Source organism: Artibeus jamaicensis, unplaced genomic scaffold (genome assembly GCF_021234435.1).
Source record: "Artibeus jamaicensis isolate MK-2021 breed Jamaican fruit bat unplaced genomic scaffold, CSHL_Jam_final scaffold_1964, whole genome shotgun sequence".
NCBI lineage: Eukaryota > Metazoa > Chordata > Mammalia > Chiroptera > Phyllostomidae > Artibeus > Artibeus jamaicensis.
In genome coordinates this window covers 41017173-41161351 of record NW_026522030.1, presented here as the reverse complement: position 1 = coordinate 41161351, position 144179 = coordinate 41017173, and the positions used below count along the sequence as shown (strand labels likewise).

The 144179-nt window shown below is 39.7% G+C and overlaps 1 long non-coding RNA gene and 1 pseudogene across 1 annotated transcript; both read left to right on the top strand.

Moving 5' to 3' along the window:
* Positions 1-12419: 12419 nt before the first annotated feature.
* LOC128626039 (putative 40S ribosomal protein S26-like 1) lies at positions 12420-12757 on the top strand (annotated as a pseudogene).
* A 30316-nt stretch (positions 12758-43073) lies between these two features.
* On the top strand, positions 43074-132457 carry LOC119051770 (uncharacterized). Its single transcript, XR_008389947.1, has 7 exons — positions 43074-43275; positions 44546-44639; positions 45476-45623; positions 63698-63852; positions 78104-78209; positions 111496-111717; positions 128675-132457. It is a non-coding gene; the product is annotated as an uncharacterized LOC119051770 (long non-coding RNA).
* The last annotated feature ends 11722 nt before the right edge of the window (positions 132458-144179 follow it).

Genomic DNA, 144179 nt, shown 5'->3' with positions numbered 1-144179 from the left:
ACACAATGGGAGAGTTGTTTGCTTCCTATTTGCTAGTGTTTCTTGTGGGTTTTCATCTTTTATAATTCTGGTAGCATGGGTAGGCTGAGATCTAAGACAGGATATCGGTATCTCTTGCTCTAAGATGATCTATACTGCGCTAATGTGGACACAATTTCCCTCACCCTTAATGACTGGTAATGAATGTTATTTGAGATTACATCTGTTTATTGTGCTGCCAAATGTTATGGCAGTGCCTTAATTGGTTTTGTTAGAGTGAGCTTGAAGCCTTGTGTATATAAATTAAAATATTTGGGCATTTTGCATGAATCACTCAAGCATATAATTTTTGATGGGCTACGTGCTGTATACATTTACCGAACATAAGTACATATAATTTATGTGCATGCAACTAGGAGATGGCCAAGAAAAAACAAATATATTTGAGGTTAAAGAGAAATATATCAAATGTTCACTCATTGCTAGAATAGCTAAGTGTTGAATCAAGTGGGAAAATAAAGATGAACTTAATCTCTTTTCTCTATATAATCAACACAAGCTTTACCTGTTTCAAATATTTTTAAATATTTCATTTATTTACTTTTAGAGAGGGGAAGGGAGGGAGAAGGAAAGGGAGGGAAGCATCAGTGTGTGGTTGCTTCTTGCATGCCCCCAGCTGTGGGGACCTGGCCCGCACCCTAGGCATGTGCCCTAGATGGGAACTCAAACCAGCAACTCCGGTTCACAGGCTGAAACTCAATCCTTTGAGCCACACCATCCAGGGCACTTTTCAAATTTTTAGCCAAGAGATTTTTAGATAGGTTTTGCATTGTTTTCTAGCTGTTCACTATTTGTTTCTATTAACCGTGTAGGTGTTTTTAGAACTGGTCAGTGTTTTGCCACTATACTTATGTGAAGTCTGTGAAAGTGTAATAAGTATTTTCAATTCTGGGCTTGAACAAAGAGGCTAAAACAAAGACCCGGTTTATTTTTAACCAAGAATGATCAAGTTCATCTTCTTTTTCAGGTATAACATGTAATGCACCATGCAAGCAGCTATGAAAGCTTATTTTGGAGCCTTTGTCATAATACTTGCTCGTTAGAGCATCCTCTGTACATAGTCTGCTGCCATGGTTCTAACTACATCGGATCAGAACAGAGATTGATTATGGAAGAATGTATGTAGATGTTATTTCCCAGCAGAACTCCCAGGAAAAAGTTGCAGAGAAAACACAGGCAGGTCCTTTGCAGACTGACACATGAGATCATGTCGTGATCTTTCCCAGAGAAGGCTCTTACTAATAAGAATCTTTACTTTTAATCTGCTTAATCAGGTTCAGCCTCCTTCGTGGCCCGATAACTGGGTTCAAACTTCAGCCTGACATCGTAATTTGAAATACATGGAAGTGATTTTTGTGTTCTACGCTGCACCCCAGGCTTATTGGCTTGTCTCACTCATTTCCACGTGTGAGCTGGGTCATTTCTTTGTGAGATCAGATCAGGATGTGGGTGGAGGAGAATATGTCCCTTTTTGAGTCACTATGTCATTCTGGAGATGTCTGACTCCTTCTTAGCATTCAGAAGTGGGAGCAAAAAAACTTCTACTTTATTCTAGTAATTAGCTGCCAAACCTTGATATTCCTCAACCTCAGGCTGGGCAACAGCAAAGGAGCAGTGTTCTTCCCTGCTGGTGCTTTAATCATCAGTGCATCTTCCCCGTATTCATAGGCAACAGACAGAGGTAACTGTTACCTCATTTACACAGAGGGACTGTCAAGGGAATGACACCTCCTAGTTTCAGTGGCTGTCCTTTAGGCCCCGCCCTGAGTTCCCATTCAGCTCCTGGTGTTTGCTCTGTTCTTGGCCGGACTCCATCACCTGGTTGGGCTGTGAGCCCCACCCCTCTTTTCCGGTTGGTCTCCCCTTGTTAAGGATCAGCACAGACAACTCCCAGTGTGATAAGACAATAAAATTCTCACGGCCTCAAGCGATGAGAATAAGAACTAAAAAAATAATCTCTGCCATGGAAACTAATTGTGTATTTTTAATTAATTGCCCTAATTAGTCCCACTCTTTTCAGTTATGACACTCGGTAACTATGCCAGCTGGGATGCTTTTGAGAGTGGAAATTGCTGTAATGGTCAGGTACTCATCAATTAAAACTCTTACTATGTGCAATTAGCTTCCCTTTATGTTTGCGTGGCAACCCTGGGGAGTGTAATAGGCAGCATGAATGCAGCATTACCGCTGCTAGAATGAATGAATCCGTCTATGCCTAGTCCTGTAATTCCGACAGTCTAAATATTTTATTATAGACAAAAGTCCATCATCAAGCGTAGTACAATTAATGAGAGGATAATTTATTTACTTATTTTGTTTTTATTTAATGAGGAGATAGTTTAAAAAGACACATTCTTGCCCCTTTCTTTCTTAAATGTTGTTATTTAGAATTTGACAAACAAATAACAAGAGCAGTAGATGGTGTATAGTTAAGGGTTTGAGGGGAAATGTCTTTTGAAGATTTCAACTAAACACTTTAGAAGCATCTTTAACATATTGTTCATATGAATATTTGTGATTAGCATGTTTATTTGTTCACTATAGCCAGCCTTCTTAGCATCACAAATAAGGAATGAGGTTACACTAGTTTTAGTTATGCACCTGGGACTCATATAATATAAATGAGTCAATTTTCTCAAATATTCAGCCTTTTCTTCTGTAGCCTAACATTTCATCATACAGTGCAGTTCACTTTCAAATAGAGCTAGTTCAGTATGGCAGTTATGATAAGAATATTTAATAATAGCATTTTTTACCAGTCTTTTTTAATCCTCTTTTTAAAATCCTCATCCAAGGGTGTGTTTACTGGAGAGAGAAAGAGAGAGAGAGAGAGAGAGAGAGAGAGAGAGAGAGAGAGAGAAATGTCAATGTAAGAGAGAAATGTTGATCAGCTGCCTCCTTATCCACCCTGACTGGTGATCGAACCTGCAACCCAGGTACATGTCCTGACTGAGAATGGAACCTGCAGCCCTTTGATATATGGGATGATACTCCAACCAACTAAGCCATCTGGCCAGGGCCACAGTCTATTTTTTAAATTTACTGTGAACTCTCACATACAGAAAAGTGCATAAAATGTAACTATATAAGCACACCCAGGTTAAGAAACAAAATACTGACGGCAGCCCAGAAGTCCCCCTCATGTCTCCTCCTGGTCCCTTCTGCACACCCCCACACCCAACCAAAGGCAACCGTTTTGAAGAAATCATTTCGTTTAGCTTTCACTTCTCTGTTTTGAGAGGATGGCTCATTGCTTCTTTGAAAACAGTTTTTTAAAAACTCTAACTGCATTAAAGTTTTTCTCTTTGTATTTGGCTTTCAGTACTTGTACTATGATTGGCCTATGTGAGGATTTCTTTATTTATCCAATTTGAAGTTCATAGGACTTCTGGAACACACAGTTTGTTGTTTTTTGTCATTTTCGGAATAGTCTCAACCCCTCATTTTCATATGTCACTTTGGTCTCCTTCTTTCTCTCCTTCTTCTCCAGGACTCCAGAAGTGTGATAGACCTTTTACTATTTTCTCTACCCTTTCACTGCTTTAAAAATATCTTCCAACTTTTTATCTCTTTCTGCTTCACTCTATGATTTTTTTCTTTCCTTGTCCACTAGTTCTAGTTTATTATTAAGTCTGTCTCCAGCTGTGTATCACTTTTTCTCAACCAATCCACTGAGTCTTAATTTGGGTACTGTATTTTTCGGTTCTATAATTTCTAAGTTATTTTTGATCTGATATGTCCTTTGAAAAATAATTTCTTTTCAGGAACTACTATAAAGGACACATAGACAAAACCAAGGGGGAGGGTCAAGCAAGGGAGGGAGGAAGGGAGGTTTGGAAGGGGTATGGGGAGGGGTGGGAAGAATATACAGACAACTGTAATTGAACAATAATAAAATAATTTCTAAAAAAGATTTTATTTATTTATCTTTAGAGGGGAAGGGAAGGAGAGAGGGAGAGAAACATCAATATATGGTTGTCTCTCATGCATCCCCTGCTGGGAACTGGCCTGCAACCCAGGCGTGTGCCCTGACTGGGAATCGAACCATGATCCTTTGGTTCACAGGTCCACACTCAATCCACTGAGCTACACCAGCCAGGGCTAAAATAATTTTTAAAATATGCACATTATATGGCCTTTACAAATAAAATAAAATAAAATAAAATAAAATAAAATAAAATAAAATAAAATAAAATAAAATAAAATAAAATAAAATAAAATAAAATAAAATAAAATAAAATAAAATGGCATTATTCACAAAAACAATTTCTCTTCTGTGCTGAATTCACGGTTGAGTCTTTTATTTCTTGGACAGAATGGTTTTGCTTTTGTGTTTTCTACGTTTCATTACTTCCCATGACACAGCAGCCTCCGTGAATGTCACAGGTGTGGTGTGGTGTCCCCCACACAGTGGTTCTTGGTGTGCTCCTGACATGGTGGGGGCCAGAGAGCCAGCCCAGGTTCTCTTTGGACAAGTTCACATACTTTTTATTGTAAAAATATATAATAGACACTAAAGTAGAAGGGAAGGTATGAGCCCACAAGAATCTATCACCCACTTATCAACATTTAGCAACCATAGTTATTTTAAGGTAAATATCATGCCTGATAAGTTTAGCATGTGGATCTACTGTGGGTCTATTTCCATTTTATGTTGGTTCTGCTGTTTCCTGTTTTTGTCTTCTTGCTATTATTTTATTGTATTTCAGAAATTGTATTGAAAAGCCATTTGAAATAATTGATGTCTAAGACAATTTCTTTCTGCAGAATATTTTTTTCTACTGGACTGAAGATGCAACTGAAGCTACTAAAAGAGCCAGCCTCCTGTAAATCACCCTGTTTTGGTGGCTTAGTCTCTCTTACCAAGCCCAAGACGACAACAGTTGTGACTGTATGCCCCTGAGACTGCCCAAAGTGCTGCCTAGCACTTTGGTTCACTCTTCCTGAATTGCTTACTTTCCCCAGAGGACAAACCCAAACACTGGACCTTTACTTTCCTGTTAGCTCTCCAGTATGTCAAACAGAATATGTATGTGTATAGGTAGTATATGTATATGAGGTGTCTCTGTGTGTATGTGGACCTTAGTTACCCCAGTAGGATAATTGGTCCAAATCTCCTAGTCTACCATTAGCAGAAGCAATAGCCCATTCTACGTGTCTTTGAAACAATACCTCATCCCGAAGTCCTTGATACTTATTATTTTAAAAGGGAAAGTTGAATGCAAATATACAATGATTGCATATGTATTCATTGATTTCTGTGTCTATCAGTATGAATTTATTGATCACTTTCTATAAATTGCTTATCTACTCTCAGATTCATCTGTTGCTTCTTTTCTTCTACTATGATTTGTATCATAGATACAGGCTCTCTTACCCTTTGGCTTCCAGTAGGTGTGTCCCAAATAAGGCACTGGTAAGAAATTGAGGGGTAGGAATAGGGAGGAAGTCAGCGAATCCTCTCCTCTGTTTGGGCTTTCTCTGTGGTCTCTGACAGTAGCTGAGCCTCCTCCGTGGTTCCAGCTCTTACTGCAGGGCCCTGGCCTCTGGGCTGAACTCACAGCTCTTCCCATCGTCTCCGCTATTCCTGATGGTGGTAGAGGCATCTTACTGTTGCTTACCTGTGGGTCACCTTACTCCATTTGGCTTCTCAAGCCTTCTGCCACTATGCAATCAGTTCCCTCCAAATTTTCACTATGTCATAATTCCTCTCTTTTAAAGACCTGGTACAGTGACTTTCTTTGTCCACAAGGTTTTGTTTTTGTATGAAGGGTATGACATGCAGTTCTTGTTCCCAGGGAAGGTATAATCTTAACAGGAAACCAAGTCATCAGTATATGAAGAAATGACATGACCACACATTAAGAGTCAGCCTTAATGATTTATAGGAGGAAGCCAAAGCAACTCAAAGAAGAGAGAAGGCTCTGGAATCCTCATGATCGATAGGTGGAGCTGAGATGGGCTGGATCATGTGGTAGCATAGAATAAAGGGTGCTCCAGGTGGAAGACAGGGTCAAAGAGTTAGAATAAGATGTTTTTTGGAAAACAGACCCTTGTTCAAAATCTCCACATAAAAATAGCTTTTGAAATTACTTTCCAAAATTAATGATAGATGTGAGCAACTTGGCATTCTTGTGCATACTTTGAAAAATCTTGAAACTGAAAAACATTTAAAGCTGTTTGATGGGATGGCATTTGCAATCTCACTTTACGCATCTGGACTTACTGATCCATAAACTTGAACTTCACCAGAAATTACCCTGTCATTCATGGCAAACAAAAGCTGGCATTTCAGATGCTACCAAGAGACAGCTGATGAATAGCCAAGTAAGGAATGATAGTCAAAAAGCTGTTGAGCAAAGACATATTTATCCAGTGAATAAGGGTTCACGATGGGTGTATGGTGAGATACTGGCCAGGATGTCACTGTCCTTTTAAATGGACTAAGGAATCTGAAATAAGTTACAGTGTGAACATAGAAAATACAGTGTGAAACCAATTTCTTCGATGGGGATTGTTACTCCGTAGCTGATTTTTATTGTGTTGCCAGGCTGTGCTCAGGCCCAGTGCTGGGGAGGAACACGTGTCTCTACTTGGTGTATATTGTCTTCACGTAGTCAGTGGGAGGAACATTGAACTTGGAGTCAGATCTGAGTTAGAGACCCCTCTTTTCTCTCTTTCTTGGCTATTTGGTCATGGGTGATGACTTCAGTTTTTTATTAATTTATTTCCCAATTACAGTTGACATACAATGTTATATTAGTTTCAGGTATAAAACATAGTGATCAGATATTTATATACCTTACAAAGTGATCACCCCGATAAATCTAGTACCCATCTGGCACCTTACATAGCTCCTGCAATATGATTAACTATATTCCCTATGTTGTATTCTACATTTCTATGGCTGATTTTATAACTGGCAATTTGTACTTCTTAATCCCTATGGATTTAACCTCTTGAGTCTGCCTTCCTTATTTGTAAATTAGAAAGAATAATGCAATCTATTAGCAGGATGTTGTAATTATTTAGGTGAAAGTGCTTAGTAAACTGTCTTACAAATGTAGCTATTTCTTGCATAAACATTTGTTAGCTGCCCCGCTATACCTAAGTCCCTATGCTTGGCCAGTTTATAAAGTTTGCTGGGGAGAGAGTTAATCAACAGCTAACTATACTTTCACATAGAGCCTTGTGCTTATAACAGGGAGAACCACCACATTTTCTTGCTTGATTTAAAAAATTTTTTCATTTTTCAATTGCCACTCCTGAAATTCTGGCACCTGGCCCACAGAATATTTGTACTCATTTTACGTATTACCCACGTGATGTACTTGGCTCTGCTCCAAAGGTGCAAGTTGAAGTGAGTAAACGATCTCTTTATTTGCTTTATAACTAAGCTCCATTTCCTTTCTTCTCCTACAACCTGGAGCCTTCAGAATATATACATGACACTAAGTGTACAGGAACTAACACGTCACTACTTGCAAAGTACTTCCCCCTAACTCCCATGATCAGCACCTTGCTAGCAATTAGAAGTCTTAAAATTTTATCTCCTAGGCAGACTCCTCATCAGGTATTCCTTGACTCTGTTCTGTTAAGCCCACTAACACTCATTTTTTAAGCTGTCTTCTAAAAATCATAGACAAAACAGCTCAGGGGCCCCCCTGTGGGCTTCTAGCTTTCTCTACCCATAACAAGTATTCAGCTGGTCAGAGGTCATATTATTTACTGGGAGAATAATAGCCTTTTGCAGTGTATGTTTATCCTGTCACCTCACAACAGTAACAATATGTCTGACTTTCACTGCATACTTACTACTTTTTATTTTTCCAGAGGTTTCATTAGCAGCAGCCCTCCCTTGCCTTTATACTCCCAAACTTCGAAATGTCTAAAAATAGCACACTATATCCCTGAAGACAAAAATCAGTTCTAGCATACACATTTTGTATTTGTTCCTCCATTTCACCCCACCCCTGCCAGATCTCTCAACCAATCACACTGAAAATGCTAAAAGTAAAAGATTGTCATCGTGGTTTCTCAAAGAGAACTCCTCACTTAAATGTAAAGCTTGAAGATCTCTCTCTACTCAGATGGGAGGGACAGTTGAACACTTTTCCCCCTTTCTTTAAAAATGGTCTGCATTTTTAGTTTTCATCACCAGTCTCCAGCTATTTGCAGCCTAGAAAACGTATGTTAATACTAAACTTCCGAATGCCAAAATTTAACTTGGAAATTGAAAGTAGATCATGCAGGCGTCCGAGCTGTCAAACTAAATGAAGTAGCACTTGTCGATCACATTCAAACTTTTATTCTAAAGCTAAATTTGATCAAGCAATTCACAGTGGATTAGAAGCAGCCAATCAGAAATGGAAATGTGGTCACCCTATGTTGTAGTTCTCTTGGGCTGCCATAGCGAAATATCATAGACCGAGGGCCTAATCAAAAAGCATTTACTTCTCTGGAGTCTGGGAAGTCCAAGATCAAGGTGCTAGCCAGTTTGGTTCCAGTAAGGGCCTTCTTCCTGGCTTATAGCTGGGTGCCTTCTCACATGACTTTTCTTCAGTGTATGCATGTAAGAAGAGAAAAAGAGAGCAAGCCCCGTAGTGTCTTTTCTTATAAAGGCACTAATGCTGTCATGAGGATCCCACCCTTAAGACCTCATGTAAACCTAATCACTCCCTCAAATCCCCATCTCCAAATACCATCACTTTGGGGCTTAGGGTTTCAACATAGGAACTTTGGGGGGACAAAATTCTATTCATAGCATCTGGCTGAAGTCAGATACACCAGCAAAAGTCAAAAGAAAAAAATAGTCTTTTGATAGGGAGAGATCAAAGAAAAACTAGTATAACATTTCATTTTTAAGAGGGACCATTTCGTTCAGGGACCTATCACTGTGGAGGACACTGGTTCCTAAGAGCATCTTGATGGCTAATGTTCTGATTCATTAACAACAGGATGAAGTAACTTCAGTGCCCTCTGTCGAACAGGGAAGAGTGTACTCTGCACTCTTTCAGAATTATTTTTGTCAGTGTACTTAAAACGCTACTATGTCTCCAGGTCATAATAAATCATATGAAATATCCATTTATATTGAATGGTTTGTTTTCCTGAAACCTGACCAATCTTATGCATTAATAAACAATAAGTATTTTATAGGATCAGTTAACAGGATACTATTCTCAGAGAACATTTTTTTTTACATTGAATTATGCATGAGCTAACAAAACTTACTGTTGACTCTTCAGACACTGAAAATCATTCATCAGGTTTTTCACTACCTAGCACCAAGGTTGAAAAACTGCATCACAGTGCTTTCTTATCCAAGCATGTCTATGCATGAAAAGTCTTACTGCCATTTAATTTGCAGGTGGTAATACAGACTGGGGGTTGAAAAAAAGAGAGGACTTATGTTTGAACACAATGCTTTCACCTGGGCCAAGGAACAGTGATTTTCTGATTTGTCTGCCCTTTGCTTTAGCTCATTCTCTCCTGTTAGTAGCCATTTGCTGGACTCCTGTGATTGCAGCAGGCAGATGTTCCTTTTCACTTCCTGCCATACTTACTATGCAATCAGCATCCTTCTCCAAAATGAGGCTTGTCTTGCCAAAAAATCTGGGATACCCTAAGTCAGTTGGCTGCAATTCTCTGTATCGGTCCCTATGGTAGAGATGGCCTTGCCAATCGACCATAATAAATGTTATCACTTGGCAAAGGTTCCACACACACTAGATGATGTTTGGAAAGGTACAATATACTTCTGCATCCATAATTTTCTTTTTATGTATGTTTTCACTTCTGAGAAACCCCCATTTGTCTGACGAGTCCCTTCTTTAGCAATATTAAAGTCTTTGTGGTCCAGTCTCATCTGGCTACTGCTACTACTCTGCTGTCTTGGTAAGGCCACACTTCAGATCTTGGATATGAGCCATTATGTCCTAATTTTAGAGCCTATGCCTGGATGTCATCTTACTCTCAGATCTGTGTGCTTGAGGACGATGCCTCTCTGTCATTCTCCCAAATCAACAGGTGCTGAATAATGCCAAGCATCACAAGCTTCATTCATGTCCTCATCTATTAGCAAATCCTAGTGACTCCACCTAAAAATATTTATTTTGATTTAACTGATTTCTCCCACCTCAACTGTTGACTAGCCTGGGCTTCCAACATACCAAGCATGTTCCTGCTGTGGGGCTTGTGCATTTGCCATGTGTTCTGCAGGACAGGGCTGCTCTTTTCCTCTGATATGGGCATGTCTCTGTTCCCCACTTCATTCTGAGCTCTGTACATATGTTCTCTCATTGCAGAAGCCTTCCCTGACTACCTGTCCAAAACAAGAACTTCCTATTCCCATGGCTTATTACTTGGTGTCTCTCCTTGCCCTGCTCATTTATTTGCTCGTAGAGTTTTAAATTCATCTCCCTCTCCTAAACATAAGCCCCACCAGGGCTTGTTCACAGCTATTTTCCAGATCCTAGGACAGTGCCTGACACCTAGCATGCCCTCAGTAGGCATTTGTTGGCTAATTGACAAAATGATTTATTATCAAATCCTCAGAGCACTTCTTTAAGGTGTTAGATGCCAGTATTCCAATTTTGTAAATTAACTGAAAGAGCAGGCTTGGTAACTTGCTTAGATAAAGTAGGTACTATGGAGCTGAGTTTTTAATTTTGATCATTATGACCCTAAGTTCACCATTCAATATCACACTTTTAACCCCATTTAGTGGTGAAGAGCTCTGGTAGTACTAGTGAGTGCTGGGAAGTGGCACTGTGGAACTTGACCTTTGGTGCTCATGGCAGGACAAAATCATGGGCTTACTTGTGATTTTATAGCTGATGATAAAATTTCTCAAGGAGCTCAGTTGTTGACCTGCCACATAACTGTCAATCAAGACTCCTCAGCCTCAATATACAGGATATAGAGTTTAGTTTTCTGCTTTTTTTTTTTGGCATTTTGTACTGAATAAACTGGTAAAAAACCTGATGATTAGTCACTGGGTTGCAACCTACTGATTAGTCATTGCATTGTAGTAATTTTTACTCATTTCCTCCCAGGTAGATAATCATTACCAGAACTGCAGTATATATAGTTTGGGTTGAAAGCCTGGTGACAGGAAATTAATCCTATCAGACTCATTCACTCAGTATTCAGAGTCAAATAACCAGGCACGGGACCAAGATATGAAATGTTAGACATTAAATATTTAGCAACAGGGTCTTCATATCAATGGATTTCAGCCCATTACAAAGATGCCTGGCTGGTGTTAGACAAGGAAGACCCTGGCAACTAACCGAGTGCTCACACTTGACTCTTGATGCTAGCGGCCTCTTGGACCAGAGCAAAGGCAAGGTCAGGAGCCAGACTGACCCTGACGGTGTGCGCCTCTTGAATACACTGCATCAGCTATGGGAAGTCAAGAGGGCTCTGTGGGTGGCTGTTGGTGTATGTATCAGGGGGTGTGTCTCTGAATGGACAGTGCTGATTGATTGCCTTATTAGTTAATGCCATTTGGTGTTTGTATGGGAGTAAATAAATTTTAAATATTTCTAGCTCCTGCTTTAATGTAAATGTCTGCAAACACAAGTCTGTTGAAACTCCAGGAAATAAGTGGTTGTATGTTTTTAAAAACTAAGGGTACGATGCACTCCGTATGAGTCAGCAGACGGGAGTATTGCTCAGGGGGCATCTGTGACTCTGGAACTTGAGAACAGGAACTAGCAGGAGGTTCTTTTTTCTGCATGAGTCATTTTTACCATATATCTTTTAGAAAACCTCTTGTATAGCAGATAATCTGTTATACGTTGGCTATGTACACATATAAGAACCAGCCAGTTCTCAAAGGGCCCAGCATCTAGTGATTTCTCTGAGGGCTTTTTTTTGGATTCTTGTGCTCTTGTGTTGCTATTTCTTTCCACCTTCAAGAATTCAAATAGAAGAAATAAAGATCTGAGATAAATAAAAAAGGAATTGATTAATTAGTCTGAAGGTGATTTAACGCCCATTTAGAAGAAAGATACACTTCACACTTAATGAGGAGGTCTATGCAACCAGAAGATATTAAGATAGAAGAGATATAAATACTTTCCTGCCCTGGCTGGTATGGCTCAGTGGATTAAGTTCTGGCCTATGAACCAAAGGGTCACCGGTTTGATTCCCAGTCAGGGCACATGCCTGGGTGGCAGGCCAGGTTCCCAGTTGGGGGCGCATAACAGGTAACCACATTTGGGTTTCTCTCACTCTCTTTCTTCCTCCCTTCCCTTCTGTCTAAAAATAAATGAATAAAATCTTTTAAAAATAAAATTAAAAAATACTTTTTCCTTTTTTGGCCTTAAAGCAGTGAAAATACTTGCAAAAACTTTCAGGTCCTTGCTTCCAAGATGACCAAGTAAAGAAGGAATAGCTGTCATGCCAAAAAAGGCCATACAGCCATGTTCAGCCTATTTGGTAGACTTATACTATACTCAATGTACACCCAAGGACAAAACCATTGAGAGACATAGTACAGGCCGTAGCACTTAGGGACCTTTCTAAAGCGAGTGTCTTTGATGCCTGTGTGCTTCCCAAGCTTTATGTGAAACCACACAACTGTGTGAGTTGTGCCATTCAGAGCAAGATAGTCAGGAATCCTTCTGGTGAAGGCTGGAAGGATGAAACCCCCCTACCCTGATTTAGACCTTCAGGTGCTGCCCTCCCACCTCTACTAAAACCCAGGTAAGAAGCCAAGTCCTTAAAGACTGAAGTTCTCTGGAAAAAATAAAATGGAAATTATACTTAAAAATATGTGCAAGTATACTAGATATATCTTGTGTGTGTGTGTGTTACCCCCCCCCAAATTTATACATTGAAATCCTAACCCTCAGTACCTCAAAAGCAAAATGTGACTATATTTGGAGATAGGACCTTTAATGTAATAACTAAGTTAAACAAGGTCATTAGGCTGGGCCCTAAAGCAGTATAATTGGTGTCCTTATAAACATAAAAGATTAGGACACAAGTCACACAAAGGACAAACCACATGCAGATACAGAGAGAACTGCCATCTACAAGCCATGGAAAGAAGCCTCAGAGGAAATCAGTCCCGCCAATTCCTTGATATCAGATTCCTAGCCTCTAGGACTATGAAAAAATACTTTTCTGTTGTTTAAGCCACCCAGTCTGGCGTATTCTGTTATGGCAGGGCTAGCAAAGTAATACAAACACATATATGCAAATCAAAGGACTCAAGCGCTAAAAATTTAAGAACTCAAAGAACAGCACATATGTATTAAAGCTACTTTGAGAAGAAATATTTATATGGGCTGGATCATTCTGGGCTTACTAAGCTCAATGGTAGATGAGAAATAATGCTGACTGGATACTTTAGCTCCATGGATGTTAAGTGCTTTATGATTCTTTTTAAAAATTGATTTTATTGGTGTGACATTGGTTAATAAAACTATATGGGTTTCAGGTATACATTTCTATAGTACATCATTTATACATTGTATTGAGTGTTCACAACCCCAAGTCAAGTCTCCTTCTACCCTATTTCTCTCCCCATCTTTACCCTCTAATAATCGCCATACTACTGTCTGTGTGGATGAGATTTTTCTCTTAATCCCTGTATCTTTTTCACCCAGTGCATCACTCCCTCCCCTCTGACAGCTGTCAGTTTGTTCTCTGTATCTATGCATCTGTTGCTATTTTGTTTGCTAGTTTATTTTGTTCATTAGAGTCTACATGTAAGTGAAATCATGTGGTATGTCTTTCTTTGACTGGCTTATTTCACTTAGCATAATGTTGTAGACCGCTTTGCCTGGTTCTAGGAATTGTATCTCGACCCTGTGTGGCTAAGGACGAGGGACGACCTCTGGAATGCAAGCCACAGGAGACAAAGCTTGTCTCTGGTAGCAAACACTGACTCAGTTTCCCCTCCCTGCCCCAAAAAAGCTTGGTTGGAAGTCAATGACTGGTAAGACCCCTCACAGTGGGGAGTAACCTAAGCCAGACTTGATCCTTGGGAGGCCTTCATGGAAGGACTTGGGGGGCTGCAACAAAGAGGGAGCAATGGACTCTTGCCCCCCAGCTTTGACATAGCCCGAGTCCTCATGTTCTCTGGAAGAAGCGCTTCCTGGCTCTAATCCCCTTGAGCCTGAATACCTGTTGGGGAGAGGTGCAACTTCTTGCTTTGCTAGAGCATGGTGTCCTGGGGGAAAATCTGTCATCACAAAGACTTCCTGATAAACCTGTGAAATCTGCTCTAAGAGTGCTTTCATTCATATGTTAAGGGTTTGAGCAGGAAACTCTGAAACTCTGTTCCTGACAGACTCTGACTCAGACTCTGAAGCCCTCAGATTTCTTTGAAATGTTATCTACTGTTTGATCCTTGCTGCCCTGTATTCCTGTGTATTACATCCCAGTAAAAGGCCCTGGAGGAGGGGGCTCGAGGCCTTTTTCTCCTTGCAGAAACTGGCTGCTGCTGGCCTTTTTCCCTGAGAAACTGGCCACTACTCACTTCTTCTCCCCAAGCAGATCCCATCATGTCTCTGTCACATTCACTCTCATCCGTGGCACACTGGGGACTTGCGAGGGAAGTCGCCCCTGCAGCATAATACTCTCCAGGTCCATCCATGCTGTTGCAAAAAGTAAGATTTCCTTATGTTTTACAGCCAAGTAGTGTTCCATTGTGTAAATGTACAACAGCATTTTTTATCCACTCATCTACTAATGGGCACCTGCGCTGCTTCCAGATCTTGGCTATTGTAAATAACACTGTAATGAACATAGAGGTGCATATATTCTTTCAGATTAGTGTTTTGGGTTTCTTCAGATATATTTCCAGAAGTTGAATGGCTAGGTCATAAGGCAGTTTCACTTTTAATTTTTTGCAGTAACTCCATACTGCCTTCCACAGTGGCTGAACCAATCTGCATTCCCACCAACAGTGCACGTAGGCTCCCTTTTCTCTACATCCTCACCAACACTTGTTTTTTGGATTGGTTAGCCTTTCTGAGTGTCAGGTGATATCCCATTGTGGTTTTAATTTGCATTTCTCTGATGATTAGTAATATTGAGCATCTTTTCATATGTCCATCAGCCATCCATGTCCTCTTTGAAGAAGTCTATTCAGATCCTTTGCCCATTTTAAATTTGTTCATTTCTTTCATGTTGAGTTGTATGAATTCTTTATACATTTTTTAAGATTTTATTTATTTATCTTTATTGGGAAAGGGAAGTATAGAGGGAGAGAAATATCGATGTGTGGTTGCCTCTTGTGTGTCTCCCTCTGGGAAATGGCCTGCAACCCAGGCATGTGCCCTGACTGGGAATCGAACCGCGATACTCTGGTTCACAGGCCCGAGCTCAATCCACTGAGCTACACCAGCCAGGGCAATTCTTTATAAATTTTTAATGCTTTTTATTTCTTGTTCTTGTCTAATTGCTGTGGCTAGGACTTCCAGTGCTATGTTGAATAAGAGTGGTGAAAACAGACACTCCTGTCTTGTCCCTGGTATTGAGAGAAACGCTTTCAGTTTTTGCCTGTTGAGCTTGATGTTGGCTGCGAGTTTGTGATATATGGCCTTTGTTATGTTGAGGTGTGTTCCCTCTATTCCCACTTTGCTGAGAGTTTTCATCATAATTGTATGCTAGATTTTATCAAATGCTTTTTTTCCATTAATACTTCCCGAATGACTTTATTAGAATAAATACAAGTTTTTTTTCTTTTAAAATATTTTCAATTGCAGTTTACAGTCAATATTCTTTTGTATTAAAATGGTTAAAAATCATACACTTTTCCAAGTATTCCTCCTGATATCTCCACTACTCATTTGGCACCATACATGGTTATTTTAGTATTATTTACTATATTTCCAACACTGTAAATAAAAGTTTTTCATAGCTACAGACCCCAATCATTATTATTGTTGTTACCATGACTGTAATTCTGCTTTACAAGCTAAAATGAAAAGGTTTACACTTACATGCCCTTCAAGCATAATATGTAAAAGTGCTTTTTCCAAACATCTTGTTTACAATTTCTTTCTTTTTTTAATTTTATTTTTAAATTATTTTTCAGCTACAGTATTCTTTCTTTTACTCCCCTCCCAGCCCACCCCCTGTGCCCCCCACCTCCCGCCCCTTTCCACCCCCCTTAGAAGTTGTCCATGTGTCCTTCATGCTAGTTCCTGTAAATTTTTCCTTTTTTCCCCCTATTCTCAATTTCAGTGTTGTTGTTTTTATTTTGCTTGCTTGTTTGTTTTGTTATTTAGCTTCCTGTTAATGGTGAGATCATATGGTATTCGTCTTTCATCGCCTGGCTTATTTCACTTAGCATAATGCTTTCCAGTTCCATCCAAGCTGTTGCAAAGGGTACGAGCTCCTTCTTTCTTTCTGCTGCATAGAATTCTATTGTGTATATGTACCATAATGTTTTGATCCATTCATTTAATGATGCTCAGACAAGGGTTTAATCTCCAAAATATACAAAGAACTTACACGACTCCACTCTAAGAAGACAAATAACCCAATTAAAAAAATGGGAAAAGGACTTGAACAGACACTTCTCCAAGGAGGACATACAGAGGATCCAGAGACACATGAAGAGATGCTCAATATTACTAGCCATCAGAGAGATGCAAATTAAAACCACAATGAGATACCACTTTACACCGGTCAGAATGGGTGTCATAAACATAGCAGCAAACAACAAATGTTAGAGAGGTTGTGGGGAAAAGGGGTCCCTAGTTCACTGTTGGTGGGAAAGCAGACTGGTACAACCACTATGAAAAACAGTATGGAATTTTCTAAACTAACTAAAAATGGACCTGCCTTATGACCCAGCAATTCCATTGCTGGGACTATATCCTAAGAATCTTAAGATACCAATCCAAAAGAACCTATGCACCCCAATGTTCATAGCAGCACAATTTACAATACCCAAGAGCTGGAATCAAATGCTTTTCATGCCTCCGTTGATATGATCATGTGGTTTTTATCCTTTATTTTGTTCATGTAGTGTATTGTGTTCATTGATTTTTGGATATTGCACTAACCTTACATCCCCAGAATAAATCCCACTCAATCATGCTTTGTGATTTTTTTAAGGTATTGATGGATTTGCTTTGCTAATATTTTTTTGAAGATTTTCACATCCATGTTCATCTTTCTTTGCCCTATAATTTTCTTTGCTCTATTGCCCTATAATTTGCCCTATAATTTTGCCCTATAATTTTCTTTCTTTGTAGTGTCTTTATCTGGTTTTGGAGTTAGAATAATGCTGGTCTCAAAATGAACTTTGGAGTATTCCATCCTCTCAGATTTATTGGAATAGCTGGAGAAGGATAAGTGTCAGTTTTTCTTTGAATGTTTGGTAAAATTAATCAGTGAAGCCATCTGATTCAGGAGTTTTGTTTGTTGGAAGTTTTGTGGTTACTGCTTTAATTTCGTTGGTTGTAATCTGTTTATTCATTTTTTTTTTTTACTTTCCCTGGTTCAATTTTGTAAGATTGAATATTTCTAGGAGTTTATTTTTTTATATTGTTCAATTTGTTGGCATACAGTTGTTCATAATATTATCTTACAACTTTTTGTATTTCTTTGCTATCAGTTGTTACTTCTCCTCTTTAATTTCTGATTTTATTTATTTGGTTCCTTTCTCTTTTTTTCTTTATGAGTCTGATTAAATGTTTGTCAATCTTGTTTATCTTTTCAAAGAACCAGTGCTTGGTTACAGTGATCTTGTGTATTATTTTCGACTCTATTTTGTTTATTTCTGCCCTGATCTTTATTATTTTCTTTTTTCCACTTACTTTGGGCTTTGTTTGTTGTTCTTTTTTAAGTTTCCTTAATTGTAACTTTAGATTGTTTATTCGAGATTTTTCTTGTTTCTTGAGATAGGCCTGTATTGCTATGAATTTCCCTCTTAAGATTGCTTTTGCTATGTTTCATACTTTTGGGGTTGTTTTGTTTTCATTTTCATTTGTTTCAAGGTATCTTTTGATTTATTTCTTGATCTCATTGCTAATCCATTCATTGTTTAGTAAGATGTTACTTAGCCTCCACGCTTTTTTGTGTTTTTCATGTTTTTCTTGTAATTAATTTCTATTTTTATACTATTATGGTCAGAGAAGATGATTTCAATCCCCTTAAGCTTATTGAGATTTGTTTTGTGTCCTAACATGTGGTCTTAGAAAATGTTCCATATTCACTTGAAAAGAATATATATTCTGCTGCTCTGGAATGAAATGCTCTGAAGATATCCATTTGATCTAGTGTGTAATTTAAGGCCACTGTCTTCTTGTTGATTTTCTGTCTGGAAGATCTATCCATTGATGTCAATGGATGTTAAAATCCCAGACTGAATGTATTATTGTCAATCTCTCCCTTCATCTCCATCAAGATTTTCTCTATATATTTAGGTGCTTCTATGTTGGGTGCACAAATTTTTACAAGGGCCATATCCTCTTGTTGGGTTACCCCCTTTATCATTATGTAGGGTCCTTCTTTGTCTCTTACTATAGCCTTGGTTTTAAAGTCAATTTTGTTAAATCTAAGTATTGCTATCCCAGCTTTTTTTCATTTACATGAATATGAAATATCTTTCTCCATACTTTCACTTTTAGTCTGTGTGTATCTTTTGTTCTTAAGTGGGTTTCTTGTAGGCAGCATATATATTGGTCTCATTTTCTTACCCATTAGCTATGCTACATCTTTCGACTGGAGCATTCAAGCCATTTACATTTAAAATGATTATTAATAGGTGTGTATATATTTATTGCCATTTTATTCTCTTAATTATGTTCCTCTGTTTCTCCTCCTCCTCCTTTTCCTCCTCCTTCTCCTATCAGGCCCTTTATCATTTCTTGAAATTAGCTTTTTTGTTTGTCTGGGAAGCTCTTTATTTCTCTTTCAATTTTAAATGGCAACCTTACTAGGTAAAGTAGCATTGTTTGTTGTTCCTTGTTTTTCATCACTTTAAATATATCACTCCAATTCTTTTTGGCTTGAAATGTTTCTGTTGACAAATTAGCTGACAGTCTTATGGGAGCTCCCATGTAGTGAACTAACTTTTTCTCTTGCTGCTTTTAAGATTTTCTCTTTGTTTTTAACCTTTCCCATTTTAATTATGATGTTTCTTGGTGTGAATCTCTTTGGGTTCATCTTTATGGGGCCTCGCAATACTCTCTGTACTTGTGTGTCTTTTTCCTTCACCAGGTTAGGGGACTTTTCAGTTATTATTTCTTCAAATAGGTTCTTGATCCCTTGCTCTCTGCCTTCTCTTTCTGGTACCCCTATGGTGTGGATGTTGTTATGCTTCATGTTGTCCCAGTGGTCCATTAAACTATACTCATTTTTATAAGTCTTTTTTCTTTTTGCTACTGTGATTGGATATTTCCTGCTACCTTTTCTTCCAAATTATTGATTCAGTCCTCTCCTTCATCCAACATACTCTTTATTTCTTCTATTGTATTCTTTATTTCAGATATTGTATTCTTCATTTATAAGTAATTCTATTTTATGGCTTCTATATCCTTTTTCATGCAGTTGTAGTTCTCATTAAGTTTCTTGAGCATCATTATAACCATTTTTTGAACTCTATTATCTGATAAATTGCTTGTCTCCATTTCATTTAGTTCTTTTTATGGAGATTTCTTCTGTTCTTTTATTTGGGGCCTGTTTCTTTGTGCCCCCATTTTGGCTGCCTTTTTATGTTTGTTTGTATTTATTAGGTTGATCTGCTATGACTCCCAGTCTTGGAAGGGTAGCCTTATATAGTACGTGTCCTGTGGGACCCAGTACGATCTATTTGATCACCTGAGCTGGGTGCTCCTGAACGTCCCTTGTGTGAGTTTTGTAGGCCCTCCTCTTGTAATTGAGTCTTGATTGCTATTGGCCCATTCACGTGTGAGGTCAACCCTCAGGCAGGCTGACTGTGAGGGTCAACCCTGACTACAGTATGCAAGCTGCTATGCATGTGCTGACCACAGGAGGCAGAATTCACCTCAGCAGGGCCTGGTACCTGCTGAAATCTCATTTGGACATACCTTTTGTGAGACTAATTGCATCTTGCTCTGATATGTCTGAAGCTGGCCACTGGGTGTGTTGGTTCTGGGGCCTTTTGAAAGGAACTCTGGTGCTGGCCATGCCAGATGCTGCCTGGGCTACCTGTTTGGAGCTACAAAGTGACCCACAGTTTGCAACTGCCTCTGCTGGGCCTGGTTATGCATAGGAAGGACCAAAGAATATACCAAGGCTGGCTTTCACTAGCAGCAGTTTCAGGGACAGGTCAGCTAAAGTTCCAAGGCACCCCAATATCCACCTCTGCCTGACTTACCTGTCAGCTGCCTGTTAGTCTCAGTCACTGAAACAGCTTTTGGCAGTAATCAAGTTCCATGAGGAAAGTTCTCAGTGAGTCACTCTGTAGTAGCCAACAGTGTTCACCAGGTTGATACAGGTTCAAAATTGGTGCCATTTTTGGTTCTAAGGCCACTCAGACAATGTCCCAGTGAACACTAAGTCTAGTTGCCACCCACTGGGGTCCTCACATACTTGTATTTTGTGGCAGAGTCTCAGGAAGTCATCAAGGTGAGGCCAGGAGAGTATATCAGATTCAAATGGATCAAGATTTATCCGTGCGAAGGGAGGGCTCTGCACCAGTCAGGTGTACCAGAGAAAAGTGGCTCCTGTCATAGAGCCACCTGACTCAGTGTGTTCCATATTCTGCCGCGATCCCAAATCTCAGCATGATGTGGCCACCAGGGGTCAGGAAGATGGGGGCTATTGGATCTTCCATGATGGGGAGGTGCCAATCAGGCTTGAGGGATGGTAGGAGAGGTGGCCCCTACTGAGAGCCACACAACTCAGTCTGTCTGAGATTCTGCCCAGGCCTTGGCAGGACAGAGCCACCAGGAATTGGGAGGGTGGTGTTGCCAAGAGTCCAGAACTAGAAAGGTGGGGCTAGTGGATCTCCCACAAGGAGGGAGTACCAGTCAGTTTTGTGAGAACATGGGGGGAATGGCCTCTGTCCCAAAGCCACACCACTCAGTCACTGACACCTCTTAAGTCTGCCCAGGCCTCTACACCCTGGCCTAGGCAGCTGACTCCTCCACAGACTGCAAGCTCCACAGGGTGGGCCACAGGGAGTACAGATGGTGGGGTTATTGCATTCCCCCAGGTGATGCTTCTGTAATGGAGTGCTCCACCTAAGAGAGGTGGTGTCTGCTGTGTGTGAGAGTGACTCACAAAGGGATTCTGGCAGCTGTCCCTTCAGCTTTCTCCCCAGAGCCACAAACTCCATTCTTTCCTCATGTAACTCTGATCTACTCAGCCCTCTCTTCACCAGAGCCCAGTGCATAACATTTTGTGCATTGGCCTTAAGAAGGCACCTGTCTCTCTAGCAGATTGCTGTCTGACCCTGGTGGACAGAATGCCTGCTGATTTTCACAGTCAGATGTTATATGGGCACCTCTTCCTTGCACTGGTGCTCTGGGCTGAGGAGCCTGGCTTAAGGTTGAGAGTTCAATCTTCTCAGCAGGAACTTTTGCAGCTGAAATAACTCTCTTAAATCTCAGCCACAACCCATGGGAGCAGGGCCAACCCTTTTCACATACCCACCCCTTCCTACCAGTCTCCATGTAGCTACTTCTGTAAATCCTTAGTTATAAGACTTCTCTTCAGCTAGTCTTCAGATGGTTGTTCAGGATGATTTTTAGTTGTAATTCCACTTTGGTCCTGAAAGGAGGTGAGTGTAGCTTCCACCTATTCTGCTGCCATCTTGGATTGAAAGACCTTCTTTGTGATTCCACTAGCTCATTCACTCAGTAAATATTTTTAAAAAGTGTTTGCTATGTACCAGCACTGAAACCAGAGGAAATACAAGAATGACTGACAAAACAACCTGTCCTCTAAGAATGGATTATGGATAGCCATTGCAATGGTGCGAGAAGTCTCCTGGTGAATGTATGAAAAGGGTGCCTACCCTAGCAAGGTGGTGGTTCTAGATCATTTCCCACAGTCAGTGGACTTCACTTGGTATTTTGCTTACTTATTTCTTCTAATGTCCCCTTTTTGTAGTGATCTTCTCCAGTTCTTTTTTTTATATGACAGAATATTGGATATTAACCTAGGATCTGTGGTAGTTCATTAAGCTCCCAGGAAGTCATTTAGAGAACACGATGCAGTAAATCCAACTTGTATTAACTCTGACCTGGAGCATTATCATCTATCTGACTCAGTTCCAGAAGAGAAAACCACCTTATATGACCTCTTCCCCAATGTTTCAGACCATAAATAGGTGCTAGGGTCCTGCCAAGTTGGGTCACTGGGCTTCATAAGGAACTGTCAGTGTCTTACGAACATTATACAGCTGCAGAATCACTATGCTACCAAAGGTGGCTCATAAAATCTGCACCTCTTAAAAAGAAAAGATTAAAAGTCTTATCTCCTGGCTGTCACTATAACATAGTTATGAGCTCTAAAGCTCAGTTGTCTGCCCAGAAGACTCCTCAGAGGAACCAAAGGAGAAATCTGGGAAACCTGACACTTCAGTTTGCCCAAGGCCAGTATTAGGGAGCAGTCAAAGTAGAAGTTTTAGATTATATTTTTAATCTAGTGTTGTGATAAAATGTAAATGATGTTTGATGTCTACTAGTATTTGTTACCTACTTGTATTCAGGGTTCTCCAGAGGAAGAGAGAGACAATGGGTGGGGGAGTTATTTAAGGAATTGACTTATGTGATTATGGGGGATGACAAGCGTAAATCTGCAGAATAGGCCAGCAGGCTGGAAACTCAGGCAGGATGTCTATGAACCAGAATCCTCTTCTATGGCAAACTTCAATCTGTCCTCTTAGGGCCATCAGCTGATTGGATAAGACCCACCCAAAGTATGGAGAATAATGTGCTCTGCTAAAAGTCAACTAATTGTAAATATTAATCAATCTACAAAACACCTTCTTAGCAACATCTAGGCTAGTGTTTGACCAAATAACGACACCATAGCCTAGCCAAGTTGACCCAGAAAATTAACCATCACACTATTTTTAACTAAAAGAAGTAATCTGAATTCTTCATCATGTTATTAAATAAGAATCTCAATGAAGGTTACTATTATTCATAAAAAATTCTCTAACTTTTGTATTCATCTCTCTTGGTATGTTTTCAATCTCAGGGTTTTGAGCCACTGCTTGACAAGGCAGGCAAGTTCATCTTTGAAAAACTCTCATAGTTGACAAGCCCTGGCTTGAATTGATTTAGTCCCAGTCCCTCTCCATATAACTGTCATGCTGAAAGTGCAGTTCTGCCCTCTGGAACAACACTGAAGCAGGATGAAGACCAATTTGTCTTAAATAATGTCCAAAGTGTGCTCTATGAGATACTCATTTTGTGTGATGCTTAGTGTGGGGTAGGGGGCTAGACAATGTTCAGTGGTCAGATAAAGTTGGGAAACATCACTAATAAGCTCTTCCTTTGGAAGACTGATATGATTCATATGAAAGGCTTTGAGATTCTGCAGCAAAGAACCTAGCTAAATTAGCATTTCCCAGACATCTGACATTGGAAGATCCCTTTTTCTTTTCAGTACCATTCTATAAAACATAAATCGTCCTGTGAAACTGTCATCATCAATGTCCAGTCTCTGGTTTAGATGCTGTGTTCCCCTGGTTGCTCTGCCCCAAGGTTTCTGTATCAGAGCTGTGCTATAGAGCATACCACCCCAGTCTTAGCAGCTTAAAATAGTAGCCATTTATTATTTCTCCCAAGTCTACAGCTCACTGGGTGATTCTGATGATCTTATGTCTCTGCAGTGATGAGTAGCTGGTCTCGCCTAGCTTTGGCTGGGATGACTCAGCTTTATTCCACCCACCTCTCATATCCTTCCAGCAGTCTCTCCCGGGATATTGTCATTGCAGTGGCAGAGGCGGAAGAGAGGAAACAGAAGCATTCGAGCAAATGCTTTTTCAAGTTTCATCTTGCATCAAGTTTGCTAAAATTGTGCTGGCCAAAATGAGTCCCTTGGGAAAGTTCTGCATGGTAGGACAAACTTAGAGGACAAAAGACAATGATATGGAGTAGCTATTAATTGAGGCCATTGGTTATATTTGTCTAACAAAATTGTCAAATACAAATCTGAGAAATGGTGCCAAGATAGCTGCATCAGAATTGCCAGGGGGAGCATAGTAAAATTGCAGTTTCTCAAATTTCTACCTTCCAGAGATGCTCAGAGTCAGGTTGAGTACCTATAGTTTTAATACCACCTCAGGTAATATTGATGATGAGCCAGGTTTGGAAGTCCCCTAGTCTAGATCCCACTTCTGTTTAACAATATTAAATAAGCTCTGATCATGATAAATACCACAAGGGGTATAGAAACAAGTTTAAAATGAAGATGGTGCTTCTTTCTGAAGAACTTCCAGTCTCAGGCAAATAAAAACAATGTAATAAGTTATATAGCAGCAGGTCAGCTTCCAATCCCATGCTGGCCATGATGCTTTTCTGGCCTAAAATCTGTCCTGGCTCTTGGGATCCCTGCAATTAGATTATTTCATCAGATTAACCAATACATTTCATTCCATGTGTTCCCTGCCTCAGTCAGGGGGAGCTGTGAGAAATTCCCAGACTTAAAAGGGGCTGGAAATAGATCACTTCTTCCCAGAAGACCAAGGATGCCAAGGGGTCAGTGGAGTTACTGTTATAAGGGAGTCAACTGTGAAAATGTATTAACGCTAAGCATTATCTACAGACTTTAACAAAATAATATCCCCCAAATATACATACAAGTGTTTTCCCGAAAGGTATTATATACCCTTATGATTACATTAGTAACATATAGGCATTACTGAAGTCATCGTATACAAATATTTGTGTGTATATATGTACTTATATATAATCCCAGTCAATAGACAGTGAATATACAATTAATTGTATCTTGTGGAAGTTTATATAATTTTTTCCATTCAAAAGTTGGAAACTGTATTAGTCTGCTCTGGCTGCCATAACAAAATACTACAGATTGGGTGGCTTAAACAATGGATATTTATTTCCTCAGGAAGCTGGATGTCCTTTGTCAAGATGCCAGCAGGGCTGATATCTGACGACAGTCCTCTTCCTGGCTTGTCTTTCTCATTGTCCTCACCTGGCCTTTCCTCTGTGTGTGTGCGGACAGAGAGCTCTGGTGACTCTATGCGAATGCCAGGCCATCAGATTAGGGCCCCATACTTTTGACCTTATTTAACCGTAAAAAAAATTTTTTTAGAGAGAGGGAACAAGAGGGAGAAAAATACACATGTATGAGGGAAACATTAATTGGCTGCCTCTTGCATGCCCCCAACTGGGAACCCGGCCTGCAACCCAGGCATGTGCCCTGACAGGGAATTGAACCAGTGACCTTTCAGTTCACAGGCTGGCACTCAGTCCACTGAGCCACACCAGCCAGGGCAACATCCTTTAACCTTAAGTACACCCTCACAGGCCCTATCTCCAAAAACAGTCACATTGAGGGTTCAGGCCCCAACATATGAATTTTAGCAGCATACAACTTTGTCTATAACAGGAGCCATTGTGCTGGACTGTTGTTGAATGTAATAAAATCCCCCTTACTCCTTCCTGCTGCCATTTGGAATCTCCTCCCAGACCTGATTTGGTGCTCAAAAGCTCCCCTAGCTTAGTACTGTAGGATGGTAACTCAAACATTTTTTGAGCTGTAGCCACACTAGGTAGCTGAAAAGATTCATTGGCCTTCCTACTTCGTGTGTTCTGACTAAGCAATGGGACCAAAAATATGTGGATTGTGTGCTTACTTTAAAATCAAACAATAAGCTTATCTGTAGATTTTTACACCTTAGAATATTGCAGCGTGACCTTAAATAATCGAATAATCTATGCTTATCTTGACCACAAGTCACAATTTTTAAAAAGGAAGCAAAATTTTATCAACATCACCAATGGGTATACTTCAGTACACATATATATTTTACATATAATCAATAAAGGCATCAATGATTACTATTTGAATTGAAATGCTTCTGTGTCTCAGTATAGCTATTACAATATTTTAGTCTCCTAATCTGTATGTGTGCTTTATTGGAAGCTATGAAGGCACACGTTAATGGCACAGTGGTCAGGAGGGAGGGCTCTGAAGCAAGGGCCAGCATACTATGCCTGTTGTTATAAATAAAGTTTTGTTGGAGTGCAGCCATGCCCAGTTGTTTATGTACCGTCTATGGCTGCTTTGAGGCTACAACAGCACAGCTGAGTAGAGAACATACGGCCCCAAAAGCCTAAAATTTTTACCATCTGGCCTTTTTTAGAAAAAGTCTGATGACCTCCCAGAATAACAGTCCTTCAGTTCGAATCCTGACTGTAGTTTCCAGCTGTGCGATCTTGGGCAAGTTATCTAGCCTCTCTGTGAAACGAGGAAATAATCTTACCTGCAGCAAAGGAGGGCTAAGAGCCATCAATGAGTTTGGAAAGAACTCAGCATAGGGCCTAGACTGAAAAAACAAAACAAAACAAAAATAAAACAAAATCCATCCTGCCACAAAAACAATAGTAGTTGTTAGTATTAACCAAACATCCCATAAGAAACTACATTTGTGATGATGATGCTAAATTAAGGATAATTGATCATTAAAAAGGAAACTTAACTGTAATTAAAAACATGACCAACCCAAATCAACAGTGGTGAGGCTCCCCCCTTAGTGTCCCTTCTAAAAATGTGCAGGAATCCGTTTCTACCTGGGGCATGACCAGGGGGAGCTTCCGAACCTTGGCAAGTTTTGCCTGGCACTCAGCCATCTTAGGAAGGTGTAGATTAATCTTTAGTAAACTCTGGCAGTCTGCTAGTTTCATTTATTAATAACACACTTAGGAATCCTTAATAATTCACTTAGTATTAATTTACCAATAAATAGTCTCTAGCCCTTCATAACAATACAAGTCAGTGGAATTAGATAGTGATTTTGGTTCTGTTTGTAGCCTCACCAGATCATCCTTCGCAACTGTCTCACCCTCTACTGCTAACGCTTTCCCAGCTGGATGGGCAGCCACTTCATAGAATCAATGAAACTAAGTTGTGGATTCAGTCCTTGGTTATATTGTCAACTTGTTTCTCTCCCTTGGCCACAGGCTATACCTCTCACCATGGTCAGCCGTGGCACATTTGCCCCTGGGGAAGACTGAGGAGTAGTTTGTGTGGTTGAGTAAGCAAAAATACCTTAGCCCTGATGAAAAATATACCCCAATGATGAGTGGTAGGCCAGTAGCATCATGTTTTGTTCAAGGAAGTTCATAGGAGCTCCAGTTGCGCAATTGGTTAGCCTGCGGTACTTATAAGGAAGTTCATAGTCCAAGAGAGAAGGGCAGTGGAAATTTCTCCCAGTTTATCTTGAGGGTTTTGTGAGGTCATTGGCAGTTTCTTCCATGAGAGGTGAGTTTAATAATTGTATGGGTAAACTTAGAATACCAATCATAAAGAATAAACTGGGTGTTTAATTAAGAGGAAGAAGTGTGAATAGAAAGTGCCTTATCTAATCAGTAGGTTGTTTGGATCCTTATCCCTGTCAGAAATCTCTTCACAAAATTTTGAAATGAAATGCAAATAATCATTAACCTGTTAGCTTGACTGGAAAAGAGCCATTATGAATGGTTGGTTACTCAGCAGCATGGCAAGATTTCTTTGCCACAGTCCACTCTAACTGTGTGCTCTTTTTTGGATATACAATAGGTTTTTTTAAACATCCCTATGGATGGTTCGTGCACAAAATGCTCCACACTAAATACCTGGTCTTTTCTTTCTTCTCATGCCGTGTTGGCAGACTCTCTGACCTGTGAGAATTTTGGCAGTCTCCTCTCTTTGTTCTCCCTCTTCTGTCTCCGTTTCTTCAAGTTCTGTGGTATCTGGGGAGATTGCCCTTCTATGCTGACCACCCTCCACCAGCAATTGTCTCCTTTTTCTTTCTTGCCTTGAAGATTCCTTGCAAACCCAGCCCACCTTCAATCAGGCAAAAGTTCATACCCAACTTTTTTGCTGGGTCAGAAATGACTAGACAATGTCTTAATGACAGGAAATAAGGACATACAAGAATGTATTTGTGAATTTCCAGTTCTTGTTCACATTTCTTGTTTTTTAAAATGAGGTGTTTCCTGATTATCAAAAAATACTTATTCATTGTAGGAAGTTTGGCAAAATAATGCTAATGAAGGAAAACACTAAAAAAAACCTAATCACCCATAGTCTACCACAATGCATAACCACCATTAATATTTTACTGTATTTCTTTCCTGTCTTCTTCTCCCATATATTTACACAGATGCCTGTATACATTTCTCTGTTAGAAAGTTAAATTATAATAATAGCTGTTGTTTATAGAGTGCTTATTATGTACTAGGTCCATACCAAGTATTTTATGTATATTATTTCATTTAGTCTTTATTATAACACTATGAAGCATGACTTATATTCTCATCACTACAAAATGAGTAAATAAAGCCCAGAGAATGAAATTGCTTGACTGAAATAAGTTAAGATGAAAATTCAAGCAGATAGGCACTCACAGTATTAACACTATGCTCTTCTCCATGACTACTAGATTTAATTATTTAATTTCTTAGTGGTTAGAGGGTGCAATTTTAGAAACCTGAGTTATTTCATTTGAAAAATAATTTAACATCTATTAATAATGATTCAAAATACATAAATTTAAATTTGCCTTCCATGTGAAATGCCATAAACTGAACTCTATTTCTATCGCTATCCTTTCCTATCACTACCCTTGTTTTTCTCTCCTTCTTTCCTGTTCTAAATGAACTGGTGAATTTGTTTGGTAGGAAAGGGGGAAAGTGAAGTCATCTCATTAATTCATGAAAGATTCACGTTCAACTTCTCCTTCCACTCACTCCTTCCGAGTGAGCATTATGCACTCACAAATCCATTGCTTTCTTTCTCATTACACTCTCATAATATTTCCCCAATGGTTTTAATCATGAAATGGGCAGAGTTGAAGTTCTCAGCCAACTTAACAACATCTAACAAAATTATAATATCCCTAGTAATGGAGTGGATTAAATTTATATAAACATTTTATTGTTTGTCCTGAATGTTGCATTGTATCAGTTTATAATGTGCATTTTCTTCCACTGGAGATTTATGTCTTTTAAAATAATACCCTACCAGAGTGTAATGAGAAGTCCTGCCTTATCTTCATCTAAAAATATTCGCGTGAGGAAATGTTTTCTGAAATCATTATATACCTGCACAACTATAATTTCCTTTTCCACATGACGGGCAAGTGATTTACACATTTTAAAGGGCTGCACCACCCTTGATTCTTTGGCTATATTTATACTGTTTGTGAGCAAATAAAGTGTATTTTATAAATGAGCTTCAGGGGGCACTGCTGCAGAATTTCTTCAGACTTGCCATTTGATTCCTGGATTTCTTGTGAACTGTTAACACTACTGCTTATTATTAAGAAAGCAGAAAAAAACATCCTAAAGGGTCTTCTCCAAGTACCTGATTTCAAATGCAGAATCATAAGGTTAATTTAGAATAATAATATTTTATGCTATAACATATATGAGACATGAGGCATGAGTATTCATTTTAGCCCTTCATTTTATGGGTGAATGAGAAGACTGAGTTTGTGGTTTGCTCAAGTTCACAGCTGGAAGTGAAGTCTCCTGCCCAGGAACAACCAAATCTTCTATACTATCTTAAATTAGAAAACATTTATTTTCTTCACTATTCCCAAAGGTTTTTGGATTTAGGGAAACTACCTGGAAAATTAGTACTTTACCAGAGTGAAACTATGTGGAAAATTGAACACTTCCATATCCTCACAGTCCCAGAAATGGAGTTCACCCCTGCTCTTCCACAACCAGGGGTATGCAATACTATCCAATGGCCAAAAGTTTGATTATTTTCAGACGTACAGAAAAACTGCAAGTATAGTGCAAAGAGTTTCTATATGTTCATGTGGTAGCATACCCCAATTTAGCATCTTATACTGTAATATAATAATCATAACCAAAAATTAACCTTAATATAATACCAAGAACTAAAGCGAAGACTCTTATTTGAACTTCAATTTGAAGTGTTCAACTAATGACTTTTTTGCTGTTGTTCCTAAAATCTAAGTCAGGATTCCTACCTTTAGTTGTTATTTCTCTCTGGTCCCCTGTAATCTGCAACAGTTTTCCAGTCTTCCCTTTTCTTTTGTGCCTTTGACATCCCCACAGGGTATTTTGATGGGCATTACTCAATTCAGGCCTGTCTGGAATCTTGTGATTGGACTGAGGTTATCCAGAGCACCACAGAATGGTCGTCATTCTTCTCAGTACATCAAATAACAGCACTCACAATGTAGACATAGGTATTATTACTGACAATGCTGGTCTTGATCACTTGGTCAAGATGGTGGCCACCAGACATTTCCACTGTAAAGTCACCATCTCAACAGCCAAAGATAGAACGCTTTGGGCAAGAAAATAGATAATGATAGTATTAGAGTGTAACCCATAAAATAATATAAATATCCATGAGTTCATAGTGATATAAATAAGTAATTGGTAAAAGAGATACAGCCAATTCTTGTTTTTCACAATAGTTGTGTTTTGCAAAGTTGTTGTGTGTAAATGCTGAATTAGCTAAGACTGATCCACTGTTCCTAGGAAAATTATAGGCTTAGTTTTCTACAAACCTCTGAAAAAAACCATTTTACCAGTTGATCCATACATAACCTGGTTTTATTTATGTTTTTGTTTAAAGACACCTTATTTAATATTGTTTGTTGGTTTTTTAACATTGAACTTACAGCTTACAGCATTACAACTCATGTGTGAGTGGAGCTTATATAACACACTTATTTTCTCCATAAGGCACATCATAGCCTTCTTGTGCTCAGGAACACAGACCACACTGTAGCACTATTCCTGGGGTACACTTCAAACAGTGAAATGACCAATAAAAAAACCCAAAATCTGAAAAGGTGGCACTAAATAGATTGAGAAAAAGACACCTGTTTAACAGTATGAAAGATGAAATAGAAAGGCAGAGAGTGTCACCTTGTTTTTTTTTTAAAGATTTCATTTATTTATTTTAAGGGAGAGGGAAGGGAGAAAGAAAGAGAGGGAGCGAAACATAGATGTGAGAGAGAGTCATTGATCAGTTGCCTCTCCTATGCACCCTGACCAGGGACTGGCCTGTAACCCAGGTGTGTGGCCTTACCAGGAATTGAACTGGTGACCTTTTGCTTGGCAGAATGAGGCCCAACCAACTGAGCCACTCCAGTCAGGAATGAGAGTCATCTTGTTTGATCTCATCTGGGACTGTGTGCTTTGGGTGACTCACATTCTTCACTACTCTACATGTCCAGGAATGACCAAGAAAGGGCCATAAGTGTTGACTTTGGGGTTGCAAATAACTTTTACCAAGTAGACAAATCCTTAAATATGTAATCTGTGAATAATGAGGATGAGCTGTGTATGGAGAAATGATGGCTCTTCTTGATAGTACAATTCCAAATAGATGCAAAAAGAAGGAAGAACATGGAAAATTGTCACTGTGCAGCCTCCACAGTGATTATTACTGTGGATGGACCCACCAGTGGACACCGGAAAGACTGAACACAGTTCTGAGAACAAAAGGGTTTGTGTAGTCTCGATGTTTGTCCTCTAAAACATTTGTTGACTATGGGAGCAAGTGTAGTGAATTTATTTTTATTTTCAATTTAATATTGCATTATTTTTATAATATTTCTAAAACATTAGCAGATGTTGACTGCCAATACATGTATATAGATGGTAGGTGCTCAAATTCTTGATGATAAGGGGGTCTCCTTTTTTAACATTTTCATATCTGGGTAATTAATTAGCTAGTATTCCCTCGAAAATGTTTAGTTATGTATAACTGGTGAAAAGTCAAAGAAGCTGCCTCTTCAAGGGTGGACCTGGGACACGTAAGCATCACTGCCTGTGTGAAATCATCCATGTGAAGGTCTGCACTTGCTCTTCAGTGTTCCTACAGGGTCCTAATGAACAGACTAGGACTATTTTACACTATAGAATTGATTGTATCTGTACTTGTCTCCTGAGGTGGGCATTTCCTGAGGACAGCAGCCGCCTCCTTCATCTTATTTCCAGTGACCAGCGCAGTGACTCGCACATAGTGGACATTCAATAACCCTTAACTGGAAATGGGGATGACGTGGGATGGGACAGGGTAGGATCCGAGAGTAATGCCCTGAGTCCGATAGGTAACCACTGCCCATATTTCTTCACAGACAAGTTTCTGTTCTTGCCATATTTCCAGATGCTAATTTTTAATCTCCTGCCCATGGTGAAAACAACCATGCCCTTTGCTTATAGTATTTAAAGATACATGGAAATGAAGACGGGCCTTGCACATTTGGTTCGAGGGAATTTTCTTATTCCACATAGCTTAGTTCAAATGTGACCTTAGGTGTTTTATCTGCATACCTACTACCTCTTTCCTAATAATGGTGCTACTAGTGTCTCCAGGGGCAAAAGAGACTGATGCCAGCTTGTTAGGGATTTTGTGAAAAAGCTGCTGGTGTCGTGATTGGTTCTAAGAGCTTGGATGATTTCTGATTGAACCAAATGTATTTGTCAGGGTAGCTAACTGACATAACAAACAGCTACCTAAAAATGTAACGGACATTTTCTCTCTCATAAACATCCCAATACAGCAGCGTTCCCAGTCCTCGGCTCTCCCGCAGGCAGTGAGTGCTTCAAGGACTCCCACTTCTTCCACCTGGTGACTCAGCCTGCCTCCAGGTCCTCAGAGTGCTCCTCTCTCAGCTGGTGGGGTTTATGGGTTCTGTCTAGAAGCGGTTTGCTGCCTTCTGCTCCCATTCCCTTGGATGTAAATCAATCATATTCCTACTCCTAAATGCCACACATGCTGTCAAATGTTTAACTTTGTGCGCCCACGAGAACAAGAAAAATTATTTGGTGAACAACTAGCCGGTCTGTCCCACTCACGCAGCCTGGTATCTGTCCTCTGAATTCTCATGCCATTTGCTTTCCTTATTCTTCTTAACATTTTAACACTTTTTATTGTATTCATTCATTAATTATGAAACCCATTGATGATGTAATGGGCTCCCACAATAGCCAGTTGAGGGGGGTTGTAAAGAAGAATCAGGTTCAGGGAACTCAATCTAGTTCAGCCTTATTTAGCAGTCAGACTCTATGGGATTCGTGCAACACTCATAGTTCATTCTGTCACCCAAACAGGAAGTAATGGTTGCATGACTACCTAACTTGAAAATAGTGTGAGTGCTTTAAGGTACTCAGGTATCTGAATTTTGCTCCAAACATTTACTTGATGCTCATTCATTTGTTCATATGTTGTCTGTTTTTTTAAATCTTACAGCACAGGCAGATATCCAAGATTTAAGAAAAATGTAAAGTCAAAACTTTTTTTTCTTTAAATTCAATTATCCTTGAAAATTTGGAAAAGGCTTTTATTCAGTCTTATTAGGGAATTAGAGTTTTGAGGCCCACTGGTATTCTTCTGTTAGTGTGTAAGCAACTTGAACTTGGGGACCTTGTGTGATGCTTTTTTCCCCTGCTTCTTAAACTATCTTTTTCACCTAACTGATCAAATTATCTTTAAAAAAATCACTGCTTGAGTAATTTTTAAGTGAACTTATTGTAGAAAAGGTTGAAAATATAGGTAAGCAGAAAGACAAATATTAGAAATGTTCACTTTCTTACTTCCCATAGTAAGTCTTGTCCCCATTGCTGGTCTGCACGTGTGTGCGGTTGTGTGGGTGACCATGACCACAGTACACATAACCTCTTACAGCAGTGGGACTGTATTAGACATATAGTTATCATTTATTTTTTAAAAAATATTTTATTTATTTACTTTTAGACAGAGGGGAAGGGAAGGAGAAAGAGGGAGAGAAACATCAGTGTGTGGCTGCCTCTCATGTGTCCTCTACTGGGGACCTGGCCTGCAACCCAGGCATGTGCCCTGACTGGGAATTGAACCGGTGACCCTTTGCTTCACAGGCCCGTGCTCAATCCACTGAGCTACACCAGCCAGGGCGACATACAGTTATAATTTAAGAAATTCATTTGTTAACATGTACATTCTTACATGGGACATCTTACTAGAATTTTATTTTAAGTGGATTAAGAGTAAATGAATCAGCAGGTTAAAAGCAGCACCTCCCAGAAACTGACAGCTGCATGTAAAATGGTGTAGTGGAGGGGAAATGCCACAGAATTGAAGAGAGTAGCTGAGGGCATTTTGTTTTTAACCAGACAGTATTGATTGGCAGTCCAGTGCTCAGATATGGTCTAAATTCAAAGTCAGCATGATAATCACAATCATGATATGGATTATTTTGTGTGGACCAATGGTTACGTTTGGGTCAATAGTCCAAGCACTTCTTTGTGATATAAATGCAACACCAGGACCTATCTATCCAGCTCTGCAGTTCACTGACTGCGAACCTTCCCGACTGTGCTTCCTTAGTTGTAAAGTGGACAAGATGCTATGTCAACCCCATAGGCTTGTTGAGAGGTTTAAATGAGTCAGTACACAGAAAGCACCTGGTACACAGTAAATACTTAGTAACTGTTAGCTATCATGACACTATATACCCGGTAGAGATGGGCTTCAAATCGGTGATTCTCAGCCAAGAGTGATTTCCCCCACCCATTCCCCAGGGGACATTTGGCGAGGTACAGTTTTGGTTTCTCATCTGGGGAGAGGCACTGCTGGCATCTAGTGGGGAGTGGCCAGGAATGCTGCTCAACATCCCACGATGCAGAGGACAGCCCCCACAACGGAGAATGTTCCTGCCTCAAACGTTAGTAGTGCTCAGGCTGAGAAACCCAGCTGTAAAGGAATGTGCATGCTATACTGTCACAGATGGACGGGGGATTTGACATTCACATCGCACAGTTAGGAAGTAACCTCTGTGGTCATCAATTTGCTTGTTTGGAAAGGAGGCTAATAGTGCCCAATTCACCTGGTATTTGTGCAGAACAAATGAAAGATTGCATTTAACACTGGTAAAAACTAATGTGCTACATAAGTATAGGTTAGTTCTAAATCATTTTTTTCAATCTTTTAATTTTTGTATTTCCCCATTCAGGTGCCTTTTTAGACCGTTTTTTTTTCCCTAATTGCTTCTTCTCACCATGAAATTTTAATGCCACAGGTATGCTGTATGTCTGTTTATGCAGTCAAAGAAGGCTGTGGTTTGGAAAGTCACAAACCACTGTAATATCTAAGTGTGTTTTATTTCTGCCACAAGAACCAACTTTTACTCACCTGGTTCAGTGTCACCACCATTGAGAACGCTTGTTTGAAATAAAACAGGAATCACTTCTGATGGTTAAAAGTGTTGTTTTTTTCATAATATTTTAGTTACTTGTTTAATTAAAAGTAGCTTAATAGCACCTGTTCTGCATTTTGGATCTACTGAGACAACAGTAGGAAACTAAAATGTAGTACTATCTATTTAAAATGCCTATCGCTTATATAAGGCTAAATGCTCGTAACATTTTAAGTAGACAGCAATGCTCGTATAAATGAATAGGGATCTGGTGAAATCTGAAAATGCAAAGATAACATTTAGTAGAGAAAAAGAATATGAGAAATTTAAGAGAAGATGAAAGCTTTCTAGAGAACCAGCTAACCTGTGTTTAAGCGTATCATAAAGAGGAAACATAAAGGTTTGAGAGTCAATAGGATGCAAGGGAAATTGTGCTAGATAAGGAGGTAGAAGGAAATAATACTAACTTTTCTTTCTGTAGGTGAAACTTTCTGTACAACTAGATAGCTTTTTCCTGCTTTGTTTGCAAAGGAAAGTTAAATCTGCAAAGCAAGAAGCATGTTGGTCTTCGGGGAAATTTGGAAGCTTATAGCCCGTAGTTTTATCCAACTGGCAATCAAGCCATAGGTCTGAGAGGAATCTTGAGATTGCCTGGCCTGTTTTCATCTCTTCCTTTTGTTCCTCATTCCCCCTCCTCCTGCTTATAAATCCTCAGCATCAGGCTCCTTTGCTGAGTTTTCAGCCTTCTCTCTGACCGCAGCAGTGCCACAGCCCCTTGCCTCTTGTCAGCTCAGCCTCCCAATTCCCCGAAGTTCTTGTGGGTTCCCATGCCCTTACTTTTAGGCTTGTAACTGATACTTCTTTTGGGACTGCCTTCTCAGTGCTTTACTTCATGCCTTCACACTCATTATTTCTTTTCATTCCTACTTCCCCACACTGAGATATGTCACTTTACAGGTGAGGCTCTGAGAGGTCTGTGACTTCCTGAGGTCATACTGATACAGGGTGCAGCCAAGGGGGGGGGCAAAAAAAAGGATTTGGAATGGTGTCCAGAATTCAAAGTGTATAGGAATATGGGAGAGACATATAGGATGTCCTTACCCCCCCCCCCCAGGGGGAAGAGATGAATAGAGCCAGGGCCATTGAGAGCTATTTTGCATAGCAACAGTTTTGCAGCTAACCTCTGGAATGATTATTTAACATATCTATAACCTTTAACTGGCTTCATAGATATGTTAAATAGCTGTGGCCAAGTTTGGAGCCAGGGAGAAGGGAGGAGCGGGGACTCAGGAGGTAACTAGGGGCTGCTCTCCTGAGTGAGAAGGCTTGTGGGAGAGCTTGGAAAAGACTGGATCCAGGACGTGAGGGGATAACTGCCCAGGTGAAGGGAGAGCCACGCGGTTTCAGCAGAGTGAGGACCCCCTCTTGGTGAGGTGAAAGAGGGAGCCACGTAGTTTTGGCAGGGTGCGGACCCCCTCTTTCCCAGGTGAAAGGGAAAAACCACGCAGCTTTGCCAGAATGGAGATCCCTGCAGCCAGGTGAAGAAGAAAGCCACATGCTTTTGGTGGAGTGAGGACTCCTGCAGCTTTGGTAGAAGAGGCCCACGCGGCTTTGGGGTGCCCCCTTTGACCGCGGGGCCTGAAAAGCAAGAGAGACTTTGACTGGAACTGGGTACAAAGGACTCTTGCCAGTGGACCATGAGAGGGTACCACAGTACCTTGGATTAACTCGAGATCCTGCACAGTGACACAGCTGACGGTGCCAGCGACCTGCAACACAGACGTGTGCTCTTTTCCTGATTTACGGTACCCGGAGTTGGGACAGTGGGAGAAGGGAGCGCTGTGTGGGTGTAGGTGTATACCCTAAAGGACTTTGCTATTTTAGTAGTGGCGTTAGGCCTGAATAGCATTAAATAAACATTTTGTTTCCTTTTCACAAATCTCTGGCATTGAGAGATGTCTTTCCAAGTGGCGGCGGACAGAAGAGCCCAGTAGATATTAGTATTTTATTTTTGGGAGGGGCCCCTGTTGTATAGCAGTTTTGGGCATCCCTAGGTGGGCCAAATATTGTATTGCCCCTCCCTCGGACCTCTTGTTCGGTAACAATACAGCTAATGTGACTAGAATGCAGGTCTTCTGACTCAGAGTCTGTATACTCTGTACTCCGGTGGTCTGGGCCTACCCCACCACCTGATTGACATGTTAAAATCCACAATTAACATTTTTTCTAGTGACAGATATATAGACAGATAACCATTTTACTTTGAAGATAGATGAATGACAGTAGATAGAAGTACAGTTATTTGCATTATAAATTGTGTATTTTATCCTGCTCATTTGTTAGCACATAAAAACAATAAAACAACTGGAAATAAGACTTTGACCTTTGCCTTTCTGTCTGCCCATTTTGGTATTGTCCTAAAGGAGAGCTAAATGTTGACCCCTCATCATGGGTACCTTATGTGTTGGTTCTGCATAACGCAGTGCGAATTTTTAGGTATGTGCTACAGGCCAGTGAACACATGTAGGGGCCAAAGTGTTCACAGGCAGTGCTGGGTGTTATACTCCCTGGAGGTAGAATTTGCTGCACTTATTTTTGTATCTGTGAGCCTAGCTGGCCTTGAACGGTTGGTGCTTCACACATGTTTATTGAAGCAAAAGAGCTATTGTTTTTCTCCTTCTCCTTACAGAGTGCCTGCCAAGATCACAACAATTCTCCCTTCTCTAGGAACTCAGAATTGCTGTTGGCCATTTCTTCCCTGAACTCTCACACCCACCCCAGCCACAGCTGACTGACCAAGCTCGAACACCTGGCCAGAGCTGGGCCTAATACCCATCCTTGAGATTTGGGATTGAGACCCTGAGGCACTGAGGGTCAGTCTCTGTGGCTGAACCCAGAGCAAATAAAAACACAGGAACGGTACAGACTGTCTTGTGGATTGAAGATCAAAAAAAGCTACACTTCCAAGATAAAACGCCGAATTGATTATATAGAGAAGGACAGAATGCAGAGAGAAGTGCCCGGGGGACTCTAGCCCATGCCTGTCTCGGTTGCATTTCTACATTTGATTTCTCGACACTCTTATATTCTTATAATAAATTCCCTTTTGTGTTAAAGTTGGTTTAGGTTGGTTTTGATTATTTATAACTGAAAATATTTTATGACTATAACAAAATATCAGGTTACTCATTTCAATAAAATTGTTAAGTTAAAAAAAATATATATGGAATAGACCAAGCTTAGTTTAAACATTGTAAACAGAAATCATTTGGGAATGTTATATATTAAAAATACATCTGGGGGCATTGGTGCAATAATGCTGAGGGGCTGTGTGCATTCCTAGCTTTGAAAAATTACTGTAGTGGGTACTATTTCCTTCAGGATGAAGTAGAAACATGGAGAGGGACAAATAGTGCCTAGAAACAATCACTGATAAAGTAAAGGACCAAACAGTTAAAGTAGAATACATAGGGAACCAGAGAGTAGTCCCCGCGTGCTCCCTAAACCTCAGCCCTTAGCCCCAACCCACTGCGAAGTCCTGCCTGCTTTCCCACCTGGTGGTCTCCAAGTCTGTCTCCATCCACTCTAAGTGACCAGTATTTCTCGTAAGGACGCCCGCAGTGGCCACTGTAAGTACACTACGAACAGCCAGTCTTGCCATCAAAGTTCTCCACACTGTGACTAGTGTGCTAAGAAGCCCAGTCGGTCCTGTCACTCCTTCCAGGTCAGACTTTGTAGCAGCATTTGTTTTTTCTTTTCTCCATGAAGGCCTGTAGGGTACAGCCACTGTCCAGCAGTCCAGCTTCATCTGGGCGCCCCCCCAGCCCTGTCTAGGCCCCTGACATAGGCCTACTTTCAGTTTCTTGCCAGGCTCTCTCCACTGCAGGGCTTTTGCCTACATCATTCTCTCTCCTGGAACAACCTTTTCTGCCCAGCTCCCTGTAGCCTCTCTAAGTAGATCCATTATTCCTGGTGGTGTACTGTGTTCTCATCTTCCCTACCATTTGTCACGGCAGCAGTTTTGCTTTTATTTTTTCTTTGTTATTTGGTCATCTGTTTTTTCTATCAGACTGTAAGGTCCACAAGGGGAGGGAGTCTCTGATTTCGTCCTTGCCCCCAACAAGATACCTAACAGGAGATTAAGAAATATTTCTCAAATGAATAAATGTGTGGGAGGGAAGAAGAAACAAAAAGAAACCAAACAAACCAAAAATATCAGCCTCTAACTTTCATACCCTTTTTCAAAGTTTGGGTTTATAAAATTTATTTGTTTGTAACTCACAGTTTCTCTTAGATACTAGGCTATTTATGAACAATATTATTAATAAGGCTAAAATTCTTTTTACAAGTAAAGATAAAAGGTTATCAGTAGATAAGATATAATTAATGTCAGCAGGACTCCGAGACAAGCCCACAAAGGCCTGTGTCACCCACAGTGTCACTAGAACAGTGGGGAAGCCCTGAAATCTAAGCTTCCAGGAGTCTTGAGAAGGACTCTGGGGGGATGGAGGGATAGCAGACCCCATTACTAGCTTCAGCACAGCTCTGTGAAGGGAAAATGCTCTGAGAGGCGAGTCCTCAGTTCTGCTGTTCTGACCGTGAGCCTGGACTGGGCAGGAGGGAACGTAAGGCAGCCTTGGGGAGCATTAGAGGAACGAGTTGTTCATGTGCCAGTTGATACAACTAGATAGAATAGGTTCCTTTTCCTGTGCCTTGGCGTGTGGCCCCTGTGAAACTGTGTGCACTCAAACAGGAGGCACAGGTTACCCTGCTGGAGGGAGATCTTTCATCTAGACTGTATTTTGGGCTAAAACTTCTGCTTAAACTTTCCATCCCAAGAAGAAGAAAGGAAAGGAGGTCCCAGAGATAGAAGGATTGGTACAGAAGCCTCTGAAAGAAGTCAAGTTGTGGAGGTGATGATAGATATTGATTGCTGGAGAGAAGGGGGATGGCACTCAGGGGCTGAGAAGGCAGGAAGAGGGGAAAAAAAGAAAACACGGGTGACTTGCCTAAGAGTGATGGACGAGAACAGGTACATCTGCTAGCGTGACCAGATTTTCTGACAAATATTCCCAGAGCCCATAGGTCAGTAGAAGTGCCAGTAACTTCAGCTAAACTTTTCTACAGAATATCAGTTTCATTTTAGAAACAATAACCTGCCTGCAAAGTTACAATTTAAAGTCCAGAAAAATATAAATTTATATAATCAATTACATTGCAAAAAATTGTTTTCATGAAAAGAAGTAGTACAGAGTGCTCTGCAAAAGTGTTTTTGTTAAAATTCCCACAAAGAGGATTGACTGAAATTAAATCCAGGGCTCTCTCCAAAGAGTTTTACAAATATCGCCATCCATGCAGTAAGAAGCACAGGAATTCTGATGAGAACACATTTTCCCAGAATTCATCGCCCACCTCCCTTTCACTCAGGAGGTGGCCTCTTATTCAGGCTGTTGGATGTAACCAGTGAACTGAATACTCGAAACCAATTTGCTGGTTTGAGAAGAGGCCATTGATTCTCACAGCATGTGTATATTTGGAAAATTTTATTGTTTAACTCTATATGTGGATGAATCTTGCTTCATACTACTTTAAGTAGGTGAGGTGTGTGAATTCTGCTTGTTGTATTGAAGTTTTCAGAAGCGTTTAAAGACGTTTAACAGGTCTGAATGTTGCTTTCGGTTTAAAATGCTGTATGTACTTTTCAGAAGCTGTCTGGTTAGGTGAGGGGTGTTTTTTTGTAAACATGTGCTTTATGTGGAGGGGAGGATGTTGGGAGAGAAATTTCCTGTGCACTCTGCCCAGGACAAAGAAGACAATGGAAGGATTGATAACATACCAAATTAAATAAGTATATTCCCGGATCTTGTTTAAAATGATCACTGCTTTGAGCTATTGGTGAGGTATTGTTTTTAGAATTGCAAAGCCCAATCAATGTATTTGTTATATTATATCAGCGTTTATTTTTCACATGATCGAAATTTGCATTCTTGAAATAAAAGGACCTTCCTCCACCACTGGTGGAAAGCAGGGACAGAGGGACTAGTTGTCAGGCAAACAGGTACTCTGCGAATCACCTTGTGTGTTCGTACTACTTTTTACTAAATAATAAAAGCTTATTAAATAATAGTCAATTCTCTTGGGTAAAAAAGAACAAAAAGTTTTTAAAATTTATTCTTCAATTATCATTGACAGACACTATTGTATTAGTTTTAGGTATACAGCATAGTGATCAGATACTTACACACCTTATGAAGTGATTGACCTGAGAAATCTGGTACCCATCTTAAGCCAGAACATTCAAGGTCATCGTTGCTTCTGGGTGTGTTTAAGAAAGAATACATGTGAGGTGGTAAAGCCAGATGCTGCTGAACATTCCCCTTCAGGTCCTGAAAATGGGGGTCCACCCTATCCCACTACATCCCCCTCCCCGCCACTTTTCCCCTAGAAGTGTTATTATTGGTTCATTCCAGCAGGAAGTCTGTCGTGTTGAACCAATTTGAGCAGCTGTTGTAGGAGAGAGAAATGATTGATTATTCCCAATCATCATTCAGAAGAGAACCATTGGGAGCAGGTTTGTGGATAAATCCACAGCCACAGGGGAGGACTTTAATTTGTAACAAGAAAGATTTCCTTTTGCTTAATGAGGAGAGACGTCTCTGACCCTTTACCTATATGGGTTTACGGTGGAAGGCAGGCCCTAGGGGTATTTATCAATTTGCACTGAGGAGTCTTTCTACTATATGGGTAAAAGAAGTAGAACTCCCTAGGGTCCTCATTTGGAGTGGACAATTGGTGGAGAAAAGAACCAAGTTAATATTTTTTCAAATATCTGCATTTTTGGCTTTGATTTTTTAAAAAAGATTTTATTGTAAAAAAAAAGATTTTATTGTTAGAGACAGGGGAAGGATGGGATAAATACAGGGAAAGAAACATCAACGTGTGAGAGATACTTTGACTGGTTGCCTCTTGCACACTCCCACCTGAAGACCTGGCGGGCAACCCAGGCAGTGAGTGCCCTGACTAGGAATTGAACCAGCGACCTTTCGGTTTGCAGGCTGACACTCAATTGCTGAGCCATACATAGCAGCCAGACTGATTTTTTTTAACTGACAAGTTATTTTTATTTCAGGGCCTGTGGTCGATACAGAAGATTGTTCTATGAAATAGAGTAACTGAAACCGAAGAAAGGACTACAGCGTCTAATCAAAGGCATGCCACAAGGGACCAGACAGAATGGAAGTCTCCGTGAACAAGCAGGGGCAGAGACAAGCTGTGTGTGAACAGGCAGCCGAATGAGGAATATGTAGTTCCTTGTGGGGATTGCCAGTACGTGAGGATCGTGAAGGACAAAGACTCCTCTTAAGGATCTTGTGTTATTTTTTTTCAGAGACTGCACAGTAGGCACACCAGCCATACTGCTAAACAAACTGTTATGTTTCTACACTGTTACACGTTTTGGCGATTAGCCGCTTGGGAACCTGTCTGCCGAATTTCTTGAGAAAATCTCTGAGAGTCTGCAGCTAACTCCTACTGAGGCAGCTTTCTAGATGCGAGATTCATCTTCGTGGGCATTGGGTTTCCTTGGAATTCAGCCATCGGTTCAGTCCAGAGCAGGTTGCCCAAAACTGAAATTCTTCTGAGACACAAAAACAGGAAGGAGTTCTTAATACGAACGAGGATGAGAAGTAAACTTTTCCCTCTTGGCTCAGGGGAGGAAGCAAGTTTGAACTTGGTGAGAACACTGGCAGAATGATATTTGTAATCCATTGGCTGATTTTCCCACTCTGGCAGCTCCTATTGCTCTGCCCCACCCCCGTCCCCCAAACCCATTCAGTCATCGCTTGTATCAGGGGACAAAAGAGTTTCACCAGAGAACAGAAAAAAGATTTTTGGATGTCAAAAGTCAAACCTTTTTGTAGGTTTAGCATAGAAACTGTAAGGTGAGTTGGATGGATCACAGCCTCTAGCCTTTGGTAGAACATGATGTTTTCCAGGTGTGTTGGCAGCGAGAGAAGAGAGGGTATGATCTGGGGGAGGAAAGAGCTCTTGGATGTTAGTGGGAGGTGAGGAGGAGCAGAGAGAAGGTGAGGGTGGAGGGGAAGCAATGAGGGCTCACTTTTAGGCACTGGTGCCTTCTCTCTACTGTTCGAAAGGGGCTCTGTGCCCTGCTCCTCAGAGGGGAAAGGTGATGGATACAGAAGCACCAGATGACTTGGGCTGTCCTCACTTCCCAGAAGAGCCCAGGGAGACTGCAAAACCTTAGCACAGAAATGGCTGAATGGTAGCTAAGGTCCAGAGAATCTGAGCCAGGCACAGGGAGTTGAGTTGATAAAGTACAGTGTGTGAGTGTTAGAACAAGGCTTCTGTGCCCAACATTGCCACCAGAGCAGTAGCAAAGGATCCACAGCTTTCAACTGGCATCTCAAGTGGGGGCAGCCTTGTAGAGCGGAGCCCTTAACCTGTGGGATCTGACTCTACCTCCAGGTAGAGAGTTCCAGAATTGAATGGAATTGTGGGACACCCAGCTGAAGTCAGAGAATTGGTTGGTGTAGAGGGAAGGAAAAATCAAACCCTCACATTTGGGATCAAAATTGTTTTGGGTGAAAACAGTTTAGACCTTTTGATATTTTCTCTATTTTCCAAGGCATCATTCAAATTTTACCTGTTCCCAGACACCTTTCCAGTTATTATTATTTTCTCCATCCTCGTGTTTTGTTAGCGCTTCACACATTCATTATGGCTCATTATCAAGCCTTGTATTGCAAGTTAGTGTCAGTCGCTGGGTGTGCACCCCCAGCAAAAGTGTTCTGTCTTGTGTCCTCTCGGCACCTTCCAGGAATTCATACCTCCTTGGCTGGCAGGTATTTGGGTCCCTGGTATGTAATAAAGCCTCAGTGCCCATTCGTCAACTAAACTGAATTTAACATTTTTGTGAAACATGCATGAGACAGATCCTTCCCTTATTTGTTGTGTGTCCTTTGGAGGTGTTGCTTATTCGCATTCAGCCCTCACTATATAATATGGGGGTGGACAATGAAGCCTACTTCATAGGTCATGCTGAGAATTAAAGAAGAATGGAGATAAAGGGTCTGGGGTGCAGTGTGTGTTCGATACAGGATGGTGAGGGGGGAAGAGGTACAGTATCAGTATCTATTGCAGCCATCAGCACTGATTTGCAGTGATTTGTGGTTCCGGTGTTCTTGCTTCCAGCCTCTGCTTTAGGCCCAGGGGGAACAAATTCACAGAAGATAATGAGTCTCAGACTCTTCCTTGCTTATGAGCAAGAAGTCCCTGGATCTAAGAGGTGAGTAAGAGTCTGAGCTTACTCACTGGCGAGCTGGACTTTGGTGTGGAAACTTCATTCTGAATTCCTGGCACAATGAAAAGGCCGGAGTTAACAGCAGAATCATCAATTATCTACTAGCACCCAGAAAGGAGGGGAGATGTAATGCTTATCTAAAATTCAGAAGACCCTGTGCTAAGAATGGAGGTGATTAGGAGGGGAATTCAGGGCCCTCTTGTGGCCATAAAAACCACTTCCTGAGCCTTTTGGGGCTGGAATTTGCATATTTTCTTAGAACAGTGCCTCATTAATATAACATTCCACTCTAAGACTATAGAATATTGCTAAATCAGGGAACCAGAATCATGCCCAGAGCATCTTGTTCCTGAAATGGGCCTGGAAAGCTGTGGCTGGAGAGTGGAGGACCAGGTCACCTGCCCCATGGCCTCAGACCAGGTGGCCTTTTGGATTGTTGGGAGGTTGGGAAAGAAACTCTCATTGTTTATTTCCTACCTGTGCTCTCACAATGCTCATTTTCATGCCCAGCCATTACAGCATCCTTCATACCCTATAGTTTAATCACATTGAGCACAGGATGGTGTGAATATTATGGCTGGAATTAATAAAATTGTGGTCCATCTATATGAGTTCTTCCTGCTGCACCCTCAGAGTGGGGCCTCTCGATTTCAAACTTGTGTGTGTCCATAGAGTTGTCCCTGCATGAACTGGAAAATGCCTACTGTCTTTCTGCTCCTAATGATTTATAACCTGAATGACATACCACATTAATCTGTGGATCTCTTTTTGAATTAAAAAATTTTTTTATCCTTACCGAACACATTTTTTATTGCCTTTAGAGAAAGAGAGAGGAAGAGAGGAAAGGAGAGAGAGAAACATTGATGTGAGAAACATTGATGTGAGAGAGAAACATTAATGGGTTGCCTTCTGTATGCACCTGGACCTGGGATCACACATGATGGACCAGGGCTTGAACCCACAACCCAGGTATGTGCCCTGACTGGGAATTGAACTCACAACCTTTTGGTTATAGGATGGCAGTCCAACCTATTGAGCCTCAATGGCCAGGACTGTGGATCTCTTTTAAAAATACAAGTGCCTGCTGTGAGTGTGAGTCAGTGGGTCTGGTATAGCCCACTGGAGTCTACATTTTAAAATTCTCTACAAACTACCTTGCTTCACAGCCAGAGCTAGGATCTAATCTGAACTGTAAAACTATATAGTTTTTCTTAATAAGAACAGTGAGAGATGAAACATTCCTTCTTTTGAGATGCAAAGTCTCGGTTGATCTTTTCCTTTTTGCTTTGTTTTCTATCAGTTGATAGGCATAAAACAGGAAACTGGCTGAAATAAAATTGGGAATAATTCTAGAGCAGACAGGCATAAAATAGTAATAAGGACAAGCCAGGAGAACATTTGCAGAACAGTGGCAGTAATGCACAGCTCATGGAGGTTATCACAGCCAATTAGGGATGCAGGCTGGGGAAGATCAAGTAAAGGGTATAACCTGGGACAAATAGGCACATGGCAAGGTTGAATAACTGTATTTTATAAATTCTAAAGCATCCATATTTCACACTTGAACACCCCAGGCATCTATCTGCTGGTCAGAGCCAAGTTGGATGGATTTGTCATTGTCTGTGTAGGACAAATCTTGTCATTCTTCATGGTGACATGACTGGGCAACTTCAACCCTCAAAGTTTACATCAGAAAGCAATTTAAGTGCTATGTGAAGAAAGAATAAAAATCCTCGTTTTTGTCTAAAAACCCACTATTGTCGTTTACAGATTATAGCAAAAAGTAACAACATAGAAGCCTTCAGACCAAACACTACTGGCTTGGAAGAAATCCTGCAGCTAATAGTGAAATGCTTTTTATTTTTAGTTTTTAAGTATATTTTATTGATTATGTTATTATAGTTTTCCCAATTTTCCCCCTTTATTACCCCTCCACCCTGCATCCCCCAACCCTCTAGCATTCCCCCCACTTAGTTCATGTCCATGGGTTTTAAATAGAAGTTCTTTGACTTCTTGTTTCCTATACCATTCTTAACCGCCCCCTGTCTATTTGATGCCTGCTAATTATGCTTCTTCTTCCCTGTACCTTTCCCCCCTATTTCTCCCTTCCTCCTCCCCATTGAAAACCCTCCTCATGATCTCCATTTTTCTGATTCTGTTCCTCTTGTAGTTTGCTTAGTTTTTGCTTTCATTGTTTTTCTTTCTTTTTTTTTTTAAAGATTTATCTGTTGAGAGTTGTGAGTTTGTTGTTATTTTACTGTTATATCTTTTATCTTTTCTTCTAAGATAAGTCCCTTTAACATTTCATGTAATAATAGCTTGGTGATGATGAACTCCTTTACCTTCACCTTATCTGGGAAGCACTCTATCTGCCCTTCCATTCAAATGATAGTTTTACTGGATAGAGTCATCTTGGATGTAGGTCCTTGCCTTTCATGAGTTCAAATACATATTTTCAGCCCCTTCTTGCCTGTAAGGTTTCTTTTAGAAATCAGCTGATAGTCTTATGGGCACTCCTTTGTAGGTAAGTCTCCTTTCATCTCGGGGCTTTTAAGGTTCTCTCTTTGTCTTTAATCTTGGGTAACTTAATGGTGATGTGCCTTGGCATGTTCCTCTTTTGAGTCCAACTTCTTTGAGGCTGTCTGGGCTTCCTGGACTTCCTGGAAGTCTATTTCCTTCACCAGATTGGGGAAGTTTTTCTTCATTATTTGTTCAAATAAGTTTTCAATTTCTTGTTCTCATTCTTCTCCTTCTGGTACCCTATAATCTGGACATTGGAATGTTTCAAGTTGTCCCAGAAATTCAAACGTCTCTCCTCATATTTTTGAATTCTTGTTTCTTCATTCTGATCTGATCGATGTTTATTTCTTCCTTTTATTCCAAATGGTTGCTTTGAGTCTTGGTTTCCGTCCTGTCATTTTTTGGTTCCCTGAATATTTTGCTTTTTCCATTTTGGGTATCTTTCATTTGCTCTTTTATTTTTCAACCAAGCTCAATCAGTTTGGTGAGGATTTTGATTACCAGGGCCTTAAATTCTCCATCAGATAGGTTGGCTATCTCTTCATCACTTAGCTCTCTTTCTAAAGTTTTGCTCTGTTCTTTTATTTTGGCCTGATTTCTTTGTTCCAGGCCCTGTTAAGTTGTAAGTTGTAAGGGGGTGAGGCCTTACATATATATTCACCTGAGCAGGGTGAATGCTCAGCTGCACAGTGCAGCTGCACCCTCTTTGATGCACTGTGGTGCTGCCTGTGGGGGAGGGGCCAGAGAAGAAATAATGCAGCTTGACCGTTCATCTCTAGCGCACTTTCCAATGGACTCTTGAGTGAGACTGGGAGTTTCTCCCACCACAGCAACCACTGTAGTCCACAGTCAGCTCTGAGTCTCAGATTTCCATCAGCCAGCTATGCCTGCAAGGTCTGCCACCTCATCACCACGGTTCTCTCTGGCCCCTGCCTTACCGGTCTGGTTGTTCTGTCTGACTGTTTCTTTAATTCCGTGGTTGTCAGAGTTCCATGCAGTTTGATTTTCTGGCACTTCTGGTTGTTTATTGATTTTAGATTGATTGTTATCCTCCTTTTGCTTGTGCGAGGAAGTGAAGGGTTTTCTACCTATGCTTCCATCTTGGTCAGAACTTGGAATGTTTTTTTAAAGAAGTACTACATTCTCAATGCTCTTGAGGATGCAGGCACTAATATCATGTGGAAAAATGGAACAATATGTGAATTCTGATTTGAAAAGTGACCTAGAAGTGTTGAAATTTAAATGTGAAGACGTTTGGGGTACAGTTTAATTGGCAGCATTTTTTCTCTCCCTTCATGGTGGATAATAGTGATGCATCTTACAACTGGTGGTGTCTTAGCTTTAGTGTAATATGGAATTTGTGTTGGTCTTTACAAAGAAAAATATTAAAGAAAAGTGCAGCTCTTAATAATCTCCTGAAAAAAGCAAATATAGGTTTTTTCTTATTTGTTTTGCTTCATATGTGGGATATAAACCTGAAAACAACAAATGAACAAACAAGACAAACAAAAACCACAGACACAGGCAACAGTATGGTGGTTAACAAAGGGAAAGGGATGTGGGGGGAGATAATAAAGGGTTAAGGGGGTCAAATATATGGTGAAAGGAGATTTGACTTTAGGTGCTGAACACAATGCAATATGCAGATGATATATTATAGAATTGTACACCTAAAACCTATACATAAATTAATTTAAAAAAATTGAAGAATATATAAAACCATATAGGTGGTTTTAGCTCACCCTGACTGGTGTAGCTCAGTTGGTTGGAGTATTGCCCCATAGACTGAAAGGTCACAGGTTCAGTTCCCAGTCAGGGTACATAGTCGGGTTGAGGGTTCGATCCCTGGTTGGGGCACATACCCTGGTTGGGCATGTATGAGAAGACAAATGATTGATGTTTCTTTCTCACATCAATGTTTCTTCCTCTTTCTCTTTCTCCCCACCTCTCTCTTTCTCCCCCTTCCCTCTAGAAGCAATTAAAAAATGTCCTCAAGTGGGAAAAAAAGAAACATGTAGTGGACTCACAGGGAATCACAGACTTGAAAGGAAGTTTTCTCTGAAAAAAAAAAAAGAAAGAGACCACCATACATTAAAACAACAACAAAAAACATTTTTAAAGAAAAACAGCCTCATTTTATTAAGAAGAAATAATTCCCATTTAATGGAATTTTATAAGAGCTAAGTAGACACATGAACAGGAGCTGATGGATGCGCCCAGGTGGGCTCTCAAACAGCCTGTCACCCTGGGAGGTCTGTTCATTTCCCTGTCTCTTGGGCTGGAGTTCCGCTGAGACACAGTCATTTTCTCCACTTTGGATGCCCCGTGGGAGCATCCTCAAGACCCGTGAGCCCAGGTCCCATCCCTCTCCTATAGGCTGCCCTTTGAATAAATCAAAATAGCTTTCATATGAACCTCATGTTGCTTTTCCTCAGGATAAACAATTCTTTTATCAAAAATTTGTCATAATCTACCTTTTTACTTGAACAACAATACATTTTTTTTAATCTATCTTTTTGAGGCCTTCCCATCCTTGGGTCTATCTTCTGAATACCTTCCAACCTGTCTATATCTCTTATAACTGAGTAATATACATCCTAGGTTGTCCAGGAGTCTTAGTTTATGCCTATTTTCCAGGCTTAATTGTTACCCACAAACCCTTTCATCCTAGAGTGTCCTGACTGACCAATATTGTATATGGTTAGCCCACTTTCAACTGAACTGAATGCAGTATTTAAGGGTGGATACAGACAGTGAGAATCAGAGCAGGCTCTCACCACCCAAGTTTTGGTATTTTGCAAGTAACATCAAACAGATGTACCTGTGACTTGGGCCATGCATCACACCACTGCTTCCTGTTAAGCTTTTAGCTGGCTGCTGATCCTCAAGTCTTTCCTACAAAGTCACATCTCCTCTTGAGTAGTGCTGGTTCTGGTGGGTCTTGGCATTGGTTCCCACTAAATTTCATGAGGTTAGAATTCAGCCATTGTTCAGTTTGTCAAGAACTTTGTCATACAAAAGGCTGCCTTATCCCTTCCAACCTCCTGCTATCAGAAGATGTAATCTTGCTTTTCTGTGTTGTTATCCAAGTTCTTGATTTAAAATACCATATGGCATTGTCTTATGGCACATCACCTTTTCTTTCTTTTTAAAGGTCTTTTTAATTTTTAATTTATATTTAGAGAGAGAGGAAGAGAAGGAGAGATACATCAATGTGTGGTTGCCTCTCATGTGCCCCTGGGTGGGTACTTGGTCTGCAACCCAGGCATGTGCCCTGACTGGAAATCGAACCAGCGACACTTTGGTTCGCAGCCCACACTCAATCCACTGAGCTATGCCAGCCAGGGCTACCTTTTCTAATTTGACTTCCATTTGCATCCTGGAGTCATTAACATCACAAACTCACTTAATTGTAGTATCATCCAGATCATGTATTTCTGTGTTTTGTGTGACAATATCTTGGGATACCTTAGCACATGCTTATTGAAAGTAAGATGTCTAACATAGAATATCTTTTCTCTGATTTATAGATCTAGATCTTGGACCAAAAAAGCAGGGGAAGAGAAGTTATGTCTAGTGTGACTCTTTTTTAGCTCCCACAAGGTCTTGGAAATGTAATGACTGACACAGAGAGTAGGTCATGCTCAACTAATGTTTGTTGATAAAAGCATGATTTTTTCATGGAAATGTAAGTAGAAGATCTCACTCACAGCCCTTGCTGTGAAAAAAGTCTATTTCTTTACATTTGCCAAGGGCATCTGCTTTGGGAGGTCCCATACACAACTTAGGTCCACATTAGAGTATGAATTGACTATTTGTTAATCACATAAATATTATTGCTGAAGTGAAAATATGATTGAGGCTAGAAGTGTGAACCAAATGCAGAAAGTGCCAGCTCTTTAATGAAAGCAATTAATTAGGCATCCTCTTTAAGTCTGGTGATGGGTCCCAGGGTGTTAATCAAATCAAATATCACCAGCTGCTGAGAGAACAGGCTTGTTCAGGAAGCACTCCCTGAACCAAAGGGGAGATGAAGTTGGCATTAAAATAGATTTCCTGAGGCTCCAGTAGTTAAGGACACCTAAAGAGGAATTATGCTTCCTCTTTAGAAAGAGGAAGCATATGTCATGGGCATGTGCATAACAGTTTGGACAAACACTATCTTGAGTCACCTGGAGGAGTGAAAATAGCCTAGAGTTTGAAGCCAGACAGAGCTGGGTTCAAGTCTCGGTCTGTCTCTTTCTAGACTTGGAAAATTACCTAATCTGTCTGAACCTTAGTGTCTTCAATATTAAAATGGAGATAAGAAAACCTAACTTTCAGGGCTTTTGTCAGGATAAGAGACTACATAGATGGCACTCAGGGCAATGCCCAGGCAGCAGGGAGGATGATATGGCATCTGGGTGGTAGTGATGATGGTTGTTAATGATAAATGGGTTCTGGTCCTCACTGCACTGCCAGTGTGTCTTCTTTGACTTTGGACATGCACTTTTCTTTTCAGAACTTGCTCTTCCCCATCTCTGGAAAGGGAGGAGTGGACTAGATGGAGTTACAGGGATAAATGCCCATCATTCTTTGACAAGGATGGGAATTAGGGCAATTCCAAAATAAGTGGAATGACACATGGGAAACTGCACTGATATGTAGGAGGGTGGTCTGCTCACTGAGTATGATGTCCCACAGGGAGTTCACTTTGCCCACTCCCATCCCCCTTCACCCCCAGAACAAGCTGAAGGCCACTGGAAATGAGCCATCACCGTAAGTCCTCACACCCCACCTGCCTGGCTGTCGCCATACGTCGGTGCAGGGCAGGAAGACACTCAGCACCATGACAAGGGCACCATAAAGGAAAAAGCAAATTTTAGAAGGTGGGGTAGGTGTCTCTTGAACTATTGGGATATTTAAAATAATACTTATTTTTAACTTTTATTGCAAATTAGTACATGGTCAATTCAGAGAGCAGTGAACACCAGTGTAAAGCTACCATCATTAATATTTTATGTATGTTCTTCCAGGTTTTTTTGTTTTATATATGAAACAAAAGTGACCTCAAAATATCAACCTGTCTTATAGTATATACTTTCCTGGGGATTTCCCCCCACCCTTTCTTATCTGCTGGTTTAATGATGCTTGTTAATAGTGATGCCATGGTTATTTAGCAGAGGTCTCCAAAACAGGATGTTTCCTCCTAGGGCACATGCAAGGCACTCTCTCCAGGAGCAGGAAGAAAATTTTAGAATTTCTGTTTATATTTTTACCTCTTCTTCTTAAAGTTTTTTTTTGTTTCTGTATGTGTGTTCAGTTCATAACATGTAAAAATATACCTGGAGGTGGGCAGTGCAGAGCTGGGATGGTGGCTCAAGAATCCCTTCAGAAGCTGATGCTGTTTCCAGCCTTCTTCCTTTCCACTGTAAATCCAGGCCTTCCTTCTCACACTTGTGGTTTCATGTTTGCAAGATTGCTGCTGTATACCTGAGGTTTCTATCTATATTCCAGACAGGAATAATGGGAAAGAATAAAGGGCAAAGGATTTTCTCCTAAGGAGGCTTTGCTTTTCATTCTAGAAAGGATGTTTCCCTTCTCATTGGTCAAAACAAGGGAAGTTGGGAAATTGAAAAGTTTAGCTTTTCAGTCTCTGTGGCAAAGGACGTCAATGACATAGGGAACTGGGAATTGTTTGGGGGTAGGCAGTCCGTAGGGTCTGCCACGGTTCTCTCCTCAGAAAAGCGCATGCATGTGTGCATGTATGTGCATATACACAGTTCTGCCAGGTAGTTTCAGTGGTGGGGGGTGTCTCTCCTAAGTGGGGGTGGGACGAGAGTCACTCTACAGAGCTAAAGTGAGAGCCACTGCATGAATGAATGCTCTGCTCGCCCCAAAGCTGGGGGCATTGGAGAAGCAACAGGGGAAGGAGACAGAAGACACAACTGAAAGTGGCAATGTGAATGGGGGTGGCAGATACAGGAAGCAGAGTGGCCGTGCAGATTATAAGTACCAGACATTGTAATTAAAAGTAAAAAAAGAAATACAATGACAAATAAAAAAGGATAAACCAATGCTACAATGGGAAAAATAGTCATTAAGTCAGCTCTCCAGTGAGGGATAGGGGTAATGAAAGTGGTGGGGGAGGGGAGGTAGGGCACCCTTTCATGAAAATTTGGGCCAGGACCTATTAATCTTGGTAGAGTCACAAGACATTCATCAGGAATTCAAAAGGTTCGGTGACTTGGAGATTTGAAATCTAATACAGAACAATTCAGCAAGATAAGCTCATTTCTGTAGAATGCTGCAATACGGTGTCGCATTAGGTATTGTAAATAATTTCCAGTGGAGTTTCTGATGGCAACTTTCAGTTAGTTCCCTACAGATTTGTAGGAGCTGATCATAATGTTTGGGAATACATGAGTTGCTGAGATAATATAATATACACAAAGCAGCAAAATAATTAGCACTATCCTCGAAACCATTCTACAAGATTCATTACAAACTTCCCACAGTCATAAAAATCACAGCTATCCCTCATTTTCTTAGGTTCATTAAAAAATGTAGAAGCCAAAGGATTTTAAGGACAACACAAGTATTTGAGCCACGAGTATTTTCCCCTAGGTGACTTGGTGATATCAGAGGATATCACGTTGGAAAATAATTTTTTTTTAAAAAAAGATCATGAAGTAGGAAAAGAATTCACTGATTTTTCCAAGGGAAGAAATACCTGGTTTCTGGACACAGTCTACACCCTGAACAGTGTCCTAGAAATGACACAATCTCAGTAAAGCACTCCAACTGTAACACAGCAAGGTCTGGTGCTTCCAAGTACCTGAGGAGGTCAGCAACTGAAACGAGTTTGAGATTTTTAGCTGTATCTAAACTCAAAGCCCAACTACAGTAAAACTATGCAAATTTCGGGTGCACATCCCAATCAGACCACCTAGGGTGGGATCCTGGCTCCATCATTTATCAGTTATGTGCCTTGGAACTGAGTTACTTCACATCTCTGCCTTCATTTTCCCATCCATAAAATGGGGATAAGCACTTAGCACTTCATAGGATGGTTTTGAGGATTTAGTGAGATAATCTATGTAAAAATCACCACAGGGCATGACATAATAAACATTCCAAACATCCAGAAATGCGTGGATGGATGAGCAACATTTGTTTTCTGGTTAGTTCCACATTTTCAAAAATTTTCCTATCAGTACTACCAATTTACCTAAGCATAAAGAATCTAATTTATTGTTAGCTCACTCTGAAAAAAAGCATTAGTTCCTAAAAAGGTGTTTATCTTTCTTATAGGCATCAAAAGGATGTAATTTTAAAGACTGAGAAGGATTCTGGGTTTGGATTCTCACTTACTGCCTCCAAGGCTTTGAAAAGTGCATAAGCACGTAGGGCCTCTGTGCCTCATTTATCACTGGGGGATTCTGTGCAGTGTAGATGGGTCAGTAGCTACAAAGCACTCACAGTAGTGCTGGGCACATGAAAGTGCTCAAGGTGGCCATTGTAGCCAACTCAAACTGTTAACTGAGGATTTTTCAGAAAAGAAAATGGACTTAAGAGGTAGTATAAAGCAGTTTTTTTTTATCTTGTAAATAATATACAGAACTTGCAGACCCATAATACTCAAGACAAAATTTTGATAGATTCCTATTTCAGGATTTTATTTTCATAGCCAAACATTAAGAACAAAGTAACAGTCTATTCAGAAAGAGATGGTAGACACATGGTGTACCCACCAGGCACTTCAGTGTGAGCTATCGTGGCACCTACTGAGTTCATATAAATGGGCTCCAAATTTTTCTGAACACAACACTCTCCATAGCCATTGTCACTTTGTTTGGGTTATGTGAAATCAAACATTTCCCATCCTTGCTCCAATATCATGTCTTCACAAGTGTTATTTTTCCTGAAGGAAGAAGAATTTGTGTTTTCAAGAAAACCCCTTCCACTGAAATTCTGATCAAACTCTTAAATGATGAGAGAGAATTCTCTCTCACATCCTTGAATAACCAGGGTGAGTTACAAGAGATGAAAAGGTTGGCTGGCAATTCCCATAATCCATTGTTTGTCCTGCTTTGGAAGATACTGCTAAGACAGATCACATTGACAGCTACAATTTAAAAAGAGAGAGAGATTAGCTAGGGTCTGAGGACATCATCTGGAATGTGGCTACTTTTGCCATTGACTCTAAGTAATTTTCTGGAAAGACATCCAGGAAACATTGTCTAGTACATGATACAGCTGGGCATCTTTCATTTTATGTTAAGTGAAAGATGCAAGTGACTCAATGTAAAGATGTTTCCTTGATATTGATTGTTGTATTAGACTTCTACGATGGCCATAACAAAATACCACAGACTATGAAGAGTTGCCCAATGATATGTCACTTTGCATGTACTAAACTATCAAAATTAGAATAGTGCCAAGAGTTGGCAGAGATGTGGGACCATGGGCATGCTCACAGACTGTTGATGGGGATGTAAACTTGTGTAGAAATTCTGCAGAGGACTCTGGTGGTGATAGCAAATTAGGTTTATGTGTATACTTCCTGACCCAGCAAATCCACTCCTGTGTACACAACCAGAAGGAATTTTCAGATTTTACAAGGGTCCTATATGAGTAAGGTGATAAGGCATTGCAGCTTGCTTTTGACAACTACGGTGTACATCTGCTGTCCTGGTGGAATTTTTAATAACTCCCTTTTCACTCTCAAAAGGATTCACCCTTGCCCTGACTGGGTGGCTCAGCTGGTTGGAGTGTTGTCTCATAAACCGGAAGATTTCAGGTTTGATCCCCAGTTGGGGCACATGCAGAAGGCAACTGATCAATGTTTCTCATACCTCTTTCTCTTTCTTTCTCTCTCCCCCTCTGTCCCTCCCTCTCTCTCCTCTTTCCTCTCTTCCCCCTTCCCTTTCTCCCTTCCTTTCTCTCTAGAATCAATGAATATATCCTTGGGCAAGAATTTTAAAAAAGAGCTAAAAACATTAGCTTTTCTAAAAGTGTTCATCCTGTGTATAAGAACTATCTTCACACCGTATCTGTGGTGGTGGGCCGGGAGAGGGAGGCAGTGTGCAGACTGGAGCAGCAAAATGTGTTGAGATCATGCTATGCAGCAGAGAGAAGTAACAGACTAGATGTACCCATAGCAAAATATATAGGTCTTTCAAACATAGTGCTATGTAAAAAAACAAACAGCTTAAAGTTTATAACAATCAAATATGCATACCATTAACATCTATACATGTAAAACTTTATGTTTTATAAGAACACATACTAACACAAGGGCATGTGTCTAATCACATTGAAATGGTTGCTTTGGGACAAATGAGGAAGAGTGATGTGAAATAAAGGAGAAAAAATAAATAAAATGAGGGGGGTCTTCTTAGACCAAAGATGATAATGGATCACTGAGAGAGATGATTAACTCAGGCTCCAGTGTTAGAAATCAAAAGGGAAGGTTTCCTTCAAAATAGATAAAATTGAAGATTTTTTTAAAGGGTTCAAAAAATTAAACTATAGCTTTCTTGAGATATTTGTTTGCTTATTTATTTTCTGAGGCTCTATAAGGCATTTAATTCTGCTTAAATAATTTAAATAGGACTAAATACACATGAAAATAATTGAATAAGGAAGCAGAACAGGGAGTATGCAGAATTAGGAAAGATAAGGACAAGTCAGGTGTGATGGTGATACCTAAAGTTTACAACAAAAAGTTCTATAGATTTTCCAGAGGTGGGTCTCAGATTTGGCACTCACATGCGTGATCAACAGTATCTGTAGTAACAGCCACCACGAAAGCACTCCACGTCCTAAGAAGCAGCCCAACTATTTCCCATTCCGAGATCAGAGAGAAATTTCTCCCCTGGGCTCTCTCATAAGGAGGGCACTGTGTAATGGAATAGCGACCTAGAAAACTAATTTCTACAAAGAGGCTCATTCCAAAGCCACATTGGATAGCTCAAGGCTACTTTATTCTAACAGGGTTTGATCTCCTCAAATTTCTGCAGAATAACTAGGCTTCAGTTCTGGAACAGTTCAGGAAGTGTTCCTGGGTATGCAATAACCCTGTGGCCCACAGATGTGTGGGTTCTTCCACTTGATTCTGAACCACAGGGCCAGAAATTCCTGGTCATGACAGCAAGGAAAGAAAAAAGAAGATTCTCCTTCCAGATTCCAGAGGCACCTTTGCCTCCCACCCCGTGAGGAAGAGGTGGGAGATAAAGTGAGAATGTTTTTTCTCTCTCTCCTCCTGAAACACCTTTAGCAGCTATTAAAATTTTATTGACTAAAAACCAAACATAGTAATTATTGCAGAGACTACAGAAAGTATATCTGTCCTGTGAAGACAGGTGTCTCCATAAGAATGAAACCAGCAAGAAAGCAGTGTCCACTGGAAGACCTTTCTGACAGGAAGCTGTAGGAAGACCCCCTCTGAGAGCTAATCTGCCAGTGGCTGTTTGCAGGTGTGGGGGTGAGAGGGCAGGAGAGGGTAAGAGACCATCTGGTGTTTTGGATCATTCTGGATTTGGAGCAAGTATAGTTCATCAAGTTCGTTTGAAGACTGGTTGGAATAACCCCTGAGTACTATCCAGTTATATTTGATATTTTATTTATCAGGTCACTTCTGCTTATTAATTCAGTTTCCAAGAGCCTAAGAAAGGGAGGATTCATTCCAACATAGCTGTAATTATTTTTTCCCTGTATCCTGTATATGACTTTGAAACTCATCCCATCAATAGCTGGAGACTATTTCTTCACTCTTTGCACGTGGATGGACTTTGTTACTCGTTTTGGCCAATAGGCTGTGGAAGAACTGATGCTGTGCCAGTTCCAAGCCTCAGTCTCAAGAGGGCTTGAATACCCCCTTCTCTCTTTCTGAACCTTGCACAGCCACTATAGGAACACACCCAGGCCAACTTGCTCAGTGATGAGAAACCAAGCCCATTTACTTAACACTGTTCTGGCTGATTGCCAGACAACCCTAGGCGTGTATGTGAGGCCATCTTAGAGCAGCCACCTGTGGCTCCACCACCAGCTGACCACAAGTGCCTGAGTGGGCCCAGGAGAGATCAGCTGAGCCTGGCCCAGGTCAGCAGAAATTCTCTGCCGACCTTAGATGTGTGAGCAAAACCAAATGCGTATTGCTTTAATTCTCTAAGTTTTGGTGTAGTTGTAACGTAGCAGTGGCTGATTGATACAGGAGGGTCTCTGATGTTAGTATTATAACTAAGAGAAAATTTTGTTCACTGTTATAAGTTTTTAAAACTACAAACAAAAACATTATAAAAGAAAAAACACACAGACGTTGACATTCTGGTTTGTGCTGTAGGATCTTATGAGGCAGCGATCACGGATATCCATAAGCTTCGAATACCTGGACAATACTGAGTTTCTGGACTCGTGTAAGGGAAGATCAGACCCTAGACCTTCAGAACACTCCCTTCTGACATTCTCAGCACAAGTATGGGGAGACAGCCATATTTTTAATAAATAAATTCTCTAAAATGTAACAGTTCCCATTTCCTCATCTCTTCCCAGCTTACAGGATAGGGAATTGTTTTCTCTTAGAGTATCTTTAATTACTCCTAAATTCTTTGCATCTGCTACTGTGAATTCTCTAACAGTTCCTTCTCAGAGCGGTGTTTTCCACTCTGTTGGTTTATGTCTCATCACCTTTCCTCGGGGAAATGAGGGGGGAATGTGGACAAAAGTACCTGTCACAAGTGAAGCTGGAAAATACCAACTTTTAATTGGGTTCTACAGTGGTTTCTGTGACCCCTTCTGACCCTCTGACATTTTCTTTTCTTCGGGTTTTGTCCTCAGTTTTATTTTAAGGAATTTGTTTGGGCAGAATGTTTGCAGTGGGAGAAGAGGCATAGTGAGAACTGGCCCCTGTCTCCAGTGAGTCACCAGCGTCTGTTCCTTGGTGACTGAGTCTCATTATCGCCACTGCTGCTGGGCTGGCACATCTGTTGGAAGCAGGGATAGAGGGCTCTGGGATTCGCTAATGACTCCTGGGGAGATGCAGGAGGAGGGTTGCCGTCTTGGGAGTGGCCGTTGTGAAAACCCACCTGTCCGTGTCCTGTAAGAAGTTAAAGATGTCTTTCCTTTCAGACTGCTAACAGGGGCGGGACCAGAAGTCTTAGAGTGCTCATACAGGAAAGGCACTGAGCTTTGCCAAGACTTCAGTTCTCATCTAATGAGTGAGAATGGTATTAAATTTATCATGAGTATTGATAAATAATTTAAATGTGTAATTCCTAGCATGCCTGGAGCACAAACATGCTTGATAAATGCAGTTTTTTTCCTCTCTTTTCACCTTTTGACTTTTAGTTATAGTGTTGTTTGTTTGCTTGCTTGTAGATGCATCTCTTACTCTGTAGAATAAAGAATGGGTTTTTGGAAAGCAAGAACATATATTCACCAAAATTTTTAAACTGTTTCTACTTTTTACCTATAATCCCACTTATATAAATTTCCACTGAAACAAAAATCCAATTTTAAAATGTAGGAAAATATAATCATAAAAAGATCTGATGTCACTTTAAAAACCATGTTTTTTCTTGTCATTTGCCTTCTACACAGCACTTTTATCATTCTTATTTTTATTTCTTTATCTTTCGTGCTATTTCTTCTTACTCTCATTATTGTTTCCATGCAGTTACTAAACTTTCATTCCTTCCCCAGATCATTAAAAAATAGACAGGTATTAATTGCCCATGAGCTCCACACGAATCACTTGCTTCTAAGAAAGATGGTCAAACAGGCTTATTTCTTTAGTCTAGGCAGCCAGTCTCCAGGGGAAGCAAAACTGAATTATAATCCATCTTACATGCATATGCAGCCATCAGGAGATGTTTCATAATAATAACTACTCCAATACTTCATAATATTTGGAAGAAAATGGTCAAAGAATGCACTAAGGAAACAGTCAAAGAAAATATTCAAAGGCGAGAGAGAGAACTTGACTGGATTGATTGGTTGCTACATGCACATCCCAGTCCCCACATTGCTTTTACAAAAACACAGCCAGTAAGCATTTTAATCTCCCATTTCCTGAATAGGAAAGTGAAGCCCCATGATTTCAAATGCCTTACCTACAGACCAAGGACTTGAACAAAGGGCTGCTATACTTTAATATCCATGTTCTTGCTCCTATTCCCAGCTGCCTCCAAGGCAGTGATTGCTACCTGTGGTTACACATTGGAATCATTGGGGAAGCATTAAAAAAATGGCAATGCCCAACACAACACTGAAAAAGAACCAAGTTGGAGGAGTCACAGTACTCAGTTTCAAGACTTACTATAACGCTTCGGTAATCAAGACTGTTCACTGGTGAAGAAACAGACATGCAGACCAATGGAACAGGATAGAGAACCAAGAAGTAGACCCACACAAATAGCATCAGCTGACCTTTGACAAAGGAGCAAAGCCAATTCCGCGAAGAAAGGATAAGCATTTTAACAAACAACGTGGAACAATTAGAGGTTCATCTGTAAGATAAAAATAAAACCTAGACCCAGACCTTACACTCTATAATAATGAGCTAAAAATAGATCACAGAACTAAATATAATATACAAAACTATAAATCTGTTGGAATAAAACAGTGGAGAAAAGCTATGAAACTTTGGGTTTGACAAGTTTTTAGATATATGAGCCAAAGCATGATTTAGTAAGAAAATGATAAGTTGAACTTTATCTAAATTAAAAACTTCTGTGAAGGATACTGTTGAGAGAATCAAAAGACAAGATACAGATGGCACATACTGTGCTCCAGTTGAAAACTTGTGTGCCATGGAGGTACAGGTTAACAATTCCCACACCACTCTCCATGCATACTGGAATTTAACAAGTATGGATGGACAGTGGTGGGAGCCAGTCTTTCCCTGTTGGAGTGGGAGTTACAGATAAGCAAGAGGAAGAGGCTGGAATCATCAATCTAGTAGTTGGATTAGAGTTGGAGAAACCCATATGGATTCACGTTAGCCTAATATAGATACCTATAATCACATACAGAAATACTTATAGATATGCATTTGAGGGGACCTCCACACAGAATTTATTTATAACAAATTGTGTGTTCTTACATGTTTAAACGTCAGTCACTCTCCATTTGATGCAATTCACCTGTCAAGACGTTTTTTCCACTGCTCAAAATAGTTTTTGAACTCATCAATTTTGATGCCATTTAATGCTTCTGCCATTTTTTGTTTCACCTCTTCCATATCAGCAAAATGTTTTCCTTTGAGGACTTTTTGTCATCTTGGAACCCAAAATGTTTCTAGGGGAAATATCAGGTGAATAGGGAAGGCGGGACAGAGGGGCCGTGCTGTTTGTTTTTTAGTCAAAAACTGCTGAGCACTCAGTATGGTGTGGGCATGTGTGCTTGCAAATTACCCACCACAAAATGGGCAAATGCATTGAAAGGGTCTTCAAAAAAATTCACTGAAGCTGAATGCAGCCTCTCACAACAATACCAGAGGGTACACTGATACAAATGGGTTCCTAGAACACTCACCAAGTGAGCTGGGCCTGCACTACAAGGCCCGCCCCCCCGTCCAGAAGATAATTCCAGGTTTTGGCGTGTCCACCATATATATATCCATGGGTTAATACTTACACACATATATTTCCTTGTTCTGTCAACTGAGAGGGCCTGGGAGCAATGATAGCCCTGTGGCAATGAACATACTCAGCACCAGATCTTGGTTTCTAATATCATTCTTCCACAAAAGGAACCAGAGCTAAGGCAAATGGCTGCTTCTAGGACTAGGGTAGCAAATATGAAAAATGAGCGTGGAGCAGCTTATGTACCAAAAGAGTAAGAAGGTGCATGGAACAACAGCAATGCAGTGAGGAGGTTGTGTCAGTGGGACACGGGGCCACCTGAGAGAGCTCCCAATGCAGTGAGGGGGCGTGTCAGTGGGACACGGGGCCACCTGAGAGAGCTCCCAATGCAGTGAGGAGGCGTGTCAGTGGGACACGGGGCCACCTGAGAGAGCTCCCAATGCCCAAATCTGGGACAACTGAGCCACAAAATAAAGTAGTATTGGAATGAAACCCAAAGTAGGAAATAAATAAATGAGCCCACATGGGTATGAATAAATTATTGAATATATAAATAAGTGGAGGAAAACAAACATTTCTTATACTAAAGAAGTCTAAAAGTTTCATGTAGATACTATGTCCTTAGGGAAATGAAGTATAACCCAAGGAAGTGGGTGGAACAGAGTGGCTTCCTTAAAAAGAGTGCAGAATGAAAAGGGGGGGAGGAGAGTAACTTTGTGCTGGAGAAACTTGACAAACACCTTAGCCAAATGGTTAAGGTTGACATCAATAGGCAAGTCATGTTGATGTATGTACCCCTGATTTGATATGACCAGAATGGCTTTATCTCTGTGGTCTTCCTCCCCAAAGCACATAGCCCCAGTCTAATCAAAGAGAAAACATCAGACAAATCCCAGTTGAGGGACATCCTACAAAGTACCCGACAAGTACTCCTCAAGGCTGACAAGGTCATTAAGAATAGTGGACATCTGTGAAACCATTACAGCCAAGAGAAACCTAAGGAGCCATGGTGACTGCATGTAATTGGGATCCTGATATACAAAAAGGAAATTAAGGGAAAACCAAGGAGATATAAAAAAACATGGACTTCAGTTAATAATATATCAATATTGCTCATTACTTGTGACAAATGTACCATACTGATACAAGATGTCAATAATAGTTAAAACTGAGCATGTGGTACATGGGAAATCTCTGTACTAAATTTGCGATTTTTCCATATACTGAAAACTGTTCTAAAATTACTTAAAATAATTTGCAGTGCCTGTGCACCAGAGAAGGTTTAGTAGCATCCCGGCCTACTAGATACTATACTAGATACTATTCTAGATACTAGATACTATTCTAGATTCTGGTTTAATTTGTTTGCTGTGTGACCTGACTCTTGGGGTGGGGGGGCTTCAGAAGCTACCCAGGTGATTCTAATATCTAGCAAACCACTGCTCTGAGGGAAGGGATGGTTTTTGCAAATACACTGCTTTGTCTTCCTACTCCTTTGTTTGTTTGGTTATAATAAATGCTCTGACATTGCCCGTGGTGAAATCGGGACTTCCTGATCTTGGTTGTTTGAAAACAATAGCTCTTTAAATGTACAGCCAGTAATATGGGGTTTAGAGAGACAGTTTCCATTAAATAAGAAATCCTGTCCAAGAAGCTTAAGTACCGTAAACATTTTAGGTGAACAGACAGTGAAGGGCACACTATGCTAAATGTATCTTTGGTTTAAGTCTGCATGCAGTGGGAATGCCTTTAATTTGAGTGCGCAGTGCTAGGCCATGTGGACACGGAGTAAATCATCCCCGAACTTTTAGGTGCAGTGGTTTGGCTGTAATTAGTAGAGTTGTTCTTCAGGCTTTGATTGTGACAAATGAGATAAAAGCATCACCTGCTGGCAAATGCAGCTTAAAAGGTTCAGGATCTGCAAAGTGAACCGAACAATCTATTTTTCTCCTGCAGTAAAGCTGGCAGCAGGAGTTCCTGGGGTTTGTACCTGGTGCAGGAGGTGACTGGCTCCTTCTGACCCCAGCATTCGGACGGTGAAGAGAGCGAGACCAAGGCCGAGGCCGAGAGAGAGGCTACGGAGCTGTGCTTCTTCACGCGTGGATGGCTGGGTACGTAATTTGGAAATGATGAGGCTATGTTTTCAGACTTACACTGTTTGCTAGAAACCCTAACAGGGCAGGAAATTGTTTCATGCACATGAAGGTATAGAAAAGAGATTTATTTCCCCATGAGTCTGCTTCCTCAGAAGTAGTTATTAGCAGGAATTTCTACTTTTGAAAACCTGTAAGAACATTAATCAACCAGAAAATTTGTTGATTGAGTCTTACACTTTGCTAAACACTGAGGGGGATATTATAAAAGTTAAAATATAATAGTGGCCTTTTATTTATTCACCCAAGCAATGCTTAATTGAGTATATAGCACATACCAGGGATCTGCTAGTACTAGATATTTAAAAACAGTAACAAACACTGAGATAGTCTCTTAAGTATTCCATAGTCCAAGAACTTACACTACACTGACGTTACCCCCCGTGAGATACTTCACAACGTCTGAAGGAATATTTGGTTGGCACCACTGCCGGCGGGGGGGGGGGTCCTGGGGAGCTGCTGGCATCTGTTCTAAGCCAAGTGTGTATTGTTTCAACTGAAGTTGAAACTCTGATAAATATCTTGTATCATGTTATTTATACTTATGTATTAACTGTAAGTTTAAGTGTAAAAAGAGGCCTTACATTCATGCTGTGCAAGGTGGGTGCTAGCCACCTGTGGCTCTTTAATTTAGTTGAAATTAAATAAAATTTAAAATTCATTCTTCAGTCACACCAACCCCTGGTTGAAAACCACTGAAATTTCCCCCCATGAGATACTTCACAACGTCTGGAGGAATATTTGGTTGGCACCACTGCGGGGGGTGGGGCAGTTCTGGGGTGCTGCCGGCATCTGTTCTAAGCCAAGTGTGTATTGTTGATGAGTAGAGGCCGGAATGCTACTAAACCTTCTCTGGTGCCCAGGACCACCCTCTACAACACTGAGATAGTCACAGGGCCCGAAGTGTCGGAATGCTGAGTGTGAGACACCTGCAGACCCACTGGGCCCTTCGGTAAAAAGAGAGCACACTCTCCAGGTGTGACTTAAGGAGGCAAGCGTTAAAGCCACCTCCTACTCTCCCTGTACCTGGTGGGGTTGAATAGGGAGAGTCTGTAGCGGAGGGTCCTACTGAGGTGGAGTATGGTGGCACTGTCAGAGGAAGTTCAGCGCTTCTAACGGTAACATCTGAGGCCAGAGGGCCTATTAAATCAGGCTGTGCCAGAGAGATCACCTGAGCCCTCCCTTTACTGAGAGCAGCCACGGCCTTTTGAATAATATCACTAAAAGCCAATGGCACTCTTACAATATAAACATGGCATTTGCACTGAAGTTGAAACTACTATAAACATCTTGTATCATGCTACTTATATTTATGTATTAACTGTAAGCTTAAGTGTAAAAAGAGGCCTTACATTCATGCTGTGCAAGGTGGGTGCTAGCCACCTGTGGCTCTTTAATTTAGTTGAATTTAAATAAAATTTAAAATTTATTCTTCAGTCACACCATCACATTTAAAGGGATTACTAGCCACATTGACAACTGGGTACCAAATTGGATAGTGTAGAATTAGAACATCTCTATTCTCACAGTTCCAGTGGGTACTACTCTCTCTTTACAAGCCATTCTAAGCAGCCTAACCAGTATGCTGTTATTGCTGTTAAGAACAAACAAACCTGTTTCCTAGCAGCTGAGACACCAGGGCAAATGCTTTGCATTATCTCATTATCATTGTCTATTAAAAAGACACAGACATGTTCTGCTGGGGGGAACCATCTTTTGTCAGACATGGACTTTTGTGAAGGGTAATGGATGTTGGGTAATGTATCAGATGATTGAAATTGATTTTCCAGGAGGTGTAACAATGTAAAATTCAAGTAGATAACCCCTATAAGGCATTTCTGATCTAAGTGTGTATTGTTAAATATTAATTCCACTAAGGTTTGTCAGCAGGGAATTAAGATATGTGACCCAAATACATTTCTTTCTAGTAATTGAGTGTAAGAGATAAGTAGCGTTTGGTGTATCTCAGCTGAGGAAGGGGTGGGATGGAAGGAGGTGGGAGGAGCAGAATGGCCTGGGGGCCCTTGCAAAATGCCTAGGTTGCCCCCCATAATGTATGTCAGAATTGAGGGGTGACTGGGGAAGGTCTTGCACATGTATATTTTGAAAAATTTCCCCGTGTAATTCCATCATAGCCAATCCAAGTGACTATAGTTTAGAGACATGAAAAGGAAAATTAGCACACCTTTTCCACTGTTTAATGGGAGAGGGGGCGAGGCTTAAAGACACCCAAGCCCCTCCTCCAGCTCTGATTCCCTACACCTGCCAGTGGCCCACACCCCCCCCCCTCAGTTCTCTCTCACCACCTCTTGCAAATGACCCACTGGTTGTTGCTAGCTACTTTTCCCCTTAGGTCATTGAGAATGATCCACTGGGTTTAGAGCAACTGCCTCAGGCATTTCCCTTCAATATCAGGTGTCTCTAGCAAACATTGCCAGGGGATCACAGCCTGTTCTTGGGAGTAGTTTCTGATAAGTGCCCCCAAATGATGATGCCATGTACTCGGATCAAAGGGTATGTCACATGCAAAGAGGATGCGCTGGCCAAACAGGTCATCAGCTGGGGAAATTCAGGAGCCTCGGTATGTTTTTTCTTGCTCAGGTTGAGGGGTATCCCACTTCTCCAGAACAGTGTACCAAGGGTATGTGAGCAGGGCTGAAAATAGTCTCTCAGAAGGACCTTAAGAAGCCCTTGGATAATTGATTCAGTAGAGAGTTCAGAGTTTGGCCACAGGGTGTGGCTCTTTTTTTTTTTTTTAATTTTAGAAAGCTGTTACTGTAGAGAAGCCTAAGAGTCCCATCAGATTGACAGCTAGCTCTGCTGATGGACAGACAAGTTCAACACTGTTCCCCCCTCCCCAACGCTCCTTTAAACCATAACTTTAGGCCATGTTTTCAAGGCACTCTAGCCCTGAATGGACCTGCTTGTTTTTCACATTTCTTTTTTCTGTTAATGGATTTAGAATAACCTTACTGTATTCTGCATCTTCTTCACCCTTGGTTTCAAAATTTCTCCTTAGAATTTAGTTTTCCCTATGTTGTATGAAATGCTGGTCACTCAGGATTTCAAAAAAGCGTGAGGTGGGACTCATATCGCTGGGGAACTACCCAGAACATAAAGTCCTTTTGGTGGCACACTGTACAATGCATTAGGTAAGCAAAAGCAGCCCACCGCCCCTGGCAGATGCCCCGCCCTAGCTTCCTACTGCTATTTAGAGCTGCAGAATCAGTTGGTTGTGAAGGAGACAAAAAGGGGTGAAACTATGAGGAGACTAAAGCAGATTCTAAACTAATAGTTTAAATTCCATCTCGAAAAAATTGTTGTGAATGTCTCTCCTGTGAATCTGCCTGGGCTTGGGATGGCAGCGGTGTGAAGCACCCTGTGATTAGGAAAGCCAGTTAGGGTTTGTCTTCTGTAGATTATCCAGCTAGAGGGGAAGGAGAGTCTTAAAGCCATGAATAGTTTTGACTTAAAAAGTCCACTAATCTTTCAAAGGAAGAAGGAAAGATGGAACTCTGGAGTGGCCCACTGGAGCCTGCATCATTCATTAGCAAATACTCAGTGCCTGTTATGTGCCAGAAATGGTGGCACAGTGTGCTGGTGCGGCGTGATAGAAAACTTACGTAGGGATGCTTGAAGTGTATACGTGTACAGGTTTTGTCCCAGTTCCTGGCACACAGCTCCTAAATTCCTTAGAACTTTTAGAGTCATAGGAATGTCCTTTGCATTCTAATGAGGTTATTATATTATAGATGGGGTGCTTGGACAGCTGCAGGATGTGGCGCTGGTCACCAGAGGAACCAATCATGTGATTAGAGAATTGGAACTAACAACTTTACTTCCAACCTCTGGGGAGAAGCAAGGGCCTGGGACATGGAGAGTGAATCGTACTGCATAATGGGGTTTTTATAAAAACTCTGAAACAGGCCGAGGGAGCTTCCAGGTTGGCACACACGCTGACATGCTGGGAAGGGCTGCACTCACAAAGGGCGTGGGAATACCGTGTCCTCCCTGCCCTCCATGCCTTGCTCTAGGCATCACCTTCATTCAGCTCTTTGAGTTGTATCCTTTATAATAAAACTAATAGAAAGGAGAGGGCTTTCCTTAGTTCTAGTCACTGTAGCAAATAATTGCACCTGAGTGGGAGTTACAAGAATCTCCAGATTTGTAGTCAGCCTGGCAGAAGAGTAAGTCCTCTGGAGACCCCATTTGTGGCTGACGTCTAAAGTGAGACCAAGCCCTTAACATGTGGGGTCTGTGCTAACTCTGGGTAGTTAACGTGGCATTCAGTTGAATTATTGGACACCCAGTTTGGTGTCAGAGAATTTGAAAGTTGCTTGTGTTGGAATGACGTGTCTGGGCATAAAATGGTGTATAATAGCAGGGATGTTTCTGTGGTTATAATGTTTATAAATATCTCAGTGAGTTGTCGGGTTATTTGGCACTGTGCTGTATGTCATCCAATTGTCTCTCTAGAGCTACCCACCTTGGATTAGAGGCTGACCCTGATGGACCACATCCATGAGCACACTGCTCTCTTTCTCTGATTGGGTCTGACCAGTGGGATCTCTGGTAGGAAACTGAAGGGTGGGAGGTGAATAAGATCAGGGTATTTATTCACCTCACTCCGTCTTTGTGGGAAAACTGAGTAATGTCTCTAGGTGGAATACCACTACGCCTTTCAAGGCAGTCTTCTCTACATGGCTTTTTCCTTCGTTTCTGCTCACCACTCTTCCTCCTTGTCTCCTTGTGCCAAAGGGTGGTAACAAGGTTGCAGGTTTGATCTCGGGTCAAGGTGTGTACAAGAATCATCCAATGAATGCATAAATAAGTGGACTGACAAACTGATGTTTGTAGCACTGACCAGGTAGCTCAGCTGGTTAGAGACTGTCCTGATTTGTCCACGGTGGTAGTGGTACTTCAGCTCCTAACTTTGGATTATTGCCCTCAGTCCCTGTGGTTTTATCACACCCCGAGTATACTTTTGTAAAACGTTCCCTAGTAAATCTTCTTTGCATTATCCTGGTTTGTGTATTCCATCTTCTTGGGGCCCTGACTAACACAGGCACTGTGCATTTAAATGTTGGATTGATGTGCACCAAGTATGTTGATTTATTTTTATATAGTTGATGTAAAGCTAACCATTTAGCTGCTCATGAAGGTCACCCTATCACTGCTTCTTAGCAATGATAAAATTATACGATAGAATAGAATACTTATCTTTGCATTTCCTTTGGCAGGAGAGTATACATTCAATGAGGTAAAGAGAAGGGGCTAGAACATTGGTTCTGCTTTATAGCACTTAGAATTGCAATTTCAGTTGCCAAAATGCTCATTACCCATTATGATTCTGGCATTAATACTATATTCCAGGCTTTGAAGATGCATTAATAGCCTGGGATTTACACCAAGATGATACAAGCTGAGACGAGGTTGATAAATGTTGCAAAAAGTCGTGGTTATTAACCATTTTATTGGTGAGATGGAACAGGATAGTAGCACTCAGAAGTTCAATGGTAGTGCCTGAAACATATTTCCTTTTATGATAAACATTTAAGTGAGAGAGAGAGAGAGAGACCACTCAAATGGGTTGAGAAGAGAGCACAAAATGTGTGCTTTTGTTTACTTTACAGAGGCTCTGCTATAGGAACACTGCCATGAAATGTACATTTGTTATTGATCTTTTCAACTGCTGAGCCCACCCCGGCACCTCCTTTAGAATCTACGATAAGCCAATTTTTCCAAATGACAAATTTCTTGTAACAAGATATAAATTTATATGGTTGCGACCTTTCTTAGGAGTTTTTTTGAGCCTCCTTTCTTCCTTATTTTGCTTCCCAAAGTCATTATTGAAATATAAATTAGGATGGCCAGACAGGACTATCAAAGATGGCTTTTAATCCATTGATCTGTAGATAAGAGGGAAAGCTTTTCTCAGAAGATGGTGCATGTTTACATCTCAGGAGAATTGGTGAGAGGCTACCTTCATTCTCAATCATTAGCCTTTAGACATAAAAGCAATCTCAAAGGTCATTTCTCTCCTCATGCTATGGACGAGGAGATGGACCTAAAGATACTGGAACACTTATCCAAGAACACAACCCTTTTGTCAGGGCTGCTGTGACAAAGTACCACAGACCGAGTGGCTTAAACAACAGCAATTTATTGTCTCCCTGTTCAAGAGGCTAGAAGTTCAAAGTCAAGATGTTGGCAGGGTTTGGTTCCTTCTGAGGGCTGTGAAGGAAGAATCTGTTCTAGGCCTTGGCTTGTAAATGGCTGTCTTCTCCCTGCATTTATTCAATATATCATCTTCTCTCTATGTATGTCTCTGTCCAAATGTTCTCTTCTTTAAGCACACCTGCCGAATTGGATGGGGGCCCACCCTAATAACGTCATTTTAACTTGATTACATTCTTAAAGACCCTATCTCCAAAGTTAGATTATAAGAAACTGAGGGTTGGAATTACAAAATACGAATTTTGGGGAGGACACAATTCAACTTATAACAACAGCTGTCTAAACACCGATCATAATCTTGGTCTTCTGATTCCCTTGTTAGTTTTTTTTCTATTACACCATGTGGCTTTTAATATTCTCATTTCTATTACTACAAAGAAGACTATTTCCTTTTTCACAGAGGTAGGTTATAGGGGTTTTCTCAGAACATTTCACATGATTGAATTTAGGAGAACATAAGGTCAAAGTAAGTTGAAGGGAATAAGGATCCTTATTTAATATAGACTGAAAATATTCGTCTTGGGGATAAGGAGAAACAAAGTTTTGATTATTAAATGGCTGAAACTTTAGAGTTAGTGATGAAATTCTCCTAGACTTACTCCATTAACTGAAGTTTATATTATTACATTGTGATAATAAATGAGTTTTTCTAGTTATTTTTCTCTTTGACTTGGATCTCTCTGTCCCTGGAAAAAAGGCTTCCAGGGAAGCAAGGTTTACTTCTAGATGTCCCATGAATGAAGCTTTGACAGAACTATTGCCAATCTCGACATTTAATTCTCCTAAAATCATTTCATCAGTGTAGGGATACTTGAAGCATAGAAAGGTTATGAAGCAGCCTACATGGTACCAGATATCTCAGGGGAATGTTTGTACACTGGGAGGCAGGATATTTATGTTATGCTGTACCAAGCGGTCTTTCAGAGAAGATGAATCTAAACAAGACAAATAAGTCTTCATGTATCATGTGACAAAGGTCAATGTGGCTTGCTCACCTCTGTGTGATGAAATTGCTTTGATTAAGGTTGGAACAGAAGAAAAACGATAGGGTGTTCACCCTCCAGCAGTGACCTCATTCTCCTTATTGTCAGATGGTCTATCAAGCTGCTTTGGAAGGAGGGGAACCTGATGATCATAGAAGTAACATGCTCCGCTCGAAACCACAAGTGCGCTCCCTCCTAGCTCGATGTGTGTTTCACCCAGGGCAACAGCTGTGATGTAGAACTCAGGAACAGGGGACTAAGGGATGGCCCTGACCACCTAGTGACATTCAGGAGGGGTATACATGACTTTGGACATGGCCTACTTCACCAAGCCATGGAATGTGCCTCTTGCTGCTTAAAGGAGGTAGTAGTTTCTAGGATTTAACTCCTGCACCCTCCCCTGCTGGCAGTGCTTCCCAAAGCATAGCTCTTAATCACTAGCCTTTCAAATATTAGTGGTTAAACAATTCAGAAAATGCCACACACTAAATCCTTCTCTTAGCTATTCATTATGCATATTGGAATCTTATAGGCTTTGCAATGTTTTGCAATGAAATCATTTAATTTTTTTAAATCAGGTGTTTCTCTTTAAGTCATATGATCGTGGAACCATTTGTTCATGTGAAACATGTAAGTTGCAAGCAACACATTTTGAAAACTCCTGTCTAAAATTTGCATAAATTGAAGAGATACACACATCAAAAAGGAATGTAGATCAAGTTCATAGCTGACAGACTAAGAGATCTGTGGAGTTATCTCCACAGAATACTTGACTGATAACCCTTATTATCTCACAGACTATTCACGGTGGCTACTAGCAGGGATGCAATGCTAAGTTGGGTTGGCCAGGCTTTTCACTCATGAGGATCTTTCTTAATTATAGAGGCATAGAGGGCCATGTGTTTGTGTCCTGAATAGTCATGTGGTTTAAAAAAGAAAAAGGGCTGGGCTGATAAGCAGAAGGCGCAATATATTTTTGTCCTTTGTCATAGAATTGTGATGTGACCTAACAGTTCCACTCCTTCCCTAGTTAGCATGGCTGTTACTGAACAAGCTACATTCTTCTGTCACAAGGCAGAGCTTTAGTACCCAGCAGGCCTCCCTGTGTACTTGGGACCTCAGCAAATACTGTCTGAAGATGAAGAGGAAGAAGAGGTTGTCAGGCTGGTGACATAATGTCTCAGTGTTTGGGTCACCTCGGGAGGAGCAGAGTGCTACAAAAACAATCATTCTTGGGGAGGGGTGGCTGGATGGTCTGATGCACCACAGTGCCCGTGGAGCATAGCCTGGCTATCCGCATCAAATGTTGGTAGGTAGATGCTCTTATAACAAAGACCCTGTAGTTTCAAATAACAGAATCTATCTTGAGCTAGCTTAAGAAAAAAAAAGTTAATATATTGTGAAGATACTTGAGCATATCATGGAATTTAGACAAGTTGCACAACCAAATCTTAAAGTTTAAAAACATGACAGCTCAGGAATCTGCTCTCGGTTCCTGCAAGCCAGTGCTCTACCTTTGGGTCAAATATCTATTTTAGTTCATTGAGTTCTGACACATCTGTTTGTTGAGGAGAGTATGGCAGTACCTTGATCTCAAGATAAATAGATCCTGCTTTGGCTGGTGTGTCTCAGTGGATTGGGCATAGGCCTGCAGACTAAAAGGTCACCGGTTGGATTCCCAGTCAAGGCACATGCCTGAGTTGTGGGCCAGGTCCCTAGTTGGGGGGATGCAAGAGGCAATGAGATGTTTCTCTCCATCTCTTTTTCCCTCCCTTTCCCTCTCTCCAAAAATAGATAAAATCTTTTTTAAAAAATAAAGAAAAATGAGTCCTTTCTCCAGCCCCAGAGAACAAATTGTACAATCTGAAAGTATAGTAATTTCATTTCTCTTTGTCAGTAGTTGGTGTAATGGTGGCCATGTGACCCAGTACTAACATAGGAGGTGTAAACAGAAGGTGGCTGGATATGGGTTCTGGGAAAGCTTTTATTTTACCAATAAAAAAAAAAACATTTATGTGGCACGGCTCTTTCTTCTTTTGCTTTTCCTCCTTTTCTCTGGAATTAAGATGTGATGCCTGGTGGCAGAGCAGCCATAATGTGACCATGCTATGACAAGCACCAGATGGCAGTTGTGTACTAGGAAGAGAGGGCACAAAGGAAAAAGAGCCAAGATCCCTCTACGATTGAGCTGCACACTGACACTGGATTGCATACCTCCTGATTTGTTCTCATTTGAGAAAAAATTATAACCTATTTGTTGAAATCACAGTATACTGTGATAGGTCATTATTATTGTTGTTATTTGAAACCAAATTCATTCCTAAGTGGAAATAGTTATGAAGTATAAATACATGGGGCACTGACAGAGGATGGCTCATGAAATGGTGAGTTATTCAAGGTGTCTATGAAAGCCACCCTGAAGCTTCGAAATCTCACCACTGCTACTACCTACCTGTCCTAAATAAAAATTTATCAACCCATCAACAAATTAATTGAGTTAAATTAAAAATTAAATTAGTGAAATTAAATTTCACTAATTTTTATTGATCCCTCATTATCTGCTAGATATTTTTCTGGTGATGGGGATAGTTTGGAGAAGACAGAGATAATGTTAGCTCTCATTAAGTTAACATTCTAAGGGGAAAGTAGACAATAAACTAGGAAAATAAATGAACACTCATTTCAGATAATAAGTCCCATAGAAAATATAAAATGGAGTGTTGGGATAGAGAGTTATGGGAGGGTATATGCACGGAAGTCTAAGAGAATGATATTTCAGGTGTGCCAAGACCAAGAAATATGGCCCAAATGAAAGAACACAGCAAAACCTCAGAACTAAATGATGAGGAGATTGCCAACCTATCTGATGAAGAATTTAAAGCCTTGGTAATCAAAATACTCACAGAACTAACTGAGCTTGGTTGAAAAATAAAAGAGCAAATGAAAGATGCCCAAAATGAAATAAAGCAAAATATTTAGGAAACCAACAGTAACAAGAAGGAAACCAGGATTCAAAGCAACAATTTTGGACAAAAGGTAGAAATAAACATTCAACTAGATCAGAACAAAGAACAATAATCCCCAAAAATGAAGAGGCTGAGGACTGTCTGGGACAACTTGAAATGTTCCAATATCTGAATTATAGGGGTGCCAGAAGGAGAAGAACAAGAGCAAGAAGTTGAAAACTTACTTGAACAAATAGTGAAGAAAAACGTCCCCAATCTGGCAAAGGAAATAGACTTCCAGGAAGTCCAGGAAGCCCAGAGAGTCCCAAAGAAGCAAGACCCAAAGAGGAACACACCAAGGCACATCACCATCAAGTTACCAAAGATTAAAGATAAGGAGAGACTCTTAAAAGCATCAAAAGAAAAGAAGAGAGTTACCTATAAAGGAGTATCCATAAGATTATCAGCTGATTTTTCAAATGCAACCTTACAGGCAAGAAGGGGCTGGAAAGAAGTATTTGAAGTCATGAAAGGCAAGGACCTACATCCAAGATTACTCTATCCAGCAAGATTATGCTAAACCAGTGGATTACTCTGCGTATCCACTGGTATATTATATTCAGAATGGAAGGGCAGATAAAGTACTTCCCAGATAAGGTCAAGTTAAAGGAGTTCATCACCACCAAGCCCTTATTATATGGAATGTTAAAGGGACTTATCTAAGAAAAAGATAAAAAATATGAACAATAAAATGACAACAAACTCATAACTATTAACAAATGAACCTAAAATAAAAGAAAAACAAAGAAAAAAGAAACTAAGCAAACAACCAGAACAGGAACAGAATCAGAAAAATGGACATCACATGGAGGGTTTTCAGTGGGGAGGGGGAAGGGAGGAATAAGGGCGAAAAGGTACAGGGAAGAAGAAGCATAATTAGTAGGCATAAAATAGATGGGGAAAGATAAAAATGGTATAGGAAGCAGAGGACTCAAAGAACTTATATGTACAACCCATGGACATGAACTAAAGAGGGGATGCTGGAGGGTTGGGGGGCAGGGTGGAGGGGGGATTAAGGTGGAAAATTGGGAAAACTATAATAGCATAATGAATAAGAAATACTTAAAAAGAGTATACATCAGAACATTTCAAAAAAAGAAAATGATGTTTCACATAAAATTTAAATTGCAGAAAGGAGCCAACTCTGTGAGACCTGAGGGCCAAGCTTTTGGGAGAGAGTGGCCAGGGCAGCTGCCTCAGGCAGAAATGAGCATGCTCTGCTCCAGATGCAGAATGAATCATTAATAGGTGTCCACTGCACAGTGATTTGGGAGGCTATCCATGTTTATCTCATTATAACTATTCTGGCCATGGGCAATATGATGGATCTCGAGGCTGCGGACAGGGCTACATGCTGCATAAGTGACTTTTCCTACCACCACTTCAGCCTGTCAGAAAACCAGGGGATGGAATGGCTGGGGGCGAGTCTAGGTAATAGACTGTGATCTGAGTGACTGATCATCTTTCCTTTGAGAATGGACCTGTCATTCTCAGCCACATCCCTAGGCTCCCCAGGGGCTGGCTTCCCATGGAATGAAGTCAGCCCTGTTCTGGAGGGACTGATAAAGCCTTCAGCTGAAACCCAGCTGCTTCAGGACCATGCTCCAGTCCCTCCCTCAAGTTACAGTTGTCACACTTGATGCATCTTTCTGTGGAAAGACCAACGCAGAGAGGCAGGAACCCTGGCTCCTGCTCCCAGCTTGCTCCAGCTGGTCATACCTGAATCATTTTCAAGTGATGCTTATCACTGAAGCAGCAACATGACATCACATAGCTGGAAAACTCCCACACAGTTCATCCTGTCCTGCATTCCTCATGTGTCTGGCATTACCCATGACAAAAGGGTTGGAATACCACCATCCCTGCTTTAAGTAGGTTGTCTGCTAAACCAGATATCTACTGACTTTGATAAAGAATCCAGTTCACTTTTCTCTAACACTTGAACTTGGGGGAAATTAGAGCCACAGTAACTATCTGTGGGCTGCTATGTTTCCTCTGGGGTCCTGTGTGATTGGTGGGGCCCTGGGAATGTGATGATTTTTTACCTTGGAAGAATAAGGTGACTTGGAAGTATAATACCTAAACTACCATTTGGAAACCCCAGTTCAGTTATCCTAGATCTGGGGCAAAACAAATCACAAAATATCAAAGTTAGAAGAGACTTTGGTGATTAATATTCCTCCTCTTAAAGATGAAAATTTTTTAAAAAGAAAAATGATTTGACCAAGGTTAATAATACTAAATGCAAAAGAAGGCTCTTGGAGATCTGCATAGGTCTTGCGTAGATGTTTCCAGTATTTTGTTGTAATGTTCTGCTTTGACTTATGGAACAAAGAAAATAACCCTGGTGTGTCCACAATGTATGCAAAGTTCTCCATGGCCCTACCTGGTTTGACTTTCCATTTTAAGTACTAGGCATCCTTTTTTCTCATGTCACAGAAATGATGTAAAGAAAATGAATTCATTTACTAAGTGGCAATACTGAACTTCAGCTTAAGCATTCTGACTTTTGTCCAATAGGATTTTCAAGTCCATCTCCACTTTTGCTCTCTGAAGAGTTGAGGGACATGGAAGAATTAGCCATACTTAGGTAGGGTAGGATACACAGGAGCCCTGGAACGGATGCTCCTAATTTCTAAGAGCTCTAAGGAAAGGATTCTGATATTTAGTGAACGATCCTCGTTTTCACCAACGTGTGAATACTTCCCTCTTAGAGCTGCTCTATCTGAGGCGGAGGTCCCGTGATTCTAACATAACTTGGTGCTGTCATCACAATAGCTGCCTCCACTTATTTTAAATACCTCCTTCCAGACATAGTGTGGCACGTAAAGTCTGTTAGAAGCAGCCGTCTGACTCAGACTCCTGTCTCTATCACTTCTTCTGGGGGACCCGATGTATATTACGTAGCCTTCCTGTGTCTCAGGTTTGTTTTCTATGAAATGAGGCTGGGAAGAGTTCTTTCCTGAGGAGGTGGATGACACTAAATGAGATAAGGGATTTACAAGAGTATGTGCTCAATCACAGTTAGTGGTTGCTGCATTTGCTCTCAATAAAACGAAAGGAATTCTGTCACAGAGCTGTTTTCTCCAGCAATACAAAAAGAACATGTGCATAGTGCATATCACTGGTAGGCATTTCAGGGTGAGAAGCATCTGAAAGATACAGTAACATACAGTTTGCTGTGCGACTCCAGAGAACGATCTGTCCCAGGCCCTCTACTGTAAGTGTTACCTTGTTTGTGCCAGCGTTACTGCCTCCTACACCAGGAAGCTTTGGCTCGCCCACCTGAGAAGCTAAAGCTGACCCGGAAGTTATGTTTCAAGAAAAAAAAGAAGCATCTCTTATGTAACTTGAAAAGTATAAAAGATGCAGTGCTAAAAGCCACTGTCCTGAATTTTTCTAAAGTGCAATAAATCTCTTAGCACAAGGGTCTCCAGTCATTACCAAAATATCATTTGTCTGGTTGTTTTTTGATGTAAGATACACTAGAAGAAAGTTAATGAACTCCCTCTGTTGGATTGCATGCATTGGCCCTTGAAGGCTATAAAAGTGTTGCTATTTCAAGTTCTACATATCTAAACTACTTCTCGTGTTTGTTTTATGGTTTCTCAGCAATATCCCAACTTTAGTTTGATCACTTCCTGTGAGTTTGTCTATTTCCTCATGCGAAGCTGATTCTCCTTCTCTTTTTTTCTCTCTCTTTCCCCACCCCCCCTTATACTTTTTGCTTGTTTAGATCATTTTTCTCTCTCTCTCTCCAATAATCTGTCAGTGGCTCAGCATTTTGCTGCACTGAGTGAGCGAGGTTGGAAATGGAGCCAAGTGGCAAACTGAAACAAGGGCTCAGCCTCACAGAGAGAGTGTACTTTGTGCTATTTCTGGCCAGAGCAGATGTGGCCTGGTGGTCTTTGGGGAACAATATCTTTCAAGTAAAATTAAATTACTAAGATTAGGACCAAAATGATGCAAATCCTTTCTCTGCAGACAGATCATGAACTGGAGCCATGTGGAGAGGAGACAAGGTTGGAACTCACTCCGGATCCTCTTCTGGGTTTCTTCCAGATGACCCCCAATCACCCATCTGGTCTCAGTGAGTACCTGTGACTTACAAAAAAAATTTAAATCAGCAACAAAAATAAATAGGAAGAGTATAATAACAAAACCATATGTACCATTGAGTTCTCAGCAATGCTAACATTTTGATAAGTTCACTTCAGACCTGGTTGAGTTCTCTATTTCCTCCTTGCTCCCACACCACAGATAAGCACTGAGTTGGATTTGAGTGCTTTCCTGCTTCTGTGTACACATGTATCTTTCACAATAGGTACTGTCATTTTTCATATTTTAAACTTTTAAATAAGTGGAAGCTGGCTGTATATATTTTGCAACAGCCTTTCTCTGAATTTAGCATTAGATTTCAGCCACATAATTGTGGTCCATTCATTTTCACTGCTACATGGTGTAATGTTTCATAAACAGACCACTATTGCTGTGTATTCATTTTTCTGTTGATGATCAATTAGATTGCTTCTTTTAAATTTATTTTATTTTTTTAATATATTTTTTGATTATGCCATTACAGTTGTTCTATTCCGCCCTTCATCCCCCTCCACCCTGCACACCCCCTCCCCACCATTCCCCCCTTTAGTTTATGACCACATGTCTCAAGTTCTTTAGATTCTATATTGCCCCTACTATTCTTACCCTCCCCCTTTTAAATTTATTTTTTATTTTTTAGTTGCAACTGACATATTAGTTTTTGGTATATCACTTCATGATTTCACATTCATATACCAGATGAAGTGATCACCCAGATAAGTCTAGTATCAATCTGACACCATACATACAAATTACAGTATTATTGACTATATATCCTATGCTGTACTTCACATCTCTGTGACTATTTTTATAATTGTCAGTGTGTATTTTTAATTCCTTCATATATTTCAACCCCCCTCCCTCCCCCTACCAACCTTCTCCCATCTGGCAAACATAAATTTGTTTCTGTTTTTTTTTGTTTTTTTAGATTTTGCACACAAGTAAAATCGTATGGTACTTGTCTTTGTCTAACTGATTTCATTTGGCATAATACTCTCTAGGTCCATCCATGTTATCATAAGTGGCAGATTTCATTCTTTTTATGATTGAGTAATATTCCATTGTGTACATGTATGAGATATGTCACAACTTTACCCAAACGTTCATTGGTGGACACCTACATAGCTTCCATGCCTTGGCTATAGTAAATAAAGCTGCCATGAACATAGGAGTGCAAATATCTTTTCAAATGAGTGCTTTAGATTCCTTTGGATAAATAGCCAGAAGTGGAATTGCTGGGTCATATGGTGGTTCTGTTTTTAATATTTTGAGAAACCTCTATATGGTTTTCCAAAGTGGCTGCACCAGTTAACAATCCCTCCAACAGTGCATAAGACTCCCCTTTTTCCACAACCTAACCAGCACTTGTTTGTTGATTTATTGAAAATAGCTATTCTAATAAGTATGAGGTGGTATCTCATTGTGGTTTTTCTTTTCACTTCTCTGATTAGTGATGTTGAGCACCTTTTCTTTGGTCTATTGTCCATTTGCTTGTCCTCTTGGAAGAAATGTTTGTTCAAGTCCTCAGCCTATTTTTTAAAATCAAATTATTTTTTATTTTGATGTTAAGATACATGAGTACCTTAGATATTTTAGATGTTAACCCCACATCAGATGTATCACTGATAAATATTTTCTGCCACTTAGTAGACTATTTGTTTCATCAAAGGATTCCTTAGTTGTGCAAAAACTTTTTAAGATAGTCCCACCTGTTTTTGTTTATTTCCCTTGACTGATGAAACATATCCAAAAAGAAAATATTAACTAAGAGCAATGTCAAAGAATTTACTGCCTATTTTTTCTTCTATGAGTTTTATGGTTTCAGGTCTTACATTTAAGTCTTTAATCCATTTTGACTTTATTCTCGTATATGGTGTGAGAGAGTGAACCAGTTCCATTCTTTTGTAAGTATCTGTCCAGTTTTTCTAACATTATTGAAGAGGCTATCTCTATCCCAATGTATGTTCTCACCTCTAATGTTAATTGACCAAATAGGCATGGTGTTATTTATGAGCTCTCTATTGTGTTCCATTGATCTATGTGTCTGTTTTGATGTCAGTACTATGCTTTTTGATTATGGTGGCCTTGTAGTTTGATATCAGGTAGCAGGATACTTCCAACTTCGTTCTTAAGATTGCTTTGGCTACTTAGGGTCTTGTAGTTCCATACAAATTTCAGGATTATTCTAGTTCTGTGAAAAGTGCCATTGGTATTTTGATAAGGAGTACATAGAGTCTGTAGATTACCTTGGGCAGCATTGATATTTTAATTGTGTTACTTCTATTTATGAGCATTATATATCAATTTATTTATTTATTTAATCTCTGATTTCTTTCAGGGGTGTCCAACCTGCAGCCCATGGGCTGCATGAAACCCATTATGGCTACATATGCAGCCCAACACATAGTTGTAAATTTACTTAAAACATTATGAGATTATCTTTGTGATTACATGTTGCAATGTATTTAATGTATGTGGCCCAAGACAACTGTTCTTCCAGTGTGGCCCAGAGACACCAAAAGGTTGGACACTCCTTATAGTTTTCCAAGTACAGGTTTTTAACCTCCTCAGTTAAATTTATTTTTAGGTATTTTATTCTTTTGATGCAATTTTAAATGGAATTTTCTTAATTCCTCTTTCTGATAGTTTGTTATTGGTGTATAAAATGCAACTGATTTATTAACATTAAATTCATTTATTCTAATAATTTTGATGGAGTCTTTAAGGTTCTTTAGACATAGTATTAGGTCATCTGCAAATAAGTTTTGCTTCTTCCTTTCCAATTCAGATGCCCTTTTTTTTTCCCTCTGATTCTTATGCCACAACTTCCATTACTATTCCGAATAAAAATGGCAAAAGTGGATATTCTTGTCTGCTCCTGATCTCATTGAAAAAACTGTGCTTTCACTGCTGGGTGTGATGTTAGCTGTGGGTTTGTCACAATGGCCTTTATTTTGTTGAGGTGTGCTCCCAATAGCCCAACTTTGCTGAGAGCTTTTTTAAAAATCAAAAATACCTCTTAAATTTTGTCAAATACTTTTTCTGTATCTGTTGACATGATCATATGATTTTTATCTTTCATTTTGTTTACACAGTGTATCACATTAATTGATTTGCAGATATTGAGCCAACCTTGAATCCCAGGAATAAATCTCACCTGATCGTGGTATATGATCCTTTCTTGTAGTGTCTTTGTCTTGTTTTGGTATCAAGGTAATGCTAACTTTAAAAATGAGTTTGGGAGTCTTCCCTCCTCTTCAGTTTTTTTGAATATTCGAGAATAGGTATGTTCTTATTTGAATATTTGGAAAAATTTACGTGTGAAGCCATCTTTTCCAGGGCTTTTGTTTGTTGGGAGTTTTGTTTTGTTTTTTTACTGATTTTATTTTATTAATAGTTATAGATCTGTTCTTCCTAATTAGATTTCTTCCTAATTTAGTCTTGAAAAATTGTATGTGTCTAGGAATTTATCCATTTTTTCTGGCTGTTCAACTTTTAGGCATTTAATTATTTATAGTGTTTTCTCATAATTATTTGTATTTCTGTGGTGTTGGTGGTCAATTCTCCGCTTTCATTTCTGCTTTTATTTATTTGAGTCCTTTTTCTTGATGATTCTAGTTAAAGGTTTATAAATTTTATTTATTTTTTTGAAGAACCAGTGCTTCGTTTCACTGGTGTGTTGTATTCTTTTTAGAGTATATTTTGCTTATTTCTGCTCTGATCTTTGTTATTTTCTTTCTTCTGCTTACTTTGGACTTTTTTCTCTTTCTAGTTCCTTTAGGTATATGGTTTATTTGGGATTTTTTCTTGTTTCATGACATAGACTTGTGTTGCCATAATTTTCCTTTTAGAATGGCTTTGGCTGTGCCCCAAGGATTTGGGGTCATTGTGTTTTTATTTTCATTTGTCTTGAGGTATCTTTTGATTTCTTCCTTTATCTGATTCTTAACCCATTTATTGTTTAGTAGCATGTTATCTAGCCTGCATGGGTTCTTTTTGTTGTTATTGTTTTCTTCTTGTAATTGATTTCTAATTTTATACCATTGTGATCAGAGAAAATGACTGATACGATTTCAGTTTTTTAAACTGTATTGAGACTTGTTTTGTGGCCTAACATGGTCTATTCTAGAAAATGTTCCATATGCACTTGAGGAAAAAATGTATATTCTGTTGCTTTCAGGTGAGATGCTCTAAAATATCAATTAAAGCTATATGGTATAATGTATCATTTAAGGCCACTGTTTTTATGTTGATTTTGTGGATGATCTGTCCATTAATGTCAATGGGGTTTTAAAGTCCTCTACTGTGACTGTGCTGTTGTCAGTCTCTCCCTTTATGTTCATCAGTATTTATACTTAGATGCTGCTATGTTAGGTGTCTCCATGTTTGAGAGTGATGTCCTATTACTGAATTGATCCCTTTATTATTAAGAAATGCCCTTCTTCATCTCTTGTTAGCCCAACTTTTAAAGTCTATCTCGCCTGATATATGTATTTCTACCCCAGCATTTTTGTGTGTATTTCCATTGTATAAAATATCTTTTTCTATCCTTTTATTTTTAGTGTCTGTGTGTCTTTTGAACAGAAGTGGGTCTCTTATAGGCAGCGTATGTATGGATTTTTTTTTTATTCCGCCACTCTGTTTTTAATTGAAGCATTTAGTCCATTTACACTGAGGGTGATTATTAATAGGTATATAGTTACTACCATTTTAATTTTTTCTGATCGTTTTCATTATCCTTATCTGTTCCTTTCTTTTTCTCTCACTCTCTTACATGTTTATGACTTTATTTAGTTTATGTTTGGATTCCTTTCTCTTTATTTCTTGTATATCTCTTGTAGATTTTTGGTTTGTGGTTAACTGTGCTTCCTATGTACCAAGTTTTGGTTACAGCAGTGTATTTTAGGTTGGTGGTTACTTAAGTTCAAACACATGTTAAAATCACTGCAATGTTTACTCACCTCCACCAAGTTCATTTTTGTCATTATTTTTTATTTCTTTTGGTACATGTGTGTTTGTATGTATCCCTTAATTTAATGTTATAATCCCATGTGATCCTACTACTTTTGCTCTTTAACCATTCTTTAGCTTTATCATCGGTTCAACCATTGCTTTTAGTGTTTCTTTGTCAGTGAGAATTTTTCCTTTTCAATACTTTCTTATACACGTTTTTTCTTTTTTTAATTTATTTTTTTATTTTTTAAAATTTTTATTTAGTTATTTTTCAAGTACAGTTTTCTGTTTATTTCTCCCATTCCAGCCCACCCCTCCCCCACGCAGCCCACCTCCCTCCCATTTCCACTCCTCTTAGTTATTGTCCCTGTGTCCTTTATACTTGTTCCTCTAAATCTCTCCCATTTTTTCCCCTTAAATTCCCTCCCCTCTCCCTTCTGGTCACTGTCCCCCTGTTCTCTATTTCAGTGTATTTGTTTTTATTTTGCTTACTTGTCTGTTTTGTTGTTTAGCTTCCTGTTAAAGGTGAGATCATATGGTATTTGTCTTTCAACCCCTGGCTTATTTCACTCAGCATAATGCTTTCCAGTTCCATCCATGTTGTTGCAAAGGGGAGTAGTTCCTTCTTTCTCTCGGCTGCATAGAATTCCATTGTGTATATGTACCACCATTTTTTGATTCATTCATTTACTGACAGGCACCTAGGTTGCTTCCAGCTCTTGGCTATTGTAAATTGTGCTGCTGTGAACATTTTCTTCTTAAATAAATAAGTTCCTTTAACATTTCTTATGATAGTGTCTTAGTGGTAATAAACTTCTTTATTTTTTTTCTTGTCTGGGAAATTCTTTATCTGCCTTTGATTCTAAATGATAGCCCTGTGGGGTATAGTAATGTTGGCTGTAAATCATTGCATTTCATCAGTTTGAGTATTTCATGCCAACACCATCTGCCTACAAAGTTTCTGTTGAAAAATCAGCTAACAGTCTTATGGGAGATTCCTTGTATGTAATTAACTGCTTTTCTCTTGCTATTTCTAAGCTCCTCTCTTTGTCTTTAACCTTTAGCATTTTAATTACAATGTTTCTTGGTGTGGGCCTTTTTGGTTTATCTTTTGGGGACTCTCTGCACTTCCTATACTTGTGTGTCTATTTCCTTCACCAGGTTAGATAAGTTTTCCATTATTATTTCCTCCCTCTTTCTCTTCTCCTTTTGGTATCCCTATGATGCAAATGTTGTTATGCTCAGTGTTGTTGTCTAAGAGGTCCTTTAAACTATTCTCAAATTTTTAATCCTTTTTTTTTTTTGGTATTGGTCTTTTAATTGGGTATTTTCTTCTACCTTGTCTCTGCTTCCTCTAATCTGTGATTGATTCCCTTTAGAGTATTCTTCACTTCAGTTACTTCATTCCTCATTTCTGACTGGTTCTTTTCTATGTTTTCTATCTCATTGTAAGGTTCTCATGAAGTTCTTTCCCTAACTTCACTGAGCATCCTAATAACCAGTATTTTGAACTCTTTATCTGGTAGATGGCTTGTATCTATTTTGTTTAGTTCTTTTTCTTGAGTTTTGTCCCGTTCTTTTATTTGATTCATGTCTGCCTCTTTATTTTGGCTGCCTCCCTGTGTTTGTTTCTATGTATTAGGTATCCCTGCTACATCTCCCAGTCTCAGAAGAGTGGCCTTATGTAGTAGGTGTTCTTGAGGCCCAGTAGGCATAGTATCCCTGGTCACCTGAGCTGGGTGATCTCAGGGTGTCTTTTGTGAGGGTTATCTGTGCCCTCCTATTGCAGTTGAATTTGAATAATTGGCACAATTGTAGATGGGATTAACCCTCAGGCTGACTGGCTATGAGGACTAGTTGTGACTACTGCAGGCAAGCTGTTGCGTGGGGGGTGACCCCATTGACCAGGAGTCACTTTATCAAGGTTCTGTTGCCAGCTGGGTCTGCCCTTGGGGAGGGTCATTTATGGAGTTGGTTCGGTTGTGCCCTGGTGTGATGGGAAGCTGACCACTGGGTACATTGGCCAGCTTCTAGTTGTTGGGTTCTAGAGCCTTTTGGGAAGAGCTCCAATGTAGGCCAAAGTCAGCTGCTATTTGTGCTCAGCTTGGAACCACCTGGTGGGAACTACAAAGTGATCTGCTGTTGGTTACCACTTTTTCTGGGTTTGGGCACACTTAGGAGAGACTATGCTGTGACCTAAAGCCAGTTGCCATTAGTGCCACAATGTGAGCTGAGGTCAGCTGCCCCATTGTGCTGGGCTTGTCCTGCTTAACTGAAGCTACATTTCAAACCAAAACTGGTCACAGCTTATACCAGACTTGGGACCACTTGATTAAAGTTACTGTGCAAATTGAGACTGATCACAATCTGTGCTCAACATGGGGCAACTTAGCAAGAGGTAAGGGCATGCAAAGGCCAGCTGCTGCTTGTTTGGAGTTTGTGGAAAAATTTTTGGAAAGTTTGCAGTATGAGACAAGGCAGGCAACTTGTGTAGAAAAGCCACTGGAAGTGGCTTGGGCCTTGAGTTGGAGTTGGGTGGGGTAAGTCCTCAAGGAATCTCCAGGGTGGCGTGAACAGTGTTAGGCTAGTTAATGGAGAATTGAGATTTAGTGTCTACCTTCACCTGCCAGCTGGGTGAGGGTAAAGCTCAACAAAAGAGGAATGGTGTCTACCAGTGCTTCCATCCCAGACAAAGCTGCTCTGACCTCTTCCCCTCCATAATCTGTGCCCTGAAGCCATTCATTTCAGTGTCTCCCTGTGTGCCCTGGGTGCTTTTTGAGGGCTGTGTCTGAGCTATAGCTCATAATGAGTGTGTCTGTGAGTGAGTCAGTGTGCAGGCCCCTCAAGAGAAATACCTGAGACTCCAGCATCCCTCCATTACTTGGATATAATCCTTTCTAATTTTCACAGCCATACGGCATGGGAATGCCTTTTCTTGGCACTGGTGCCCAAGGCTGGAAAGCCTAGTCTGGGACTACTTGCTCCTCGGATGGGACCTCTTCAGCCAAGAGATCTCTCCCAGTTTTTAATTGCCACACTCTGGGTGTGGTACCTGCCCATTCTGCATCTCTAACCCTCCTACCAGTCTCATTGGGGCTTCTTGTTTACATCCTTAGTTATAGGACTTCTGTTTACCTAGTCTTCAGATGGTCCTCAGTGATGACTGCTCTATAATTTCATTGTAATTTTGGTGCGGTTGTGATTGGAGATGAGCACAGCATTTGCCTAGTCCATCGTCTTGACTGCGAATCCTAGATTACTTTAAATTACTTTTAATTTTGTATTATTTAACCAATGTTACCTGTACTAACCAATGTATATTTCCTATGCTAATATACAAAAGCTTCTCTAAATTAGCATTTTTCAGGAAGTTTTATCTACATGAAAAATTAAAGATACATTTTATATGGAAACCCAGCACATGTACTACATTCATCTATGTATATATATACATACATGTAGAATAAAAGTTTCTCAAAATAATACTCAGTACTCAATAAAATAATACTTTAATTTTCTTTTCTGCTATAATTCAGTTTAGTCTGTCAAAAAATATTCTGGTTGCAATTTACTAAAGTGAATCTGTGACCCAATGATGTATCTCCAATAAGAATTTAAAAAAACTATTCTGGGCACATACCTAGACATGAAATTAGAGGGTCATAGGTAACACCAAGTTCAAACTGAGGAGTTTTTGTCCTTGTGAGTTCCTGTTATACATTAAACGGAAATTTGTACTTAGGTAGAATTCTATGTGTTTCTAAAAAAAAAGCTTATATTTTAGGTTATTTAGTATGTCATGTGGTTAGAAATGGAAGTCCTATTAAGCTTTCATGCTTCAATTTTTCCATGCCAAAACAAAACAAAAATGCTAGACTGTTTAGTATTTTTTGCAAACTGCTTTCCTAGGGAGGATTTCGGGTTTGCCACAGTGTCTGTAAGTTTGGGGAATGAGGGTGATGTTGGGGCAAGGAGGGGGAGAGAATGAGTAAAGGGAATTCTGGGCTTTCACCACCATCCTTCCTCTGGGAGTCCATTTTAATAGTTATCCATTGAGTTTCTGTTAGATTTTGTTGTCAAAAGAGGTGTACAGCCTAAAAATATTCCTTTTAAGTATATTTTATTGATTATGCTGTTACAGTTTTCCCAATTTTTCCCCTTTATTGCCCCTCTGCCCTGCAACCCTCAACCTTCCAGGATTCCCCTCCCCACTTAGTTCATGTCTGTGGGTTGTACATGTAAGTTCTTTGACTTCTGTTTCATAGACCATTCCTAACCTCTCCCTATCTATTTTATACCTACTAATTATGCTTTTTATTCCCTGTATATTTCCCCTCCCCCTCCCCACTGAAAACCCTCCACATGATGTCCATTTCTCTGATTCTGTTCTTGTTGTAGTTGTTTGCTTAGTTTCTGTTTTCATCTTTTTTTTTTTAGGTTCAGTTGTTGATAGTTGATAGTTAATAGTTGATAGTTGTGAGTTTGTTGTCATTGTACTATTCATAGTTTTTGAACTTCTACTATTTCTTAGATGAATCCCTTTAACATTTCATGTAGTAAGGGCTTGGTAATGATGAGCTCCTTTAACTTGACCTTATCTGGGAAGCACTTTATCTGCTCTTCCATTCTAAATGAAAGCTTTGCTGGATACAGTAATCTTGGATGTAGGTTTTTGCCTTTCTTGACTTCAAATACTTCTTTTCAGCCCCTTATTGCCTGTAAAGTTTCATTTGAGAAACCAGCTGATAGTCTGATGGGCACTCCTTTGTATGTAACTCTTTTCTTTTCTCTTGTTACTTTTAAGAGTCTCTCATTATCTTTAATCTTCAGTAACTTGATGGTGATGTGCCTTGGTGTGTTCCTCTTTGGGTCCAGCTTCTTTGGGACTCTCTGAGCTTCCTGGACTTCCTGGAAGTCTATTTCCTTCACCATATTGGGGAAGTTTTCCTTCATTATTTGTTCAAATCAGTTTCAAATTCTTGCTCTTGTTCTTCTTCTGGCACCCATGTGATTCTGATGTTAGAGTGTTTAAAGCTTTCCCAGACTTCTCTAAGCCTCTGCTCACTTTTTTCTGAAATCTTGTTTCTTCATTCTGTTCCAGCTGGATGTTTATTTCTTACTATTCTAAATAATTGATTCGAGTCCCAGTTTCCTTCCCTTCACTGTTAGTTCCTTGTATATATTTTTTTATTTCACTTTGGGTAGCCTTCATTTGTTCCTTCATTTTGCAACTGAGCTCAATCAATTCTGTGAGCATTCTGATTACCAGTGTTTTGAAATCTGCACCAGGAAAATTGGCTATCTCCTCATCACTTAGCCTTTTCTAGTGTTTTGATTCGTGCTTTCATTTGAGCCATATTTCTTTGTCTCTGTGCACTTGTTATGTTGTAAGGGGGCGGATCCTTAGTATTCGCCAGGGCGAGGTGACCCTCTTTGCTGCATTGTGGCATTGTCTGTGGGGGAGGGGTCAGAGAGGGAACAATGCAGCTTGCTCACTTTCCAATGAATTCTCTCATGTGAGACTGAGAGTTTCTCCCACTGTGACAACCCCTGCAGTAGTTTACAGCTAGCTTTGAGTCTTAAGTTTCCCATTCAGCCAACTCCTCCTTGCCTGTGTGGTCTGCTTCCTTACCGTGTGTCCTCTCTGCTTGGCTGCCCATCTGCTACAGGTCTGGGTGAATGTTTCTTTAACTCCTTGGTTGTCGGTTCCATGCAGTTTGATTTTTCTGGTACTTCTGGTCATTTATTGTTTTTAGATTGGTTGTTATCCTTCTTTTGGTTGTGTGAGGAAGTGAAGTGTTTCTACTTATATGTCCATCTTGGCCAGAACTCCCAGAATATTCTGAAAACATTCCTAAGCTGTGGGTTTTAATGTTCTCCAAGGCTCTGTCTACATCTAAACTTGAAAGTAAGTAACTTTTACGTCTCTAGACCATTTAAAATTGCAGCCAGACTTAAAGAACATGTTGGCTTAGGCTGCAGGGCTTTGACAAATACTGTTGGCCCAACTGAGAGTTGACCTATACTTCCTGCCATGTGGTAGAACTTGACCTGGCTAGGGTGCTTTTAGAGTCCTGTAGAGCAAAGAGTTAGAGGCACCCTTAGACTTAGGGACAACCATTTCTATTCTGTCATTTGGGCTTCATCCACATGAGGCTGCTTTAAAAACTATTTTTGGTTATGTTTGTTTATTCTGTGAATAAGAGCCTAAAGTACATTTTTCTGTGCTTCATTTCTGCCCCATGAATTGTTCCACATGCTCATGATAAGCTCATTTGCCCAGCAGGGTATGCATATAGTTTAAACCATTACAGTCACAGATGAAATTCCATTATCATTTTAAAGTAAATATTTAGCTCCCATGGGTTTATTTTTGCCTTCCAAAATACAGTAAGAGCATCTAGTAGGAACTTGGTAGTAAAGTGATTTGGGGGTGGGCATATGTTAACTAACTTACATAGAATCGTGGATTCCCTGACCTAATACCTACCTCCACTCTCTCCCTTGCGCTCTCTACCTCTCTGGGTCTGGGTGACTGCCACTTCTCTGATCTTAGCCCGTCCCCTCGATTTGTCCTGCTTGCATTTCATCTTTCTTAATCACTGTTTTCATCACATAACTCCCACGCTCAGAAACCCTCCAGGGATCTTTATTTCCCACCACATCAAATAAAAATGTGGTTGCCTGTTTTCAAGGCTTCTTCTAATCTATTCTTTCCTTAAGACTTCAGCTTTATTCCCTTTGCCAGATGTGGTTCTGGTTCTTAGGGTTTAGAGATAACGGAATTTTTGTACACCAAAAAAACTTTTAAATTGCAATCTGTATTATTTTTCTGAAGCACAATTTAGCCTGGTTCCATTAAACAAAAGCACAAAGCAGCAGTGATTGCTTACCTCCCTCTCCCCACCCCCAGCCATATGAGTGACACTGGGGCCTCGGGGCAGTGGTGGAGGAGAGCCAGCTGCTCATGGCCTGCTCTTCTTCCAGATCCTGGGAGATCAGGCTCTGAGAAATGCGGCTTTATTCACTGAAGTGATTTGTGAAAAGCTCTGTTACTTTGGAAAGACAGGCAGAATGCAAGCAATTTAGAAGGCAAGCATGCAAGACAGTAAGTTCCAGACCAGGAAGGACTGTTTCAAAAACCTGGACAGAGTTACATACTACAGGATGCAGAACTCAGCTGATCACACAGCCCAAGGAAAGATGCCAGTGGCCCTGGCTGGCGTAGCTCAGTGGATTGAGCGCGGGCCTGCGGACCTAAGGATCGCAGTTCAATTCCCAGTCAGGGCACATGCCTGGGTTGCAGGCCAGTTCCCAGCAGGGGACACACGAGGGGCAACTATACATTGATATTTCTCTCCCTCTCTCCTTCCCTTCCCTTCCCCTCTAAAGATAAATAAATAAAATCTTTTAAAAAATGAGATTAAAAAAAAAGATGCCAGCGGGGATCATAGAGGAGATTCAGGAGTATAACATCTGTGGATATAGCTTATTTTCTATCTCGTCTCTTGTGGGATGTAGGTTTGTTGGTCATTCACTTTGTTGTTCTGTAACTATTTCAGCAAGTCCTGGCTCTTCTTCTTAGTAGTTGTATAATTTGGATGCAAGTTTCTTTTCCCATAAAGTGAAGGCAATAATGGTACATAGAATATGGGGTTATTGTGAGGGTTCAATGAGGTAACACATTTAAAAAGCATGGGGCATTATCCAGGAAAAAAACATTAACTATTTTTCCTATCATTATAATTATTACAAGTATGCATAAATGGTTCTTCATTTGAACAGCTGTTAAAATCCCACTTTCTGTCAAAATACTTTCAGGTCAGTTTATTTTGGCCAATTTTTACTAAGTACTCATTAATCACCAGGCACTGGTGTGGCACTGATGATACTACAAGTAAGACATTGACCTTGCCCTTGAGTAGCTTACTTCTAGTGAGGATGGCAAACTCATCAGTAGATCATTTTAGTTTGAGGCTGGTCTGACCAATGTAGTCACCATTAGCCACAGGTGGCAGTTGAGCACTTGAAATGTGGCTAGTTTGAATTGAGATGTGCTCTATATGTAAATAACACAATGGATTTTGAAGACTTGATACTTTAAAACTTATAAAAATATATAAAGTGTAATTTTTAGTATGGTACTGATTTCCTATTAAAATGATAGCATTCTTAATATGCTGGATTAAATAAAACATAATTAAATTTTATTTCACTTGCTTTTAATATTTTAAAAACGGTGCTACTAGGGAATTTAAGTGTATGTGGCTCCTGTTAAGTTTCTGTACGGCAGAACTGGTGTGATGTGATATGGTGACGGTTAAACCAGGGTGCTATGGGAATGGGGACAGGCTCGTGTCATGCAGCCTGGAGGCTGCCTGGAGGAGCAGATACACTCTGAGCTCAGTGTTACAGGATGAGCAGAGGTTATTCAGGCAGCAGCAGATCTAAAGGGCATTCCACACTGAGGTACAGAAAAGGCACAGAAGATGGGGGTATTGAAATCTGTTGGTTGCTGGAGAGCGTGAAGTATTGTGAGTTGGGAAATGGAAGATGAAGCTACCAGAGAAGTGGGGCCTGGATTACTCGTTATTTAATATCCAGTTGTCATTATATACCCATGTTCTTGTTTTATGCATGAGCTCATTTTCTGTTTCCATTGTTTATTTGTTCGGAGTTTTGAACAATCAGCTATGGACAGCTGGGAGTCTGTCTGTACAAGAACAGAACTATCCTGAAGGATAGGACTAATGCAGGGGTCCCCAACCTCTAGGCCATGGACTGGTACTGGTTCAGGCCTGTTAGGAACCAGGCTGCACAACAGGAGGTGAGCTTGAATGTAATGTACTTGAATCATCCAGAAACCATCACCCTCACCCTGGTCTGTGGAAAAATTGTCTTCCATGAAATTGGTCCCTGGTGCCAAAAAGGTTGGGGATCACTGAGTGCATGTGCTACTCAGAAGATAGTATGCAATTTCCTTTCTGCAGATAGTACCAAAGAATGGATAGGCAGCTGAAAATTGCTAACTAGAGTTAAGGACTGATGGATGAGATTCATAGAGTAATGGGAGAGCTTTCGGAATGTTCTGATTCATTGGGTTCAAGAAGAATATAAAATACATGACTATGTCACACCCATTTTTCTGTTATGGATTTCAGTGAAACTCCTACCCCCTCCCCAAATTCAAACTTCTAAGAAGTAGAAGATGGTTACTCATCAGATTATATTAATTTGGAGGTTCATTATACTGATTTGGTTATAAGTCACCCTCAGGTCAACTACCTTTCCTTGGTTATTATTAAATGGATATTTCGTAGGTCATGCAATAGTAGGTGGAGGAGGAAGAATTAAACGAGACTCCAAAAACCTAAGTGGACAGAGAAATGGACAGTTAGAGGGTATCTTTTATGTCTGCTGCTCACTGTTTAATATACATGAGAATCACATGGGGATCCTGTGAAAATACCCATTCTGATTCATGAAATCTAGGATGGAAGCAACAATCTGCATTTTTATCAAGCTCCCGGGTGATGTTCCAGCCTCTGGTCCACGGACCTCACTTTGAGTTGCAAGGTCTTAGGGTCTATTTTTTTTAGTACAGTCCTTTACCATAGGGATGCCTGTGAATTGTCCACAGCTCTCTGCAATGACATTGAACTATCTTCCGTGAAAATGTTTCATACATTTTGTTAGCTACATAATATTTAATCATATCACAATTTTGTAGTTTATTCAAATAGTCCCCAGTTGGACATTCTGGTCATTCTTAATTTTTTGTGTCATTATAATCAATACTTCAATAAACATCCATGAACCTAAGTCTCAGATATATTTTTGCTTAGAATAAATTCCTAGAAGTGAAATTACTGGGCTTAAAAGATGAGATGTTTAAATTAAAAAAATTCATTTTTATGTTACATTATCCCGTGGAAAAGTTTTACTGATGTGTATGTGTTACTACCAAGAGTAAGAGTATCAATTTCTCTACACACTTGCCTCATAATAATATTTAAAAAATCTTTGATGGGCCCTGACCCATGTGGTTCAGTTGGTTTCGGTGTCATCCCACAAAACGAAAGGTCAGATTTCCGGTCAGGGCACACACCTGGGTTGTGGGTTCAATTCCTGGTCAGGATAAGAGGCAACCATTCGATGTTTCTCTCTCACATTGATGTTTCTCTTCCTCTCTTTCTTTCTCTCTTCCCCTTTATCTAAAAATAAATAAAGTTTAAAAAAAAATCTTTGATGGTTTGAAGAATGAAAACAAATGGTGTCACATTGTTTTATTTTGCATTTTAATAACTAGTGAGATTGAACTTTTTCTCATTGTGACTATTGTAATTTTACTATTGTAATTTTAATTACTTTTGGGGAATTAACTTTTCATATCTATTTTTCTATTAAGACAGTTGTATTTTTCTCAATGGCTTCATGGTTTATAGTGGTCGTTTTAGTGCAAAGAATATTTATCCCACATAATTTTCTCATCTTATTTGCTTTTTAGTATTATATTTTATTATAATTATAATGTGTTCTGGATTGTGTCTTCTATCAGATTATTCTTGATCTATGAGAAAGTTATGTTTTTAGCATGTATGTGTTAATTATTGAGTTTGCTAAACATTGAAATTTTTAAATTTTTAAGTTAATTTTGAATCTTATCTCTTATTCTTGTCTTATTGAATTAGCTAAAAATTACAGAACAATGCTAAATAATAGTGGTTATAATGGGCATCATTGTTTTGTTTTTGACTTTAGTAGGAATACCTTAATGTTTTATTATAAAGCATGATACTAGCTTTTGGTTTGAGATATATATAAAACCAAATATATATTTTTAAAGAATATTTATTCAAATATTTTTGAATAAAAAATATTTAAAGATCAACTTTAATTTTTACTATTTAAAGATCAACAGTAATTGGTGAATTATACCAAATTTCTTTCAGCACATGTTTATATAATGTGACCTGTCTGTCTCATTTCAACAATTTTTTATTAATTGAGGTATAATTTACATGGGACATTATGAGTTTCCAGTGTACCATGTTAACAATTTGATGTTGGTATATATTGAGAAATGATTACTAAAGTCAGTCTAGTTAACCTTTGTTACCATCCCTAGAAAAAATGTTTTTTTCCTGTGATGAGAGAATTAACATGTACTGTCCTAGCCATGTTCAAATGTGCAATACAGTATTATTAACTACAGTCACCATGCTGCACGTTACATCCCAGGACTTACTTATTTTATAACTGGAAGTTTGTAGTTTTTGACTCTATTCATCCATTTTGCCCACCCCATCCCCAGAAACTATCAAAATATTCTGAGCTTGTTGTTTTTATTATTTTTTATTTTATTTTATTTATTTTTTAATTTTTAAATATATTTTATTGATTATGCCATTATAGTTGTCCCATTCCCTCCTTCATTCCCCTCCACCTTGAACACCCCCCTCCCCCCACATTTCCCCCTTTAGTTCATGTCCATGTGTTATAAGTTCTTTAGCTTCTACATTTCCCACATTACTCTTGCCCTCTCCCTGTCTAGTTTATCCCCATTGTCTATGCTACTTATTTTCTGTACCTTCTCCCCCCACCTCCTCCTCCCACTCTCCTGTTGCTAACCTTCCATGTGATCTCCATTTCTGTGGCTCAGCTCCTGTTTAGGAGTCCACTTAGTTTGCTTTTGTTTTAGGTGTGGTAGTTAAGAACTGTGAGTTTGCTGTCCTTTCACTGTTCATCTTTTTTATCTTCTTTTTCTTAGATAAGCCCCTTTAACATTTCATATAGTAAGGGCTTGGTGATGATGAACTCCTTAAACTTGATCTTATCTGAGAAGCACTTTATCTGCTTTTCCATTCTAAATGAAAACTTTCCAGATAGAGCAATCTTGAATGTAGGTCCTTGCATTTCATGACTTGGAATACTTCTTTCCAGCTCCTTCTTTCCTATAAGGTCTCTTTTGAGAAATCAGCTGACAGTCTAATGAGAACTCCTTTGTAGGTGATTGTCCCCTTATCTCTTGCTGCTTCTAGAATTCTCTTTCATTTTAATCTTGGGTAATGTAATTATGATGTGCCTTGGTGTGTTCCTCCTTGGGTCCAACTTCTTTGGGACTCTCTGAGCTTCCTGGACTTCCTGGAAGTCTATTTCCTTTGCCAGATTGGGGAAATTCTCCTTTATTGTTTGTTCAAATACATTTTCCACTTGTTGCTCTTCCTCTTCCCTTTCTGGTACCCCTATAATTTGGATGTTGGAATGTTTAAAGATGTCTTGGAGGTTCCTAAGCCTCTCCTCATTTTTTTGAATTCTTGTTTCTTCATCCTTTTCTGTTTGGTCATTTCTTTCTTCCTTCTGGTCCACTCCATTGATTTGAGTCCCAGTTTTTTTCCATCACTATTGGTTCCCTGTGCATTTTGCTTCATTTCACTTAGTGTAGCCCTTATTTTTTCATCTAATTTGCAACCCAAATCAACCAGTTCTGTGAGCATCCTGATCACCAGTGTTTTGAACTGTACATCTGATAGGTTGGCTATCTCTTGGTTGCTTAAAAGTATTGGCTCTGGGGCTTTGATTTGTTCTGATTGAGCCATTTTTGGTCTGGTTGCACCTGTTACATATGAGGGGTGGAGCCTTAAGTGTTCACTAGGGCAGGGCGACCTAGTCACTGGGTTGTGACACTGTATGTGGGGGCAGAGTCAGAGAGGGAATAATGGTGTTTGTTCCATGCTCTCTCGGATTTTGGTTCCCTCTGCCACTTCCCCCAAGCAAATTGGGCCCTTCTGGTGCTGGTTCCCAGGTGGGTGGAGTTGTGTACGTTCTAGGACCCTGTGGGTTTCTCCTACAAACTCTCCTCTAAGGCTAGGAGTCTCTCCTGGCACCTCAACCCCTGTAAGTTTTTTCAATTGGTGCTTTTAGGCTTTATTTCCCAGCACTGGGGCCCCGGGTTGTGTGGTTTGTCTCGCTACCCATTTCTTGCCTGGTTTATCTGTGTGAAAATGTGTGTCCACGGTCAGCCAACCACCTTGCAGGCCTCACTGGGTTTGCTGGTTTCCTCCCTGTGCCCAGGTCACCAACCACCACCTTTACCTGCCAAAAGCCCTCTGCTGGCCGCCAACTTCACCCCTCTTACCAGTCTGGATGAATGGTTCGGTGTTGTCAGACTTTGGTACAATTCAATTTTCTGTCTGTTTTCATTGTGTTTTTGTTTCTAAATCTTTGTTGTCCTTAAATTTGGTTGTGCAAGGAGGTACAGTATTTCCACCTACACCTCCATCTTGGCTGGAAGTATTTTTTAACTATACTTTATTCATGCTATTAGAGTTGTCCCATTTTTTTTTCTTTTTGCCCCCATCCACCCAGTACCCCCCCACCTCAGGCAATTCCCACAATGTTGACCATGTCCATGGGTCATGAGTATTTGTTCTTTGGTGACTCTGTTTCCTATACTGCATTTTACATCCCCATGACTACCAATTTGTACTACTTAATTCTTTACTATTTTTGCCTGTTTTACCCCCGATCCCTTCCCATTTGGCAACCATCAAAATGTTATCTGTATTTTGCTTCCATAAAAAAATAATAAAATAAAACTCAGTTACTTCAAGATAAAAAAATGTTCTTTGTATTTATGATTCTGTTTCTGTTCTGCTTGCTTATTTTTTAGATTCAATTATTGATATGTATTTAATTGTTCACATTTTTTTTCTTCTTTTTAAAGAAGACCCTTTAACATTTTATATAATGCTGGTTTGGTGGTGATACACTACTTTAGCTTTTTATTCTCTGGAAAGCTCTTTATCTGACCTTCAAATTCTAAAGGATAGCTTTGCTGTGTAGAGTAATCTTGGTGTAGTTCCCTGATCTTCATTACTTTGAATGCTTCTTGCCAACCCCTTTAGCCTGCAAAGTTTCATTTGAGAAATCAGCTGACAGACTTATGGGATCTCCCTAGTAGGTAACTAACTGCTTTTCTTCTGCTATTTTAAGCTTTTCTCTTTGTCCTTAATCTGTGGCATTTTAATTATGGTGTGTGTTGGAGAGGGCCTCTTTGGGTACATCTTGTTTGGAACTCTCTGCAATTCATAGACTTGTATGTTTATTTCCTTCACCAGGTTAGGAATTTTCTGTCATCATTTTTTCAATAGGTTTTCAAATATTTTTTCAAGTACATTTCTTGCTCTCTCTCCTCTCCTTCCAGCACCCCCTGATATAAATGTTGGTGTGCTTGAAGTTGTCCCAGAGGCTCCTTACACTATGCTCATTTTTTTGGATTGTTTTTTTCTTCTTGCTGTTTTGACTGTTTCTTGCTTTCTTATATTCCAAATCACTGGTTTGATTCTCAGCTTCATCCACTGTGCTGTTGATTCCCTGTAAATTGTTCTTCATTTCAGTTATTATATATCATTTTTGTCTGGTTCTTTTTTATTGTTCCATAGACCCTTTTTTATGCTGTTGAAGTTCTCAGTAGGTTCACTGAGCATCTTTATAGTGTTTTCAACTGTGCATCTAGTAGATCGCTTGTCCCCATTTGGTTTAGGTTCTTTTTCCGGAGTTTTGTTCTGTTCTTTCATTTGGGACGTGTTTCTTTATCTCCTCATTTTGATAGCCTCCCTGTGCTTGTTTATATGTATTATATAGAACTGCTATATCTCCTAAGCTTGGTAGAGTGGTTCAATGTAGTAGGTGTCCTGTAGACTCCAGTGGCACAGCCTCCCTTACTGTACAAGATGGGTATTCAAAGTGTGCCCACTGTGTGGGCTGTGCACACCCTCCTCTTGCAATTGAGCCTTGATTGATGTTGACACATCCAAGGTCAGCCACCACCTGTGTTCTTTCTATAAGTTACAAAGCGACCTGCAGTTGGCTGCAACTTGTGCTTGGATTGCAAGTGCTCAGGCAAAGCCAAAATATGAACCACAGCTGGCTACTGCTAGTGCCAGGCCTGGGGAAACTTAATGAGAGGTAGGGGGCTCACTGAAGTTAGGCGCTGCTTGTTTGAGAGAATTTAGGCAAATTCGAATCATGGGCCAAGACAAGCCATTTGTGTGGAAAAGCCACTGGAAACAGCATGGGTTGGCCCAAAATTTGGGTGAGTCTGGGCTTCAGGGAATCACCAGGGTGAGGCAAACAGTGTGAGCCATGTCAATGGAGTCTCAGATATGGTGCCTGCCTGCCAGCTCTGAGGCTCTGTGTGGGAAGGGTTCAGAAAAGGAACAGTAACCTTTGCCAGCACTTCTGTCTGGAAGAAAGCTGCCCCCCAGCTCTCGCTCTGATGCTGGACAATTCAGTTCATCCTCCTTTGCCTCTGATGTCTTTCAATCTATCAGTCCTACTCTGGAGCTCAGACGGAGTGAGTCTGAGTAACTGTTTGCAGACCCTTTAAAAGGAACTGCCAGTGTGTCCAGCAGCTTCTGTCTTCTACAGCCTCAATCCATGCTGGTTTCTACAGCCAGAAGTTAGGGTGACTTCTCTTCCTGGAACTGGAACCATGGGCTGGGGGCCTGGTATAGGACTAGGACCCTTCACTCCTTAGATATTCCACCTGATTTTTATCTGCCACATGTCGGTGTTGGACCAGCCTGTGCAGTGTCTCCACACTTCCTGCCAGTCTCATTGTGGTTCTTCTTTAATTCCATAGTTGTAGGACTTCCATTAAGCTCAATTTCTTTTTTAAATTTAATCTTTATTGTATTTTTTCCATTACCATATAGTCCGCTTATACCCTCCTCCCCCCAGCTATCACCACATTGGTCCATGTCAACTTGATTTCTGAAGGTTCTGAGTGATGTTGTTCTGTAGTTTAGTTGTAATTTTGATGTGGTAGTGTGAGGAGGCAAACTGTGTTTACCTATACCACCTTCTTGACCAGTGTTTTTATTTTTTTATATTCCACATGTAAATGAGATCATATGGTATTTCTCTTTCTCTGTCTCATTTCACTTAGCATAATACCCTCTAGGTCCATCCATGTAATGCCAAATGGTAAGACTTCCTTTTTTTATAACGAAATAATATATTCCATATATCTTCACATATATTGCATATATATTTCATATCTCTATTTATTTATTTTAAACTTTTTTATTGATTATGCCATTACATTTGTTCTATTCCCCCCTCCATTCCCCTCCCCCTGCATACCCCTCCCCCACCATTTCCCCCTTTAGTTCATGAACACGTGTCTCAAATTCTTTAGATTCTGTATTTCCCCTACTATTCTTACCCTCCCCCCTATCTATTTTCTATCTACTGTCTATGCTACTTATTTTCTGTACCTTCTCCCCCCTTCTCCTCCTCCCACTCCCCTGTTGCTAACCCTCCATGTGATCTTCATTTCTATGGTTCTGCTCCTGATCTAGCTGTCCTCTTAGTTTGCTTTTTTTTAGGTGTGGTTGTTACTAACTGTGAGTTTGCTGTCCTTTCACTGTTCATCTTTTTTATCTTCTTTTTCTTAGGTAAGTCCCTTTAACATTTCATATAATGAGGGCTTGGTGATGATGAACTCCTTGAACTTGACCTTATCTAAGAAACACTTTATCTGCCCTTCCATTCTAAATGAAAGCTTTGCTGGAGAGAACAATCTTGGATGCAGGTCTTTGGATTTCATGACTTGGAATACTTCTTTCCAGTCCCTTCTTGCCTGTAAGGTCTCTTTTGAGAAATCAGCTGACAGTCTGATGGGAACTCCTTTGTAGGTGACTGTCCCCTTATTTCTTGCTGCTTCTAGAATTCTCTCCTTCATTTTAATCTTGGCTAATGTAATGATGATGTGCCTTGGTGTGTTCCTTCTTGGGTCCAACTTCTTTGGGACTCTCTGAGCTTCCTGGATTTCCTGGAAGTCTATTTCCTTTGCCAGATTGGGGAAGTTCTCCTTTATTATTTGTTCAAATAAGTTTTCCACTGGTGGCTGTGCCTTTCCCCCTTCTGGTACCCCTATAATTCGGATGTTGGAACGTTTAAAGATGTCCTGGAGGTTCCTAAGCTTCTCCTCATTTTTCTGAATTCTTTTTTCTTCATTCTTTTCTGTTTGATCATTTTTTTCTTCCTTCTGGTCCATTCCCTTGGTTTGAGTCCCAATTTTCTTTCCACTACTATTGGTTTCCTTTGTATTACCATTCATTTCAATTAGTTTAGCTTCCATATGTTTCTCTAATTTGTGGCTAAAATCAACCAGTTCTGTAAGGATTCTTATAACCAGTGTTTTGAACTGTGCATCTGAGAGACTGGCTATTTCTTCATCACTTAGATCTATCGGTTCTGGGGCTCTGAGTTGTCCTAGAGCCATTTTTGGTCTATTCGTGCTGTTAAGTGAGCGGAGCGAAGCCTTAGTTGTTTACCAGGACGGGGCGACCCAGGTCGCTGGTTTGTGATGCTGTGTGTGGGGGCGTGGTCAGAGAGGGAGCAATGGCGGTCCTCTTCGCTAGCCCAGTCCTTCCAGTCACGCCACTCGCCCCAGGCCTGTTTATCCGATCGGAATTGTGCGAGCCTACTGCCCCGCGCAGGCTTCCCTTCTCACTGGTTTATCCGCACGCAGATGCGCGACCGACCGCAGACAGCCCGCTGCGCCTCTTCCCTGTGTGTTCCCGTAGGTAGCCCGTGATCAGCACCTTTGGCTGCTGGTGCACCGCACACCACCCATTCGGGGATTTTTTCTTGCCAACCTGCTCCACTGCTGGCTTCACTTCTCTTACCGGTTTAGCTGAGCATTTAGTTGTCTTTGGACTCTGTATTGTCAATTTTCTGTGTGGCTTGGTTATGTTTATTGTTGTTAAAAATAGTTGTTCTTAGATTTGGTTGTGCACAGAGGCAAGGTGGTTCCACCTACATCTCCATCTTGGCGGAAGTCCTCTCATATCTCTATTTATATAAATAGAGATATATCTATTTATATACACCTGGATATACAAGGTCTATCCATAAGGTATCCTGCCACATAATATGAAAAATAGAGACATTTATTGAAGAAGATACAAGAAACATTGTACCATAGGGCAATGATGCCTCAGTCTCCTTCAAAGTAGATAACTTGGGACCTCAAACAGTTCTCCCAATTTCCATCAGCTGCTCCATAGCATTTTTCCTTAATCTCAGGAAATCTTGATGGTCTGAATTCTCTTTCCTTTCAAAGGTGAATTTAGTTTGGGAAAAGCCATAAGTTGCAGAACACCAAATCTGGGCTATAAGGGGCCTGAGTTATCTGGGTGATTTGATGTTTCACCAAAACATTCTGCATGAGACATGACACATGAGCAGGTATATTGTTGTGATGAAGCTGCTGATCACCAGCTGCCCATAGCTGCAGCCTTCTGAATGATCCAAATAGTTTCCATGGAGGAATGAATGTTCAAGCTGAACACAAAATATGATGGAAATTCATTACTCTAGTCAGTTCTTTTGAATGCAGTGGCCACACAGTACACATGCTCAGTCAACAGATTCTATCATTCCTCTAACTAGTACAGTGAAGTTGTCATTGTTCACACATGTGCACTCCAGTCTACTCTCCTTGGCTGCCAGGTTACATCAATATCATGCAATATCAGTTTTTTAAAACTTTTGTTCATTGATGGACACTTAGGTTGTTTCCAGATCTTGGCTATTGTGAATAACATATAATATGAAATATGGGAGTGCATATGTTTTTGAGTTAATGTTCTCATTTTCTTCAGATAATTACTCAGAAGCAGAATTGCTGAATCATATGGCAGTTCTATTTTATTTTAATTGTTGTTCAAGTACAGTTTTCTGTCTTTTACTCCCATCCCAGCACCCCCCCCAGTGCTCCCCACCTCCCTCCCATTTCCACTCCTGTTAGTTGTTGTCCATGTGTCCTTTATATTTGTTCCTATAAATCCTTCCCCTTTTCCCCTGGAATTCTCTCCCCTCTACCCTCTGGTCCCTGCCTGCCTGTTCTGTACTTCAGTGTCTTTGGTTATATTTTTCTTGCTTGTTTGTTTTGTTGTTTAGGTTCCTATTAAAGGTGAGATCATATGGTATTTGTCTTTCACTGCCTGGCTTATTTCACTCAGCATAATGCTTTTTCATTCCATCCATGCTGTTGCAAAGGGTAGTAACTCCTTTCTTTCTGCTGCATAGAATTCCACTGTGTAAATGTACCATAGTTTTTGGATCTATTCATTTACTTATGGGCACCTAGGTTACTTCTAACTCTTGGCTATTGTAAATTGTGCTGCTATGAACATTGGGGTGCATAGGTTCTTTTGGATTGGTGTTTCAGAGTTCTTAGTATATACTCCTAGCAGTGGAATTGCTGACCCGTTTTCTGTCTTTTACTCCCATCCCAACCCACCCACCCATCCCTCCCCACCTCCCTCCTATTTCCAACCCCCGTAGTTTTTGTCCATGTGTCCTTCATACTTGTTCCTATAAACCCTTGCCCTTTTCCCCTGAAATTCCCTCCCTTTTCCCCTCTGGTCATTGTCAGCCTGTTCTCCATTTCAGTGTCTTTGGTTATATTTTGCTCATTTGTTTGTTTCATTGTTTAGGCTCTGTTAAAAGGTGAGATCATATGATATCTATTTTTAATTTGTTGAGGAACCTCCATACTGTTTTCTACAGTGGCTATACCAATTTACATTCTCATCAACAGCATATAAGTGTTCCCTTTTCTTTGCATCATTGCCAACACTTGTTGTTTCTTATGGTTTTGATGCTAGCCATTCTAACAGATGTGAGGTCATATCTCATTGTGGTTTTGATTTGCACTTTCCTTATTAGAGATGTAGAGCATCATTTTGTGTGCCTGTTCACTACCTGTAGAGTTTCTTTGGAAAAATATCTATGCAGGTCTCCTACCCATTTTAAAAATTAAATTGTATGGATTTTTTTTGTTATTGAGTTGAATGAGTTGTTTATGTACTTTGGATATTGATCCCTTATTAGGTATGTAATTAGCAGTAGATTGCTCTTTCATTTTGTTGATGGTTTACTCTATTCTTCAGAGTCTTTTTAGTTTGACATAGTCCAAGTTATTTGTTTTCTTCCTTTGTTGCCTTAGCTTTTTGTGTCAAATCCAAAAAAATCATTACCAAGATTAATGTCAAGGAGCTTACCGCTTATGTTTTCTTCTATAACATTTATCATTTCAGCTCTTATATTAAGATCTTTAATTAATTTTTAGGTTTTTTTGTGTATAATAGACAATAGTGGTCTAATTTCATCTTTTTGTATTTGACCAACCTGTTTTCCCAACACTATTTATTAAAGAGACTGCCCTTTCCCCATTGTATATTCTTGGCTGGTAAATATATTGACTATATATGCATGGAGTTATTTCTGGGCCCTCCACTGTGTTCCATTGATCTGTGTGTCTGTTTTCATGACAATACCATACAGTTTTAGTTACTATAGCTTTATAATATAGTATGAAAACATGGAGTCCTCCAGTTTTGTTTTTCTTAAGAGTTCTTCAGCTATTTGGGGTCTTTTGTGTTTCCATATAAATTTTAGGATTGTTTGTTCTATTTCATGAAAAATGCCATCAAAATTTTAATAGGGATTGCATTTGATTTGTAGATTTCTTTGGGTACTATGGACATTGAAACAATTAACACTGTTTGAGTCTATGAGCACAGAGTATCTTTCCATTTCTTTGTGTTCTTTAATTTTTTCATTAATGTTTTATTATCATTAGGGTATAGATCCTTTGCCTCCTTGGTTAAATGTATTACTTGGTATTCTATCCTTTTTGATGCATTTATAAATGGGGTTGTTTTTCTTAATTTCATTTGGATAGTTTATTATAAATGTATAGAAATTCAACTTTTTGTGGTTTTTTTTTGTCTGCTTCAAATTACAAGAGAATTTATTTAGAAAGTCATAAAGGTAGAAAACATGAGCCAGCTGCACTATGTGTACTCAGGAAATGAGTTACAGAGGCAAAAAAGGGGGAGCCTCTTGGAGCATAGGAAAAAGAAAGGCAGAGAGAAAGTGCCTGGGGGAAGTGGAAGGGGAAAGGTGCTGGCATGCTCCAGAGAGAGGAAGAGTGCCTCAGCAGATTGTATTGTATGTTGATTTTGTATCCTGGAACTGTACTGAATTTATTAGTTTTAACAGTTTATTGGTAGGTCTTTAGGGTTTTCTATATATAGTATAATGTCATCTGCAAATAATAAGTTTTACTTCTTTATCTGATTTGGATGTCTTTTATTTCTTTTTCTTGCCTAATTGCTCTTACTAGAACTTCCAATGCCATGTTAAATAAAAGTGGCAAGAGTAGGCATTCTTGTCTTGTTCCTGATCATACAGAAAAAGCTTTTGACTTTTTACCATTGGGTATGATGTTAGTTCTGGGCTTGGCATACCTACTTGGTAAGTTTTTGTGATAAATGCGTATTAAATTTTCTCAAATGCTTTTCCCCTGCATTTATTGAGATAAGTATGTGATTTTTATTCTTCATTTTGTTTTTATGGTTGATTGATTTGGGGATGTTGAACCATCCTGGCATCCCTGGAATGAATCCCAATTGATCATGGGTATGATCCTATTAACATATCATTGAATTTGGTCTAATATTTTGTAGAGGATTTTTTCATCTGTTCCCAGGGATTTTGCCTGCGATTTTTCTTGTGGCATCTTCTCTAGTTTGGTATCAGGTTTATGTTGGCCTCATAAAATGAATGTGGAAGTCTATCTTTCCCTTGAGACCATTTCAAACTTAGGGAAGAGTTGTTAGTATAGTACGAAGAACTGTTTTTCCTGAATCATTTGAGAGTATGTTGTTGGCATGACGTCTCATCAAACCTGAATTCTGTAACGTATATTTTCTACAAATAAGAAACATTAGACTATCAAAATATAACTGTTGATACCAGGAAATAAATACTGATAGCTATATTACTGTCATCTAAACTTTAGATCCCATTCAAGTTCTACCAAATGTCCCAGCCACATCCTAATAACATTTAGGTCATAATCAGATACTGTTCATAAAAAAAAGTTATACACAGGCCTGGCTGGTATTGCTCAGTGGTTGAGTGCTGGCCTGCAAATCAAAGGGTCACCAGTTCATTTCCCAGTCAGGGCACATGCCTGGGTTGTGGGTAGGGGGTATGCAAGAGGCAACCACACATTGATGTTTCTCTTCCTCTCTTTCTCCCTCCTTTTCCTTCTTTAAAAAATAAATAAATGAAACCTTTTAAAACAAATTGTACATGAATGATAATAGGACTATTTATAATAGTCAAAAATGGAAGCAACCCAAATGTCTATCAACTGATGAATAGGTAAATGAAATATGGCATCTTTTTACAATGGATATTATTCAGCCTAAGAAAAGAATGAAATAATGATACATGTTAAAACATGGATGAACCTTGAAAACATTATGCTAAGTGAAATAAGCTAGTCACAAAAGATGACATTTTGTATGATTCTATATATACTAAAGGCCCAGAATAGACAAATTCATAGACTGAAAGTACCAATAGATTAGTGTTACCTAGGGGTTGGGGGTTGTTGGTAGAGGGAACAGAGAGTGACTGTTACTGGGTACCAGGTTCCTTTTCAGGATGATTAAAGTGTTCTAAATTTTGCATGTGTGTGTGAATATAATTTTATTTGTTTTATTATATTTGTATTGGTGTATGATTGGTTTATAACATGAGTTTCAGATATGCAACATTATTTGGTATCTGCATATACTGCCGCATATATTTGTCTTTTTCTGTCTGACTTATTTCACTTAGCATAATATCATCAAGGTTAATCCATTTTGTTGCAAGTGGCAGGATTTTACCTCTTTATGACTGAGTAATATTCCATTGTGTATATGCTCCAAATTATCTTTATACATCAGTTGATGGACATTCAGGTTGTTTCCATACCTTGGCTACTGTAAATAATGCCACAATGCACATAGGTGTGCATGTGCTTTTCAAATCGTATTTTTGTATTCTTTGAATAAATATACAGAAGTGGAATAGCTAGATGCTATGATAGTTCTATTCTTATTTTTTGAGGGATTTCCATACTGTTTTTCACAGTGGCTGTATTAATTTGCAATTCCACCAAGAGTGTATGGAAGTTCTTTTTTTTCCACATACTCTCCAACACTTGTTATCTCTTGTCTTTTGATGATTGCCATTCTTACAGGCATAGAGTGATAGCTCATTGTGGTTTTAATTTGCATTTCTCTAATAGTGATTTGAACATCTTTTCATGTTTCTGCTTGCCATCTATATGTCTTCTGTGGAAGAATGCCTATTCAATCCTCTTCCTATTTTTTGATTGGGGTTGTTTTTTATTGTTGTTATATATGTTCTTTATATATGTTGAATATTAACTGCTATAAAATGCAGTTGGATGTCTTCTCATCTTTTTAATGGTTTCCTTTGTACAGAGATTTTTAGTTTGATGTAGTTCCATTTATATTTCTTTTGTTTCCCATGCCATTAAAGCTGAATTCACAAAAACATTGCTAAAACCAATGTCCAGAAGCTTAGTAACTATCTTTTTCTTGTAAGTATTTTATGGTTTCAGGTTTTACATTGAAGTCTTTAATCCATTTTGAGTTCATTTTTGTGTATGGTGTAAGATAGTGGTCTACTTCATTCTTTTACACGTGGCTGTCCAGTTTTTCCAACACCACTGAAGAGAATGTCCTTTCTCCACTGTGTGTTCTTCCCTTTTTTTTCTCATTAATCAGTTGTGTATATATGTGTGGATTTGTTTGTGGGCTATCAATTAAGTTTTGCTGATCTAAGTATCTGTTTTTCTCACAGTACCATGCTGTTGGATACTATAGTTTGAGCTCAGAGAATGTGATTCCTCTGACTTTATTTTTCTCAGAACCTCTTTGTCTGGGTCTTTTGTAGTGCCACACAAATTTTAGGACTATTTGTCCTGTTTCTGTGAAAAATGTCTTTGGGATTTTGATAGGTATTGCATTAAATCTGTAGACTGCTTTAGGAAGTATGGACACTTTAATATTTTAATAATACTAAAATAATTTCTCAACCTTTTAGCATGAAATATCTTTCTATTTCTTTGTGTCTTTTGTAACATCTTTCTTTCTATAATTTTCTGTTTTATAACTTTCAGTGTACTGGTGGTCTTTTACAACCTTTGTAAAATTTATTCCCAAGTTAAAAAAATGTGTTAAAATTAGATGGTGATGATAGTTGCACATCCTTGTGAATTTACTAATAACATTGATTTGTATACTTTGAAAGGGTGAAGTTTATGAGATGTGAATTACATCTCAAAGTTGTTATTTTAAAAATTTACCCATCATGTCTCTTTAGTTGCCTTCATTATAGAGCAATTTTGCAGTCTTTTCTTAGCTTTTCTTGACATTTTTGAAAATTACACACCAGTTCTTTTGTAGATAGTTCCTCAGTTTTAGTTTGTCTGATTTTCCTTCATGATTATGCTCAGATTATGCATCTTGGCCAGAAATATCACAGAATGGATACCGTGTTCTTATCATTGTATGTTATCAAGTGGTACATTATTTTCATTTGTCCTATTACTGGTGATGCTCAATTTGATCACTTGATTAAGTTGTTATACCTCAGGTTTATCTCCTATAAAGTATCATTTTTCTTTTAAATAATTTTATTTTGTGATAAGTTACTTTGAAAGGATATAAATATTTCATTCTTTACCAAATATTTATTCATTTATGTGTATCAGTATGAACCATATTTTCATATTTAATTTTTCATGTGACGATTCACTACTAAAATAGTTATTTTGATGTCAAAATCCCAGATTTGACCAATGGGAATACCTAACTGCTTCTGTATTCTTTTGGTATGCCCCCTTCATTTCTTTCCCCCTCTGGTATAAGAAGATCCTCTAGTTTTATCTCTATTCTGCCTTCCTCAGACTTAGAAGCAGCCATTTGACAAAGAAGCCTGATTTTCCTTAGTGAAGAATGATATTTAGAGACCATGGCTTGATCTCTAAGGTAGGCTCACTGCTCTTTGGATGTCATTGCTCCCAAGCCCTTCTTAGTGGAGTGGGTGAGAGAATATATGTATGATTATGTAAATATGCACATGTGTTTATGATTTAATGCATTCTGTTCATCTGTCTATATATCTATCTATTTACCCATTCATCTAATTGAAAATCATGAATTTGTGAGGACATTTTTACTTCAATCCAACTGTGTTGGTTTATTCTAGATTTTTCCCTTTCCACATCTGTAATTCCCTTCTCTGAGATTAAGAAACCTGACTTCCATTATCCTTAAGATAGTACCTACATGGTCAAAGTGTCGTGTGACACCAATCTTCCATCTACAAGCACTGCCCTCTTCCTGTGTATGCTCTTCTCACACCACTCAAGTTCTAACCCCGCCCCCCACCACTTCTTTTCGAACTTAGTTAATGGGCTTGGACTGAATTGTTCATGAAGGGATGGGGGAGTATAGGAGGGGAAGGAGAAGAAAGCTGTTCTTCTCTTGTGACTCATAACTTAGTGAATTATACTAATAGGATTTTTCTAACATTGATTCATCCTTGGACTTTCATAATGTGCCCAGCTTTGATTTTTCTCTTTCATTTAAGATTTCTTGATAAGTTAATTTATTTTGATTACCTGAAAAACCATTAGAATGCTAGAAATTTTCTTAGACATTCTCTTAATTTCGTTCTCTTGATTTCTATGGGTGGAATACAAGGCTTTCTCTCAGCTTCTTTGCAGTCTTTCAGTGCCCTTGATTTTGGACATGTTACCAGCATGACGACTGCATTTTCAGTGGTGGAAAGTTTTGATGTGTCTCAAAAGCAAGGAATCACTTCCCAGTGGTGATATATGAGTCTCACAATAAGCTATACAATCACTTAGAATGCCCTAATAAGTTTTTGTCATAGAAACAGAGCAGAGGTTGCTAACATTTCTTGGAATTTCCAAATGAAAAGGAAAGAAAAATAATTCACCTAAATGCCTATTTGTCAGTCCAGCATGGAAAGGGACAAGCCTTAAAGAATAAATGGTAGGTCAACCAGTACCAATACCATTATCCTTCATCACCAGCCTGACCCAAAAGAACTTCTTGGAGTAACAGAGGTTAATTGAAAAGCATTTGGAAAGCATTTACATTTTAAGCAGAGATGGAATTTGGGGAAGTGCCATGTAGATATCCATCATTCTACAAATCATAGTTATTGTTAGTGACCTGAAACCCCGAGCTGGTATTAATGGTTAAATAATGTCCATAATTTTGTTTTCCAGGACTTCCTTTGTCTTCCACCCAATTATTGCCAGTACCTTGGCTTTTTTAGGCCTAAAGTGCATAAGTTGCTTATATTTATTTGGGTAGTGTTTAAATTTGGAGGCAACCATCTTACAGGTATGATTTTTCTTCCTCTGACAGAAAACAAATCCTTAATTCTTTATGTATTATTCACACTTTTTTCCCTAAATACCACCAACCCTCCCAACTTTACCATTTAAAAAAGATATTTATTATGTATGTATATTCCTCCAAAAAGATCTATATATGCCCATGTGTACTCATGCACATGTGCACACACACATATAACCACATGCACTTCCATATACATTCTTTCTTGATTCAGTCCCTCATGAAAAATCACTTAAGTATGGCAACAACTAATACAAAAGATAATACTTTTTGGTAAGGAGGTTTAAATTTATTTGAACATAACCACTTGACCCTAGGGGAACCTTGCCCTTGTGTGAATTGTACACTTTAGCTATGTCATTGTCTTGATAACCCACACAGAGGGTAATTTAATTACCTAAACAAATGTCTGAAAACAGAATAAATGGAATTTGCATTTTGGAAGCATTCACACACTGATCGGTCCCAGCCATTTCAGAAGTAAATCAACTGGGGTATTGTTTGAGCCTGTGATTAGAACACTTATTCATTCATTCAACAAATATTTATTTATTGAGAGCCTTCCATGTCTGGACACTGTGCCGTATGTATCAGTCAGCAAATACAGATATGATTCTTGCTAGTAAATTTAACAACTAATTTCCCATAAACAATAGCCTTAATGTTTTAGTATCTTCTGTTTTCTCTAGCAAATTTTAAGCTATCTGTGTTCTGCATTGCCTGGTTCATATTAAGAGATTGTTTTTCAGAAGTGGAGGGGGGAGGGAAATAACATGGGAAAGGGTCATAAATGAACATGTATAAGGGACTCACAGACAAAGCCAAAGTGGGGTAGGACTGAAGGTGGGAAGTGGAGGTGAGCAGGGCAGGGGAAAGTGGTGGTGAGAAAATAGAGACAACTGTATTTGAACATTAATTAAAAATATCAAAAAATGAATAAAAATACTTTTTAAAAAGTGCTAAATATAGAGTGAAGGGGGTGAGGGTAAAATTCAACTTGATACCAATTGAATTAGTTATTTTTGAATCTTCAGACTTGCTGTTTTCTATTATTGTAAGAAATTCTTTAATTAAGATATTCTATTCTCAGTTTTTGTACCTTTCCTCTGCAAAACCCATTAATAAACTTGGCAATAAGAATTTTTTTAAAGTGGAAACCATCATCATCATCTTCATATCTTGATGATAATTATTAAGAACATACTGAAAAGAAACTGGTAATATATCATAGATTTGCTTGTGATATGTGCTTCAGGATGTGTGTGTATAAAAGTGTCTGAGATCTGAGATAGGTCTGAACGGGTGTGCTAGGTTTGGTATGGTTACCTTAGAAAGACGGGGAACTAACAAAGTTAGGCAACGAAGTGGTATTTTCCTTTTTCTCTTAATAAAACACTGTAAAGTTTGAATTTTCATGAGTATGTGTTAGTTTTATAATTTTTGAAGAAAGAATTTGCATTGTTCCAGTTGAACAAGCATAGCTCTCACACGATGCTGGTCAGTGACCAAATGCATAGTGGAATAACAAGGCAGTTATTTTGAGAGTCAGACACCAGACTATATAAACCATTGTATATGATTGTAAATGATTGTTAAATTGTTCTCCTGGTGACAAGTGACTTAACCTATTGACAGAAGACAAAACAGAATTACAATACTTGATAAGTATTACAGTAGCTATAGAACAAATCTCAAAACAATAGCTTAAGACAATGACAATGTCTATTTTGCTTACAGTTTTTTTGCAGGGAGTGATGGGGACATTTTTTCTCTCTCAAGTGGCATCAGGTAAGTGGCTAGAAGGCTGAAGAAGAGTGACTGGTAGTGAATACTGTCTGTTGGCTGGGACCAACATGGGACTGTGGCCAGAACACCTACATGTGGCCCTTCTGTGTGGCTGCTTGCCTTGCCCCCATCATGGTACCTGGGTTCCAAAGGCAAATCATACAGCATTACTTTCTCTATATTCTTTTATTCAAGGTCATCAGAACTCATTGTCCAGGTCTAAGAAGAGAAACAGACTCTACCTCATTAGGGGAAAGTAGCAAGTTCTGCAGGAATGTGTGGAACTGGAAATATGAACACAGCCATTTTGGGAAAATATAACCTGGCACAGTAAGGCATCTTGCTTTCGAAGTGCACCGCATGCCTGCAGAGCAAATACAGAAATTTGGCTAGATCCTCTCATCTGCACAGCTGAATGTGAGTATTTCAACTTCACCTTTACTCCAAAATCATATTTGTGCATTGTGAAAGCTGTAATTCTTATGAGCTAAATCCAAAAGAATTGTAATGTAGGATTATATGTTCCATGCTTAGCACAGCCACATTTTTTAAAGTAATGTCCCTGTGTACTGTCAAGTTTATCTTAACCTAACAAGGCAGATTGACAAATTACCTTTGCTTTCTATGACTCAGGACATATTTTTTTTTCCTCTAAGCTTCTCAAATGCAAAAAAAAAAAAAGCACAAAAAGGAGATTAATGAAAATGATTGTTTTGCAATGCAATTTCAAATATTCCTCTTAAATGTACATCGGTACCTCATTTGCTTGGTTGCCCTTCTGTTTTGTTGATGATTTCCTTTGCTGTGCAGTAACTTTTTAGTTTGAGGTACTCCCGATTGTTTATTTTTGTTTTGTTTCATTTCCCTTGCCTTTGGGAACAAATTCACAAAAACACCATTCACTGATGTCCAGAAGCCTTAGTGCCTGTTTTCTTCCATGTATTTTATTGTTTCAGATCTTACATTTAAGCCTTTAATCCATTCATTTAGAGTTAATTTTTGTGTGTGGCATAAAGTAGTGGGCCAGTTTTCCCAGCACTATTTATTAAAGAGACTTTATTTTATTTTATATTCTTGGCTACTTCACTGTAAATTAGTTGTCCATATTTCTGGGCTCTTAATTCTGTTCCATTGGTTTGCCTTTTTTTCCTACCAGTACTGTATTGTTTTGATTACTGTATCTTTGTAATATAGTATGCAATCGGGGAGTGTGTTGCTTTCAGCTTCGTTCCTTTTTCTCTCAATTGCTTTGGCTCTTTAGGATCTTTCACAGTTCCATAAAAATTATAGTATTCTTTTTCTCTGAAAAAAAAAATGCCATTGAGATAAGGATTTCACTGAATCTGCAAAGTGCTTTAGGCAGTATGGACATTTTAACAATATTAATTCTTCCAATTCATAAAAACAGAATGTCTTATTTTCAGAGTACAGGTCTTTTATTTCCTTTGTTAAGTTTATTCATAAGTATTTTATTCTTTTGAGGCAACTGTAAATTAGTTTTCTTCATTTCATTTTCAGATAGTTTGTTACTGATTTGGTATCCTGCAACTTTACCATATTTGTTTACTATTTAACCATATTTGTTTACTATTTAAAGTAGTTTTTGGTGGAGTCTGAAGGGCTTTCTATATATAAAATTATTCAACCTGAGAATAGTCAGTTTTTCTTTCCAGTTGGGGTGCTAGAGAGAATCATTTTCCTTTTACTTAAGAAATTAGCATTATACGGGTACCAGAAGAGGAAGAGGAACAGCCACAAGTGGAAAACTTATCTGAACAAATAATAAAGGAGAATTTCCCCAATCTAGCAAAGGAAATAGACTTCCAGGAAATCCAGGAAGCTCAGAGAATCCCAAAGAAGTTGGACCCAAGAAGGAACACACCAAGGCACATCAGAATTACATTAGCCAAGATTAAAATGAAGGAGAGAATCCTAGAAGCAGCAAGAGATAAGGGGACAGTCACCTACAAAGGAGTTCCCATCAGACTGTCAGCTGATTTCTCAAAAGACACCTTACAGGCAAGAAGGGGCTGGAAAGAGGTATTCTAAGTCATGAAATCCAAAGACCTACATCCAAGATTGATCTATCCAGCAAAGCTTTCATTTAGAATGGAAGGGCAGATAAAGTGCGTCCCATATGAGGTCAAGTTCAAGGAGTTCATCATCACCAAGCCCTTATTATATGAAATGTTAAAGGGACTTACCTAAGAAAAGGAAGATAAAAAAGATGAACAGTGAAAGGATAGCAAACTCACAGTTATTAACAACCACACCTAAAACAAAAGCAAACTAAGAGGACAGCTAGATCAGGAGCAGAACCATAGAAATGAAGATCACATGGAGGGTTAGCAACAGGGGAGTGGGAGAAGGAGAAGGTACAGAAAATAAGTAGCATAGACAGTAGGTAGAAAATAGATGGGGGGGGTAAGAATAGTAGGGGAAATATAGAATCTAAAGAATTTGAGACACATGGTCATAAACTAAAGGGGGAGAATGGTGGGGGAGGGGGGAATAGAACTGTAATGGCATAATCAATAAAATATATTTAAAAATTAGAATGTTAAAATCTAGGGGGTACTTCAAAAATATCCAGCAAAACTTTGGCTGCCCTATACAAACTTTATTCTAGCTTTAGATCTAGAGTTCTGCTTTGTAATCCCTCTGTCTGATGATTATGGGATGTTCTTAGATACTTCCCGCCCCATTACTTTGACCTTAAAACAGTAGCCTTTAAGCCAACTTACATGTTCTTGATGTCATAGATGGATAAGTTGCTCACTGCTCAGCAAAGTATAGGATGATTTGGGGGTCAGGCTGACTGTAGTTCAAGTCTCGGTTCTGCCATTTCTTCAATTTGAGACTGGTCAAGTTACTCCACATCTGTGACCCTTATTTATTCATTCAAGTAGTTCAAAAGATGATCACTGTAAGTAAGGTTTGCATGTATAGAATGAGCTGGCACTGGCCTGGATGCTAAACAAAACAGACCTAGTTCCTGCTCTGAAAGAGCTCAGCTCCGGACATTTCACAAGAATGAGTGAAATCCTGAGGATGAGTTGTCTGATGGGGGTAGCCCAGGCTTGGAAATGGGGTGCCCTGGGCAGGCGGACCTTTTGAACAAGTTACATCAAAGCTGAGATATGAAGAAGGACTAGGAGTATTCAGACAGTTAAGAGTAATCCTGCAGATGTCATGGCTACACACAAACTCTTTTCTTAAATAGTATTACATATATTGGGTACATTGGTTCAAGGTCATGACTAGCTGAGCATTTGTACATGACTAATGTTAAGCTGTAACACTTAAGCTGTCAGTTTGGTTATAACACATGTCTTGTAAGCAACTTTCATACATAGGTACTGTTTGTAAGAATAAACCCCAACTACCTCCTGAATTTGTTTCTTCTAAAAACAGGCCCCAAAAATGCAACTTATTTTCCTTTGGGGCAGATTGTACACTTGCATCTCATCTACCCCCCAAAATTTAAAAAATGTAATTTTAGTTTCAAGTGTGCATTTCAATGGCACTGTAAATTTATATTCACAAAAGCCTGACATAATAGAATATGATAGCCAAAGAAAGTTTGATACTGTGGACTGAATGATAGGTATACATAATGTGGCCAGGAACACCAGAAGATGGCCTGTGGTTATAGTCTACATGATTTTGAATACTGCAGGAGTACATGCTCAGACTATTCATATGCTGAACAGCACTGTGAAAATAAAGTACAGAATGTTTATTAGAAATCTCGTAACACAATTAGTGTCAGAACAAACAAAAAGGTGTTCAGAAATCTCTGCAGGTGTGCATAAGCCTGACACCTGAAACTTCATCAATTTCAAGCATAAATTGAAGAAAATTCTAATGACATAGATATGGCTCCCTCAACGAGCAGAAAAAGGAAAAGATGTGTTAGGTATTATGCATCCAAAATGAGTTGCTTATCAAAATATTTTTGCAAGTATTGTAATTCTGCCTTGAGCACAGCAAGATTGTTTGCAATGACTGTTACAAATGCTTTGCAAAGCCAGCTATTAAAGATTCTGATTAATATTGAAGACATATTTGGGTTGTATTTTTTAGTGATATACATGTTCCCATTATTTGAAAAGAAAAACCTTTATTCTTTGTTTTTATATTTAATAGTTTCTAGATTATAACTGGAACAAAAATCATGTATTTTATTATATAAGTATAATAAATGCCAATTTGCAGTGTTTTTAATTTTTTTCACATTTCAGCACATACTAGTAATGAGTGTATCTCTCAGATACATGCAAACTACACTGTAACTTTTTTGACTGTGATCTCGCAGGGTTAACTACTAGTGCCTTCACTTTCTTCCCAGTGCAATGGGGACACATCTACCTTGTAGAGTTATAGTGATATACAGAGACAATGAATATAACAACACTAGGACTGAACTTCACAGTTCAGTGTTGAGCCAGAAAACATGTATTGAATGGACACCATCCTAGGCAATGGGTATTCAGAAATGAGTAGAATGCCATCCCTATCCTCCTGCGTCTTAGAGGCCAAATGTCTAGCTCTAGCTCTGTCTCCTTAGGTTGCCTCTGTTATTGCTCTTGTCCTGCTGTGTTGCACTTGCCTGTTCACGTCTGAATCTTGAGACCACCAGCTAGTGAGACCAGGAATGCTGCTTTCTCTCTGGTTCATTGTTGTATCTTGAACACTTAGCAGTTCTCTGTGTCTGGAGACCTTTGTCTTTCATCTCATCCCCTGTAGCAGATGCCCTTGATGCCTTGCCATATACTTTATCTCTTATCTTTATCCCTTATCTTTTCAGCTTACAACTGCCCAACTTTCAACCACCAGTTGCCATGTTCATTTCCTCGAAGGTTTGCTTTGGCTACTGAAGCCCGCTCCGCTCACACATGAGGGAGAAAGGCTGGGAGTCGGGAGAATTAAGCCCCACCCCAGCTGCTCTCAGCAGTGGGGGATACAGTGGTGCATATCCCAGCTCCCAGGCCCTGGGTGTGATGACTCTGAGACATGTAGTCTAGTTACCCCATAGCAATAACTCTTTTGATCATTTGTGCTCCATTGTCTGTCTTCCCTTTCTTATCTTACTTCCATCCCCGTGATTTCTGGGAAACTCCCAAATAAACCACATATACTTCTGGTTTATGTGGTTTTGTTACACACAAAACAAAATGTCCACTCAGAATCCAAATCCGTCTCCCATATTTAGGGAATTCTGCTACCTGTAAAGAGTGCGTCTCCCATAATAAGAACTGAAAAAGTCAGATGCAGGTACATCCAGGGGCGGACGCATGACCTTGGCTTTGTCAAACAGATGCACCCATTCTGCTTTCTAAAGTGGAAACTAATGTCATGAAGAAGTCAGAAATGCTCAGAATTGATTTTGTTGACAGATGGTGCAGAAACAACTTGAATGGTAACCGTCGGCATCTAGTGTTGGTAGAACGTGTAGTGCTACTGAAACCCCAAAAGCGTACTTGGGGGGGTTTGAGCCCTGCTCCTTCCCTTGTGGTCTCAGAGCATGCAGTGCTCTCTGGACCTATCAGAGAACCTTTGACTTTCCTAGTATTTTCCTGATAAATTTCTTTCCTGCCAATGCCAAGCTTGGTTTTTGTAGCTTGTAACTAAGAATGCTGTCTGTCTTTGTCGGTCAGGATAGAGCCAGGAAAACAGTCCTCTAGGTTTTTCAGGCAGATGGAATTTAATAGAGATAATGTGTTAAAGGGGCATAGAAAATCAGGACAGGCAAATGGGGAGCAATGAGTTACCCCATGGACCAGTAGCAGCTAGAAGCTGCCACTGCTCCTAGGGCTGGAGGGACAGTGGAGGAGGAGAGTCCACTGTCTTTCAGGAGCTGGAACCACAGTAAGGGCTTCCTGGACCGATGACCACTGGGGTCCAAGACCTGAAAATCCACAAGAAGGATGGGAGGGGGAAGAAAATTAGACCTTCTTCTTTCAACCATGCCTCATTGTTACAACATCTCTCTCATAAACTGTGAGAAACCAGAAGTTACAGGGCGAGGGAGCCTGTATCACAGAGCAGAACAGGGGATGGGCCAGAAATAGGCCTGAAAGCCAACGAGCAGTTGACATGCACAAGTAATAAGAGCTCAAATAATTTTTGGCTGAATGGATGAGGAGAGTAAGCAAGGAGAGGTCTGGGAGGAGAACCTTGTATTATGCCAACTCTTAAAGAAAAGGGGACTAAGAGAAGTCTCCCTAAAGAGAAGTCATCGGAGAGATAGAAAGAATCTGAGGCAAGCGAAGTGTCCAGAATAGCAAAGTTCTCAAGTGATCACATCCACAAGACTCCTCACTGGATTCCGACCAAATAGACCTCTAAATTATTCATCATATCTGGACAGGAGACTCAGTGCTCATCCCCGAGCTCAGAGCATCATAGCCCCTAATCCAGGCTATCCCCGTGGGTAACTTGGGTTTCTAAATTAGGATAATACTGCTTGCTAACTTTCGCTGGGCAAGGTGAGAAGCAGGGAATAATGAAGATTTTAAATCCTTGGCAAAATAGAGAAATGTGTTGCAGCAGAGATCTTAATTGATAAACTAGCAACCACTGCATTCACCCTCACAGTCTGAATTGACGGGACTGCCTTCTGCGACTTCCCTGAGTAAATGGAGTGTGATGGCTTTGTTAGTGGCAGTGCTGCCTTATGTGTAAGAGAAAACGAAGGTCTGTGTTGGGGAGAAAGAACCTGGTAGAGTGGGAAGACCAAAGATCCAGGAGGGCCTTTTTTCCATCTCAGCTCTGCTGCTCATTACCCTTCTGGTTTTAGCCTGAGCTTTAGTTCCTTCCTGTTTAAAATTGGTATCATCATAATTCATGGCTTAGAATTATAATCATTTTTTATAATTATGTGGCCAAAGCTTCTAGCACAATGCCCAGCACAGAATGGGTACTTTTGTTTCCTTCCGTAATCTCCCTTCTTTTTACTACAGCTAACCTGGGGTGGGGTGGGGGGATGGAGTGAGGAAATAAACTAAAATACTTTCTAGAAAAAAAGAGCTATCTAGGATGAACTGGTTTTGTAGAGAAATGCCTAAAGAATTTAAAACCCCAAACTCTAAATTTAAGGCCATTACTCAGGATTTCAGATGTTCTAAAAAAAAATTCATCTGCACTTATTTTGTTTCTTTAAAAATTCTCACTTCCCACAGCTGTCATAAATGCCTATTCATTTATTTTGTGTGGGATTTCATTCCCTGGTGGCATCTTCGTGTTTTTGTGACCCAAGCAAGGAGTCCCTGTGACTCTGTCATACTGTTTTTTCCTGACACAGCCTAAAAATAGTATTGCCTCTGGGCCCATCACAAAGGAGCTGGGCCTCTGTGGGGTCAGCCGCAGCAAGGAGGGTTGCCAAGCTACAAAACAAAACACAAGACCCCTCCTCCCTCCGCGATTCTGGAGCCGCTGTCTCTAGCTCAGCTGTTGGAATTTCAGTTCCTTCACTGAAATCCAAACACATCTGTCCCCCAGACAGGAAGATGCCTAATGAAGTGACTTCCTCCCTGTGGACTAGACTTGTGGTTTTATTCAGCCCTTAAAGACAGTGTGGGGCCTGAGATTGCAAGGGAGCCCATCCAGGGATGGAGGCAAAGCCTGCACTGCGTCACTGAGGTAGAAAAGCACCAGCCGGTGTGACACCTGAGGGCACTGCCAACAGGGTCATCACAGCTTGGCTTGACGTTGAAACATCCTGTGGCGCTCACACAAAATCAGGTCTCATTTAGGCTTTGTTCTCCAACAGCCTTTTTAGCGCCAACACTGTTTCTAACACCTTAAGTGCAGTGCCATGTTTAGTTGTTATGATCATTCTGTAAAGTAAGTACATTATGAGCCACATTTAATTGATGGGAAATGTGAAGCACAGAGAGGCTAAATGACTCAGGTAAGATCTTGGGAGGTGGAACCAGGATTTGAACCCAGGCAGTCTGGCATCCACATTCCTGAGCTCAAGCTATGCAACCTTTAATACAACTTTCTACACATGCAAATCTACCCTAGTCAGGCCCTGTCCCTTGGTTTCACCTGAATTGCTTGTTTCCTACCCAGTTGTCAAACTAACTTATTTTCACTGTTAGCCAGGAAATTTCCTTCATTTCCCTCCTGTATTGATAACTTGGTTTCTGAATATTGGTTTTGCTTTTTTAATTTTTTATTGTTGTTCAAGTACAGTTGTGTTCATTTTGTCATCACTTTCCCTCACCCTATCCACCCCACCTCTCACACTCAGTCCTTCCCCTCCTTGGCTTTGTCCCTGTGTCCTCTATACATGTTCCTTGATGATCCTTCCGCCCCCACTTCCCCTCTGGTTACTGTCAGTTTGTTCTTTATTTCCATGTCTCTGGTTATATTTTGCTTGCTTGTTTTGTTGACTAGGTTCTACTTATAGGTGAGATCATACGGTATTTGTCCTTCACCACCTGGCTTATTTCACTTTACCATAATGCTCTCAAGTTCTATCCATGCTGTCATGAAGGGTAGGAGCTCCTTCTTTCTGTTGCATAGTATTCCATTGTGTAAATGTACCAGAGTTTTTGATCCACTCATTTACTGATCAACACTTAGGCTGCTTCCAGCACTTTGGCCATTTTAAATTGTGCTGCTACAAACATTGGGATGCATAGGTTCTTTTTGTTTGGTGTTTCAGGACTCAGAGTATAATCCCAGCAGTGGAATTGCTGGATCAATAGGCAGTTCAATTATTATTTTTTGAGGAAATTCCATACTGTCTTTCACAGCAGCTGCACCAGTCTGCATTCCCACCAACAATGTACTAGGGTTCCCTTTTCTCCACAACCTCACCAGCACTTATTTTTTGTTGATTTGTTTATGATGGCCATTCTGACTGGTGGGAAGTGGTTTTAATTTGCATGACTAGTGCAAATCACCTCTGATGACTAGTGATGCTGAACATCCTTTTATATGTCTCTGAGCCCTCTGTGTGTCCTCCTTTGAAGAAGTGTCTGTTCAGGCCCTTTGCCCATTTTTTCATTGGATTGTTTGTCTTCATGGAGTGAAGTTGTGTAAGTTCTTTACATATTTTGGAGCTCAAACCCTTGTCCAAGGTACCATTGACAAATATGTTTTCCCATATGGTTGGTTCCCTTTCATTTTGCTGATGTCTTCTTTAGCCATGCAGAAATTTTTTATTTTGATGAGGTCCTATTTGTTCATTCTTTCCTTTATGTCCCTTGCTCTAGGGGACATATTGGTGAAAATACTGCTGCATGGAAATATCTGAGATTTTCCTGCTTATGTTCTCCTCTAGGACTTTTATGGTATCACAACTTATATTTAAGTCTTCTGCCTATCTGGAGTTTATTTTTGTGCACGGTGTAAGTTGGTAATTCAGTTTTGTTTTGTTTTGTTTGCATGTAGCTGCCCAGCTCTCCTAACACCATTTGTTGAAGAGGCTATTTTTATTCCATTTTATGCTTCTATCCCCTTTGTCAAATATTAACTGACCATAGAGACATGGGTTAATTTCTGGGCTATTTTATTCCACTGATCTATGTGTGTGTTTTTATGCTAGCACCAGACTATTTTGATTACCATGGCCTTAAATATAGTTTGATATCAGGTATTGTGATCCTTCCTTAGTTCTTCTTTCTTAAAGTTGCTGTGGCTATTCGGAGTTGTTTATGGTTCCATATAAATCTTTGAGATGTTTGTTCTATAACTGTGAAATATGTCATTGGTATTTTAATAGGGATTGCATTGAATCTATAAATTGCTTTGGGTAGTATGGACATTTTGATGATGATAATTCTTTCAGTTCATGAACATATATGCTTCCATTTGTTTGTATTTTCTTTAATTTCTTTCTTCAGTGTTCTGTAATTTTCTGAGTACAGGTCTTTTACCTCCTTGGTTAGGTTTGTTCCTAGGTACTTTATTTTTCTCAGTCCTATAGAAAATAGGATTTTCCCCCTAATTTCTATTTCTGATATTTCACGGTTGATGTACAAAAATTGTTTCAATTTCCGAATATTGACTGTGTTCCACTGCTTCACCAAATTCACTTATTAGATCAAGTAGTTTTCTGGTGGAGTCTGTAGGGTTTTCTATGTACACTATCATGTCATCTGCAAACAATGACAGTTTGCTTCCTCCTTTCCAATTTGGATGCCTCTTCTTTTTGTTGTCTGATTGCTGTGACTAGGACTTCCGATACTATGTTGAACAGAAATGGTGAAAGAGGACATCCTTGTCTTTTTCCTGATCTTAGTGGGAAAGTTTTTAGTTTTTGTCTGTTGAGAATGTTGGCTTTGGATTTTTCATATATGGCCTTTATTATATTGAGATATGCTCCCTCTACTCCCACTTTGCTGAGTGTTTTTTTTTATCATAAATGGGTGCTGTACCTTATCAAATGCTTTTTCTGCATCTATTGATATAATCATGTGGTTTTTGTCTTTCTTTTTGTTTATGGAATATATTGTTATGTTTATTGATTTCCAAATGTTGTACCATCCTTGCATCTCTGGGATGAATCCCACTTCATCATGGTGTATGATCTTTTTAACATATTGCTGGATGCAGTTTGCCAATATTTTATTGGTTTTTCTTTCTTGGTTTGCTTTAGCTGGAGCTAGACTTTAGAAGACTTCTTGAGAAAAAGGTACATAGGAGGCAAATACTTTTTAGATCTCAATTATCAGAATATGTTTGTATCAGAATAGCCCTGGGTATGGTTTTCACTGCCATTGTTATTCTTAACCATTTATATGGGACCTGTTCTTTTTCAACTTTTTTGAAATTTTTACTATCTTTCCATTGTTCTGAAAGTTGACAGCAGTGGTGGGGTTTTTTTGTTTTGGGTTTTTTTTTTTGCATTTGTGCTAGGTTCTCAGTAGGCCATTTCAATCTGGATGCTCATGTTTCTCAGGTGCAGAAAATGTTCTTGTAATACTTCTCTTGACATTTTTTCTCTTTCATATCCTGTTGGTAAGTTGTTGGGCCTCCTTGTTTCATCTCTTTTCTCTCTGAATTTTTTTTATAGAGAATTTAAGATATTTCCTTGGCTTCCCTTTCTAAAATTTTTGCAAATATATAAATTTACAAAATACACATATGTAATAGGTAATAATTTACAATCTATATGTAAATTATAAATATATAATTTTAGCTATCATATTTAAATTTTTGAAAACTGTTTTTTATCCTAACAATAATCTCTGCTTATTCTGTTTTCATTTTCTTAATAGCACTCTGACTTTGTTTTAAGAATAAATAGCTTATCTTATTCTCTCTGTGGTCATTATCTATAGTTTTGTTAAAATGTTCTTTTTAGTGTGTAATCCCTTGAGTTTGTTTTGTTCAATGTCACTTTATGTTAAAGACTTTTTTAAAATGTCAAGTAATTTCTGGCTTTTTATTCATATATTAAAGTTAGGTTAAAAAATACTGATTGGGCCCTAGCTGGTGTAGCTTAGTGGATTGAGCGCTGGTCTGTGAACCAAAGGATCACGATTTGATTCCCAGTCAGGGCACATGCTTGGGTTGCAGGCCAGTTCCCGGTGGGGAATGCAGGAGAGGCAACCACACATTGATATTTTCCCCCTCTCTTCTTCCCTTCCCCTCTAAAGATAAATAAAATCTTTTAAAACATTTTTTTAAATGCTGATTGGAAGCTATATGTACTTGGACTTGGCTTCCCAACTGTAAATTGATTATGCCATTGATTCCCAATTGATTATGCCATTACAGTGGTTCTATTCCCCCATTTAGTTTATGACCATGTGTCTCAAGTTCTTTAGATTTTATATTTCCCATACTATTCTTGCCCCCCCATCTATTTTCTATCTACCATCTGTGCTACTTATTTTCTGTACCTTCTCCTCCTCCCACTCCCCTGTTGCTAACCCTCCTTGAGATCTTCATTTCTATGTTTCCACTCCTGATCTAGCTGTCCTTTTAGTTTACTTTTGTTTTAGGTGTGGTTGTCCAATCTGGCAAATAAAATAGACTTCCAGGAAATCCAGGAAGCTCAGAGTCCCAAAGAAGTTGGACCCAAGAAGAAACACACCAAGGCACATCATAATTACATTAGCCAAGATTAAAATGAAGGAGAGAATTCTAGAAGCAGCAAGAGATAAGGGGACAGTCACCTACAAAGGAGTTCCCATCAGACTGTCAGCGGATTTCTCAAAAGAGACCTTACAGGCAAGAAGGGGCTGGAATGAGTTGGCTTTTTATTGGTAGATTTCTAAATGTCACTACCTACAGGCATATGAGCTACTTACTTGTATATCATCATTTTATTGAAGTTTTGTGAAGGTGAGTTACATTATGACAGCATAAACAACTTAAAATTCAATGTGAGGTATGCGATTCCTAAACCTCTTTCTGCTATTTCGGTGACTTGGGCTCCACCTCTCTGCCATATTGCTGAGCACTGTCTTCTCCCCATTACCTGCTCGCTTTAAGGTAGAGCTGCTTGGTTCACACTAACCCCTGTACTTGAGAAATCTCTCAACCCCTAAGTAGCTCTACAAATTGTTTTCCTAAATGAAGACAGTTCTTTCAAAAAGAATTATTGTTTAGTTTGTGCCATATAACCATGCATCAATTGTTGAGTTAAAAGCTCTAATAGTTATATGATAGCTATTGACTAAGTTGGCTTCTGGATTGGTGCCAGCTTCAGTGTAATTTTCATTTTCTCATAATGTTTAATTTTTACATGTACATGCATTCTACTCCTTAAGATAATTACATGTATCTTGAAGTACATCAATCTCCTTGTTTTAGTGACTCTGCTAAAAAGCACATGTTTGTTTATCTTCTTAATAAGTATTTTTGAAACTGTCTACATATCGGAATAGTCACGCCAGAAAATTCTGTTTATTGACTTTCAGTTTAACTCTCTGGAACCCCTTGGCAAATTTACTTTTAAGGGCTCCTCCCCAGCCCTTAAGTGCTGGAAAAGCACAGTAGTTATAGATATAGCTAGATCCTTAGCAAGATTTCCTTTGTGTGGACCCCAATACTTGATTTGCAGGTCTTATCTTACTAGACCTCCTAACAACATTTGATATACTAGATTGTTCTCTGCATATCACATTGGCCACTCTTTTCACTTTTGTTAGGTCTATCTTTTCAACTTGGCTTCTGATGTGAGAGTGCTTCAGGATCTTGTATATATCTCTTTTCTTCAGGTGATTCTATCCATACACTGATAACTCAGTCTTTAACTGTGTTGTATTCCTGAGACTCCTGATTTCAGTTGTGTACTTGACATCTTCACATAGATGTTCCATAGAGATCTAATGTCTAGCATGACCAGCACAGAACTCCTGAGTCACTGCTGTCTTAACACACCCTAACTACCCCTCACGTAGCTGTTTTTCTCATTTTTTAAAAAAGCACCAACATCCAGTCACTTGCTCAATTCCAAAATAGGACAATTACTCTTGATTCTTCTTGTTTTCACTTAACCCATTTATCTACAAACACTATTGATTCTACCCCAACAAATACTTTGAACCTGTCCAATTTTCTGCATTTCTGTGACTCTTACCTCAGACAAAGTCATTGTAATGTTTCTCCTGGAATACTGCAATAGTTTCTTACCTAGTGTCCTTGCTTCCTTTCTTGTACATAGCAACCAGTTTTAGAAGCACAAATCAGATCATGCCACTGTTTAAAATCCTACAGCATCCTCCCTGATTTACAGAACTATTCATGTTCTCGTACTTGCCTACCAACCCTTCATTTGTTTCCTTACAACACCAAGCTCACTCCCTCCCTGCCCAGAGTTTGTGACCTAGCTCTTCCTCTGCCTATTCTTCCCATTTAAACTGTCACCTCCTCAAAGAGTCCTTCCCTGGGCACCCACCTAGAGTCATCCATCAGCCTATTTTAATTGTAATGGAAACACTTACCACTATCTGACAATTTAACTGTTTAGTTGTTTGTTATTCTCTGTCTACCACCCACCAGAATGTAAACTCCTTGACAGCAGTGACCTTATCAATCTCATCCCAATAGTGTCTTCGATGTCTGGCACTAAAAAAGCACTCAATGCCTGCTTTTTGAATGAATGAATTAATGAATGAAAGGCACTTTAGAAGTCACCTAGTCCATTTTTTTGAGGTGAGAAAATCAAAGAGAAAGGCAATTTGCCAAAGATCATGTAGGTGGCAGGCAATGTGTCCTGTTTTAAATTTGTTCATTGTTATAGTGACCTCAACTACATCCAGTGACAAGGATTTTTAATTATACTATTAGTTCCACCAATCTGATCAACTCATTGACTCATCCTAGGGTCTTATCAGCATTACCCAGCCTGACTGTGCAACTATATGTTTTATTGTGTCAGTTGCCAGTGACTGGTCATCTTTATCTTGGGGCAGTTATATAACCTTTGTTCATAACCTTTGAGAGCTGACTTTCTGGCTATTCTCTCCTGTTAAGCCACAACAAACCCACCTTTTACCAAACTAGAAGCTTGATAGTGTTCATGCATAGGATAGAATTAAAAATCTATTTTTCTATCAATTCAGTGGCCCAGTTTACAGGGTAATTATGGTTTGGTGGAAAGAGAGTTTGCCTTGGGAAACCTGGCTTTTTATCTATTTCCATTACTCAGAAGCTCCCTGATCTTAAGCAAGCTCTTAACATGTTAAGCTTCAATTTTGTTGCCTCCCCAGTTTTTCTCATTTTCTCTTGCTTTTTCTTCTCTAATTAGAATAATAAATATGATATTCACTTTACAGGGATTAAGTGGATTGATAATCCAGTTAGTGGGATTAAATTATGAATATGAAAACATTTGCTAAGTGTAAAGTGCATGACAGACATGAGATTAAATGTAAGAGATGGCTCATATTAATCAGTTTCTAATGTATTAAGTATATAATCATTAGTAATTGTGATTTTTAAAGTCACTGTTATATGTCAGACTTTCAGAACAACTGTCTTCTTATCCAGTATTCTTTTTAATTATTTTTAATAAAATTAGTTTCACTTTAGCCAATACGAATAGGATAAAATGGAAATTGGGGGTCTCTGAGTTCCTGCCAAGATGAAGATATAGCTAAAAACCCTTTACTTCCTCACACAACCAAAAGGAGGATAACGAGCAAAATCGCCAGAAAAATCAAACTGCATGGAACTCTGATAACCAAGGAATTAAAGAAAAAATCAACCAGACCTGTAAGGCGGACCCCATGGGCCGACTCAAAAAAAAACAAGGCCAGGCGGTGCTGACTGCCCTGCTCAGCAGAGCTGCACAGAGGGATTGACTTCAGGGGGAAACTGAGGCTCAAAGCTGATTGTGAGCTAAGGCTGGGGTTGCCATAGTGAGAGATACTTCTAATCTGATAAGAGAGTCTGTGGGAAAGTGCACCAGAGACAAGCAGGCAAGCTGCATTGTTCCCTCTCTGGCCCCTCCCACACAGGCTGAGCAGCAAAGAGGGCTGCCCTGCCCAGGTGAATACCTAAGGTCCTGCCCCCTTACAACCTATCCACTGGGCCAAGACAAACAAATATGGCCCAAATGAACGAATGCAGCAAAACCTTGGAAAGTGAAATAAGCAATGAGGAGATTCCCAACCTATCTGATGAAGAATTTAAAGCCCTGGTAATCAAAATGCTCATAGAACTGATTGATCTTGGTTGAAAATGAAAGAACAAATGAAAGATACCAAAAATAAAATAAAGCAAAATATTCAGGGAACCAACAGTAACAAGAAGGAAATCAAGATTCAAAGCAACCATTTGGATATAAGGAAGAAATAAACATCCAACTGGATCAGAATGAAGAAACAAGAATCCAAAAAAATGAGGAAAGGCTGAGGAGTCTCTTGGACAACCTAAAACATTAAAACATCTGAATTATAGGGGTGCAAGAAGGAGAAGAACAGCAGCAAGAAATTGAAAACTTATTTGAACAAATAATGAAGGATAACTTCCCCAATTTGGCTAAGGAAATAGACTTCTAAGAAGTCCAGGAAGCCCAGAGACTCCCAAAGAAGCTGGACCCAAAGAGGAACACACCAAGGCACATCATCATTAAGTTACCCAAGATCAAAGACAAAGAGAGAATTCTAAAAGCACCCAGAGGAAAGGAGAGAGTTACCTACAGAGGAGTTACCATAAGGCTATCAGTTGATTTCTGAAAAGAAACCTTACAGGCAAGAAGGGGCTGGAAAGAAGTATTTGAAGTCATGAAAGGCAAGGAGCTACATCCAAGATTGCTCTATCCAGCAAAGTTATTATTTAGAATGGAAGGACAGATAAAGTGCTACCCAGATAAGGTCAAGTTAAAGGAGTTCATCATCACCAAGCCCTTATCGTATGATTAGAGGGACTTATCTAAGAAAAAGATACAAAAAATGACAATAAACTCACAACTATCAACAAATGAAACTAAAAGAAAAGAAAAACAATGAAAACAAAAACTAAGCAAACAACCAGAACAGGAACAGAATTAGAGAAATGGACATCACACAGGGGGAAAAGGTACAGGGAAGAAGAAGCATAATTAGTAGGCATAAAATAGATGGGGAAAGATAAAAAATGGTATAGGAAACAGGACTCAAAGAACTTATATGTGTAACACATGGACATGAACTAGGTGGGGGGTGGGAATGCTGGTGGGTTGGGGGATAAGGGGGAAAATTGGGAAAACTGTAATAGCATAATCAATAAAAAAATACTTAAAAAATAAGATGGAAATTAAAAGTATACCCTTTCACCTTGGACACCACAAATGTATCCCCTATACAACATGCGGTGAACAAAAGGCCTGCAATCTGAATCCAGCCTGCAGCTTGTTTCTACCAGGTGGCAGCCCCGAGCTCTTGCTTAACTGTTAAGGAGTAGTTACATTTATACAGTTCGAAAATTACATTTGGTCCTTTGAAGGTAACTGCAAAGCTGGTGTGGCCCCCAGTGAAAATGAGTTTGACACCCTTGCCCTAGACATAAGCAGCTAGCATTAGCTTGCTGTTTTTAGTTATTAATTATAAAAATAGCAAACATAATAGTTTAGTACTTGACTAAGAGTCTGGCATTATTATAAACACTTTATATAAATTCATTTTGATACTCACAGTAACCGTGTTCAAATATTACTATTATCCTAATTTTATATGTGAACAAACTGAGACTCAGGCGGGAAGCTGTTTGCCTGTGTCATGTAGCTAGAAAAGCACATTCGAGCACAGGCAATCTGGACCAAGGTTCACATTCTTAGTCACTGTAAACAACATACTTAGACACCTTTCCTAAGGTGTCTAAGCATGTAGAGATCTGTATAATTTTAGTACCTACAGAATATTTCATTGCATGATGTGTATTTTATCTACTCTCAATTGATGAGAATTTTCATCTCTTCCAGATTTTTCATTACTAAAAAGAAACTGCAAAAAAAAAGAAACTTAAGCTACCATGGACAAGCCTATTGCTTTTGTCTGAGTCTGGCTATCTCATGAATTTCTGGAGGTGGAGAGCTGAAACGAAAGGCCTATGCACTAAACTGCCTTCCACACGAACAGTAAATTTTCACCTGGAGTCTACAAACTGCAAGAATCGCCAAGAACCTGTTATTTCTATGTGCCTCTGTTTTTTTTTTAACTAATTTTAGCACATGGCAAACACCACATTCTAGGTTATTGTCTTCCATTTCAGTGAGGTGAGGAAGGTGTGGGCTGAGAGGATCTGGCAGCCTCTGCTCCTGCCGCCTGCTACCCTGAGGTGCTGGAAGAATTACAGTTAGGCTGTCCCCCTTGCCTCGGACTGAGATATTTATTGGCTCTTAAAGATTAATCCAAGTGCAACCTCTAAACCAGTATATGGTTTCACTCCTTTGTACTCCGGGGAGAGAGAATGATGAGAACTGTGAGAAGTGAAACTCCACAGAATGTAATCACTCCTCACCCCACCCCTGCAAACTTTTTAAGAAATGGAATTTATCCTTTCTTTCCAAATCAGGTCTCTGTTTTTAACCAGTTTTTCTCAGTGCTCTGTCATGTGAAAATACATGATAAATGGAAACTAACAAGATTACTTTATCAACTACTATTTCATTCACTCATTATTATGTTACGGAAGATATTGAATAAGATATTATACCTGCCCCCAAGAAACTTGCAATCTCCTCTAGCTATTGTAAGAATGGAGCATGGAGAAAATGTCTTGCATTTAAAATAGGGAGTTTAAAGCAACAGGAAGAACATACCAGAAAAATCAGTGCTAATATTTCCCTATTTTCTTAATGAGAAAAATCAACCTTAGAGAAAAATCAACCTTAGAGATGTTAAATGACTTAGCTTGTTCAGATAGAGAGTGGTGAAGTCAGAGCTGAAACTTCGATTCTGGTTCCAAAGGTTGTGTATTCTCCATGTGGTTTCCAGACCTGACTGGTGGAAGTTTCTAGTCCCATCTACTTAGCAAATTGACATCTTTTTATGTGCCCCAGGCATATAGAAATGCTAGATAATATATAACAAAACTATTTTATAGACATAGTGAAGGGAGGAACAAAATTCCCACATGCCAAAAACTAAAGAACCCCTCTGCCCCTTGAGCAATGTGGTTCATGCATGAGCTGATGTCAAACAAAGCTGAGGGTATCAGACCTGGCTATAGGACCCAACAGCTGGGGGCTGGAGTTTTTAAGACAGATCTAGAATAAAAGACTTCTCCTTGGGGCTGTTAAAGGTGAAGAGTTGAAACAAATTCATTCATAAAGCTTGAAGCAAGGAAGAGCTGCTCCCTCCATATAAGGGGGACTATAAAACATTACTTACTACAAACCACTGGTGAAATTCTCACCAAATAGGTATCTGGATAGGAAACATCTCCACGATAAATGGAAACTTAAAAATATGTATCATGCATAGATATAGAATCCAAATTTTAGATTATTTTCACAGCATAGGACTCCCAAATACAGATGTTAATATATTTAGATACTGTAAATATTTCAGACCAGTGAAATCCTGGAGTTCCCGGAGGAATCAAAAGTGAGAATCGTTTGAAGGGTTACTAGCCCATCTTAAAGTACACAGGAATTCCACAGGGAAAATGTATCCTAGCTGAAAGTGTGCTCACAATTTAAAAGTACAAGTCAAAGAAATGGTCCACAAAGTGGGAGAGTCCACAGACACACATGAGAGGAATAGCACCCCAACGGCCTGAGATAACATAACAATTGAAAGCTACTTCTACGTTAAGTATATTTACAAACATTAAGGAGTTCAAGAGAGAAATAAAAACTTCATAAAGAGGTACCAGTCAAGATGGAGACGTAGGTAAACATGCCTCGTCTGCCTGCACAACTCTAGCAAAAAATACAGCTATACTACAAAAGAAATGCCACCCAGAATCATCAGAAAATTGAGCTGTGTAGAACCCTGACCACCAGGGAATTAAAAAAGTACTATTTATTCAGACAGGTAAAAGGGGCAGAGGCATGGAGACGTGAAACAGGTAGTACCACACATACATGTGTGGTGGATAAAAATCAGGGAGGGATATCTTGGGAGCAAGATAGCCCCCACCAGACCACCCAGCCCTGGGTTCCAGTGCCAGGAGGACAAGTCCCTATAATTTTGGCTGTAAAAACCAGTGAGGGTTGGGACAGCTGAGGAAATTATGGGATTCTCAGGAGTCTCTTAAAGGGCTTGCAATGGATTTAGGACTTATGCTGACTCACTCTCTCTGGGCTCCAGCACTGGGGCAGCAGCTGGAAGGGCACCAGTGGCATAAGGAGGGAATCTGAAGTGTCTGGCATCAGGGTGAGCCAGGGCACAGTTTCCTTCCAGACAAACTCCAGAGGCCAGGCAGTAACCATTGACTCTTTTCTGAGCCATACCCCACACAGAGACACAGAGCAGAAACACCATATCTAATTCAGACGTCAACCTAATTAACACGGGTTGCCCTACCCTGGCAATTACCTAAGGCTCCACTCCATCCAACTTATGGGTGCACTTTTCTACATTAGGCCACAAAACTAAGGGAGTCAAAGCAGCACTATCTAACACAGAGAAACAAACACAGAAATGCTGCCAAAATGAGGAGACATAGAAATATGGCCCAAATAAAGGAACAAAACAAAACCCCAGGAAAAGAACTAAACAAAATAGAGATAAGCAATCTTTCAGATACAGAGCTCAAAACACTGCATGCTCAAGGCACTCACTGGGTACTTCAACAGCATAAAAAAGTCTTGGGCCAAAATAAAAGTTATACTAAATAAAGAAAAAATTATAGGGAATCAATGGTAAAGTGGATGAAGCCAGGAATCAAATCAATGATACGGAGGAAGAAAAAGAATATTCAATTAGAATAACAAGAAAAAAATGAAAAAAAATAAGGATAGTATAGGCAGCCTCTGGGACAACTTCAAACATACTCATATTTTAATCACAGAGGTGCCTAAAGGAGAAGAGAAAGAGTGAGAAATTGAAAACTTATTTGAAAAAATAATGAAAGAAATCTTCCCTGTTTGATGAAGGAAAATATACATACAAGTCTAGGAAGCAGGAAGAGTCCCAAACAAGATGGACAGAAAGAGCACCACACCAAGGTGCATCATAATTCAAATGCCGAAGGTTAAAGATAAAGACAGAATCTTAAAAGGAGCAAGGGAAAAGCAGAGAGCTACCTAAAAGGATTTCCCATAAGATTGTCAGCTGATTTCTCAAAAGAATCTTTGCAGGCAAGAAGGAACTGTCGAGAAGTATTGAAAATGATGGAAAGCAAGCACCTACAACCTAGATTACTCTATCCAGCAAAGCTGTCATTTAGAATTGAAGGGCAGATAAAGTGCTTCCAACCGAGGTAAAGTTAAAGGAGTTCATCATCATCAAGCCATTATTATATGAAGTGTTAAAGGGACTTATTTAAGAAAAATAAGATCAAAATGACAATAAATTCATAACTATCAACAATTAAATCTAAAAAACAAACTGAGCAAACAAGTAGAATAGAAACAGAATTGTAGATATGGAGATTATTTGGAGGGTTACTACAGTAGGGTGAGAATAGGGGAAAGGTGCAGGGATTAAGAAGTACATATTGGTAGTTTAAAAAATGGTCATGGGGATGTAAAGTACAATATAGGAAATGGAGTAGCCAAAGAACTTATATGCATGACCATAGGCATGGAATAATGGGGGAATTGCTGGAGGGAGTGGGGGTACTGGGTGGATGGGGGGCAAAAGGGGAAACAATCAGGACAAATTTAACAGCATAATCAATAAAATATATTTTTAAAAATTTCATGAAAGAATAGGGTATAAAATAGCATGCAGATATGAAAAAACTCAATAGAACTATTTAAAATAAAAAGTTGTGAATGAAATTAAGCATGATGGCCTGCTTTAAGAGCAGATTGCACAATTAGAAAAATTGATGATATGACAGATAAATCTGAGAAAATTATTTGAAGTGCTGCAGTGCTGCAGAGAGATAAAAAAGACATAAAATCCAGAAGACATTTAAATTAGAAGATTCAGTTTAGGTTTAATGGGAATTTCAGAAGACAATGGGAGAAGGGGCAGTATTTTAAGTGAAAATGGCTGTGAATTTTCCAGAACTAAGAGCAGCAACGAAACCTCACATTGAAGAAAGAGAGTCCTGCACACAGTATACAAATCTACTCCTAGATCCATGATACGAAAAGCAAAACATTGAAAACAAGCAAATGTTAGCTGAAGTAGAGAAAAAAGATAATATAGAAAGGAACAATCATTAGAATAACAGTGGACATCAGCAAAATAAAGATTAGAAGGCAAATCTCTCTAATTATCAGAATTACCTGAGAAGCACATTAAAATACAATATTATGAGGTTTTTCCCCAGATGCTCTGGATAGTATTCAGGAATATGCCTTTTTAAAAAGCTTCTTTGGTCATCAAGTGGGGTTAAAACCCTTTTATTCCTTAGCACCAAATACATAAGCACACACACAAGTTCGTGTACAATCGTCCTTCAGTATCCACCAGGGATTGGTTCCACAACCCTCCACGGATACCAGAATCCATGCATGTTCAAGTCCCTTATATAAATGGCCTAGTATTTGCATAAAACTTACTCGCATACTCCCATATAGTTCAAGTCATCTCTAGATTACTTATAACACTTAACCCAGTGTAAATGCTATTTAAATAGTTGTTAGGCTGCATTGTTTAGGGAATATTGACAAAAAAATGTCTGTGTATGTCCAGTACAGACTCAATCATTGTAGGCCTAACCACATAGTACATGTCAGCAGCAACATCACATTGTCTTGTTGAATATTTCTGTTGAATCTGTGGATGTGGAATCCACACAGATGAAGATACACACTGATCTCAGGAGTATGTTAGTAAAATTACCCCCTACCCCCACCCCCTAAAAAAATGGAGAAGTTGGATCCATAATCGAGGATCATTTCTAAAGTCTTTTTCTTTCCATCTCTGGGGGATTCATGCTACATGGTACCAGAAGATGACACCCAAAGAAAAGCACATGAGTTAGTAGAAGCACCTTCTAGCTCACACTTTCTCTTATATCTCCAGTATAACTATGGTTAGAATCAGAGGATCCATCATCCTGCCCCACACCTCCAGAATCCTCTGTGGGTATTTCATAAGACTCATGAATAGCTCATGTCTGCAGAGTGTTTGGCAAGATATGCTTCCCATCTTACTAGTTATCTCATATTAAATACAAAAAGACATGTTAACCCACCCAAACTAGAAATTTAGTCTGCTTTGCCTTTTATGGACACCTGGTCTCAGATCAATGGTTGTTCAGCTATTATAATAAGGGCTCGTTCTATGTTCAAGTAATACTGGATATAAGTATTTATGATAGCCATTGTTTTTGAACTAATAGTCCTACTTCTAAGAATTTATTCTAAATACCTCCCCCAACACACACACATACAAAACCTTTATACAGGCATACCTGGGACATATGTGGGTATGGTCTCAGACCACCACAATAAAATAATTATCATGATAAAGAGAGTCATAATCTTTTTGCTGGTAGAGGGTCTTGCATTCAATTTGTAAAAAAAATGCAATATCTGTGAAGTACAGGAATGAAGTGTGACTGCACTCAAAGTTGTTCATTCCAGCATTAGATGCTTAAAGGCACAAACACCTGGAAGCCTGAAGAAGTGGTGCAGGGCAGTAAGATGATGGCATGTTGCCCCACACATGTGCTGTAAGAATGCATTTGCTTTTAAAGGACACAGCTCCCCACACACAGGGTGCTTTTCCCCTTACACAATGCATCTCCACATGACAGAACTATGCCGGGTTAAAAATTATGTTTTGAACAAGCAGTTCTCAAAAGAAATTTTAAAAGTACCATAAACACAAAGAAATACTCAACTTCATTGGTAATAAAGGAAATAATAAAATTTCCTTTTTACTAATAGTAAGCTTTAAAGAATAATAATACCCACTGTTGGTGAAAATGTAGAGAAATGGGCAATACTTTGTGTAGGTAGCACAAGTTGATACATAAGATTTTTTTTTTGGTTATCTTTTTCTTTTTATTGTTGTTCAGTTACAGTTGTCCAGCCTTCACTGGTAATATGTAGCCAAAGGCATAAAAATTGATAGATTTTTTTTGCTCAACAAATTTACATAAATGATTTTTTAATTGAACAAGTATAGATAGCACCATTTATATTACTAAAAATTGGAAATAATTTAAACATTCAAAAATAGGAATTATTTAAATAAAATATGGTGCTGCACAATGGAATGTAGTTAAAAAGATATTCATACTATCTGGGTAATGATTTTTAAGTTGTAAAATAGAAGGTGGAATAAAATGATAATTTTATTAAATTACAATTAGAAAAACATAAAATACCAAGAAGGAGATATAATAAGAAATGATCATTATCTCTGGTGGTGGGAATTTATGGATGGCTTTTCTTTTCTGCATGGTACTGTCTATAAATTTTGCAAAGAAATTTTAATTTTTTGAAATAAAAAGTTATTTTCAAAATTTTTAAGCTATATGAGGTAATGTTAATCATGGCAAAATAAAAAAAAGGTTGCCTTGTGACTACAGCTATGTAAAATTGGGTACATTGATAGAAAGAAGGAAAGAAATTAAAAAAGGAAAAGAAGCAGGAAATAATCTCTCCTAAGAGTGCTGTTCTCAGCCAGCGGAATGTGGGGCAGAGGTTTTCTATTGTATGAATTTCTCATGCTTTCTCATATATTACCAGTTTTATATTTAGAAGAATAAGAAATTTCTTTTTAATATAAATTGAACTTAATACAGTAAGTAGGATCTTCCCTTTCTATTTCATTTCATATGCTTCTCTGCTGTATCGAGTATCCATACTGAGTCCTAATGCCAAGTTTCTGGGCTCCAACCATGCCACCATGTTAGGTAATTTCATGTAAAATATTACTACTGAATTCATTATTTCAGTCATGAAAACAGAGGCTTGGAGAGCTCTGTAATCCTCACATGAGTCTAGCAGGGAGCCAGGCAGGATTAGAATATGCTCATCCCCGCTCAGCACTCCATCTCGGTCTCAGAGTGGGGAGAGCACCATGAGATCTTGGCAGCACTGTTCCAGACCCACGTTGCAGTGCATTTGCTTTTTGGCTTGAACTCCTCACACATATGCTTTGCCTTTCCGCTTTCAAGCAGAGGGCTCCTTGCCTGCTCCAGTCTGGATGTCAGCAGGTGGCCTGCTGGCCCCAAAAGCTTTCTGCCTGAATTACTCTGTGTGGTTTCTGCACATTGGAACTTGGCACCCAGGCACAGACACACCTTCCAGCCTCCCTCCCCACACACCACACTGTGTATTCCGTTAGAAGTCATCCAGATTCTCAGCCTGGGTATTGGGCCAAAGCCAGACTTACTTCAAAGAATCACCTCGTTTCCATCTGCTAAGATACTGTTGGGAACTGCTCTGCCTGGTTTCAGGAGTTGTAATTGCCCCCTTTGGCTAAGGTTGAGTGAGTGACCTCTGGAATGCGAGCCACTAAGGAGACAAAGCTTGTCTCTGGCAGCAACGCTGCTTCTGCTTCATCCCCTGACCCCAATGCTTGGTTGGTTAGTCTAAGATGGGTAAAACTCCTCAGAGGAGGGGCAACCTAAGCCAGACATAATCACTTGGGAGGCCATCATGGAAGGACTCAGGGGCTGCAACAAAGAGGGAGTGATGGACACTCACCCCCAGGCTATTCTGACATAGCCCGAGTCCCCATGTCCTCTGGGAGAAGCACTTCCTGGCTCTCATCCATTTAAGCCTAAAAACCTTTGATGGGGAAGGCGGTGCAGCCCCTTGCTGGCTAGAGTGGGATCTGGGGTGATCGGGCATAGGAAAAAATTCACAAAGTCCTGTGAAGCCTGCTTTGCTAAGAGTGCTTTCATTCATATGATAAGGGTCCAAGCAGGACATGAGTATGTCTCCCAAAGTTTTTGCAACCCCCTTACCTGACAGACACTGACTCAGACTAAACCCTCAGATTTCTTTGAAATGTTATCTACTGTTTGATCCTTGATGCCTGTATTCCTGTGTATTACAATCCAATAAAAGCCATTGAGGAAGGGGCTCTTGGTCTTTCTCCTCTGAGAGACTGACCACTTGAGATTGACCCAAGCAGATCATGTCTTGGTAGTTTCACTTTCATCCGTGGCAGACTGGGGGACTTTGTGGCCAAAGTTGCCCCCCCAAAATACCATATCCCCCTTCCCCTTTCCAGGTAGAACATACTCTCTTGTCACTTTCTAGCTTCTGCGCTCTCCCTCTCCAGTCCCCTTGCCACACAGTCACCTGAATGAACTGATCATGTTACTCTATGGCCCTAGAATTTTCTACAGCTTCCTTCACATTCAGTGTAATGTGTATATTTCTTAGAATGCAAATCAAGGTTCTTCATAATGTGCCCCCAACTCAGCTACTCAGCCCCCACGGTCACCACACATTTCCCACCTTCTTCCGCTGCTGTAACACATGCTCCCTGGACCTGACCTACCTTCTCACTTGCTCCTGCTTTTCTCTGTGCTCTTCCCTTGCCTTTTCCACTTTGTCCCCATCAATGCTTCTTCATCCCTCAGAAATGAATCCTAATATCGGCTCCACCGGTAAGTCTTTCCTGACCTCTCTCCTCCCCATCCTGCCCCAAGCGTTCTCACACATGACCTCTACAAATATCTAAGAGTATTTGCCAGCTCAGGTCTGTCCTTCAGTGGATTGTGAGGTCCTTGCAAGCAAGGACTGGATTTTTCTGTGGTTTTAGTCCAGTACCTTGACTATTTTCATAATTTACAGTGAAGAGCAAGCACTCAGAAATGTACCCAGCAGTCCTACTCCTGGGAGTAATCCCAACATATCTAAGGCATATACAAGAAGATTTGCAGCAGCATTATTTTGATTAGTCTCCCAATAACCATTAGTCCCTGGAAATAACCCAAATGTCTATTAACTAGAGAATGGGCAAGTAAATCATGGCTTTTTAAAGAAACAAATCCTATGCAACAATGAGAATGAATGAATAAATGTTGTGAATGGATCTCACAAACATAGTGTTGAGTGAAAGCCAGACACAAAAAGTAAAAGATGTGTAGTTCCATTTACATAAGCTCAGAAGGAGGCAGAAGTCATCTGTGGTGCAAGAAATCGTGAGAAGTTGCCCTCAAAGGTTCAGGGTAATTGATGGGGGCGTGTCTGGGATGCCAGCGAGGTCCTATCACTTGATCTAGGTGCTGGCTACATGGAACGTTTTCACCCTGTGGGGATTCCTCCAGCTTAATACTTATGATCAGTGTACATATCTGTATCTAAAACTTTAATAAAATTTTTAATTCAGTCAAGTTCCTTTGTGAGACATTTTCTCTGGGTGTTGGGGACAGTGACAGAGATGGCAGCGTAGGTGTGCACGCTCAGTCGAGGCCCTTTTCCCGCTCAGAGCTGTGCTGCCTGGCAGAAAGAGGAGTTTTAAAAGACAAAAACTATCCCTGTCCAGAGGTTAGGGTTTGCTTTAAGCAATGTGCTGCTCAGCATTGTCAGCAGGTGTGAATTTGGATAGGTTGACGTGTCTACTTGAATTTCAGCACGCTCAAATAATTTTGGAATCCGTCCGGGTATAAATAAACACATAACTATAATCGGAATTTCACTCTTTGCTGAGTATCGTCATCCTTCTGCTTCTAAGGCTTCTATCACCAGCAGCCATGAGCTTCTTGGCCTACACGCATCAGTCAAGCCTTCCGTGTACTCCACTGGCTCACGTTTCACTGCTGCAAGTTTAAAACGGGGTTTCTTCTTCTTGGGGTAAGGATTGTGCTTAATGATCTAAATTAACATCTTTCAATTGGTGGGTTTTTTTTTTCTCCTCCAGATTTTAAGAGGTCCAGAAACAGCAGACTATGGGATGTATTTAAAAATAGACTTCTTCTTCAAACAAACAGTTAAACGTAGAAACGGAGTCTGGCAATCTTTGCCTTGGAGACTGCGGCAGCCCCTCGCTGCAGCCGGCACTCGGGAGCCCAGCCAGCCCCCGCTGCAGGAGCTCTGCAGTGAAGGCTTCTCCGTGTCTGCGCAGATGGGAATTCTGCTGCCACCTTCTCAGTTCACATTTCCTGCACTTTCCCTCCTAAACAATCTACTGCCAAAAATAGAATCGTGGTGTTTTGAGTCTGCGCAGGAATTTAGTGGGAGGATGGAAGGGGTTTTGGTAGGAAGCTCCCCGTAATTACCACCCCGGGTTAATACTCCTATTGGCTCTGAGGTGGGAAAGTGCTCAGAAATCCTCTCCAGGAACAGCACTGAACTTTCTTCCCAGGGCCAGCTGGGGATGGCCCGTCCCCCATCACGAGGCCGGCATTAGTGCTGACGACACTGTGCAGTGACAGAGGACAGGAGCCTTTGCCAGCCTTGCACAACTTGTCCCCTTCACCAGTCCTCTGCTCCCTGAAGTCTCTTCCTGACAAGATAGTCCCCTCCTCTCTACCTGTTCTTTACTGGGTCCCTGAAAGGATCGGTGCCCCTGCTCCTCTTTGCATAGCTGAATTATGTCCACCCTTCAAGGTCTAGCTCAGATCTCACCTCCTTTGGGCAGCCCTCTTGGGTGACTTCAGCTAGAAGTGATTTCCACTTTGTCTGAATTTTTAGAGCCCCCGATGACTGGACATTCTAAAAATAATTGACAGCGATAACAACATTAACAGTGCTTTTTATATGCCAGGCACTATTCTTGACACTTTACTCATATTGTCAGAATCTTTACAATGAGTCCATAAAAGAGGTTGCGTTATGGTTCCCATTTTATGGATGAGGGTACTGAGGCCTGTCATGTTATCACAGCTCCCTCGTTAGATTAGAAGCTCCATTTACCATCTCTTTGACTTACTGACTTGTCTCACAGCACAAGGCTCAGAGACGTGCACTGCTAACTGTTCAGCTTACATTTGTCCATTTAATTATGTGCTTAGTGAGGCTTAAGACCCTGAAAATAGAATTTGAAAGGCATTTCTGTCAGTCATATATGCTTCCTCTCCATTTCTGTCCTCAAGGGAGACAGTGCAGCGGAGCAGGTGGGACTGATAAAACCCACAATAAAAGCAGGACCTTAGTGGGAATGCATTGTAGGCCAGGGCCTGTGGGAGGTAATATATGCTCATCATTCCTTTTGCTATTTTCCCCCCCGAAGGATGTGAGAGAGGTTGCAAAATGTTTGCAATAGGATCAAATGAGTAGATGAAGGTGTTGTAGCAAAGGGACTACAGATGTGGGAAGTCAAACAAAAGCCTGGGTTCAGTTACTACCCAGGAATGCACGCCCTAAGGACCCTCCTTTGGAAGTGAGCCACAAATTTGCCTCTAGGCTTCCTAGTGCTTATGATTTAGGGGGAAAAGGACACACAATTAGTGACAACACCCATTTGCCTTTAAGGTAAAGACAAACCAGCTGTGTAGATAGAGCACACATAAATGTCATGCCAAACCATTTCTGTTTTACAATTCTCAGCCCGGGCCAACCTCATGGAAAGCACAGAATGGAAAAATCCATTCAGGGAGGAGGCAGACCTGCTGGATTGAGGATGCTGTATAATTTGGTTTAATGTAATCTATCTGAGGGATGGGTGGATGGCACACATTTCAGAAAATGCTCTGGGAATGTTATTTCTCACAACTGGGCTCCATATAATCTGCTCCAGACAATTACCTTTCCACCTCCAACTAAAATTTGAATGGGTGTTTTAGTACGCCACCTACGGACACCCTAAAAAACTAGCGATGTCCAGGAGCAGCCTTTGAAAAATCCAATGTTTTAGGCAGTGCAGAACTTTAAAAAAAATGAATTGGGGAGGGGGCGGGGGGAATGAAATTCAAACTTCTCTGCATGATTTATGATGCTTTTTACAATTCGACCTCAGCCTGCTTCTCCAGGCTTAATTTATTGTCCCCTCCTCCCCAGCATCTTCATGCTTCATCTAAATCAAACTACAAAGAGTTCCGTGAATATACTCAGCGCTCTCCTCAGGACTTCAGCGATCTTTCTCCAGTGCCTCCTTCTCTCTCCCTTCTCCTCCAGCTTCTCTACCCACTGAGTCTTGAAGGATGTCACCTTTTCTCTGAATCCTTCCTGGATTCCACCTAATAATCAATCTCACCCCTTACTAGGTTCACAGCACCTTACTTATATCATACTTTATTATCCCCTGTCTTAGCTTTGCTGGTTTTTCTGCCAAACTGAACTCCTCCAGGGCGAATATGTCTTATTTATCTTTGTAACCCAGCATTGGGGACAGAGCCTGACCTCGATTTATTTCACCAAATATTTATTGAGTGCTTCCTGTACTGACAAAGCAAATTGGGACAATTTCCATCCTGCGATGCTAAGTAAAAAAAGAAGAAAGGAAAAAAAAAAGAGTTACTCCACGGGTGACCGAAATATGTTTCCACTATTCTCTGAAGCTATCCAGTGCAGTGTACATAGATACAGCTTGTTTCAGAAAAGGATGACCCACAGACTGATTCTACGCAACTCTTTTTTCCTAACTCAGTATATCCCAGATTTGAAAAGCTCCAAAGGAAGCTGCACTTCTGTGTTGCCATTTACTCCTAGTATCTTCTCCTGTTTTGTATACCATCTATTATGCTAGAACTTTGCAAAATTATATTCAGCCTGCAGAACAATCACTTCACCCACCAATAAAACATATGCCCCTTACAAAGGGGGAACAAGTAGTCATCACAGGAGACCATGATAATTTTACGGCAGAGCTAAGAAGAGAGTCAGAAAAAAAAAAACTATCTACTTTTCCATGATTTCCTGACATGAATAGGAAGTTCATGAACTAAGCTACAAACTTTCATTATCTTTGAAAGGATCTTTATTTTAGTGGAGGCTACACTTGCATATTGTGCAAACGTGACCTTTTTTCTGGACTTCCAGAGCTCTCAATCAGCCATGCATCACAAAAGCCAAACTGTGGACATTCAGAGTCACATAAACACTGCACAACTATGAGAACATTTCCATTAATGGGCTTCAAAATGTGTTGAGCAATGGATGTGTTTTGGATACAGAAACTGAAACCAGTATTTGAAAAGTTACTTTACATCAACTCGTTTATGATTCTACATTAATTGGCCTAAAAAAGTTTATTTTGCTTTGTTGTCTGTCTATGCAGAGTAGAATGATACTAGCAACATTTGTTAGAAAATTATTTCACTCTTTAGAAAATCTTCTACATAATAGAACATACATAATTTTCAGCAGAAGGTAGATATAGTGGATAAGAAAGATTAGGTGCAGGACTTTGTACATTCTGCATGGTTTTCCTATTTCAGATTCAAAGGATGGGAGCAATGTCCTCAAGCTGATGGGAGGCCAAGAGTACAGGAGGAGGAGTTGACCCTGAGTGAGGGGCGGACCGCTCTTCCTCCGAGACAGCAGGGGAAGGTCTGGGCTGGGAGCCACAGTAGGTGAATTTGTAGGTGGAAGCACCAGGGGCCCATGTAGGTCAATCCAGATGGTTTCAGTTTTTGGTTTCAAGTAGGCGACAAAACCACCTGCCGATATTGGGGTCGTAGGGCTTGGAAAAGGGCTGGAGGAAAATAGTGGTATGGGGACATCAGAGAAAGAAATAGAAAAAAAAAGACTATTACTGAGGACAGGGGAGAACGCTGGGTTTAAGATGACTCTGGTTCACAGGTTGTGGTTTTTTCCACCTGCAAGTAGAAGCCCCAGGATAGAAGCAGAGAAAAATAATAAACATTTATTGAGCATTTGAGAGCATCTTTATATATTGTAGTAGGTGGGATAATAATGACCTCCCAAAAATGTCCTCATCCTAATTCCTGGGGCCTGAGCCCTGTGAATTTGCTGCATTACTGTATATGGTAAATGGAAATTAAGGTCTCAGAGAGGAGTAAGATTGCTGATCAGCTAACCTTAAAAGAGGGAGATTGTCCTAGATTATCTTGGTGGGCCCAAAGTAATAATAAGGGTTCTTATATGTGAAAGGAGAAAAGCATGAGAAAAGATGAGATAGATGTGATGTGAGCAAGACTTGACCTGCCCCTGCAGACTTTGATGATGGAAGACGATGCCGTGAGTCAAGGTGTGTGTGTGTGTGTGTGTGTGTGTGTGTGTGTGTGTGTGTGTGTTGTGGGGCAGGGGGTGGGGGGAGCGGGTCCTCAAAGCTAGAAAAGGCAAGGAAATGGATTCTACCTTAGAGCCTCCAAAAAGAAATGCAGCCCCTAACACCTTGACTTTAATCCAGTGAGACCGTGTCAGACTTCTGATATACAAAAATGTGAAATAACAAATTTATAAATTTGCAATAGTTATAGTTACAAATTTGTCCTAGCTTGTTACAGCAACAATATAAAACTAAAACACATATAAGTTTTCTTTTAATCCTCACAACAGTATTTTACTAGTTGGGCAATTTTTGGAGTCGATCTGGTTTCAGACTGGATATTGTCAGGGAGGTAGAAACAGATCTTGAGGAGGCAACGTAATCATCTTACAAGACATGTACCTCGAGGGATGCCTTTGTCATATTTTTTTTAGGCAAGGAATAAGGCCCACTACTGATGGCCCCAAGGGTTCAAGAGATTTCGAAGATTTAGAGTTCCCAAAGTCTTCCATCTAGGTGTCCCCGTCCCATTTGAGGGTCCCCTTCTTTCCCTATTGAGGCCCTGGCTTGAGCACATGGGATCTGGCAGGGCTGCCTGTTAACGCTTCTCTGCAGTTGGACTCTCCCCGTCGGGTCCTGAGCCTGATTTGCAGCACCATCGCCTCTGGAGCCTTCAGCAGGAGAGAATCTCTTTTTGTCATGAGAGAAACCTTCTGGGTTGCATATTATTGAATTAGTGGTTTGTTAGGCTGAACCTACCAACTCCACAGCCTTTGTAATTACTATTGGTGCCATACCTCTCAAATGTCAGCAAGTCTGTGACTGTCAGGGTTCTATCCCACTCGGCCCCAGGTGAGATCCTTAATCTGTGACACTGTGATAGTGCATGTGGGGCGATAACTCCACTTCCTTCCTGCACTGGGAACCATTTCCAGCAGCATCTGCTACATCTTAGATTAAAAATAATTTTGCTTCAAAGTCAAAACAAAATACCAAGGAATACAGAAGCCAGAACTCCTAGATGCATGTCAATTTGCTTGTGTTTTATAAACGAAATGATACATTTAGTAACTAAAAGATTCCCTACAGTTTCCAGCAGTCAATGAAGTTAAGGAGGTGGACCCAGTATTGTTATTAGAATGTTATGTGCTACCTTTGCCTTCCTTGTAGTGATTTTTAAAAAAAAAATGCTGATCTCCACTTTGGTGTGCCGTCATTTTTTTCCTCGTTTTTATTGTACTAAAACTTTGTCAGTACTCTTAGGCATACATCAGA